The following is a 144179-nucleotide window of genomic DNA, read 5'->3' as shown; positions in this document are numbered from 1 at the left end:
TTTTTTTTTAGTTTATATATATATATATATATATATATATATATTTGTGTGTGGGTGTGGGTGTATATATATTTTTATATACACACACACTCATGCCCCCACAGGTCTAAATCTAAAAACATCAAAATTACTGCCCGACCTATTTGGCCCTAGAACAAGTTATCAGCGAACAACCCTACGCTCTGTTAAAATTACAACCGTTGCTCAAGAAACAGCGATCATCTCATTCTTAAATCTGGTCCTAGCCACCGAAATCCCAGGAAAGTAGGTGGCAGGACCCGCCAGAGTACTCTAGCTACAGTGGTACACCCGGTCAGCCTCCCCGTGGCATGGTGTGGTAACGTCGGGTCCCACTAGGGGCTCGGCGGCTAATAGACCGGAGGAACAAAGGGCACAACACAATATACAGCACATGACCCCCACACACTTCAAATCTCTGGCCCCGATACAATGTACACCCGCGGAGATGGGAGAAATCCCAGGAGCCGTTAGACACTAACATACCTTATACCTACATGAGGGGAGAAATGCATAGGTTGTCTATTTCCTTCTCTTTTATTATTTATTTATTATTATTATTATTTTTTTTTTGGCTGGTGCAGCATAGGCCTTAGATGTCCTTGCACCATATGGCCATTACTAATAGCCCCATCAAGTCACAATACTCAATATATTCATAAAAAAGATGGTTCCAATCTCTTCTAGGAGTGGACAAGTACACTGAGTGCGCTCAGAGATTCGAAATTTCCTTAACCTTAAAAAAAAAAAATAATAAGTTATATGAGATTGGGATTAAATCAAGTTAACCACTGTTTACCATTTACCATCGGAATTTTTTTTTTTTTTTTTTTTTTGGTTACCCCTCCTTTCACACAATTTTTCTACCAGTCTGTCCATAGACGCTTCCTTTCTATTTGTAGCTAGCATCGCAATCTATTTCAAGTGAGAAACAGTTATATGGCAGCCCTTTTGCATAATGAATTGATCACTGAATTGAAAAGATCTTTCGCATAATGAATTTCTGCAAAGTGGAGCCCAACGAGAAATGTGAAGCATACCCCACAATTGGCAGGAAAATACAGTCATAAAATAAGGCCAATGTTTTGCCCCTGATGCCCCATTCTTTCCTTGTAATTCGAGCAATCATGCCCACAAAATCAAGCCAACATATGTTTATAGATTTTCCCCAATCCGGTCAGCAGTGCTATCGTACGGTATGAATCCACCAATTCTGGAGGCTTCAATAATGCCTCTTTTCAAATATCCGGGAAAATCCCATCTCTCAAGCAGGCATTATATATAGGGTGTCTCAAAAATACACGTCATAACTTCAGGAATGAGTTCCTCATATTTAGACAATAAAAATATTTTATATCAACATAGTTCCGGAAATGCTTCGTTTCCGAGTTTTGAAGGTCCGTCTATAACACTTAACTGTTCACATCACCTTATAGTAATTGTTCAAAATGTCCACCTTCTGCCTCATTAGAAGCCTGAATACCACTGGCAGAACATTACTCGCGCAGGTTAATCTGCTGATGACAAGGCCTGTACCCGTTGCAGATGGTAAGGATACAGTTGGTGTTCTCGCAACACTCTCCAAATAGTCGAACGTTGAACAGCCAGTTGCATTGCTATTCTGCATGTGTTGATTCCAGGAGTGGCATACACAACATCCAAAATCTCCTCCTCTATTTCAGGAGTCGTAGATCTTGATCGTCCTCTGTCGGCAGCAAGAGGTGTAAAAGTCCCATATTCCTTATGGCGGCGATGGATACCTTCAAACGTATTCCTGTCTGGACATCTTCGTTCTGGGAACCTTTCGTGGTACAAACGACGAGCCTTCAGAGCATTGCTGTCCTCCAAATCGTACATAAAGTGCATATCCGCTTGCTCCTGATTTGAGTACATGGTCGGAATGGAAAACCACCAGATTCTGTCAGTACCTTGTGATGAACGAAATCACCTGCTTGAGATAAGACATTCCGGTTAATAACTCCGGAACCATGTTGATATAAAATATTTTTATTGTCTAAATATGAGGAACTCATTCCTGAAGTTATGCCGTGTATTTTTGAGACACCCTGTATAGTAAGCAGATCCATATTGGGACATCTGTTATTTTTTTATTTTATGAATTGCCATCTCTAGCTCCTCTGTTTGAAATTGGGGCTCATTTCCCATGCCCGAGTAGTTTTCGTTGAGCAACGTCACATCTTCGTATGCTGAAATATTAGTTTCATTCTCATTGTGATGCTATATATTAGTGTTATATTCTTTCCTCCCACGTAGGAGTCGTACTTCCTGCAGTTTAAATTGAATGCTCAACATCTCCAGAAGGGTGCCGTAATTCGTTACTACACAGTTTATATACCAATCCCCAGGAATTGTTGTTTTCTTATGTTTGTACTAGGCTCTTTCATGCATTATACTTTTCTCTAACGGTCAGTTGAGTGTATTTTCGTCTTGCTCGCCTGTATTCATTTTTGAGGGCTCATGTTTCTTTGCCTCCCCTACACTTACATCTCTGATACAGTTTTCTTCCTGTAATGGTTTCCTGATGGAGAGATGTCAGTTCTGGTGTCCACCACATGACAGGAACACGTCTTATCTGTGTGCATCTCATGGCTTTTGCAGACACTTTCTGTAACCAATCTTGTAACAGTTGGACAGTCGTAGTTCCAGGTAGCGTGTCAATCTCGTCCATCATTACCGCTCATCAAAAGTATCCCAATTTGCTGATTTTAATGAAATCTACGCAATACACAGTATGTATTCCTAGGTTCACAATGGGACTCCAGTCTCTACTGGAATTTGATTACTCGGTGATCATTAGATACCCAATCTGGGTCGACAGTTCAATTAGTGATTAAATCAGATGTCTGAATAGCTGACAGCGTCACAGCAATATTGGATTCTCCGTTTACTCTCCAGAATGTGCTGTATTCAGATCACCAGTTGTGAACGAACAAATAATGCTGAGTAAACAACTCCATTCACCAGTAGCTATATTGAACCATAACGTATTTATCGAGTTAAGAGCCCGTGCAGATAATAACCCTCTTACTTTTCAAGGGTCCAGCAAGTTTTCAATGTAATTCAAGGGTAATGCAATGTCACATGATGAAAATAAATACCCACCAAATAAAATTTAATCTCCTCAGTTTCAACACAAATGCAAACCGCATCAAGGGTGTATAACATCGACGGAGCAGGGTGGCGGACAAGTTGTGATTAAAAACGAGAACTGCTGCTCGTAAATTCCTCTGACTGCATGAGCAATTTTGGTGCTCAGTGAATAAGCCTATGACTCAGCCGTCGCGTTCTTAGGGCTCCAGAATACAGGCAAGATAAATTCTTGCACCTTTGCCCATTAAGTTGCATTACGTTAACAGTTTCGTAATTCTTCGTCACTCCATTTTGTGCCATAGATTTCTACGTACCAATACGTTGCATATTCCTAAGTCCACTCTTACGTTAATTCCTCTGATGCACTATTGTGTAAGGAGTAATCCATCCGTTCAATTACAAGTTTCTGCGCATTTTCATATTCTGGACACTTTTGATCTCTAACCGAGTGGCTCTAGCTATTGCCTCTCGATATACAATTCGCACATGAGGGTGGTTTGTGGATATTAGGAGAGTTATGATTTGAATGTCCATTCTTAGCGCAATGACTGCAGACTGGTTCACGACGTCTACGCGTTGTCGAAGTGTGCTGGAACGATTGACAGTTGTAGCAGATGGTTAAGATATGAAAAGGATTTACTTTGTAGTACACCATTCCTACGTATATCCGTCTTTGACGTAATAAACAGTTGTAGACACGCCCTGACACTTCCATTACTTTTAACTTTATTAATGCCGTTGAAGCGGGTTAAAATTTCTCTTTCCATTTCCATCTTTGTCGTCTCCATGTGTTCCTATAGGTCATTCATGAAGTTGTCCTTTTCCACATCATAGACTATTAATTTTCGGCCTGGTCTTCAAAACATATAATACTCTTTTGATCAAATTTACATCAAAAATGTTTCAGAATGGCTAAAAATTTCAAAGTTAGGACGCCAGAACAAATTAAAAAGAATATAAATAAGCTGAAAATGTTAAAAAAAGTTGAAAAGAGGGAAAGGGACCTAAGAGTATATTACAACGTCCAAGTCAGATACTTATTAAAAAACGGCAAACTTAAAGTTCTCCAATTTGAATGAAACAGCTAATAATCTCCATTACTGGTACGGCCAATGAGAATCTCCATTCACAAACCGATTTATGTTAAAACCATTACTTTTCTGATGAATTTGTAAATGAAAAATGTTTTTTTTCTGATATGAGTTATCATTAACAATTAGACAACGTTTCTGGATCTATCAGGATGATGCGTTCTAAGGGCGGATAGATAATACAGCATTACAGATTTACGGAAGTCCTTTGCCACCTCCAAACTCAACTCCGAATCGCTTGTCTATGTCTTTCTGTAGAGATATTTGGAGTCCAGACACTCAACCATCTTTTGTGATCTTGAAGATAACATTGCAACAAAATGTGGAAAAATGAGCAAACACTTAAAAGATTAACTCACCTTAGATGGATTATAAATTACTTTCCCGTGGCAACAGAATTCTTTAAATTGGATTATTATTAAAATTTTTAACACGGCATAGAACACTTGTAATAAATAATATTTATTTGCAAACCCTTCATGGCAGAAGGAAAGGGGTTAACAATATAAGGTATGTAAATAATAAGAAAAACACAACACACTATAATAATCAAAACATACAAATAAAGTAAAAGTTAAGATTTATACAATACAAAATTTGTTCAAAGAGTCAACTGCATTAGGTTTCTTGGACTGAAATCTTCTAGATTTCTTGGACTGAAGAATCATTTCGCGAATTTTTTGGAATCGTCAGATAAGTGCAAGTTTTGACCCAAGACCAGGACGTGATACTCACCATGAACACCGCTCCCAGTTGCTGGCAAACATTTTCATTGCAAAGGTAATTTTTCTCTGCAGAATATTTGTAGGCAATCTATTTAGGTGCAGCTGCTGTGCCATAATCGTGGTATGTCGTTGGGGAGGAAGGCGAAGTTCGGTCGATGGCCATTCAAGCTTTCAGGATTCTGAGGAGTAGATGTATATATTTTTTTTTTTACATTCGGGAGAGCCGCAGAGGCTCAAATTTTGCTGCTGTAGAGGATTGCTAAGTGGACCTAACGAAGTTCCATACTCTGAAGATATCTTTAACATGAAGTTGTGTTTTTGAGATCCAACGAAGCTTCGCAAACCGTAACTGCGGAGCATCTAGACGGTTAAGGAAGGATGGTTGCTTGCTGTCAAAAATAGCCACAAGGTCTATGTGAGTAATCCACCAATTGGGAATGGCTTTATCCCCAATGATGATCTGAAGGTTAGTTGGATCTTCTTTCAGGGAGTAACTACTTGTGTCGACGTCTCTCCTGTTGTATATTATACATGCAATAATATGGTTGACTTCTAGTCAAATATTTTCCACATTTTTGCTTCGAACCGAATGACCACTCATCATTACGATTTTGAATCGCAACGTTAAAGCCAAAAAGTCGCTTACTTCGCTTTAGAAATTACGAAGGATAAGAAACATAAAAAAATGAAGTCATCCGGGAAATCGGCATGATGAATCGACACTTGAATAACTGCCATCTTTTTAACAACACGGAATTGTTGGACACAAACAAATAGAAGTGAGTGCTTAATCTGCTTCTGCTATATCGTATCACGCCATCATTCTTTTATTTCTTAAAAACTAGTTGTACAAATTTTTGTTTGTTTAAAATGTGGAGTAACGGAATGTGCAAATTAATGCTTTGATTGTGTGCTGGGAAAACCCAAAAATTATTAATTGTTTGCATGCATTTGCTGAGCATTACCTTGATTAAAAAGCAAATTTTTCTTTTTATAAAAGGGATAATAACTAAAATAATGTTACTCTATGCTATTTGGGTTATTCACATAGAGTGAGAAAAGGTTCGCTTAATATTAGATGGAACAGGGTAACCTTTATTTGCAAGTTCAGAATATTTGCATAGATTATTAGAGCAACTGTTGTTTACCTTTTCCTTAAACAGTACATTTCTTAACGTTATGAATATTTTAATGTGATTCTATTTTTGTACATTTTCCTTCGACAAGAAATTTACATTTCGTTATTGTTTTAGGAGCATCAGCGACTATGACCATATTGTTGCGTGTGTTCTGAGGTAGGTTTTCTGGATGAAAAACCCGAATTTCCAGGAGTAAAAAGCGCCTGAGACCGACTACCTCAGCCACGTTGTGAAAAAGGCCCATTAAAATTACTTCCGTCATCGACAGGACTCGAACTCAGGTCTTTTCCACCCGGTGTGGGGTGGATAGAGATCCTACCAACGGTGATACTCACGAGGGCCGTTACATTTCGTAGATTCTCCAGCATGAAATTACCAGAGTTTTTTGATGATCAAGAAATTGTACCGATTTGATCGAATTAAAACCAACAGATGTAAGCTACGGTCTCATCTTACAAACCCAGAATGAAAGATTACAAAAACGTCAACGTGTATGTTTTCTCTTCACTGAATTATGAAATAGAACAAATACCACGCAAGACAAAAGATGGTAGAATGCATTTGCATATTTGGCATGTCAGCATCAATTATTTTGCACATTTTTGTTGCAATTGAGTCTTAAGGTCATCTGTCTGAGTCACAATTACACAAAGAGATCGCTCAGTTGTTTTGCAGAAAAATATAATTATGCATAAACAGAAACAAACAAAAAAAAGCTACTGACATGCACGAAACATAATTTGAGGTTTATTTTATTTTATATGAAGATCATGCATGCACTATATATTCTATGACACTAATTATCAAGACGTGTAAGGGCATTGGAAAAACAGAAAAGAATTCTGGTCTATTAAGAACGATAGGATAATGTACAGTGCAAGTTCGTTAAATATTTATGAAGGTGAAGTATTCGGCGTGCTAATCCAGTACCAAGAAGTTAATGATAAATCAGCATGTAAATATATACGTCACCTGAATTGCGTAACGGCTAATTCAGTGGGTGGACTTAAAACTAACGAGTGACACGATGGATATACGACCGATGGACCATTCCATTGGTCGAAGCATTTTTGGGTTCAGAATAATCAATGGCAATGGGATTGATTATTCTGACTTAAATGATTAATTGATTATTAAGAAAAATAAAAGTGATATAACGGAGAAGTTTATAAAATTATTTATGAAATCGGCTACCAATTGGATAGCAGAACTTGGATTACTGTAATCAGTATTAATTTGGGCTTCAGCAGCAGTAGTAGTATTATTAAAAGTAGTTCATACATTTCACTAAACAATGGCTGCATTAAAAAAAGTGCGAAAGTTCCTAATTTATTCTCCATACTTTAAAATATAATGTATTTAAAACAGAGACAATAATTTAGTTAAGTTTAGTAATAATACTTTATCTCTGGTAAGATGTATTGTCAAAATGATTGTTGCAACCATGGAGGTCAATAAGCCATCAAAACGTATTTATTTACCTTTGAAGTACTTGAAAAGGTAAATAATTGAGCAGTTCCTCAACGTTTTACAAATATTGTTTCTGTGATTTGGTTGGATGGAATTGAGTATGATAACGTTCTGCTGTACCTGGCTGGTGCAGCTCCTTAAGAAGGAAACAGCAAGAATCTTTTTCCATTCATTGCTTCACATGTTTTGTTTAGTGCACAGACTCTACAAAATGGCAGAGGAATTATGCAGTCTATCGGTTCTAAGGTGTTCTTTTACCTGACATTCAATCACTGAAGAAGTGGTACAGGATGTATCACGAAACGTCTGAGAATAATCTGTAATTCTTTAAGAAATAAGAGAAAAATCAGATTTTATGCGGGTGGTAGTCATTAATTTATCACTATTCTCCATCCTTTTGGAGTACAAGGCAAGATTTCTGTGAAAGCTCCATCTCGTCTTGATCTGACTAGATGGGGGTATCTTACTAAGGGAGAGGGATATGGATGTCTTCTGCATTTTACTGCGCAATGTAAACAACATATACCATCATGAAACAACCATTCCTGAAAAAGCATTCTGCAACGATCTCTCATTCATTCATTGTTACTCACTTTTCAAACTTAATATTTCTCGAATGATGAGAAACATCACTTGAGAAACTGGTGAAGTCTTTGACATTTAGTTATTGATATTATTACAATTAGTTTTACCCAAACGATAGTGTTTTCAGTTAATCGAGATTTAGAGGAAATAAAGAACATTGCAGAAGTAGTTATTAAAGGGCATCCTGTTGAAATCGCTGAGTTCTGTAAATGTAATATATTTTAAGTATACTACAGTCATCGTAGTTGAAGTAGAAAAAACATTTTCTCTCTCCCTCTCTCATGAAAGGTATATTTTCTTTGATAGATAATTTCCATTATGAATATTTGAAGAAAACATGTATGTGCCTACAGATGATGGCAGTTATTTGCATTTGTTCATTAAGAATGCTGTAACAGCACACGATTTATATAAAGCTACTCTCAAGAATTAAAGATTGGTTTAAAATAAAGCCATAAATATATTTTCTGGAGTTATAGCGCCTATTTTAATTCTCATTTTGTCTGCTCCATTTTTAGGCAAAAAAAAGTCCACAACATTCAGCACTTTTTTACTGAAAAAAAGTTAGTGTAAAAAACGACATCATGCTAGAAAAGTTGAACCTATATTAACCATTGCAGAACTATCGAAAGTTCTGTCTTCACGTTCTTCTGACAAAATATTTGATGTTTTTCCTGTTCCACCCATTGGGTGGAATCAGGCATCAATAAACTTCAGATTTTATGCATTAAGCAAGAGAAAAAAAGATTACCATGGTTCTTAGTATAATTAATCCTCTCATACGACAAAAAAAATTAAATTACCATAACAAAAGCTGTTGATTCACCAAGCTAGAGACATGGTATTTCTTCACACTTCCGCTATGTGGTGTTGTAAATATATAGTGGGTATTCTTGTAAACACAAGTATGGCTGCTTTTGTCGCTTACGGAATGCCCGAACTGCGAGGTTGGGAACGCAGTTTAAGAGCATTTGTCGGTTAGTGACCTTCCAAAAGTTACTTTTAGTTGTAATAGCTGTGGCTTTTAACCCGACCCTTCTGATCCTTCTTGGGATTCCCATACTAACAGGTTTGGGGAAGAGGTCTCTCTTTTTTTTTTATTTCCTTGCTTGTTATAAGATGCACTTCATGACTTGGCAAACAATAAAAAAAATATGCCAATGTAGGTGTTAATATTACTTGGAAACAGAGCAGTACTAATGAACTTAATTCATGGTTAATTTAGTCAAAATGAGTGAACACTATTATTCCATATTTTCGATTATACCCGATAGATTTCAGTGGCGAGATCCATAGAAATTTGTGTCAGATGTAATCGGGAAGGATTTCATTAAATGATTAATCAGAGCTTCTGCATATTTCCAACATACAAGAGGAGAGGCGCTGTACATTAAAGAAAACGATGAATGGCACAATCAAGAAGATGCGCGCTCGGTTCATTCCGCACTGTTTTACTGCTCAGATTCGTCAGCATATGAAGAAACTCATTCAAGATGTTCATGTTGATACCTCCCTGCTCTATTCGATTGTAATTAGTGTTAAGTCAGGATGTTTCGAACACAATCTACAGATAACGAGAAATAGCATGGAATGTTGATCAACAAATCCTCTCCAAAATACAAAAAGAAAAACTTTCGTTTTCAAAAATCACAATCCAAAGCGATATTGATTATTTTCTTCCATAGCAAGGACTGTTCACAAGGAGTTTGTTCCCTCAAGTTAAGACAGTGTATAAGGAGAACTGTGTACGAGTTTTGGGTTAAAATAATTAACCGAGTAAGGCCTCAATTTCGATAAAAAGTAAGTTAGTTTTCTTTTGACCACAACACTAAGCTGATTATCGAGGAGTTTTTGAAAAATCGAGGGACTGTTAAGCTAAGTCTCTCTCTCATTTCCCTGATTTATTTCCCCCAAAATCAAATACACACTGAAAGGACGACGATTTGGTGCAGAGGATATTAAAAGAAATGTGAAAAAGAATAAAGATGGCTAATAAAATATTTTTACAAATATTTCCAGCATTTCTATGAGTGATCGATCTGACAAGTGTGTGACTGCTCTTGTAGATTTCCCCTCTACTTCTTGTTCAAATCATTTTCATAATATCGTGCATTAATGCCATGAACCATTTCTATTTCTTCCATCTGATATTCACGCAAACTCCTTAGCAGCCAATTTCTTCTTTTACTTTTTTACGGATAGTAATCAGTCATCACATTGACTTCACCCAACATCATCACTACTCTATCCAAATATTAAAGAGTACCTAAAATAGCCAAAGTTCACATTTATCGGTGATAATAGACGCAATCTATTCCTGTTGTTTGAGAATAACAGCTAAGAGGGTAAGTCAAATGAGAATGCGATTTCGATTGTCTGAATATAAATGACTCGCTGCCATGGGTGCAAATTTAGGGATTCGTACTAATGCGTTAATAATAGGATACACTGGCTGTCTTGTATGTCCTGGTGTTGAAGGGCAGCAGCAGAAACGGTATGCGTTCATCCAGGCTGACGGGTGAATCCAAATTAAGGCAACGCTATAGTTGAAAACGTCTCTCCAGAAGAAATCCAATGCCAGTGTATTTCTTACCGTGAAGTCGTTACCGTGAGCTTGCACTCTGAAGGATGTCCTCACCAGGACAAACTCTTATACTTCTTACAGAAGAAAATGTCCTAAGCACATCTTGGGTTTCAGTTTTAATTTTTTTCCCCTAGCAAAATAGGCGTGATAGTGGTGGTGTGTATTCTTGGTAAAGTTGCCTGTTTTTGTTGGACAAGTTACGATTTCCGGGAAATAAAACCATACAACCCTTGTCCAAAATACTCGGTCATATTGTTAAATCACACACACGATAAAAGTTCCTCTTGACAAGACGAGATTCGAATCCACGTCTTTTCTATGCGGAATGAAGCAATCTCCTAGCCAATTGGTTAACTGCGAGGGCGCAAAACAGTCAAACTGATAATAGAATACACGAAATAGTAGCAGCCGAGTGGTTAAGCGGCAGGGTGCAGCAGCAGAAGTACACGCGTTTGTGTGACCGTGGTAAATCACGTGAATACTAAATACGGTGATTCTTTAGTATTCTATCTATCTGATAAATGTTGCTCTGAAAATAGCCAAAATTTCATAAATCATTTGTTTGCGTAATTTACGATGGTGTAGTTCGTTCTGCATATGAAACTTCAACTTCCTTTATTACCTTAAAGAAAGGCATTCGTGCATAAAAGGTAAGAAGAATTAAAAAAAAAAAATTCTTGTATTATCACTTGTTCCGTGTGGGTCACTTTGGCCTGCCTATCTTATCAGTCAGAATAAACATGCCATGGAGCAATTCAGAACTTACAACTAGCTTGATCTGCATTATTTATGTATCAGTGGAGAATAGCAAATCCTTAGCAAACTTAGAAATTACACTATCAGCTATTCTTGGTCTGTTTTTTTAGTCTAAATATGGTGCTACGGTCTGTTCCACTGCACTATCAATGATTAAATCTTGTCTATTTGTGGTGCCGAATTCTTTTTAGCAAACGAAACTTGCCTAAGTGTAAACATTGCCATAATCACTTGACCTCGCGTCCAACGATTTATCACGCACAAAGATATATCTTTACTTACAGCAGTACAGATATATATATATATATATATATATATATATAGCTCGCTCTATTTTGCTGTAATTACAGTGAAATGACCCAACTGCATCTTCCAAGAAATCTTTAACAAACATCGTCTTTTCTCGTAGACAGGATATACTTAGCCTATCTTCTTGAACACTACACATTAAGAATCAGTGCATTGCTGACTTTACAACCAGACTTGATCTTTTTATGGTAAAAAGGTCGGGATGAAACTGGTTGGCACCTTTATATCGACCGCTGTGATAAAATTCTGTTTGAACTGCCATTCAAAACGAAGAAAACACTATCATTGTTTGGATTGAGTTACTCAGATTTATTTTCTTTTACTGCAATTCGTTCAGACGTGAGGGTGTTGTCCCATGACACAGACATACAAGTATAATGTATGTATATGATGGCTACGGGTGTATTATTTTGTCCATCCATTTCATTGACTTATGTAATTGCATTAATTATATTTATTGTTCAGATTACGTTGAAGTTCATTTAAATTATACAATCTGTATGGAAAAAAGAAATGCGTACATCAAATGTAGTTTTAATGAAATTTCCACAGTCCGTGCACACTTCGCGTGTTTTATTATGTAAGGCTCGTGAACGTTTACTGCTTATAGAGAGAGAGACAAAAAAAATCAGAGTAATATGGGTGGAGAATAATAAATATTATAGTTTAATTAAACTAAATGGCTACGTTTAGAGAACGTAAATCTATTAAGTATTCTATAAAGTTATAATCTTTGTGATTAATCGATAAGGAGATAACTATACTGTACTTACTTTTCATTTCTGTTAATCACAAATAATGAAAAGCGCCTGAAATGTAACGCACTGCGTACATTAGCCAAATTGTGTGCGTTTATTTATTTATTATTATTTTAGAATATATAGTGTGTGTATCGTGCGCAGAATATAAGCCTAGTTATGTAGCATCCATGGGGGATTGGGGTGTAGGGAAGCTGCCAGCTAGATGTGCGTTAATAATTGGTACCTAGCTATACAACCAAATGCCAAAATAGGAAGTTTTGAAAATCACCACCGATGGTCATTTTCATGCAACGTAAATAGCGAATACAATATTCTGCGACTTTCTAAAAATATTCTTTAAAGTTATTGATCTTAATCTTTTCCGTGTTCACTACATTTTTTTATAATCTCTATTTAATTCGCAATTTCTTTGCTGTTCAGTGATGCAACTGTCCGTTTTTTAACATTGATTTAAAATGTGTTGGTTGCTGGAGATTTCTGGATGCAGATAGATTTGAATTTATGGGCCTCAGTTCTGGAATCATTTACAAGCAAAAATTTCGCCTTCGTTTTACCATCCCCACTTTTACACCTCAATCAGGTCCCCTCTAAGGCGACTTGGTTGCACGTATAGATATCTGGCCTTGGTAGAATGTAGTGAAGGTATCATCGGTATGCACCAAAAGGCGGATAAGTTCACAGAACATACTGGACAGGATATAAACAACTCACGAATTAATTTAAAGGGAATGGGAAAAATTCATCGTTCAGTTGACGTCGTTTGGATGCTAGCTATGAGCACTACTCGCGTCTAGACTTCATTCCTTGCAGATCTGTGGAAGTTAACGTGCTGCAAGTAGCATCATTTGCATAGGAGAAATCTTGTCTAGAGTTGCAGGCATTTTTGCTGGCTGGCTGGCTCGAAGGGTTGGTTGCGGTATCCTCCACTCAGTGGTTTCCCAAATGCTAGGATTCACATCACCGATGAGTATTACAATGGTTGCTAACATCAGTGTATATAATCACTAATGATTCAAGAGAACTAGTACAAATAGGCCGGACAAACATCCCTAGTTTGCCCATATTTCATCAGCGCGTGCTCTTTCAAGGCGGAGCATTCGAGGACAGGTGCTTCCCTGAGTGGTATTTCAAGTCTGAGTACTCGACGAGAGTGATTCAGGTTGTGCATTTCATCACTGATTAGTCTTCTAAGTCGGTGTACTGGACGAGTCGATTGGAAACGTCAACCTCTAACTAAACATATTTCAACGCTTATGAAGTTGATGCATTTGCAATAGATCTGTGTTCATTTTCTTACTACAATTTACTGATGAGAATACTTTTCCGGTCTGACTGCAATTTACTGATGAGAATAGTTCCATGGTGTGGAATTCAGCTTTGAATTAAATTCTGAATTCATTAAAAAATGAATTCAGAATTCATTTTTTTGATAAATGCAATATAATAATATTGCATTTATTAAAAATACTTTTCTTTCTCAGACTGGACATTACATTGATATTGTATGCACTGAAAGCATTTTTCACTAGCTACTTTCCGTAGCAGGGACTACAAATTCATTTTATATGAACTGCAGCTCTTCGATGTCTTATATTTGTGTGGGAACATGAAGTGCAGAACTTCAATATCTGTACAGTATTGTGATTAGAGGCGGGGATGCCAGGAAAGCTGGCTGGGGCCGCCTAGTACAATAAATAAATAAAACATCCGTGTATAACCAGTTTTGGTATTTAATCCCTGAAAGTCAGCGGGAGTTGATTGCTGGAACAGACTTCCATCTGTTGTTGTGGAAGTTGATAGCTTAAATAAATTTAAGGCTGAACTAGACAAATATTTGGAGTGACCGGATGGGTGAAATGGGAAGGGTTTTTTTTTTTTTTTTTTGGCTGATGCTTTCTTGCATCATATGCCTCAACTAATGCTATCTGAGTGCGCAATTCTAAGTGGAGCCGATGTCTGTATGCAATCCACTTCAACAGCCAATATTCTTAAGGGAACGTTCTGTCGATGGTTGTGGAGCAATGGATGCTCAAATTTCCATTGCATACAGGATTTCAGGGTAGATAATTCTGCTGATGTATTTAATGGTGGTCTTCAAATCAGAGACATTAAACAAGTTGCTTTCCCCGCCATCTCATTGTGGACATTTTTGTAAGTAGATGAGACACATGATCTTGAAAGGTTAACTTAGAATCAAAGACGACCCAAAAGTCACTGTGACAGAGAACCTGTGAAATGTGTGCTCCTCACAACTACTAAAAAAATCATAGCAATTTTTAGTAAATTCTTTTAGCAATTTTTTAAAGTAAATGCTATCCTCTATCCTCTATGCATAGTGGGTAGAAGGTAGAATTCAAGCGAATGCATAAAAATCGAATTCATCATAGAAGAACAAGTTTAGGATTTTGTTTACAACGGTACGGCAGTTCTGATAGTTTCTGAAAGGAAATTGGAAATCTCTCTGAGTTAACTTGAAGTTATGATAATTTTATTAACTTTTATCACTGTTGAGTACCCAATAGGAGAGTACATTCGAATCGTCCAAATCCATCAGTCATCATCCGGCATCACCATCCACTTTCCAGCTATTTTTAAGGAGATGGGTGAATCCAGCAAATCATCCGAGAGTCAAATTTAGTTTTCGGATTGGCCATTTTACAAAGTTAAAGTTGATAGTGCAGAGCGAAGATTTTACCAAACTCCAGCGACATCTAGAAAGAAATTTAAATCACAGAATTGTCCAATTGCTATTAATAATAAGGGTAAGCGATTGATTATTCAATTTCTGGATTTCAAGATTATTACATGTAGACATGTATACCATCTTATGTACAGCGGTTCCATAATACCAGTGAGTACCAGAAAATCCAGTTCGACGTTGAAAAGGCCAGAAATGTGTGTGATGTTAGATTTGTGCAGTATGTGTTGTTTCTGGCCATTTAGTCACCAGGCAGGCGATCACTAGGAGAGCGTGTACACCAAGGGGAGGTGAGCCACAACTAAGTGTAACCTACCCACCAGGTGGAACAACTTTTACTATAGTCTGATGTCCTATAGAAAATCACTGCAGCCTACTAGAAACCCCACTATCAAACTTCAAGGCCAAACCGTCAAGCTAGTTTCTACGTTACTTTCTCTCACTTTCTATCCGCATCTTGCACACCTTCACGCGAAAGTGAGAAACTACACTGCTCTCATTGCACGGGTGAGTCGTCGTGATTGGGGATTGAACCGACGCACCCTTAAGATTCTGTACAAATCAATCTTCCTTCCCTTCATAACGTATGGATCAGGGGTCTGGTTTCGCAGGGCAACTCTTTACAACAACAAACGTAAACTGGGAACCATCCAGCGCACCATCCTTCTTACTATTACAAGGGCATGCTGCACAGTTAGCAACCCAGCCCTTCAGGTTCTTGCGGGCGTCCTTCCGCTTGAACTGGAGGTTATTCGAAGGGGCCTCCACTACTGTCTATCCAGGGGTATACCAGCAACTATCCATGGACACTCCATCAATAACCTGAATGAAATCAGGCAGGAAAAGAAAAAAATTGCCATCCTACTACTTCAGACCTGGCAGGACAGATGGACTGCTACCGACAAGGGCCCAATCACCAAGAAATTTATACCTTATGCGAATGCCGTATTTCCTAAATCTCCAAATTGGTTTTCTCCTGGTCTTTATACCACCTACCTCATTACTGGACACGGATCAATAAACCATAAATTAACATCCATGGGAATCATTGACAACCCCTACTGTGCATGTGGTGAAATAGAAGACTGGCACCATCTAGTATATACCTGTCAACACTATGAGGACCTCCGCAGCATCCTGTTTACTCGTATACAAGAAAACCCTCAAGGAAATGAACACTTATTCATCACAGAAGAAAACTACTACTATGAGTTTACCAAGTTTGCACAAGCCCTCTTCACAAGACCCTATTGCCAACACAAAATAGGAACAACCCAAACATCTGATCCTAACCTAACTGGCCAACCGATCTTAACCTGGATAGGATCAACTGGCGTATGGACCACCTCATTCCTCAGTGGCAACTTGCACACGGCTCTCTTGCTGTCTTATTTATCGTCCTTCCAGGGTTCCCCTTTCAACCGATGGCCCTTATTGCTCCATTGATAACTTGGATGATACCTTCGCCTACATCCTCCATATATCTAGCTATACTCTCCTTTCTTGCGTACACTCTGTACTTCCCCGACTCTATCCTTTTTTTTTTTGTCTCCGTCCAGGAAGCTCTGGCGGAGACAAGCCAGAGAATAATGGGCAGACTGGCTACTTCCTAGTGGTGTGTGCGGGCAACGTGGAGTCCCACCAGGGGCCCTGCGGCCAAATGCCAGGACACACAACAGAACCTAACGCAATATGTCATATACAACACTTTTCTGGCATTTACAGTAGTACTGTATTCCTTCACAGCGAACATATGGCGCAGATGTGGGAAACCACAGGTGGCGCCTGACCCTAATACTATGCACACTAAGTCCTATAGTAAAGTGTGTTTGGGGTCAAACGGCACCAAGGGTTTCCCACATCACCGCGTAGTTTACATTGTCAGGTGATACAGTACGCTGTAAAGGGCAGAGATTTAAAAGTGAGTGGATAATGTTCAAGTGTGGTGTTGTGTACCTAGTATTCTAAGTTCACTGGCAGGTCCTGCCACCTAGTTTCCTCAGATTTCAGTGGCTAGGACCTTAAAAAAAAAACACGCGCGCAGTTTAAATTCGATTGCAAGGGGATGGCGCTGAACATGAAAAGAGGTCTAATATTGGGCAAAAAAGTTTTGGTTCGAAATAAATTTTGACGTGTGGGGTGGTTTACGCTAAATTGCAGGTAGAGAGGGAGAGATTGAAGACTGAGGGGGGAGAAAGATAGGGGTAAACAGAGGAGTCGTCCCCAGCGAAAATCAGTGGGTCATGCCCCACCAGAGGGAAAAGAAGGGGATTCCGTCCTACTATAGGACGGAATCCCGCACACACTGGAAGGAGTGTAATACCAGCGAGTACCAGAAAATCCCGTACCCTTGAGGGACCCAATCCAAGAGCGCCAGAAAAAAGTAAATAAATAAACAAAATTAAATAACTTCGCAACTGTAATGGCTTGTTGCATTACCAGGGTACCTTTCCCTGATGATGAAGCCAACTAGCTTCGAAACGATCGTCTTGGTGGTGGTATCCACTGAAAATAAATAACAGTAGTCTTCTCTACATCCACTGGATGTAGTACAATACAATGGATGCAAGCAAAAATCCTGTACCCAGGCTGTCCAAATTTGGGTACCAAAAAAAAAAAAAAAAAAGATAGAGAGAGAGAGCGACGTCAGTTATAATATCTTATTTATGAAGCAAACAAAGGTTCACAAAAAAAAAAAAAAAAAAAAATGAAATCAGGATATATACAACACTTAGTGAGGAAGATGAATTGTCCACACGTACTAAGGCACCAACGAGTTCCATAATAACAAGTCTTGAACATGCGTGAGGTTTTCTACTATTGAAATCTTCCATGGAGACATATTGAAATGCTGAAAACCTTGTAGAGCTCTCAAGTAGAATTGCTTTATTACTCTCGGAAAACTGTGGGACCAGATTCAGTAGATAATTTCTTTTTTCGTAAAAAAGTGGATATTGGTGCAAAAGATGACTCCAAGTTTCTTCAGCTCCACAGAGACAGGCATGATTATTTTTCAGGCCTAGTAGATAGTTTGGCCTCTAGAGATCCTGCCCAGTAAGTAAGAAAGGAGTATTTATTGAAGGGTAAAACCATTTTTAATAGAATTTGATGATGCAAATGAAACAGTGGGAATGAAAAATTTAGAGGCATAACCGGTTTCACTAAAATTCCAGCGTGTCTGCCAGATATTATAAAGCGTTTTCCTCAGATTAAAAATTATTGGCGGGATCACTATTTGCACCCATAATGGCAGTTGGAAGACCCTTCTTTAGTCGGTAAACAATATCCCGGAAAGCACTGAAGAGATCCAAAGGTATGAATATGGCTTGGATTTTTACATTATTAGTTCTATAGAACTTGACGCATAAGAAATACAGCTTTTTAATATAACGTAAGGGATTTCTTATTGAGACCCCCATTCTGAACGGATAATTCGTATAATTGATGCCATAAATTTCTTGACTTTCTTTGCTGGCTTGTTGGTGCGGGGTGGAAAACTTAGTCGGTCGTCCAATATAATCGCTAAATATTTGGTTTGAGCCACAAAAGAAAGATTAATGAATTTATTTACCGTTAATGTGAATCTTTGGGGGACGGTTATAGTATAACTTACCGTTGAAGACTACATTCTTTGTTTTACTTGAAGATATTTTCAGCATATTAGTAGAAGCCCAAGAAGACAAATCATGCAGAATGGTTCAGCGCGGTCTTCAAGAAGCCTATGGAATCTTCCACAGACACAAATAAGAAGATCTTCGGCGTATACAATGTTAAAGCAGTATTCAAAGTTTCTAGAAAGTCACTGGTCCAAAACAGTGTTCCAGAAGAGAGGCTCCAAGACTGATCTTTGAGGGAGATCATTTGGAAACAGATTTACGGAAGAATTGGTGCTGGGCATTCACTTGAATTTGTCTATTGCATGTTACATATAGCTAGAGTAAGAGACCTGAGGGCGCTTTCTCACCAGAGGGAATCAAAAGCGCCCTGAAATTTGCCTCATATGTTGCAGAATTTTTACAATGGCTAACCAGAGCAGCGTCCTTTTTTGAAGCGAAATTGATTATTAGAACATGTCTGAAAGAGATCAGATTCGTACATGAAGCATTATACTCGGGTGGCGATTTACTAAACGTGTGAATTGTTATCCCACTATTAATGTTTATTTTATTAAACTTTTAAAGACGTCAATTCCTAGAACAGCAACACAGCAACTTTCCTCCATTTGTATTTGCGAAATAGGCTGCGTAAAAGAAAATTAAGTAGCCCAGAGGAAGGTGGTTTTTCAAAATGCATACACAGGTTCTTATTCTATTGTGGAAAGTACTGTATTTTAAAGGCACTCAAAATCTTCGATGAAGCGATTGTGCGAAAAACACATTATGGTATATTTTGAAATGGGGAAATAACGCATTTTATTTATGAATATTTTCTTTTATTTAATCAATTCTTTATCTTATATTTTATTAACATCAAGAAAAATGAGTATCCTTGATGAAAATCTATGCTAATTGTGCATTTGGATCAATCTGTTAATCCTTTCGAGATTATTTCAAAGGACCCCCCCCCCCCCTTAAAAAGATCTTAATTTTCCCTTTTTTCATGTTATTTAAATTCTCTCGAAGCATTTTTTCTAAAATTTATGGGGCTCATCTTTCTCCATATACCATGAAGAGAATAACTAAACAAACATTTCACTTTACTTGTGGCCATTTTCTTCATTGTGAACCCCCGCATCAAACCTTTTCACCTGGCCCACAAATTTAATGGTGCATCTTTTATCACGGACTCAATAGAAGCATTATATATTTCCCCTTACACAAGGCCAGCGTCTGACTAAGACTCGCTCTAACGTGACAGGTATCGCTCTGCACGTGGGGGTCATGCTCTTACTGTCAAAGCCGTACCAACTGCGGACCTCTTTCTTTACGAATGAATGGTTGCCACCGACAAGTTAAGTGGTCTTACGATATATAGCAGCTTTAATATCGGTCTCCTTGGCAACCATCTATTACTCACCATGATACGGACGACCTTTACTGCCCTGGCCGTAGCTTGAGTGTTAACTTGTCGTCTGTCCTTTTGTGGGGACGTTACGGAACGTTGACACCGCCTTCTGGCCTCTTCTGACCCCATCGTTCCAATGTTTGAATCCAGTGTTTTACCAGTGTGGAGAGTGTGTTCACCTTTCCCACGCCAATTAGATAATGATCGATATGAGACGCTGACCCCCACCACTATTTAGAAGCTGAACAGAATGAGACAGAAGAGGAATAATAGTGAGGATCTCCTTTTCTACCGCCATACAAAAGTCGACACTCTCACGGAGCTTCTTTTGGTCATTTCTGGTTTCACTTTGGTATGGAGCACTGGAATTACTAAAGTAAAATTTACAGCAGTAAATGAATAATGTTTATTAATACGTGACAGACAAGTGGTACAGCTGATCTATTATGGCGTTGTATTAGCAAGCTGTTCAAGAAAAGGAAATGGCAAAAATATGAATACATACAAAACGTTTAAGGTCTGAAAAAAAATGAGAGCAATTTAATAATACAATGAGTATTAAATTGATCTCCTTACTGTGTATTCTGCTCAAAATGAAATCCTAAAGACACAGTTCCTCCATATCTTTTTCCATGCAGTATTTATTTATTTTCAGTTACAGAACTGTGGTCGCACTTAGGACAGTTAGTTGCTAATGAAGTAAGCATTAAAGGTCACTAATATAAGCGCAAACTCTGGCCACGGCATTGAGGTCACGGTTCATAGCCGTTACATATTTTTTTTTTTTTTTTCCCAACAGTGTACTTTGGAAATAACAAAACGGCCAATTAATAATTATCAAATAAGCGTTGAGGTTTTAGAAATAATGAGAAAATAGAAATATCCTTGTACAGTACAGTCATCTGTGCTTGAAGACACTACACCTAACTATCCAAGACGAAGGACCAGATGTAGCTTCCTTCTGTTATGGCAACTGGTTTCTTCAGCCAGTCAAGAATCTGTAAAGCATGTGATGGAAGTGGGGGAGGACAATAAGTAATAGAATGATAACTACATTATTTTCTCTCTCTCTCATTTCCATCACCATCATCGTCGCATGCTTTACAGATCCTTGACTGGCTGAAGAAACCAGTTGCCGTAACAGATGGATGCTACACATAGCCCTCTGTCTTGGATAGTTAGGTGTTCTATTTATTAGGAAAAAATATCTACTAAACGGACAATATGTGATATAATAAAATACCACCACCCAGCGTGCTTTCTGTTCTGCCTAAATAGTACGAGGAATCATCGATTGAGTTAATTCCAGGAGTGCCATCGGCGGAACATAAAATCGTAACCATTCTTTCAATGGAATACATTCGGTAATGTCATTCTCTAGAGTTTTGATATTAAACCTCCGCGAAACTCGAATATTGCAACTCCCTGCTGTGGGGGCTTCTTGAAAGGTCAAGTTTACAAAAAAAATCTCGGCCTTAGAGTTTATTAAAATTGAAACATGCAATTAGAAGAGAGGAGTTTTTAATATTGAGCCAGGGTACTTTAATAACTCTGTGAGTAATTTTCTTTTTCGACTTAAAAGAGCTGTGGTCATTTAAAATGAAGATGGCCATATTCATATGGAATACTGGAGCAATGGATACTTTGACCTAAATAAATGCCTCTTTGTGGGAGGTTATTTTATGCTCTCTGTGTAACACGGCAGAAGATTAATTTAAATTAAAAATCTTAAGGATGCATTTCTCCTCAAAGTGGCACTGTATGCCACGGGATAATGTTAGTAGATAAGACTATGTACACATCTTATTTACAAGCCTGTAGGAATGAGAAATGTTTCCTCGTACGTTTTAACATAAGGTATCATGAAGAAGATAATGACACAGGTTGTGTAAAATTAATTTGTATGAACTTGCGTGAATAATCCAACAGTCATGACACAGAGCGAGGATTTTTTCCCCCCAACACCGGGATCAGTCCATGTTTGGACTTGGAATAAGGATTTAAAGACTGTAGTGAGGTGGACAAAGGTACAAGGTGAAGCTACCATACTAGAATGAATTGTGAAAAATATCCACTTGCTTCTTAAGTGATTAAAATTATACAAGGATCAGCCTATCAGTAATACCTCTTTGAGTCATAAAAGTATAAAGACAACAGATACAAAGTTGAAATTTATACTATTTATTAAACAAACATTGGGAATCTGCATATCCAGCGTTGTTTATCAATAAATGTTTGCTGTTTGCTGGAAAGTACTGTATTGTTTATCAATCCAGTACTTTCCAGCTGACATGAGCACTGTGGAAAAAAGATAATACTCTGCTGCTGAAGCTAGCTTGTCACTGTCTTTTTCGCCTTCTCCTCATTCAAAATGTATTTTCCACGCAATATCTCTTTATATGTCCAAACAGAAAACAAAAATCAGACTAAGCGAAGCCCTAGCTATATGTAGAATGAAAAAAAAAAAAAAAAAAACTTCATTATAGGTCTGCAATTTTCATCTGAGTCATATGGGTAGTGTGGCCTGGCATTATCGTGATGGAGTGCGATTTTCTATTAGAGCTTTCCTTATTATTTCCTGTTAGCGCTTTCCTTTTTTTTTTTTTCTATAGTCCTATTAAGCTTATCAAGTGTTTGGCAATATCTTTCCTAATTTATAATCTAACTTTTCACTAAAAATCAACTAGCATTGGGCCTTCAGACCTTTTCTGTCCCAAAACGTTGTAGCCATCATGTTTTAGTGATGATCTGGTAGTTCGAGGTTTTTTCTTCATCGGAGATGATGGATGCGTCTATTCCACAGATTGGCATTCAGAATAAGCATCGAGATGGAAGATCCACGTCTCATCACTTGTTTTTAAGCCTTTAAAAATCTCTTTGAAAGTTAGTGTACTCCAGCACCAGGTCTTGGCAGATCACCTAACTGAAGAATTTTACTTCTCTTTGTTAACAGCTTGGATACCTAGTTGCAGCATATTTTTATAATCTAATGTGTCTAAAAATGATTAATACGTTTATATTTGAAACACAGTCTGGTGCTTTTATCATTGCATTGTATAGTTACTGTCTAATATTTTTGAATCATTTCATCTAAAACCTTAGCGTTTTCTTTAATGCACACAGCCAAGGAGTGGAATACTGTGGTCTTCGTCTACTTGGCTGATCACAAATGTCACTGGCTCTGCTTTTAATCGTGCATATCTACGAATATTGCTGATATCAACAGTCGTGTTGGTGTACATTCCTCCATTTTTTTCATGAATCCGGACAATTGTTTTCTACTGACCTGAAAAGGAACTCTATCACCAAAAACGAACACCACTTTGACTGTTCACAACTTCAGATCTGTAATAGGCAGCATGTTTATGTCTTATCCATACGAGTCATACATAAAACTCTGTGACTAGCTCAATTACAAAAAATATTTCGCCCAAGAGTAATTACTTATGGACCTACCCTCGTTGTACAATTCAATAAAAAGAGTTAATTTATTTATGTTATTTAAAGGAAATTACTAGGTTGCTTGTCAAGGTTTGATCTTATGATACTGTAATAAAACGTCAAGCTAAAGAAAAACCACACAAATACATATTATTATCGTAAGATTACGCACGTATGTGTCTAAAATGGTTCATATACTTTTGTCATACCTAATTAATTCCTCAATGGAGAAATAAACGACTTTACAAAGCTTAAAAATGATACAAATTTTAAATATTAAGTTATTATTAGCAAAGCTTGTACTCTCTTGATACAGAAAGCTAAAGGGAAACTGAAGCATGTCCCAGGAAGATGTTTGCCTTCAATGAACTAAACTCTCATTTATGGCGTCGTCATCATCAGGAATTGCACCGAAAATAAGACTCTTCCTTTGGAAAGTTCTACTGCCTTTTTAAGAATAGAAGGTAATAAAGCGAACATAACGATGGTTCTCCACACGAGACGTCAATGCTGATGTTTTTCCCTATAGTGCAAACTTTGCTTTGCCATTAGCCTATTTAGCGAAAGGCCCAAGTGTGTTACTGTTATTAATATTCTACCTTCTTTAATGTTTAGAACATAAATGAAAACTATTATTTGAACGGGCTTCAAACAAGTGGAGGGTGAACTTTTTTATTATGCATTTAGGCGGTAATGGGCGAGATCACTTAAAAGTTGTGAAGTGGATTATTCAGGTTAAATCAACTTAAAATACTTCAGATCTTTGCAGAAATCAAAGCATGATATGAGTGCTTGAGCAACTCATTCGGAGTGCAATTCTGTTATTCCAAAATATGCAAATTCCTCAGTTATGAGATGGAAACGGTTAGTGATAAATTATAGCATTGGATTAAAACTTCAGAAAACACATTACAGTTAGAAAATGAAACGTCATTGAACCATGAAACCTGCCACAATACGCGTGAAATAGATGGAAGGTGGGAATGGAAAATGATGAGGCGCACAACTTGTTTCGTCCAACAGCGTATTTGATACTTCAACCTTGTAAGGTAGATGCTCTAAATACATGCCAATACAATTACCCTCGGCTGTTTTGGCTGTTACTCCCGAAAGTGTATTCCCGATGACCTTGGTCACCTGGGAATTCATTACAATGTCCACAGACAGTCTTCAGTTTTCCTTATCTTTAAGACAAGCGTGCCAAAAGTGAGAGGAGTATGGGGAAGTTTACGTGAGGGAAGGAATGGGGGTGGAATTCCAGATGTGCCCTAATTTCTGGGAGGCAAAAGAGGAACTTGGACAGAGTTCGACTAGTGTGGGGAGGATGAGCGCGCTTACACACACAAAGTAGATTTCAGCTACTGCTGCCCTTGAATTTGTCTGCTCAGCCTGCGGCAAATATTTGGCTCCTCTTAGAACCCAAACAAGTGGGATGGCGAGCGTTCCTGATGGAGGCGACGTTCGTAAGTGCCACGGCATGCCTGCAGCTAATAAATTTAAGAAAGAAATTTGTCACCTGAAGGCCAGCGACAAGCATATTGAGAAAAACAGCTTTTCTTCTTGCTCAGGTGTCATTCAAACAATACGGCAAGCAGAACAAAAAAAAAAAAAAAAAAAAAAAAGAGAACAGCAGTAGCATTCTTTTTGACTCAGCAGTCTGAAATAGATGTGTTCCGTGATCTTGCTTTGGATTCATTCAAACAAATCATGACTATAGCAAGAATACAATAGTTTATTTATTTATTTATTATAGTGAGAGATGGAAAAGAATAAGACGTCTAAAGATAATTTACTGGCCATAAAAAGGGAGAAGAGAGAATTAGAAAATCCTTACGCTTTTTTACTGTTTAAATTTATTTTTATAGTGCCAAGATTATTTTTATCAATACACACGCCTTTTCTACGAAAGTGTCCTAATTGGGATACTTGCAAATAAGAGTGCGAATAAGAAATCATGTTCAGAATTCAGCGTAAAGAAATAAATCTAAGTAAAATTAGACAGAGATAAATTAAATTTTAATTCATTTAAGATAGGAGTATATTTACAAAATACTTCTGGGAAGATTAGAATCATTTGTTTGTTAATAAGTATCGTTGGAGAATATTTGGTTCCAGATATTTTCTAAAAATGAGCATCAACATAAAGTGAAAACGATGAAAACCCCCCCACGAGGTAGCGTAATATATATTGGGGGGTTCTTAATTTAACACTTTCAGTGACGAAGTAGAGAAATATTCTTCTGCCTGCAACAGGGCTGCAAATGGAAATTTTTTTTCTAATGGAACGCTTGCCATGATAACAAGCGTCGACTAGAATCCACACAACACGTTTAAATTGTGAATAATCCAAGCAAAGTGAAATTACAGGGGATGGGGCAAATTAACCTCAACGAGAGACTTTAAACATTTTCGCCTATACGATTTCTCTGAACCAACTAAATATTTAAAGACACTGAAAAATTATTTTGTGTTTGGCTAAACTGTGTTGCTGTGTGTCCATACATAGTCACACTGCATACCTAGCACAGTATAACACGTTAATGAATGCTGATCACGATTTTTCCCCGTGGATTGATTGCCACAAATTTGTCGTGTGGTGTAAGGCACTAGTTCTGACATATTCAGTACACTCTAATGCACACAGTTACGGGTTTAATTGAGGATACAGCAATTGTTTGTTGTGTCTTCAAATTTGTATTCTCTCTCGGAACATTACGAAGTTGCATCTTTTCTTGTGGTTTTTCTTGTTCGTGTGTGACCTTTGGCGAGACCGCGTGACCTTTCTGAATCCCTCCCCTTCTCATCAGGTCTCGGAAATGGGACAGGTATGTCTGTGCTCTCTCTCTCTCTCTCTCTCTCTCCGCCAGCTAAGTGAAACCGGGATCTATTCTTGGCGCCACCCTTATCCTTAGTGTCGTCCACTTGTCTCTCCCTGCCCTGCTCACCACAGGGGATACTTCACTGATCTAGATACTCAAGGAAGCACGGGGAACTTTTCTCCCCTCTAAACTGGTGTCGTTGTGAGAGCAACTCGGTGCCCTATTTACTTCCCGTGATGGATTAAGTCGGAGGGCTGAAACCGGACTGCCCCTGCCTTGTACCAAACAAGTATTCTATGCTAATGAGAAAGACTGGTAATCTTTCTTTTATCCCCCCCTCTCCAGCCTCCTAACTTGCTCCGCGTTCCAGAACCCAAAGATAGGTGCAACTAAATGAACCACTTTTCAAGTTCTTTGTTGGTCACAGGTTTTTAGTTAAGAAGTGGGGGATTGCGTTCAATAGGTGTGAAAAGAGATTGAAAATGTGCACGTGGTAGTAGTTTTCAATAAATGCCTCAAGGCTGTATGGCATTTACATCTGAGAACGAAGCAAAGACTTCGTAGGTGCATGCGTTCACCTATTGAGAACTGCAAGGAGTGCTTTAGGTAGCAATAAACTCTTTCAGGACAGCAGTCACAAATATCCAATAGTAAATTGTTCTTCAGAATTTGCCAAGAAGACTCTTTGGACTTAATTTGCAGATGCTATTATTTCGACTGCAGTGAATGATTGCTCATGTAGTCAGTTGGAAACCGTTACATCAGTGTGTTATCCTAGGTTATGGGTCGATGAGTCGACTTACACTCTTAATAAATCTACTAGTTAACCTTTATTATTTCTGTCGTGGCAAGTCTTCGAATACTATTATTTAAGTGTTTAGCCTCCACAGACTAATGAATTGTGTACTAACACAGAAAGGGATACAAAAAATTATATATAATCTTTTGACCGGAGTTTGGAAATAAGACATGGAAAAATACTGATAAAAAAAAGGTAATTTTCTTAAATACAAATAATTATTCTCTTACCAGAAAATTAGGCTCACTTTGAATAAACCGGTTCATCTCCTATGAAAGGATTCACTCCCGAAATAGCCCGTACACTGGAAGGGTACAACTAATTTTTACAAATCTAGCGAGTCTGCAATATAGAAATATATTTTTCATACTTAGATTGAGAACAGGCGTATACTGATTAAAAATCTTCAAGAAAAATAGAAAACATTTAAAGAGAGAAAATTAAACTAAAATATTCGTAACAAACTAGTACTATTTAGAGACACAGTTTCATAACACTATCTTAAAAAAGAAGAAGCAAGGCAAGATTTAATATACGGTGGCAGCCACGCAAATTGCATTACTGTAAAATTTCTCCAAAAACAATCATTGTCCTTATAGTCTCAAATTTGTTATACACTGATGTCAATGATTATGGATAAGAAAATAAATTAAAGAAAAAGCTGTAGACATGACATATGTAGTTGCAAATAATTACAGAAATGCATTGCATGCCTATTCATTGTGATCAATGTTTGAAATTAACATAATACAATAAAAACGAAAAAAAAATATACTGGCAGCAAACAAATTGTGATAGCATTTTGTTGGCCCACCATGAACTTCAACCTTGCACCTGCCTAGCATGGAGTATATCAGATTCTTGATATAATTGCTGCTTAGTTCATGGTTCAAGAAACAATTATTCAGACATGAATAATGGTTTCTTGGGAGCAATTTTCTGTACCATAACACACCAGCAGTTTCCAATCGGGTTCAAATCGAAACTATTTCCTGGCCATGATAAGGATTAGACGTTGCAATCTTACATGAACTTCACCTAAAACAAATTATAAAACAGTGTTTGAAACAGGTTAAAATGAGCATACTAGAAATTGTATTAAATGTTGTAATGTTTTACTAACCTTACCTGCAGTGTGACAAAATACAGTAGAGTTTCTTGTTCCTTGAAATAGGTCTCTGATGATAATGCAGAAGAGTTTTTCCTTTAAACTTTTTAGTGCAATGGTCACCATTTGCAAAATATATTCTGTCCACTCCTTTGTTCGTTGAATGCAGTCAGGATGATAAGCTTCATTAGATCTATGTCGAAAATAGCATTTATCATTCGATCTGTGGATGTTAAATTTGGATTCATCAGAGAATATTACAGATTGCGCAATAGTCCAATTAGCATATTTTTTAAGTCAGATTAGCCGTATTTTACCTCATGAATTTTGTTAATAAAGGCTTCTTACGAGGTCAATATGCTTTCAGCCCACTCATCGTGTCTTCGTCGGACAGTTCTATCACTTGCATTTAGTCCACTGACTGCAAGTGCTAGAGCATTTCCACATCGATTTTAGGTCTGTGTAACTTCACGACGATCATGGAGAAATAGATGCTTCAAAACTCTGTCCTGTGCTGCAGTTCTTTTCCGTTTCAATCCTCTTCTAGATTTTATATTGACATCTCCGGTGTCACTTTTCTTTTTAAGTAACCCCTTGACACATAGTAGACTAGTTACAGCCAACTTTTGCAGCTACATGTAAACTAGAAAAGCCCTTCGTATCGAGAGCAATACTTACGATTTTGTTCCTTGGAGTTAATTGAGCGTATGCATACCACTGCTCAATAGGAAGTGAAGGCAAGATAGCATCAAGTGAATGCTTTTATAAACAAGATATGCAATACCTCTCTAATATTACAGGATGATGTAATAATGCCCTGAGATTACATAATTTTCTTATAAAGGGAATTATTAAAGAAATATTAAATCTCAAGGGGGGGGATGATGCAACTTTTGTGGCCTTCACTGTATAACTTTCCTCCTACTTTTTCTTGTCATAAGCGTCTGTTTGTCAATCACTTATAAATTAAATGTGCATATCATCATATTCTACGTTTTGTAGAGCGTGATCTAAATATCCTCCATTTCTGAACGAAGACAACCTCAGTGCGAGAAAAGGAAGACCCAAACTTGCCTTCTTGGACAGTGAAGTCTTGACCATACTGCTTCCATCGCCTGAGAATGGTGACCTCAATTTTTCATAAATAACAATTTAAACCCTTCCAAATCAGGTTGAAATGCTTTTAGCATCGTGTAAAATAATATATTTCCCTCAAGTCAAGGAAATAACTTTTGCCACCCAGATGTACAGTTCAATTTGTTTTGCTTTAGATGAATCAGCTGTGTATAATTTATCCTAATTCTGCACCAGTAGAAACACCCTCTTCCGAAGTGAGGTTGTATGGGCCATCCAAAGTCACGAAGCACTTTAGATCGTTCGCATATAATATAAATTATGGGTTTTTGCTAGCCTCTAAAAATAGTTCTATAGCTGCCGCAAAGAGGGTGGCAGAAAGGTCGCCACCCTGTGACACCCCTCTTGTGATGGGAAAGGTGTCCATGACCGTGATGACATTTCCCTATTAACTTACTCCTGGCCAGAAGCGAATCCAATATTTGTAAAAGTGGGATACAAAAAAAAAAAAAAAAAAAACACTTTCATACACAGAGGTAGATGGGACAATAGAAGGTCTCAGATCTCTTCAGAAGAGGTGCATGCATGTCCATTCTCAAATGAACAGAGACTCTAGGAAACTCAAAATCAATTGGAAACAGCTTACTCCAGCAGAAGATGGTTGTTAACACGATCATTGATCACCACTGATGATCCCCAGAGCATTTCGAAAGTTTAAATGAATTACGATATTAAATCGCAAAGTCAACCTTAATAAGCTTACTAGACAGTCAGTAGACAGAACTGGAATAAATATAGGACCGAAATCATCAGAAGAACACAAGTCGGTTGCCATGGTTGTGAAGCTGCTTGTAAACCAAAGCTTACCCCTAAGCAGCGCAAATCACTACCAACTCTGATGCATAGAACAGAAGCAGTGGCCGAACGTGATGCGAACCATGCTACACACTTCAGGCATCAGATGGACATAATCTGGGTATGGCCTATGCGAGAAGGCCGGTTTCATCCAGATTGTATTACAACAGTGACGTTTGGTGTTAGTGGTAATGTAATGGTATGGGCGTGTGATACAAAAAAACAGAAAGCTGTATCCTTGATTTTGATTTGGTCTGCCCAGTGTTATTGACGAAACCATGCATGTGGCAGTTATCTGTATCATATTGTGAACTTGCTGTTTTCAGCCAAGATTTGAATTCATCTGGAGAGATACTTTGAGAATTTTTGAGACAACTGAAAGCCAGAGCTAGAAGTCCTAGTTCAAGAAACTAGCCGCAGGCTTATAGGAGAAGTGGAGAAAGGTACCAGTCTCCATTTACTAAAAACTAGTAGAAAGTATTCCCCCCCCCCCAGAGAGATACTATGTCATTAAAGCTAATAGAGGTCACATTCGATATTAAATATTTTATTTTGTCTAATCACAGTTGTTTTTACAAACGCCTAATGCTCAGACCTGAAGTGCACAATATTTATTATAGCATACCTCAACCTTCTCATTACCTTTCATTAAATTTCACAACAGAACATGACATCTGGAGCGTTGTAGGTTGGTAATTCCAGCTTCGAAGTAACGCAGCACTTTTCTTAAGCGATAAGAGATTATAGTCCAGAAAAAACATTTCACAAATTCCATACTTCACAAATGTGATGCAGATTGACTTGACCGGCGTATGGTTCTGTGAACCTAACTAAAAAGCCACCATTATTCAATATCTTAAAAGATACAAAGGAGCAGGATGCATATGTTTAAGATATCGACCCCAAAGTAATTTATGAAGGCATAAAGGCATGCGCATTAGAACATTGATTATTATGATCATGTACTTGTATAAACGAAGTCAAATAATTTAGATCTAAACTTTAACAGTCTACTGACTGCGTTCAACTTTTACATCCTTAAATAATCAATTATGGTTGATTTTTAATACGTATTTCGTTGGAAGCCCGATAGCTGTCCTGGAAAGAAGCAAAATTTTAACTAAATTTAGTTAATCAATAATAATAAAATTATTACGGGTATTGTTATTATTTCTCCCTGATTGGGGGAGGGTTCCACCCCGTGACAGGTACTGCTACCAAGTATGTAGGGTGATTGTTATGTCTGTTGTTACTGTTGGTCGAGTAACTCTGACTATCCTACAGGTGTTCAGGATTGCGATTTTCTGGAGGAGTTCCTTGTAGGTGTTTTCTGGGAGACCTACTGCTGCTAGGCTATTATGTGGAGTCTTTGGCACCATACTGATGGTTGACAAGATGATTGGGATGGTCATTACTTGTTGCACATGTCACAAGTCGGATCTAAGGATCCCAGAATTTCTTCTGGTGACTAACAGACGGATCACTACACTTTGATCTTAGCGAAAACGGGCGGACCATATGAAGTTGTCATTGACAGTAAATTTTATTTTTATTAATAACAAGATACACAACAGGTAACCATTAAGTGTATCTGAGAACAATGAACAGAGTTGATAACAATAAAATGAAATCCAACAGGAAGACGGTATACATTTAATATAGATTTAAACATTAAAATCATATGTAAAAATGAGTTATGCACTAGGTTAAGTTACCGATAAAACAAATAATAATTAATTTGTTAGAGAATAGAAAAATAATAAAACTAATAATAATAATAAACTACAATAATTAGATGAGAGCTAGTCACTTTGTGGTTGGGAGTTGTCAAAAAAGTCAATGAGAGAGTCATTTGCCGATTCTGTTTAGTGGACTGAACTTCATAAAGTCCGTAGTGGCAAAGTCAAGGCGAAACAATATAAGGTTCCTGACATCTACCTACAAGGATCATTGAAGTTGATTTTACTAAGGATATCAGATGCTTCATAAGTGCCAGTGATTACTTTGGCTAGAAGGGTGACGTCAGCAATAACTCTTCTGGTGCACAGAGGCCTCAGATGACAGTAATCACACAGCGATTAATAATACATTGAGTGATAAAATAGAGGATTACGGCATGTAAGGTAACAGAATTTTTTTTTGGACTGCCTTAATTTTGTTAGTTAAAGTCTTTGTGTGAGGATTCCAGATGGGTGAACTGAATTAAAGAATTGGCAGAACAATAGTTTTATAAAGGATAAATGCATATCTTTAGTTTTTGAACTTGTAGGTGTTCCGTTTGATGAATCCCAGTGTTTTGAATGATTTGCTGGTGATTGTAAGGACATGGGCATCGAATTTAGCATTGCTGGAGATATATAAGAATCCCCAAGTTGTTAACTTGGTCACACCCTTGAATGATCACAGCGTTAATAGGGTACTCCATATTTATTATTTGTGGAGATCTGCAGGATGAGAAAGAGATTACTTTGCACTTCGAGGGGTTAGCAGACAAGCCAATTAGAGATAGCCACAGAGAGAATTTATTGAGAGCGCATTGAAGCTGTTGAGAATCGGTAATCTCCTTCACTGCTGAGTAGATCTTAAGATCATCTGTATAGAGAGCAACTTGAACATTGGAGTTGCAGATGAAAGAAAGAAGATCGTTTATGAAAACAGTGAAAAGTAGAGGATATAAGGGGGAGACTTGAGGTACTCCATTTAGTGGTATAAAAAGGTCCGACTTCTCTTGATTGATGATAACTCTCAAGGAACCAAGGAACGATGCGTAATATAGCTGCATAGCCATAAGAGCAAAGGGTCACGGATACCATATAGCTTAAGTTTTTCCATAAGTTGTTCGGGCGGGACGTTATCAAATGCCTTAGATATATCTGTGTAGACTGCATCAACTTGAAGGTGGTTATCAAGAACTTCAGAGGTGTATTGCCAGAAAGGAAGCAAATTTGTGACTACTGACTTGCCACTGCAGAAACCATGTTGATTCTGATCAATGAATGATCGAGCACCACACAATCGTCCTGCATTTGAAAATGCTCCGCTTCCGTTGGAATGTCGAGCAACTTTTATGCATCAGGAATAATTCATTAATATTAAATTAACTATACCCTTATTTATAATAAAGAGTGCAGTAAGTTGCTGATTACACTGACATGCAAGAAATTAAACAAGGAAAGTTATAGACAGCAAATAACTACGTGATTAATGTGATCGCGTAGAAATAACTCATGATTCATAAAATATATTTAGTAAATCCTGGATCCTGTTTATTCGATTTTAATGAGATTTGGAACCGATATCGACATATCTTTTTAAAAGAGTCACATGTAATAGTTTATGAAAGTGTGTCAACGAGAGTCCAATAGTTACATGCAAATGGACAGACATGGTAAAGATAATAGGAGACTTACGCATATGCAAACGCACCTATTAATAGAATGATTATAAACAGGACTGAACCGTATATAATATCAAAAATACAAAGTACAATAGAACAAAATTGCATTCCATTAGGATAATCACAGAGGAATATTTTACATCTGGTTTTAAATTTCTTGGATTTTAGGAAAGCTTTCGATTATATTGATAGAAAGAGAAAATTTTGAACCGCTTAAATTTTATAGAATTTTGAATAAATAATGCGAGCCATTGCTGTACCATATAATGAGCGTAGAGTTGGAGTAATGATATGTAAAACAAGAAATTGGAAAACGGTTTTTTATTTCCACACGAGTTACGCAGGAAGACATGTTTCCACCATATTTATTTGTGATCTGCCTTTATTATATATTTAAATCTACTGACAGCAGCAATGTTAGTATAATGACTGAAGAATGGTCTGATGGAATTCACATTACTAACCTTAGTTTTGCCGGATTGAAATACAGAAAACGCTGAAGGTCATATTTACCAATTAGAAAAGTCTGTTAAATCATTGACTAATAGTAAATGAGAGAAAAATCTAAAGTGTTGGCATGATATCGAGCTTCAACAATGTACAGAAACAACACAAATCTCTAGTAATGGCGGAAATTCTATCTTGGATTATTAATTGGAGATAATTTCATGGACATTTTCTAAAAGGCAGCAACAGTTAGAGGAATTATTTGTCATGATTCCTTAGAGTTTCATAAAAAGTTACTGTATAGTTCCCAATTAATTTCTTTAATGACTAAAATAGAACTTTATCATGGGATCAGTAGAGTTATTTTCTTATGTGTATCAAAAACATGGAATATTAGTATTAGTGGCAAACGACGCTAGAAAGCAAGTTTATACACTGTCAGCAAAAAAAAAACCAAAAAAAAACCACTTTCATTTCACCCGTCCATCCCCTTTAATAATTGGTCTAGTTCTTCATCTAGATGCAGTTTGGTCCAACAGTTTGGTCGACCACCCTCTGGCTGAAGGCAAATTCCCGCACATTTATCTCGCAATCATTTTTCCTCAATTTGAATTTATGCCCTCTCACGTGTATAGTCTGAGCAAGAGGATGGATTGAGCTTACTCAATCCATTCAAAGCCGTAAACACCTCAAATAAGATCGCCTCTCAGGTGCCTAGTCTCTATACGCAGAAGCTTGCAGAACTGAAGTCTTTCCTGGCAAAGCGCACCCTTTTGTTCTTCTCACTAATCTCATTGTTCTTCTCTGCACCTGTCTAACGTACCACATCCTTCCTAAAATGAGGTTTCCAGACCTGTATGCGGCTTAATCATTGCATCATACAACAAGGTAATAACCTCCTCATCTCTGCTGGCGGAATTCTTGAATTTTATGAGCAAACACTATAATGGCATTAGAGTTCTCCTAGGTTCTCACTAAATAAAATTCCGGGAAAACTGCACACTATATAGAGAGGAATATCTTATATGCAAATTATAATTGGAAACTGTGGCGGATTATTGCGTAAAAATTCCTCTCCCTCCTCGAATGGACACTTCGGATCTCGGATTCCTCATTAGCATAGAAATGGTACTATGATTTTCAGTATGCATACTCACTCCATTATGTTAAAGCTTTTATCCGTTTATTGTCCTCTTGTAGATGTGGTAATACTCGTTTTGTATAACTTTGGTGTAACTTATTTTATTATCCTAACTTATTTAATTTTATTTTGTGTTAATGCAAACTCTTTAAACTCTTTACCATGTACTTGCCATGTATCGTAAAATCTGAAAAAGATAGATGTGATTTGTTAATTCAAGCGGTGGGAGAGGCGTTGTAATCAGACATTTGCAAACACTAAGCATTGTTATTATAAGGATTTTGGGTCCATCAGCAATTTAGACCATATTGCGCTGCAAATTTCTCGTGTTGTATGGTCAATTTCCTTGTTTTCTGAACGGAAAACCCAAGTTTCCGGGAGCCAAATTATGCAGCCCTCGCCTGAAATAACTCAACCACTTTGTGGTGGGGGAAGGGAATTCCTAGAATGGGATTCGAACTCAAGCTTTTTCATCCTGGTGTGGGGAGGACGGTACTTATACAGCATGTACTATGCTATCCTCGAGGGCCTAACAACAGCGTGCAGTGCATAGAAAGGATGGCATTGATCCGATTGATTCTAAGCTTTGGTGGTGTCCTTTCGTGTTTAAAAAAATCGCCAAATTGAAAGCCACTTGCTCCAGTATCAGCACTGAAAGCTGACTGTACTCACTGGGCATTGTCTGGACAACCTGAAAGCATGTGGGATTTCTTCAAAAAAAACTGTCTGACAGTTGGTGTTGATAACACGCCTGTTACGGTGGGCATAAAAACTGGAATAGCAAGGGTGATAAAAGAGGAGATTGAGCACCTGATGGTATTAGGCTGCCATCTTATCATAGCCATACCCGCTTAGCGCACTTAATTGGGGGGGGGGGGTAAAAACAGAGCTCTAAGTGAATACGCGTTAAGCGAGGAGCATTCCATAGATATAATGTATACAAATTTAATTGATTAGCGTAACCTGTGTTTATGGTTAATTTTAAGGTACTATTCCCATAAATAACAATATTCCATGCAGCAGAAATATTTAAAGCTTTAAACTTAAAATTAAATACATCAATTATGCAATAAATCATAAATACAAGTATACGTTCAATAAAATGCAAGGAAGCTTCCCTTAAAATTATGCAACTTTATATGTATACGTATAAAGTATACAACCACTATAATGTATTTACATTATTTATAATAACAGCTTGTGACACTATTGGTTTTCAAATCGCTCAAACCACTAAATGTAGCGTAAATCTGGCGTTATCCCTAATCCAGTCTTTTAGAATGTCCAATTTAGTTAACAACAAAATTAACACAGAGACGTGTTAATTTTCCTTTTTACCAAAGGAAATTTGCTAGTTGTTTAAGTTTGTGGTTGGCATTCACGGTGTTGGCTGAAACACTTTGATCATCTTGGGAGGTGAACAGCATTTTTATTTCGCCGGCATACGAGTGAAATCTCTGTGTCATAAAAAGAACAGGTCCAAGGCCACTGGCAAATGGACTGTGAGAGGATATCAGTTACAAATGAAAACAGAAATAATAGTTCTTTCTAGATTCACTTCCCCATGAAGTTGAATTTTCCAGCCGTGAAGGGTAATTATTATCTCCCTGATCTACTGATATCATTTTATTGACTTGTTAGACTACTTAAAACAAAACGGAAATGATGAATAATAAATTTAAAAAAAAGTATCACAAAATATGAGTAATATCAGCAATCATTTTACAGTATAATGTAATTGTTTTATATATTATAGAAAATTGAGTTTTTAGTTGATTTATCGGTGAAGTTTAAGTTTTCCGCCTGTGTTGTACAATTTGAAACGCTTTTCAGAGGTTGTTCGCTGAGTGGTTCGACGAAACAAACCTATTGGTAATTCTGTAATAGGATTTCGGAAGATAATGTATAATTTCACTGCCTCTGCTATGCCGGATAGCGATTGGAGTGAGGCCGAGAAGTGTATAAGCAGGGTGGGGGTGACTGACAAGGAGCTGGGAATATTCTTGCTGGGTATACGCCATATCCAAAAATTTCATTAATTCGTACATTATTCCCCTCTCTACGTTTACATTATCTATTGAATGCATCATAAACAGGCCAACTAATAGAAAAAAAAAAAAACTTATCTGCGAAAAGATCTAAACTTCCCAAAAACTACCTCATTCATTTCACAAATATATGTGGCCTCAGTTGCCATCTCAGTAATGTCCATTTCCACCTACAGTCTACCAACCCCGACTTACTTTTTTCTGATAGAACTCATATAACTATTCATTTCGCTTCTAGATGTTCCTCATCAGAGAATTCCTAATTCGGAATCTCCTCTTGCTTAATATTTCAATCTGTCAAATTCATTGTTCTTCCAACTCTATTAATCACTTGGAATTCTTTGATTTCCTTTCTTTTAAAATCGATTTTCTGCAGTGTAACCGTCATAATAACGAGTTAAATTTCCTCGGTGATTTAATGTCCAAACCTCCAAATTGCTTCAGTTTTCCATTCACACGAATCCAGCTGGTTGATATGCCAGAACTTTTGCAATTAAAAATGAATTCATACAGCTTGTTCACTTACTTACCAGACAATCTAACCCACATACTCAACACAGTTGATTTTTTTTCCATGAAAAACCTTTCAAAGTACACGGCAACCGAGTGGTCAAGAGCGGGGGTGTAGTAGCACACGCTCTTTGAGTAGACCGGGGTTCAAGCCCCTGACTGCTAAATACCATCGCTCTACCAACCCGCACTGGACCAGCGTGGCAGATTATGGTCTATTTCCCTCAACGTGAATCGTTGAGGAGGCTTCCATCCTGCAGTGGATGGCTGCAATTTTCCTTACTTTTACCCTCCCCATCAGATCACGGCTTGGTGATGATCTCTTTTCAAATGGAGCATTCTCCGTATCTCATGGCCATTCTCAGCCTTGTGTTATTTACATACAGACAAATGTAGATGTATTACATGTATACATTTGTCTGTAGATGTGTTACATATACAGACAAATTTAGTAGAAAAGTGTGGTGAAACTCAAGCACTTGTTCTCGCTATTTCTAAGGCTTTTGATCGTAGTTGGCATAAATAAAGTTCTTCTACAGAAGCTCCCATCTTAAGGATTGCCGACTGTCTTTTGCAATTGGATATCCATCTCTCTCTCTCTCTCTTTTGACGTAAGCATATTACAAATATTGCCTTCCATTGCATAAGAAGACTGAGTTTTCTTTTTTTGATATTCCAAATATGTGGCTAATTAAAAAACGGATGCATTTAGTGCAAAATTGATGTACCTATTCACATAAAGTCTGAACAATTTTTAATAAATATGTTAAGCATTGTTTCCTGCAGTGCTTTTAAAGCTTGACTAATTTGCTTCAGATCAAGCTAATGCCCTAAGGTCTAGGCGTAATGTGTACTGTCATCCTCCGACTTCATTACGTCCGGCACGCCCTTTCAGTTTAACACTCTTCCACCTATTACTGTATACGTACACTGGGCGTTCAGACTGTTCTCATATCCCTGGATATCTTCAAGTATAACTGACTGCATCTCAGCACTTTTCAACATATTTATGTGGCACTTGTGTCAGTCTAATGATATAACAAGAAAAATGGTTTTGTTTTCAAAATACGCGTTTTTATGCGTCCACCTAGTTATGCCTACAAGATTCCTGTATTAAGCGTCAATGCAATAGTGAAGAAACAGTACACGTAACTAACTGAGTTTCTACTGAAAAAAAAGTAAGATTTCTGTAGCATACGTACCACGGTTTTCATACGTTTTTAAATGTGAACATCTGGTAATAGTCGCTGTTCTAAATTAGTAATTGCAATGTTAAAGTAGGAATAACTAATCTCTCTGTCCTCTCCATCTAATCCAACATTTCATTTTACAATTTAGGGTAATGCAGCAGAATATGTTTTAGATCATATATAGGTTTCATTTATGGAAAAAACAGACGATAATTATACTCTACTTCAGGATTTCCTGCGTATATGAACAAACAATACAAATCACAGTGCAAATATGTATTAATAGGATTTGTTCTTTATAAAGTTTCACATGCGAGTGATTTAAGCAAAACTGCGAATACGAAAACAACTTCCGGGAAATTTTGGTAAATTGAATAAATTTCAATAGGGAAATTATGAAATTAGATTTTATTCAACACATATAGGAATAACACGATATTGGATTGAGATAGCATTAGTGAAGGGCTGTTAATAGTGAATTAATGAGTAAACACAGTTGCAACTATAAATAAACCGCGTGACCCCTCTTGTCTACGTGTGTACGTGCGCGCGTATATTTAGAATTTAAGCTTCAAGTACGTAATGAGCTCGAATCGTTCAAAGGCAGACCGATACAGTTTTACGGTCTCGATTCAGATACTGTTAAACTGAGCAGAAAATATCGCAACCTACCTGACGAAAGGGGGGATAAAAAAAAACTGCTTCCGACATGGTTCACTGACCGGGCTCGATCTACCAGCTAAACTGGTAATTGGCTCAGCACTGGAGGTTAAGGGCAGAAATTTTCAGTTAGTAGTCGACCAAGCGAAGACAGAGGAGGTGGCGCTAATTAAAACGTTTTGAACCCTGACGATGAGGTTTGGCTTAAGAGGAGGAGAAAATCTGTCAGAACAAATGATAGACGGAACGAAAGATGAAAAACACACTTCATTTGAGGAAAAAGTTTCCTGTTAAACAGTGACGCTCGTAAGAGGAAACTGGTTTATTTAAATAGAGTCGGGGTGGAGTTACTTATCGAGAATAAATCTGAACATTTGGGGAAATGAAACATCAAGTGTGAATACCGATTACTCAATGCAAATACACGTTGACTTTATTTGTACGGAAGGACACAATTCCAAGTGCCCCAAATGCACATGCGTAGTCGAACGAATCAAATGAACAGGAGTTTTAAAGAGTAGAATAACATTACAAGTACAACTGCTCTAATTTGCCTCACTAGTCTGAAGTTGCATTCGATGTTCATATCCATTTCAACGAATAATTATTTTGTTTTTTTGGCAATTGTAACTTTGAATGTATTCTATCACGTGCCATATGCTTGTACTTCACAAAACACAAGTGGAGTAATGCGAAGGATTCGACCCTACCAAGTAATTTCTTTTGATGCGCGATGTAATGAGCTTGCTTGTCTCAAATTTATTTGTAGATTGCTCTGACTCTGTGGTCTTTAAAGAATTAACACTCTCAATAAAAACATCTTTTAAAAATCTTACAGAATGCAAGGGACAAACACGAAACCAAATAATGGTCAGACTCAACATAAAAAGTTAAAGTTAATCTATAAATTCCAGTACTGTATATGTTTAGCGAAGAATGTGTATACCGATATGGCGTATTCTAATCCTTACTAAGACAGTTTTGCATAAAATAATAAAGCTTTGCTTTCACAAGATGCCTATGAAGGTTTGTAAGGCAAGATCGCGGTTAAATTAATGTTCATATATTTTGAAACCACCTAGTGTTTTCAAATTGTGATTTTTTTCTTTTATTATATTTATTTTCTCTTAAGGGAAAATTTAGCCAATAATAAAACACAGTAAAGATACCAGTGGCATTTGTGGTTCCCGTTATAGCGTCAGTAAAAAATTTGACTTCAGTGTGCTCATTGTTCTTAGTTTCAAATCGAAATAACAGGCGACGGTCACAGATAACTTCAGTTTCATCTTTGCATTCCTTCAGAGTTGATTGGTTTCTTGTGAGTATTTTACAGCCTCAGGCAGTGACGACTTTACAAATGAACACCACGCGCTGGAGTGACTCTGACCCCATGTTCCGTAGCCCACGGCTGCGACAGTAAGGGTGAGTACCGCACACGACCCTTTGAGAGCGAGGGGAGGGATTTGATGGTCTTTTGGTTACCACAAGTATTTTCCCCCATATCTCCTTCTAGTGTCTTATAGGTAAGACGCCGAGCAAGGTTTGAAACTGGCCTCCAAGAATGCATCTTCGTAAAAGAAAGTAAACAACAACAACAAAATCACGTGAGATCGTGAGGTGCTAAGCAGAAGACTGAAGTGATTGGTGGAGAAGAAACGGCCGAGTTTCTCGCGGATGGCGAGAGCAGCCTGAGGCGGAGCGCAAGCTGTCACCTGCCATCGGGGCAGTGGAGGCGCAGGTAGGTCAGCTGGTGCGGGCCTTAAGGAGAACTTGGGATCACACAGCCGGCGCCCCTGCTGCTCATCTCCGCCGCCTTGCTCTTCTTCTCTCCGCCTGACCTCGATTTCAGCGGGGCACCGAGCTAAAGAAGCTGCAGTCGGCGCCGAGCCGCCGTTGCGTATTTACCTTTAGTTGTGAGTCGTCCAAGAGGGGGAAAACTTGGATCGGATATCGCTTTTGTGTCTTCTAAGACCTTCGTGCGTTCTAAATTTTTCCATATTGAGCATTATGGATTTTCGATGGCCGAGAAGGTGACTGCAGTGACGGAAGAGCGAAGCGGCCGCCAGTCGTCACTAATACCAAAGGTATGTCCACTCAGGTGAGAACTTTTTGTGTATATGCAGCAGCAGTAATCCATGCCATGTGCATCTTACGGCCGCGACTTTGCTTCCGCTGTGCATAAGAGGGACTAGTCGCTCTCACGTGTACAGGCCGACCGGTCGCTTGACGATGGAGAGGGAAAAAAAGACGCGAGAGTCAACTTGCGTTAGGAAATCGAAGTTTTGGTTTCTGCTGAAACCAAAACTTCGTTGTTGTGATTGGTCTTGATTGAGTGTTTTAACAAATATATGAAGTAAATAAAATACGTGTAAACGAAGAATGAAAGAGTGCAAAGAAATAAAACAATTACTTCATCTCTATTAATTAATTAATATTGATAAATCCTAATCCAACCACTGGTGCCATTCAAGAACGGATTCAAAAGCATGCAAAAAACACAGGTTTGGTAGTAATTACCCACATCCCTGATCTATCCTTGCTAATATCACGCAGTATTATATATTCCAAAAGACTTGTTCAAAGGACCCTTCTAATAAACCACTTTATTAGAAGCGGCCTTTGTGTTTCCAGTATTCAAAATAGCAAAAGAGTTAGGTCAGCAATACTTTACTGATAAAAATATACAATTTAGATAATTGATGTGTTCTCTTCAATGACGTGTTGTGATAGTTGTAGTATTCTTTAGGCCTTCTTCTGACGATCCCTTATCTGCGCGAAGTAAGTTCCACGGCCATTTTCTTATACCCTTTACTGGTCACATCTTCTTCAGGTCTCTTCCTCCTTTGGGACGTCATGTTTTGGATTTATCATGGTACGTTGCGATTTCTCTCTCTCTCTCTCAGAGTTATTCTTTGAGAGTTCCCTTCTTTGGAGTAGAAGGGCCGATTCACCTGCTGGCAACTATTATACTGTTGTTCATCATTTACAATATGCGCCATATGAGGGTATTCATTATTTTCTGTTCAATATCGCTTTAGCAACTCTTGCGTGATATTGATCCACTAACATCAACGCAATTCAAAACTTTTTTTGCTATAATATAAATTATATAGAGAAATAATGAGTATACAATTTAAATCTTGATGTCAGCCTCCACGCCCATATCAATGAATTGTTCAACCTGTTTTCGTTTCTGCATCTCATCTCAATAAGCCAATATACTCTCTGTGCCCTGTAATATGGCCCCGTTAAATAAAGCGCATTGCTTTCATTTTATTTAAATAACAGATTACAGGCCCTATAAAATCTTCGCGAATCAAGAATCAGACAAGTATTATATTAGCAGAATTAACTGCGCCATGATCCAGGGCTTGGTTGCTCTGTTGACTGTTCAAACTATAGTATCAAATATTATGAGAACTGAAAAACTTGGATCCGATATCGCAGTATTCCTTATTGTGAAGCGATTCAATGCTAAATAATTGGCTATTTTTTATTTATAGTTAGGTCGTTCTAGAATGAGAGTAGGATAAAAAAAATGAGATGATCGATCACACACTCACTTCATATCTAACTTCTTCCCATCGCTACACGAACTGCAATAAACATATTGGCCATGTCAGGCGAAACTCGTGGTTGCTATTAGCTGAGGTAGACATTGGGATAGAAAGTGAACCTCACTGCGATGATGAAATGATCTTGAAATAATTACAGAATTCAACTTGATGATTTGCACATCTTATTATTTTATACCGAATAGTTTTAATTAGTTGGCATAGCATACGGTTAGACTATTTACATTTGTATAAAGGCATGGCAATTTATGATGCACCTAGACCTGCCTTTTGCATTTATCTTCTAAGATTGATTTGTCTGTTCTGCAGGATTACAAAAGCGGATCTGACAGTGAAAGTCCCACTTTCCTTACTTGACTACTTTGGTACAGATTGGAAAAACCAGATATTGATTTACAGTATTCGAACTATAGCCCTCCACTTTGCGGACAAGTTACCAACTACTAATGAATTACGTTCACGAAAGTTCGTTACACACTTTTAAATTCAAAATCAGTAATACCGCAATTGCGAGGATATTATCTATAATTTGTAATATTTCGTTTCCAGACTTTCGCAGACGTGAAGTAGGTGTTTTTACTGGAAAAAGTTGCTTCCGCCTATCATGCCCTACTTCTTTCACCATCCCTCTCCCCCATAAATACACTTCTTTATGCAAATAACAGGAGTAATAAATATTGCCACTTTATACATGCAATTTATAGTTTATTTTTCTTTTATTTTGGAATAATCGAAATGAAAATAAGAAAAACAAACTTATTACTTGATTAAACATTTCATTACATTACAAAGTGAATTGGGTTCTTTTAAATTATTCCATTCAGCTATTTATATATTAAAATATGTCAGTGACTAGCCATCTATCCATCGGTGTTGATTTTGTCTGAAGTTATTTCCAGTTCGACAGAAAGAATAGCCGACCGGGCTAGCCGAGTGGGTAAAGTACCTGCCCGGCAACCCAAAGGTCGCGGGTTCGATTCTCGCCTCGGGCTTGGATCAAAGTACTGCAAAAAACCTTGGGAGGTGCAATATGGCCACAGAAGCCGATGCGCCAACAACTACCAAATCAATCAAAACAGAAAGAATTAAACAAACTAGAAAGACGAATCTTTCACTAGTTGTTTTGAAATTGAGCCTCGATTTTCCCATTCCTTGTTAATTACTGATTTTATTAATAATTAAAATACAATAATTATAATTTAAAAAAAGTGAATGGATTCGAGTTAAGGACGCAAATGGAATCATGCACATGTGAAAAAATTCGCATTTCTATATTGACGAACTTACACTGGTTCTTGTCCGATCATCTTTGTCCCAATTGGATATCTCCATTAACTCTCTACAATCAGTACTTTGAAGAGTAACTACTAGAAACTTGTGTATATTCGAACTTCTCTCCCCTCCCGCTTTGCTATTCAGTTTGTTATTTTAAATGATAGTTGGTCCATACACATATAACTACGCCTAATCCATAGCGGATTATAGTTGTACGAAAAGTTTTGTTAGCTTCTTAATTTTACGTCTTCTTTTATTTTTATATTACGGCTTATTTATTGTTGTAAGTTAGCCCAGTAGAGTCTCTACAAAATATGGAACCCTGGTGGAAAACCACAGGTGTTATCCACTCAAGCGGAAAACACTTGAGTACGAATCCTCAATAACGCCAGGAATTTTTACGGGTCTTTATTTATTTTCTTCACCACGTGGATAAGTTAGTAGGTCTCAGGAGAGTGTTGCATGTTGTTTTCCCCTGGAAACTCGGATTTTTCATCCAGTCAACAGGCACCTTAATCACGGAGCACACGCAATTTACAGACATAATATGTAGTGCAATATGAGCAAGGTCGCCTATGCTCCTAAAACCGAGTTTGTCAAACTTTTTTAACGGAACTCTTATCGTCATTTGTGACTATTTGGTTTTTTTAAAATAAAGAATACATAATTAATGCTCGAATGTTTTTGAAAACAAAATCAAAATAAAACTATAAAATATCGTTAAAGAACAATATCTATCAGGAAAACACGTTCAATTAATTAAAGTATTATAAAAATCCATTCAAAATTAATAATTGCGTTCTACCCCAAAAAAAAAAAATATATATATATATATGCCCTATCCAGTACGTGATCTGTCAATAACGGGAAAAATAACGTTAAATGATATTCAATACAAAGTGTTGTGCGCTTCAAATTTATGCAAAATTTAAATCGAAAGAAAAAAAGATTTTTATTAATTACGATTTTTTCATGGAACACGTGTTCACTTCACGCGGAACACAATTTGGGAAATGCTGCTCTACAAGAATAACAATAAAAAATATGGGATGGGCTAATCAAAACTTTGTTGTGAACATTTTGTGGAATGGAAAGTGAGAGATTGTAGTTAGAATCAGCAACACTAAATAATGAAAGGATTGGAGGAAATATAACCTTCATTACTTTATTTATACACAGTAATTTATACATTATAATCAGTAATTAGCATTATTTGTTAGCAATGTTTTCGAAACAAAACAATAATACACATTTTCAAGAATACGCTCGGTTAGTTTTATTAATTGATTTCAGGCATCTCTTTACTTTTGTTAAAAATAACTGATCCATTGAACTATATTTCAATTATTTTGAAAAACAAAAAAACCAGACAGTGAAATATTGTAGTTTATAAGTCCACTAACGTCATTAATTGATATTTAGATAATTCAGCTCTAAAAATGCGAACTGCATGATTTCAGGAATATAATTAAAAACAATCTACAAGAAATTGGCGCTTAATACGTAGTCATGTGACCTAAATATTCAATTTTATAATGAGCTTCTAGACCAGTTTCTTCCTGAATTTGTTAAACCACTTCGGTAAGGCAGCTTATAAACCAACAGGTTCGATAACCGTACAACCTGGACGGCTATCGAACCTACAGAATGCAATACTCACAAAAAAAATTAGTTTCTAAATAAAGTTCACATGTTGTTTCGTTTTTCATTTTTTTAAACTATCTTAGAAAAATTATACACACATGTAAAACCTATTTTTACTTTTCTAGTATTCTGCTGAAATCAGCAGGTGATGTTGTTTCTTGCAGCATACCTCCTTCAGAAGTACGACGATTTGTTCCTTCTACTTTTGACCCCAGCTGTCGAAAACGGGAAACGCCACTTTGTCTTTAAGCTGTGAGTCACGACGAAATAGTCAATGGATGACAGGCAGTCACGAGATAGACAGGTTCATCTTACTGCCTGGTGAGGTACCTCCATTACGTTTCTGGGTTTAATGGAAATACAGAGAACATAGAATAACTTACAGTGCGCATACAGTAACAGGAAAAGCCGAACTTTATTTACTTACTGGTAACAGTTTTGGCCAAGGTCAGTGGTGCTCTTATCCTTTCCAGTCACATGGTCGTCCCATCACTAGATTCTGGAAACACACCGCCATCAGACTTCAGCTTGAAAACATTAACACATTCTAGATATTAAAATGCTCAGAAAATGTAGTTAGGACTCTAGTGCAAACAATGAAACAGGCATAATGAAGATTTTCTAAAAAGATCTTTCTCGAAAGTCTTCGTGCCATGTTGAAATAAAATGATAAAAAAAAGAACGTTTGTGTCTTTAGGTGCCCACTTCAAGCGAACTTTCTTTCCGTCCAACTGCAACAAGCTTCATCATCAGCCGTTTCAATCCACTGCAGGATGAAAGCCTCTCCAGAAACTTTCCAATTTCTTTGGTTTTGTGCAATGGCCATTCATTTACTACCCACGATCTCGTGAATTTCATCTGTCCATCTCCGTTGTTGTCTTCCAGGTTTTCTTTAGCTCCTCTTGGGTACCATTTTGTTATTTTCTTAGTCCAAGCTTAATCAACCATTCACTACCAAGTTACGAATCTAATGGTGTATCAATGAAACTGAGATGGTTTCCGTAAGGTAACATTTAGCATATTTACAAACAAAAAATTTCTAGGAATTACATAAAACACATAGATCCCGTCCGAGTCACTTTGAAATCAAAACTTCGCTTGTAATAAATCGACCTGAGCGAATTCTCGGGAACATTGGTAATAAGGATGCAGCCTCTCTAAGTTTCGAGTCACAAGCGCCCAACTGTTTATATTTGGCAATCATCCTCCAGCTTTAAATGACTCGTATTTGTCTCAACGCACACCACTTACCATTCGCAAAACATTATTAGAACATACATTTACCAAGTCACAATAAATCAATTTTCCAATATGAATTCAGTGTTTTGACGAACTAACTTTAGACAGTTAATAACTGAGAATTGTGTGTGTATACTTTCATTGTACTTTCTTCTTTTCCATCACATCTTAGTGACTTTATGTTATTACTTTAAAATCCTGCATAGGATTCAATGAAATAGATTTTGTTGCTTACACCTACATTTGCCCATTACAAATTGAATGTCGCCACACCTAGATTTCTGACACTACACTAATATCTCACAATTCCGGTTGGGTTGTTCAGTGTTTGTGGTATAATAGCAGGTGCGGTCTTCGTAAACAGCGCTGTATGAAGACAAAAACAATATCAAAACGCTACGAGTAATGAAACATATCCAACTGCATCTAGTGGATGATCTCACGAGAGGGTGGTTTAGAGAAACGGGCAAACAAAGGTAATATTTGAGTTGAATGAGGGAACGCCACAATGGAGATAAATGGGACACTCCGGAATAATATAGTTGTTTAATTAAAGGGAAAAATAAAATAACGCAAGCAATTCCTAAAATTAAATTTGTCTGGGAGAGCTATCAAAACAATTGACATATGGCTTTTAAAGACATTCAGGTTTATGGCTTCCCATTCAGAAAGTTTCATCTAAATAGAGCGCATCTTTTTTCTAACAGTTAACTAGATTTTGATTTGAAGAATATTACGTGTTTTTTGGGATCAAATAAATTTGAACACTTGGCGTGCGTAACTGTATTTCATTTGACCACTTCAACCTGATGCGCGTTAAATGACTGCAGCTAATGTAAAACAGTTCTCTTATAGTATCAACATAAAACAAATTAGAGAGGATTGTTTTAATACTGGGATATCGAGGCTACAAAGGACATTATCAAGCTACTGCTCACTGCAGCAGAAAAACATTGTCCTCACAGATTTATACATCTTCAGAAAGGGATATTTTGAGATTCAACGGAATATTTAAATGGAATAGCAGAAGAATACGAATGAATTTATATTACAAATGGAATTCTTAACAGTAATATTAAAACGTATTCGTGCCGATAACACTGAACGAATCGCATTTTAAGTTAGCTATGAAGCACAATGTAGGCAAGAAGACTGCTGCATTCTTAGTGATGATAAACTTAATTTCACTTCTAACTAAAATAGTGAAAATAAAAAAAAAACGTTTTCTTTTAGATTGTTTTAACTTCGCGGTCTGTTTAAAATGTCGTTAACGCAGTCCTGGCTCGCTGTAGTGACGGACGAGTCTTGACGACGAAACAAGTTCTGTAGGTCGAGTGAGACGGCAGTGGAACGCTATGATGACTTCGGATCTTTCTTAATGGGACGGCCTGTTTTTATTTATTACCGAAAGACTCTCACTTATCTCTTTCATTTGCCTGCATGACATCCATATCTTAGTAGAGTAAAGTGCGGCCACTGACTTTTCATGTAGAACCAAAGTGGGTGGCGACCGTCCGAACACTGCTTCATCTTCAGTGCGTGGATAGCATTATATGACAACAGAGCCTCTGGTATGGCTCCGAACGGAAGCTGTGTGGGTGTCAGTTGAGTGACATAACAACTAGACAATGCTCGCATACAATCGTGTAGTCCTAATTAAGATCCTATACGAGTATGTTTTTTTTTTTTTCAGTTCCATGGTTTTTCCCATTTACTCGCAAGTGGCCTCAGGAATATAGCTTTAGATTCACGCACGACCGTCGAATTCATCTGAAATACTATATATTGCATCCTGCTATACATTGGTCACACAGAAACGGCCAAATCAGTTGGACTGCAAACAGTGAAGGAGGTAATTGTACTGTGTATGTTTAACAAAATTCTGATGACATGGATTTCTTAAACTGTATGTTAGCCACGTACCGTCCACGGTACAGTAGTTTCGCCACTTGTCATTCGTTTGGAGGTCTTGCTTCGAGTCTGTCCACAGACTGGAAGAATTTCTAAAGGCTTCTTCAATCGAGACTAGCAAGTATCAGGCGGGGGAGATAGGATTTTACAACGCGAGTTGTTCGGTTTTTCAACCGACAGTACACACTCATCTCAATACACACCGGCCCACAGTGAGACTGAAGGCCGGTGTGTATTGAGGCGACATTATTTCACTTGTAACAAACTTGCCAACATCAGCAAAGTGCACAGGACGCTGCATGATGAGTTACCACGGCCGTGCAGCCGTCCACAAGCCACTAATTACCCCGACTAATGCCAGACGTCGTCTAGTTTGGTGTAAGGCCCGCCATTCTTGAACCATAGACCAATGGAAAGAAGTCTTTGGAATAAAGAATCACAGTACATGGTCTACCAATCTGATGGTTGTGCCTAATTATGGCGGATCCCGGAAGAAGCTACCTGTTGGACTGTATAGTCCGGACAATGAAGTTTGGTGGAAGCAGCCTGATGGTTTGGGACTGTTTTTTTATGGTTTAGTATGGGACCATTTCTGTTTTGGACAAAACTATGAATAGTGGTCTGTCTAGGTGTCCTGAACAAAATGGAATCACTTCGAGGTAGGCTCATGCCGATATCAGCAGAACAACGCTCCATGTTATACTGATCGCGTTGTGACGGACAGGCGTTGAAGGAGATCAGCGTCGAAAACTTTGATAGACCATCCCAGAACCCTGACCTCAATCATATAGAGACCCTCTGGGATGAATTGGATCGTTGAGTATGTGGGGGGAGCTAACCAAAAAACAGGTGAATTGGTCGCCGCTTTGAAGGCCGAATTGCGGAAAATATTGGAGGATATTTACAAAAAACTGGTGAAGAGTGTTACACTAGAAGCTGTTATAAACGTTAAAGATTTCAGCACACGTTAGTTTGCCCGTAAATAAAGGTTATTTATGGATGTGTAGGTGTTGATGTTAATTGTAGGGCAGTGAACACGCACTGAGAGAGTAGAGGTCACAAAATTGAATCACTCCCTGAAGTTTTATTAATTAACTTACTCTGGTATGAACGTAATAAGATAATTCGCATGTGAACCTTTCTGAACGCGAGAACCTATTTCACCTGAAAGCATCAGTTCATTCATCTTTAATATTAGCATATTATTGTCTCATGGGAAATACTTCTCACTTATATGCAATACATGCATATAAGTGAGACGGATCATCATATGTATAACAGTATACAGGCAGTTTAGTTCGAGGAAGAAAAGTGTAATTATTGCTCTTTACAGGAAGTAAATTCGATGTAATCATTCTTTTGCGTCAAGAATTCTTAAATAAGAAACGTGATATCGGAAAAGTCTGGAATAGATCTCAAGCGAAAGGGTACTTCAACGCGGGACTGACTTCTAAATGATTGCCATATAAGTTCCACAGACTTAAAAGCCATAAGCGAAGAAACATACTGGTGCAAAGGCAAGTGAAAGAACTGTCCGACGAAGCCTTGTCATGTGATGTCTGAAAGCATATCGATCTCGTTATTCACCGATTCCATGAGAGGAATTGGTGAAAAGGCCTAACCCGGGATAACCTTCTCTTATCAGACCAGATTTAACATCCGTGGATCTGATGGGAAACGCGACATTCAAACCCAGTAAAGCTTATCACCCTGACTACATGAAAATGTTGTTCGAACAACTAATTCTTGTTCTGAGTTTTGGATAAGGAACTCTGGATTCCTCATATGATGATTAAATCTTATCAGTTGATGATATTCACGTCCTGGCTTTACGTTCGGGTCCTTTCGCCAATTTTATCTTCTACGTTGTTTCCAGAAGAGTTGTGGGATGGTTTCTATAAGCATACTAAACGAGATCACAAAACTCACGTATGTGCACCTTTAAGATGGGTTAAACGCTTAAAAATAGCTGACGGTGCAAATTATAGACGAATTCGTTGGGGAGATTACGGCATTATTGGTTGCCACCCAGAAGAGGAAACTCGCTTATCGACAGGCGCCTCTTCACCCCGTAATTCACACGAAAAATTTCGCAAGGTAACTTAAACACAGTGGTTAGAGTCACTATTTCACAAACAGGAAGTCTGCAAATCTCCACACTTAATTTCCACAGAAAGATCTTTAAATATACGTTCCAAGTACTTTATGGCATCGACAAGACACCGAGAAGGTGGCCACAATCCATAATCATGCAGTGACTAGGTGAGATTTGAAAGGTTAAAGTGCGTCCACTAGCCCTGTCTGTTTTGATTGGAAGTAGATCTCGAAATTCTGGGACTGCTACACCTGTTCAGCAGGTAACGCAGTTCACTTACTGCGCGAGTGTGTGATATAGTGCAGCTAGCTCAAATGTGACAAGAAAATAGTAAGACTATTGCAAAGCTAGCATTTCACAAGTTTAAGTGCATCGCCTAGGAAAGCTATAAATAGTTGGAGTGTATAATAACTGGTCAATATAGGTCAATGCGGTTTTGAAAGCTTCCTGAAACACTGGATGCTCCCATTCGTTATATTTTACTGTTAGTGTATAAAGTGTTCTTGGCTTCCTAAAAACACTTTTTTAAAATTAATTTTAAAAAAATAAAACTTACCTCTCGAATGGCTGTATGTCAATGAATGAAATTAATTAAGAAGAGGTGTGGGCATTAAGAACTTGCTAAAATTAAATTGCACAAGGGAAAGTGTACCTTACTCAATGATCGTCATAAGGATTTTCACCATATAAAATCCCTATTGAACAAGAATCACTTGGTTCAATAATGATTTCAATAAAATCCCTATTGAACCAGGGAACTTTCAGATTTCCTTCTTTATCATTATGAACCAACTGACGATGACTCGAAAGTTCCCTGTTCGGACTCTTGGTTCAATAGTGATTTTACATGGTGAAAACCCTTACGACGATCATTGTGCGCTAATAAGTTTTTAATTTTAATGGTCACACCTCTTTTTAATTAATTTCATTCATTCTCAAAAAGCAATCGGTAGGTGAGTTCCAGAAATTTAGGCATTCCGATTCTTTTTACTTTTTGTTATTTCAACCTCAGAACTTAAGGTTATCCAAAATATTAATATAAACCTAATACAAGCACATAGGCCATCTTTTGCCTGTATAATAGCTTCGACCCTCTTGTCAGAGTTTCTTTCAACTGCCGGACTAGATTCACCTCCATTTCTCTATTTCCAGTTTGAGACCGGAATATCCATATAGGTGCATTCTGGTCCTATGACTTTAATCCCTCCACCATCATCAAACTTCGGCCATTGCCTATGCTCTCCCCACCTCCTGTCCCAAAGCTTCGCTCGGTGGGCCCTATAACTCTAAATACGTTTGCTGCGCTTAACGCTTCACCCTGTGGAGGCTGGATTGCCTCTGCAGGGGTTCTCCTTCAGTTCCCTATTCTTTCAATTTCTGGTGGAAGCCTTCCATATTTTACCTACACACATCCTCCAAAGTTCGAACTGTCATTCCAGCGCTTCTTTGCAACATTTTTTTTTTTTTTTTTTTTTTAGGGCTCTCTCTAAGCTCAGACGAGGCCAGGGTTCTCCACGTCTGGTGTGGTAACTAGTGATTGGTGGTGTTCCACAGGCCCCTATTCTAAAAGGCCAGAAGAACAACAGAACACTACACTACACTACACTACATAAACCACATATTACTCACATTATCTGGCCTTTACAGGGTACTGTATTCAACACAAAAGAACTGATCGAGGCATTGTGGGAACCCCGGTGCCGCTTGGTCATAAACACTATGCACTACATTAAGATGATTAGTTGGAAGCTCCACTGATCTAGCGGTCCTGTCGGAGTATAAACGTAACATTTACGTAATATAAAGAGTTCATGTTCATTGGATTTACGTGTCATTCTACATTAACAACACATATTCAGGCTTCCATCTCTTCTGACAGGAATAAGTCTGTTCTTTGGGAAAATTGGGGGTTCCTCGCGGTGGAGTATGACTGTGGCAGATCAGGCTCTTGAAGGTGAGGATCTGGGTGCTACAGAACTCAGCTGCGAATATGTGTGAGTCATCAATAACGAGGCTAGCTTACATAGTTTATAGGCTCTCAGATGCAGGATTTTGCTGTGTGACCGAACAGAATAACAGTCTGTTTCTGTGGAAGTGGCCAAGGATGTGATATTCTGTTCCTGGATCAAGGTTCGTATTTATTCCCACCTCGGCATAATCCACATCTTTGGTTTTCTGTTGATGTCCCTGGCAGTTCATGGTGGTGTTAGCATTGCTGTGATTGTCACGGGCAACTTCGTGTACTGGTTTGGGCGCTCTAATTCCTTGTGCTGATTCATGTTCTAGAATTCATCCAGCTCCTTGTGAGTTCATGATTCTACAGAGTTCTATCTGCGGCAGGCTTTGGACTGGAGCTTCAATTGTCTCCCATATCTATGCACATTCTTCTTTTCTAATTATTATTGTTATTACTTCCCTTTTTTTTTTGTCTTTTTAAGGTCCTTCCATCTCCTGCAATTGAGCGGGGGGGAGAGTGGTTTGTAATTATCTAAACTAACTTAGCGGTGTTGCCAAAAGTTTTGGCAGGTAACAGTTTCATATAATAAATAGTGAATAATATGTAAGAACTCTGCCATGGTTCGTATTCCTAGAGTTTCTCAGCTAGAAGTTTCCTCTTTAATTCCACCGAATTGCCTTGCATGACATTCATCAGATTCTGATGCCCTTAAGATTAGAGTCACTGTCCTTTGGATAGTGACTCTAATCTGTATTCGGCGTTTTCCGGTTCATATAACAAGATTTGTTTCTTAGACTTGTTTCCACTGTTCTTATCAGGCCCTTTCCTTCAGTTGAGACGAAAAACACATTAGGAATGTGCACCTTCCCGACGATAATATTATAACTAAGAGTGAGGATGGGAGTATGTATAGAAGGTGATGATGAAGAAGCAATTACAAGATGGTAGCAGCGGTTAGATCAAGTTGAAGTTATCAAGGCCAGGTTAATGGGGAGCGGCGCGGTGTTAATACAGTGTTCAGCTCTAGCAGGTGAAGGAAGATGTTTTTTTTTTTGGAGGGGGGGGGATATAGATGCATCGAGATGTGAAGATTTATTTACAAGTAAGCAACCAAAAAATTTCTGTGGAAGTAGACGTTTCCTTCATGTAATCATTGGTCCTTGAGGCTTTTTTCACGCACTCAGATATAACAAAGTAAGGCTTACTACCTTTCAGGGTGACCCCTTGTGAGTCAAGTGGACTGAAGTTCGATGAAGTCCGATCGTCCTGCGACAATTAAATCCTCTACTTGCACCTTCACGATGGCGGGTAACCTTACATATACTGCGTGTTCATGAACTACTGCTCATGAACACCTGAAAATGACCACCAGGAGAGAATCAACGTTAGCAGGGGTGGAGGGTGGTGCCCATACCGCATAGAGGAATGCCGCACCTCTGTCTCACTAGGAACTTATCTCCCTTCTTAATTAATTAAGAAGAGGTGTGAGCATTAAAAACTTGTTAAAATTAACTTGCATAGGGAAAGTGCACCGTACTCTATGATGGTAGATGACTCTTCTCAACCGATGCAATATCAGCATTTTGCTTACTGAAGCTTGAAGTGTTGAAACTAATATTTTAGTCTCCAGAGCAAACTTCTGACAACCCTCATCCCTTCCATCATGCAGCAGGATTGATGTTTTTTTTAAGATACTGCTCTAAAACGAACCTATTGGTAACTATCAAGGAGACATCCAGATCAGCTAATGTATAACCTCGCTGCTGCTACTCTGCCAGATAGTGACTGGAGAGAGAGTCCAAAAATTTCATTACTTCATACAACGTCTGCCCCTTCTATTTTTACTTCATTTACCGAAAGCAGCATGAATAATCAAATCAACAGAAGCACAAATTTATTTACGAAAAGATCTAAACTTCCTCATTCATTTCACAAATATGTGTAGTATTATTCCACTCTCAATGGCGTTCATTTCCACTTACAGTCTGCCACGCCCACACACATTTTCTGGCATAATCCCAATTATCGGTTTTCCCAACACTGCTCATATCAGTTGTCTAAATTATTCGCTGTACCTTTCGCTTCAAAGGTGGTATTTATGCATATGTCTGTTCTAATATTCCCTGACCAAAACTCAATAATTTGGAATCTTCTCTGGCTTAAAATCTCTCTCCACATCTTTCTGCCAAATTCATTTGTATGCCTTTATCGTTGTCCCAACTCCACTAATCACTTTGAACGCTTTGACTTCCTTTCATTGAAACTCTAATTTCGCCAGTCTAACTTTTCTAACAGTGAGTTAATTTTACTTGGCGATTTTAACATTCAAAAATCCAGCTGGCTTCAGTTTTCTAGCTGGTTGAGACGCTGAGACTTGCAATTACCTACCTCATTTACCCATCACAATACCAGACAATCCTAAATATTCATCCAACACTTTGATCTTTTTCTCACGAACAACCCTCCAAAGTACACAGTAGTGTTGAATAGTCCTCTAGGCACTTTAAATCACAATTTAATGATAGTCTCTTCTCCAATAGTGTCTTTTTCTCACAGCCATTCTCAGTTTAGTGTTATTTAGCATTAAAAATGCGAAATGGGATGATCTACGAGGTTTCTATTCTTCTTTTCATTTCTTTCGCTGGATTACTGTTTTAAATCTTTTGAAATCCATGTTTGCTCAGATAGTGTCAGTGAAATTATTCTTCTAGGGACGAAATCCTGTATTTCACACTCTAATTTAAAACCTCGTATTTTATCTAAAACTTAATTTTCAGGAAATGCACTAAGGCTGCTAAAGATAAGAATATTGAATATAGCAAATGGCTCGCATCCAACTTTCCAGGTTCATTTTCTGCCTACTCTAAAGTTCGCTACAATTTTAAAGCAGATATTAATCAAACCAAACTAGACCCTGAACAGGCTAAGAGTACAAAACTTGCTTCTTGTTCAAAATGTATTCGAGCATTCTGATCTCATGCTAAAGCTATTGACTACAAATTTTACCTATCTGTACCAACCAGACGGTTCTATTGCCTCCTTAGCTAAAGACTTACTAGCACTCTAGTTTCTTTCTAACTCTTGTATTCACGATTTTGGTAAAACACTTCCTGCCTTTCCCAGTACACTCCACTCAGTTCCTCCTGTGGTCTTTCTTGAAAAGGGTGGCAAAAGAATTTTTAACAATCTTGATGCCAAGAAAATTCCAGGTCCTGATGAGATCTCTCCATTTATTCTCATGAGCTTTCTCTTGTCCTCTATCGCCTTTTTACACTTTCCTCCTGCTTTAAAATTTGCCCATATTCACCCAGTTCTTAAACAAAGTTGAAGCCGCTCCCATATAATTATTGCCCCATTGCACTTTTTTGTACTCTTTCCAAAGTAATGGTGAAACCCATTAACTGCCAACTCCTAAGCTATCTCGAAACCCTCCATCTGATCAACAATCGCCATATGGATTCTGTCAGTGGTGATAAACTGGCTTGTGTTACTCATCTATGGACAAATTCAATGAAATATTTGAAACTCAAGCAGATACTTTTCACCATCTCTAAGACTTTTGATTGTGGCAGAAAGGTCTTCAGAACAAGCTTTCATTTAATTTTCTCTATTGGGTATTCAATTTTCCTTTTTGACTGCTCTTTGTGGGTACGTGGCTCTCTATCTGCTAACTTCACTAAAAAGGTAGTGTTTCTAATGTTTCAGTGCTTTCTCCCTTGTATATTAATGACATTTTTCCATTGACTGGAAATCCCATCCATAGTTTTTGATGATGATAGCATATTGAGAAGCCTTGCCCTGCAGAAACAGCTTCAACCTCTCGAATATACACCACCAATTCCGTAAACTCTACTCTCGAGATAATTGTATAAAGTGCAAAGATAACTTAATTTCTATCCTTCTAAAACTCAGTCTTGTCCCATATATCTCGCAAAATGGCGTCTACTGCTCTTATGCTTATCTTCACTTATATTTCTAGACAAGATCACATATTTCTTATTAGGGATTTCCCTGACTTCTAATCTCTCTTGGCAAGAGCACATCACAAATATTGCTTCCTAAAACTGGATTTGCTTTTTCGCTGTTGCCGTTTCTTTTCTTCTAATCGCTATTCACTTTGTACAAAAATCAAATCTGGCCTACCATGGAATATTCATCTGGGGTAGTGCACTCAAAATCTCTCTCTCTCTCTCGGGCTTCTAAAACGCAAGCAGGAGAGACTATGAAGAGAAGGGTCATTAATTAACTTGGCTGCTCTTTTTTGAATGGAGTCTATGCATCTGTAATTCTCTCCCTCCTCCTCTGCCAAATCAGTTCGAACACGTGCTGCAATCAGTCAACATACATTTACTGTCCAACTTCGAACTCACAGCACCAATCCCCCCCCCTCATTTAATCCACCTTCCATTTTCTGGGACAACCTTTCTCGCACGTATTTACATACAGAAATTGAAGTCTAATGTCAACAAGCATCTTCTATCTTCTCAACCTTCAACCTATGCGCAGTAATAAGTACCATAGATTATAATATCTTTCGTGTTTGGAGTTTTTCATTAAAAAAATAACCTCAATCTCTCTCTCTCTCTCTCTCTCTCTCTCTCTCTCTCTCTCTCTCTCTCTCTCTCACCGGACTATCTGATAGCCATTTGTTTGTTTAAATTTTCGGTATTTTCACAAATATTTGCCCTCGTTTATTTCAGATTGTTTTCAAATTTTAAGAATTCTGTGTGTGGCTCTTTAGTTTAGAGGAATTTATGTTTCATCCTCTGGGAGACGACTCCTGTTGTTTTGGAGGAAATGAACTCTGATACATTTGCATTTTTCATAGTTGTACACCCATTCCTCATCTTCAGAAGTACAACAGCAATAACGCCCGTGTTAAAATGTTAGGAAGAAAACAGCATGAAGACAAGGAGCAAATAATTGCTTTTCCTGTGCCAAAAACACTGCACGTATGTGAAAAGTTTTCTAGTTATGGCACTCTTTCGGTCCACTGACTATTAGTCAATGTGATAAAACTTCTCTTTCCGTTCTTAACGTTGCTATTTGTGATTAGTTGAATGTACATCCATTGAATTGGCTGTTATATCCCCTAATGTTATCAGGTAGATAACAACCAAGGAATTAAAATGGGAAGGAGGAGTCCATCAAGCTCTAAGTTGCCCAACTCAACGCCAGAGCTTACACTTTTGCATCAGACAACACAGCGACAAATCCCCAAGGCAGAATGCGCTAGTACCACAGGAGGTAGTTATTGTAGGTCCAGTTTCCAGGATAAATCCCTTGCATACGTCCCATAGTGCCCCCTCAAGCAAGGCACACGTTTATACAATGACGTATGCTACTAATTAAATTTACAATGGATGCTCTATTCTTAGAAGTTTCCCCGTACCTCTATAATTTGAGCAAGGACCCTTGCACCTCCTTTGTTAAAATGAATACCATTTTTATTAAATGATCGGAAAAGCTATAATATATAAGATCTCTTCTACTTTTATTTCTTAATCATTCCTCAGTACCCATTAGTCTGACGGAGCTGAGTGATCAGTGCAACAGTACACGAGTTTGACTGCAATTCAAACTCACGTGACCGCTAAATGTGGCTAATGATAATATTCTTGTCAAATTAATTACTTATAAACGCCTGGCCTACACAGTCGTACAAAGAGAATATTTTAAATATTGCATATTAGGGTAACCCGAGAAAACAAATTCATACATCCACGTGTATCGATTGTGAACAAGTATCTTTGATATGCGAAGTGCAGATATACAATGTCCTTTCTGTTTAACATTAAGAACTAGATGCTTTTATTTTTATAATTCAATATGTTAATACTTACTAGGAATAATACTAATAAATCCTTCTTCAGTTTTTCAAAATAAAACTTTATTGTGAAGTACAGAATTGCATACAATACAATATCCCATCACGACGACCAACACCAGGGATTCACATATAGGAGCTTGAATAAACAGACTATAAAATAATGAATACGTTAAGGAGTATAGAAAAGTGATAAATATCAGTTTGATTTATATTCATGGAGCCTAGGGAATGGAAATGGGAGCACGGTAATCCTCTTCTAGAAAGTCAGGGATCATGGCCGAAGAAGGCCTTGATGAAGTTGAATCTGTCTATCAAAGTCAGCATCTACACAGTTTGGGGAGAAACCTATCAGTGAGTGCAATCCTATTGTGGTGAGCCACAAGTGCAGGTGACGATCTTAGGCTTGGCTGTGGGCTCCTCCAAATGTTTGGAGTTGATATCTGGCCAGTGAGGAGTTTGGCAGTGAAGACTAACCTCTTTTCCAGTGTTTGTGCCATCTTCGTTGTTGTGGTGGCGGGTGGCAGACGAAGCTTGGTCTTCCTCCCGTAGTATGTAGATAAATTTGAGCATGATTCTTCGTTTTATTAATAAAAAATAATAAATTAATAATAAATTTATATATTAATAATAAATAGTCTTAAATGACTTAGCGTGTTTAGGCTTATTCATTTAGTATTAGTAAAATAATGGCTAAATGGCGCAAAGGAATCGGTCTTTTTTAGTATCTGCCAAAAAAAAAAAAAAATCCATCACTCACACTTCTCCCATCACCAAAAAGTGTCTATCCAATTATGTGTATTTAGGTATTTATGTATTCTCTAAGTTGATTCGTGTATCTATGTTTTTAAGTATGGTATTGTATAATAGGTGGGGATGCCAGTTTTCGGCGCGGAACGTCTAGTATATAATAAGTAAATAAATATCTAATTTCGCTTTGAACTTACCAAACTCTCAACTTCGAACAACCTAGACCGCTGGAATGAACTGAAGGCAACTCATTTCAGTAGTCTAGGCTGACAGTTGAAAAAAATATATATATATATACCTCCTTTTCATTTTACTGGATCTCTTCAGGGCCTTATATACGTCTATCATGTCTCGACTCTCCTAAGATGTCTAGCTGCCAAGCCTTGCAGCCAGAGCTTTCTAAGATGTTATTCATATGGACATCGATCAGCGCCACTCACAAATCTGTTACCCTTTTCTCAACCCTTTCTAAAAGTTCTATACCTTTCTTAAAGTGTGGCCTCCACACCTGAACACACTCTAAATGCAGTCTCACGCAAACGAATAATGACTTGCCTTTCCCTACCTTTCCATTTAAACTGAATATGTAATACATTCCTCAATCTCGTCCTACATTATATGCGAAATAATACAATACTGAAATTGTGTACACTACCAAATGTGGATTGCCAAGGGGACGCAGTAATAGTAAGTGGTTCCACCCACTTATAGATTCTATCACGTACTCTGTGTCGTAACACAGAATTAGCAATTTTTTCTATTTCCTCTTAAGGAACGTACTTTTTATGTCATCATCGTTGCAAATGCTTTTTTTTTTTGAACAGGGGTGACATTTTTATAGAATCTATCAGCCTCTAGTTTATTTCGTTTCTGGTTGGCTCCCTTATCTGGATATCTACACGCTATCTTAAATGTAGGCGAAGAAAAATCGAAGAAATCAAATTCTTCTGTCAGTCGGTTCAAGTACTGAATAAATATACCAAATGTTCGGTTAATGTGTGCATTGCGTTGTTCGAAAACTGCACGCTAACCAAACTTTAATTTCCAATTTTAAACTTACGCAACTTGCTGAAATACATTCCCGAAGATTTGCGAATAATTTGATTTTTTAAAAAATGAAATATGAATAAATACAATTAGCGTAAATACCTGATAAACTAATCGTCTTTTAAAAATTCGTTCAAAGAAAGGTGACGAGTTGCTTTGCTTTGTCATCATAAAGAACCATAGCAAACTGTGAGATCACGAAGGCCTCTGACAATTACTGCTTCTTTCAACATTGGGATCGGAATCCTCTGCGATTCCTCATCATCTGCTATTTCGATTTGCATTTTTGTCTGCAACTCAATAAAATCGTCGGTCGCGAGGTCTTTTCCATAAGACTTGGCAACTGAATCACATTTTCGGTATTCAAATTCAAGTTAAGGTGTTCGTCATATCTAAAATTTCCACTGACATTTTCTTACAAATCTTCAGTCATGAACAGACTGCGTCAAAGTTTTCTACAATAGCCCGTCATAATGGGTTGATTGATGTTTTTCCACCTTGAAGCAATGTTTCTTACTGCAGTAAGGATGTCATATCATTCTAAAATTGCGTGAGAGTTGTTGCTTCGTTCCCGTTGGCAGTAGTAGCTTGAGTCATGGTTCTTCTCAATAGTACTGCTTAAAGATGAATATAAACTCTTGATCCGTAGACCGGAGTAGGGATTTTTTTTTGGAGGGGGCGGAGAACACTTGATCCTCTGCTGTCGAACTTACTGTTGAGCGTGATAACCCTAACTCACAGCCAATAGGTGCCAAGCTTTCACCACTTTTAGCTCTTCTTATTATTCTAATTTTCACTTCAAAAGCAATTATCTTTTCTCTATCATCTCACCAAACGATAAAAATAACTTCTAAAAGTTATTCTTCAAGTTATTCGGAATATATATATATATATATAGTTCTAAATTTGAATTTGAAGTCGGTTCTTCTTCAAATTCAGCTACAGAGAATAGCTTATTTGTAAGTTTAATAATGTCACTGACGAGTTTGTCTCTTTTAGATCAGTAGATGAAAATCAAAGGCGGAAAAAGTGATAAACAATGAGGTAGTAGACTCCTGTGGAGTCTACTACCTCACTGTTTATCACTTTAAGCAGCAGATTATGTTGGTCAAGTGGGAAATCCCACCTTTCAGAAAAATTGAACTTGCTTTCTGGATAATGTGATCACTATTCTATTGAAAATCACCTTATTTTTTAATCAGAAGTTTAGTGAGTTGAAGTATGGATTAAAGAAACCTGCAGAGCGATTCTGGATCATTTGCTTTCACAGCGCAGTCAAATGGTTATGAGCGTGCGTGCCTGACATACATCTAATAAGAATTAAAACAAAATTGAGATCTTCAATGTGGTGTATTGTATACAAGACATGAAATTTATTCATTAGAAAGATGTCTCTTGATTTTCAGACGCCGCATAAGCGTATATTGTCACCATGTCCGTCCGCATGTAAAAGTCGACTCCCAGTAGACGGATGACGGACCCTAAATTTCATTAAAACTGGACAAACAGAAACCCTGTAATTTTTTCCATACAAATTGTAAGTTAAAAAGAAATTCATAGATTAAAATAACGCTTCGTGTATAATTGTTATGTAAGACGCGTGGTCATGGTATCGTTTCTCTCTACCCCATGGTACATGGGGTAGAGAGAAAAAGACACTTAAAAGTATATGGGAGAAGTGTAATAAATATTATACAGTTGTAATTAAACTGAACGTCTTCGTTTAGAAGAGAATAAAACTATAGAATTTTATCAAGTGTTCTGAAAAGTTATAATCTTAGTAATTAGTGATTGATAAGGAGATAACTGTATTTACTTTTCACTTCAGTTAATCACGAAAAGAGGGAAAAGATCAATTAATTAAAATAAAAATGGAATGCACCACTACTTAAATTACTTAATAAGAAAAAGCTTAAGCGATGTCACATTTTCAGTTCAACCATAGTCTCCCCCCCAACTCCCTCGACCACAAAAATCTATTCATACAAATGAAAGTATATTTCGCATATTATTCTAAAACGAAAAATCGGATCGAGGCCTGAATTTTCAACCTATGTTCTATTAGTTGCTATCAAATTTTCAATATATATTCTGTTGGCCTCCCGTTTCTTTTCCACCTACAGAAATATTACTATAAATTCGGAACAAGAGCTCTGATCCATTTCAAAGTTGATGGGTTGTCTTATTTTGTTAAAAAATCACGAATTACTATTTGTTAACGCGCCTGAAATTTTTCGCATTGTACATTAACTAACGTCTTGGTCTTAACAACAAGACCTGAAACGCCAAAGAAGAAATTTACGAAATTAGCACAGCAAAGTATTCACAGCAAAACTGACTGCCACATATGTACTGCAATTAACCCTTCAAGCCTTCTCCCACAGTTCGCAGTCTAAATGACCAAGTTTCTCCAATTTTTCTCAGAAGACAGGCTTTTTACTAAACCATTTAACAGCGCATTCGTTGTTAAGCAATATAAAATACCTTTTGATAACTTAGCCTCACTGTACACCCTCCTGATAAACACTATGTTTAACCACTGTTTGAATCAGCGCCGAGAAATAATAGGAGAGCAAAGGTACTAATATCTGAATAACAGCTTTTTCCCCTTCAATTTTAGCGAGTTCACTTTCACCCATCTCCTTGGGCAATTTAACCATCATCATCACCTCTAATCATTCTGAGGTGGCGAAGATCTCCCTCAGAGACACTAAAATGAAATTTGATTGATTGACGCAAGACAGATATTTGACCCAAGGCAAGTGAGATGGAAGGAGAACAGACAGCGAGTCAAACGAAGTAGTGGGATCTTCTAAGTTTAGAAACTCCCACAAAAAATTGGATCAAGGGAGAGAACGCTTGCATTCAGCGCAGATGCGTCGTCACTCAAAATTTATTCAGACACTAGTGTCTATGAAAATATCGTAACAACTTACAGGGAGGGGAAAAAAGTCTCATCTTCAGCGATGATAAAGTGGGCAGGAAATTAATGTGTGTTATGTACTTCAAATATAAATAAATAATCCAAACCTCACGAAACAATTGGTAGTAAAGAAAAATACCTTTTTCATGCTTTTGGCACAAAGCAGAATATATCGGTTCTATAAGAGTATTTAAACAGTTTTAATATAATGAAAATGAAATAAGTAGTAGCAAGTTTAAGAATAAAGTTGGCGTTAATGACATTCAGGCTCTCTTTTGTACTGTCTCGGACTTAGAACGAGATATAGTAATACCTCGAATTTACTCTTAAAAAACGTAATGTTTAGGCCCTAAAACTGAAATAAAAGGAATAACTGTGCTTTAGTGCGCATGCTTATCAACGCACATATTATCATGTATTCTTTCTAATGTGCACCACTTAAAGTCGTTTGTGTCTCTTCCTGCACGTTTACATATAATGCCATATACGATATCGGATTTTTCTGGTGGAACATTACTTCAGCACAAAGTCTCATATCGTAGAGAATTCATCGAAAGATTTCCCAACAAGATCCTCCCAAAACCATTAACAAATTTCGAGAATTTGGAACAATTGGAAACAAACAGAACGAGAGAAAAAGGACAAGGTTGCCGGATGAGACTTTAAAAGGCGTGAAGAGAAACAATGGTGCAGTCTTCTTGCAAATCAGTACGCACACTGCCTCCAAAATGGGAATGTCACACGATTCGGGTCGTTCCGCTTTAAGAAGATAGCATACTTTAAATTGAGTTCGTGTCACTTCCACTAATGCATGAACCTAAACTACAGGATGCCGCAAAGAGACTAAGTTACTGAAACTGGCTCATTAGCTGCAAAGAAATTTACCCGAATAATACATATATACTGTATTTTGCCTTTCCAGTTTTGACTATGGACATCCACAGTCTAAACTGGAAAGTCTGGAGCAGTGACAACCTCGCATTCACTTCTTGAAAGCACTCCACATTCCTCAAAATGTGCAGTTTGATATATCATGAGGTAACGGCGACCCAATCCGTTCAAAACGAAATAAAGTTATTTTTTAAAGGCAATATGACAGCTGAAAGAAAAATCGGTTTTCAAGAGGATAAGACTAGCCACACAGTGCGAGTAACCACAGAAACTTTGAGAAAATTTTACTGAGACTAACTCATATCGTAGTGGCCGCCCAGATCGCTAGATTTACCGTCCCCCAAATTCCTTTAGTGTTTCAAGGTGTTACCATTTCATAATCATTTCTAAACCCGTCTATTTTTTTTTTTTTTTTTTTTTATCACTTGCACTCGTTCGGTGAACTTTTAAAATAATAACCTGTATATTATTACAATACTAACGCTCAAGAGACAAAACATTATGACCACCTATCTAATAGCGTTGGGTCGCATTTTGCCGGGAGTGGCATCAACTCCACGAGACCGCAGAAAGTGTCCTAAGGTGGAAATCAGAATTCACCTAATCCTGCGTTCCACCGAACCTCACAAATGTTCGATGAGGTTGATGTCGGGGGAATTTGGCGGTCAGGGGAGTTTTTGTCCAGGAATGGATCTTTGAACCATTCCTGGACAATGCGGGCCTCGTGACATGGGGTGTTGTCTTGTTGAAAGAGTCCAGTGCCATCTGGACAACTGTCACCATGCAGGGCAAATCTTGGTCCGAATAATGAGGTAGGATTTGACGGTGAGAGTGTGTTCAATGAGGATGAGAGATCCATGATACCACTGTCGCCTGCCTGCCTGTTTTCGTCCAACAGTGCAGTCTAGTTATAGCTGTTCACCGTCCATCGGCGTGATGAAGCTGCAAACTTGATTCATCAGATTGGCGACTCTTTCTCAGTCGTCCAATGTCCAGAAACGTACTCCTCTGCCCACTGCAGGCGGACGCGTCGATAACGGTCGGTCAACATGGGCACATCAACAGGTCGCTTACTCTGTAGGCGACCTGTTGATGTGATCCGTAGGAACGTCCGCTGGGTGGTGTGCTCGGAAACGTTTCTCTGTGCGGACTGGCTGTAGTCTGCCGTTAACTGAGGGATCATGAGCTGTCTGTCGTCCCAGACAGCACGTACCAACAGCCGTTCGCTGTCAACCAGTGTTAGTCTTCTCGTCCCGGCATGCTATGTATCTCTTTTCGGACCATTCTCGCCACAACTTCACTATCATAGCCCTCGAACAGCCGACAATGCCTGCGGTTGCTGAGGTGCTAACTCTGGCCTTCCTAACGCCACTGTCATTCTCCATTCAAACTCTACCAGGTACTTTCCTTTCTCCATTGCACGGGCTTCCTACTAACAAAATTACAAGCACAACCGTGCCGCTACTATATATGCTGCGACAGTCGGTGAAGTCACTAAAAGTGCTGTAGGATGCACTCACTCGTGGAAACAGGGGTGGTCAATGTTTTCGTTCATGAGCGTGCCTCCCATGTGTGGCTGCCACTTAAAAACCTACACTGAATCACTACAAATAATTCAATGAAAAGTAGCAAAATATTTGAGTATGTAAAAAGATAATACACTTTAAATATCTCACATACCATAAAAAGTAATACCTTCTAAATATCCCGCATATTTACAAGATAAGACACATCATACAACATCTGTTATGAACCTTGCATTTATGCACAAATAATTAATGTTTAGTAAGAGTACTGTAAACTGAACCACGTGAATTATTATAAATTGATTTTTATAATTCACAACGGATTATACTTTACTGTCAATAAGTTAAATTCCCACATAATACAACGAATTTCACAATAAATCAGAGTGCCAAAGAGCCGGGATTTTCCTCAGTATCATCTTATGTCAGACATTACGTGAATGCTCTTCGGACTGAATTTCAGTGAGACTTTTAATTTAATTAGTTTACTGTTAACAGGACAATATTTTATATATATATTTCCCCTGTTATCTCTCGATGAAGGATTCTCTTCACCTTATTTGCCACTCAAAAGTTTAAAGCGAACCGAGATATGATTCTACATGCTTTCACAGTGCAGCCAAGTGGTTATGAACATATATTTGAAGTGGCTTAATTAGCCTTCTGTTAGAAACGATGACGTATGTTTTATGATTTCTCGATAAACGTTATGCTAATTTATAAAGAAATCTTTGATTATTACTGAAACCATGGCTGCTACTTCCCCAACCAGGGGAAGTAACAGCCAGACACTACAGGACATTATAAACGTAGCTAAAAGAGCGGAGCCTTGCGCTATAGTGGGTATTATATCTAGTCTTATGGTGCTTAACTCTTCACAGGCGTGATTTATAGATCATTGTGCGCCTTACCTGCTTCACTGGTAACTAGGTGCGAGATAACAGGGTGGCCAAAGTTTCCGGCGTTCCTTTATTTAAAGTGGCAATTTGTTGTGAGTGAGGAAGTTGAAGAGTAACTTTACGCGATTTTATTTCTGGGCTGACTAAGCGTTCAGGAAATGAATCCTGATAAACTTCACTGCGAAAAAAAACTAGCAGCGAGCAACCAGCTTTTCAGTGCGGTCAAAGATGTGAAGCTTCTATTAACAATTTTATATGTGAGTACGGCTCACATTCTGTTGGCAGTTCGCATCTTTATAGCTGCTTCATATGCGTGTGGCCCTGGTGAGTGCCCTGGACCCAAAGTATTTTACAAGACGGTATCATAATTAGATACAATGCGTACAATTTTGCTCATAACCCTGTACGTCGCTATGCACTATTTCACTAACGCGAACGACTTTAGAAGTCGAAAGCGCACCCAAAAGTCCACTATGACTTCCGTATGACAATAACACTGCATCCAGACCCAGCCAAGATGGCCTTAAGGGTTAAAAGTTGACAATAATCGTACAGACGTTATATGATAATATAAAGTTGACCACGGATGTTAAATGATAATGTTGTGCATTTGGTATTCAAGTTACGAACAGGCTGAGGACTTAAAAGCAATAAAATTATGTTTCACTGAACTCTTCGAAGAAATTTATTTTTAAAACTGGAGAGAGAGAGCCAATCGCTGGATTACCTTATGATCAGCAGCATACGTATTCAGCTGTTTGTTCACAATCCCCTTCCTCCCCACACACACTCCCAAATTTCTAGATGAAATACGAAAACTGGCCCATTGATTTGTGTATTAAGCCTTTTGGACCTTAGTAATAGTCCTCAGAATTATCAGGAGTGGTCTCTCTACCTTTTATTGTTTATTAGCAAATTAACTTTAGCATATTACACTTTTCACTTACATTTTGATAAGAGTTCAACCAACAAACCCTGTACTGCGACAGCGCGAAGTTAGTTTACGAAATACATAAAAAATTGGAGTCTATTCGTAAGTAGAGAATATGTAATTGGAGGGGGAAAGGGGAGTTAAATGTCCTTTTTGATCAGTGGGTGAGGCAGTTTCATCCACCGGAACAAACAACCGTGTCGAAGGACGTTTCCGTTGTTCTTTCGTTTTTATAGCGATGTATTAAATGAGGCTTTTCTTCATTAATTCTTGTTAGATACAGTACATTATTCAGTTTAAGTGTACTCTTGATATTTATTCCAAATAGGATAGGTTTACCTAAAATAAAGGTTCCCTTTTACTCAAACTTTAGTTTTTTTGAAAAGTTGGAGATTTCTGCTGTCCACCTTTCATCCTGGAAACAACTAATGAAAATATGCGGAATGCAGAATTGTAGAGACTTTGTCTGATCGCGTATTTCTAAAACGAATCTTATTCTTTTCAACATTTAAACACTTTCTTCTTCAGCGCACTTGAAGTGTTGCTTTTGCACACTAGTCGAATTGAGCCTATTTACTAGATTGGTTTGCTCAACGATAGATATTTAAAACTTACAAATCCTTGCTCATATACAACAGCTTGCACGAAGTCCAGTTTGCAATCTCCATTCTACGTTAATCTTCGGTTGCTATAATCACGAGTGTCTAAATAACAGTGAACATAAGAAGTAGTATCTTATCAGGCCACTTGTATAAAAGGCAGATATTTGCTTACTTTCAAAGAGCAAAGACGGACGTGCGCCCAGTTGTTTTTCCTGCGCGAGTTTATCTTTGTGGTCACGCAAATTGCTCCACATTCCGTCAGACCCAGCCGGGAATAAGAAACCGCAATAACACAAAAGGCCACCTGTTGTGGCCACTGCAGATGAAAGCTAGATGACATCACATTTCCCCGAGTCCCGTTTATCCACGGTGGGTGAACATTTCTTCCATCCCATCATTACACGCTGCTCCAACCCACCCATAATTCCTCGCAAGTAGAAGGAGTTGCCTCGCTTCGCTGACGGCATCTTTTCTGCAATTAGACCTTGAAAGAGCCTGTACTTGTCTCTCTCCGCGCTGGAGAAAGTTACATCCAAGGTCTCACTATTCTTTCCTTTGCTAAAGGTCTAGGGAATGCGGGGAACGCAGTTTCCTTCCCTTGTGTTCATTCATTCATTCATTAGCAGCGGGTAAAGAGCCAATCTGTTGGGATGCACTCCATTCAACGGGTCTGCTCCGACAGGTTGCTGCTTTCTAACTGTAGCCTGCCCGAACATTCGGTGCCGCTGCCGTACGTCCTCTTGCGACAGGTAACGGAAACAATCTGAACCCCGGTTGGTCCTCGGGCGGCACCTTCCTGCTTGGTGTTGGGTGAAAGTGAAGGTGGCGCGTGACACTGAGACTGGTGACGTCAGAGGACCTTGAGTCGTTAGATTTTAGCGGTTCGGATCTCTTCGATCGTCGCACTGCATTGTCTAGCACGCGGCGCGCGGGACGGACGGACTCACGTGTGTATGTGTGTATGTGCCAACTTTACTTGTTCCTTTTGGCAGCGTTCCGCTGGTGCTTCTAAGAAAAGTCGCCGCCTTCAGGTGCGGCGAAGATGGAAAAAGTATCCATTCGTGATCCATTCCCCGTGTAGGCATGTGATTGCGGGATGAAGAACACCTGTTCGTTGTCGGGTGAGGATTACGGAAAGATTGGGTTTACTAGAGGATTAACCTGTTTTGGATGGCTCCCCTTCACATGGTAACTGAAATTTTCCTTTTTCTTTGGCAGTCATAACTGGGAATATTTAATTTAATGAAACTTGAAGTATTTAATTTAATGAAACTATTTAATGAAACTTGCAGTTAGCTTCTTTATTCTTTACTGTTTATGCTGTGATTTCATAACGATCTTACCAGATGATTCTTATAAGTACCTCGCGGGAATTACAGATAGCAAATGCACTTAACAACCAACGATCCTTTGCGGTAGCTTTATTTATTTATTTTTGCGCACATTAATTTGTAACCTTACACGTCTTAAATCTACCCTCATTGGGAACTGGTAATATTTCATTAATAAAATGCCACGAGGATGGGTTTTTGTTTAATGAGTTCAGAAAATGTACTTTGTTTATGTACTCTCTCTTTCTTTCTAGTTATACGTGTTTAAGTGCATTCTATTCAATAACAACTTTTATTATTCCAACTGTGGGATCAATTCATGTACACTATCTTAGAAAATAAAAATTAAAACATGATACTTCAGATTTACGTTCAATGACTGAAATGGACTTCCAATGAACTTCAACATTGTCTTAAAAATTAAAATGATAAGCGAAATATAGACTTACTTCTCCTTATCATCATACTTAAAAATAGCCATCATTAGTGGTTCATTATTTACAATTTCTACTTCTACTTTTTTTTTTTATTGAGTTCAGCGCAGAGGTACATTTCTTTCAAACAATTTTCCTCTTTTTTTAACGTCCTGTTTACGATTTTCCCTGAGTAATGCACTCAAAATTATCTTTCTTTTCATCCTTCGTGACGAGCAATTTTATGTCTTTTTCCAGGTGCGGTCGCAAGCTCAAAGGTTAAACCACCCACTTGACATAACTCCGTACCCTTTGCTCTTCCCATAATCATTATTACAATCTTCGGCAATTTCTGTTTTCCTTTAAGTGCAGAATACGATGCTATCTCTGGCTTCTCCTTCACACCCTTAGGCGCTTCAGACACAAGCTGCCTGCTTATAGAAAGTATTTCTGAGTTTCCCCGTTTCCTATTTTATATATGTTTGCCACAGCAAAAAATTAGTCTTCTTTTCAGCTACGCACTGAAATGGGCAGAATACATCCTCGTATAACTCTTTTTCAGAGTAGAGTCGTGTCTGCGTGTTTCCTTGATGACTATCAGGGAATCCCAGGCAGGTGGATAATAACAGAGTCACCGTGATGTAATAAGTTGTATTACACAGCATTTTAATTCCAATCTGAAAATTTTGTTGTACGCTGAACGATTCGCATATCTATATAAAATCTCGTAATCATGAGTGCAGGTGCAGTAATGGTGGATCCAATCAGTGTAGTAGTGTTTGTAAATGAAATTAAATGCAAATATTTACAAGACACTTTCAAGTGGCCTCTCGGGGTATGTTTTTCTGGATTATAAATTCAGGAATTGCCTGAAGAGTATTCGTTTAATTATATGGTCGCCTTCTTCACTTTCCAAAAATGCTCTACAAGGAATAAAAAACAACACCATAGTTGGTTTCATTAATAATATTTCAAGTCAGTCTTCGAGCAGTTGAGTCTGTCATTCGTAAAATACGAGTAATACGCAATCGCCAGTAAGTAATCTTCCCATTAACTGTGTGAATCATATTACTCACGTGATATGAATCACAGTGGCATAAACGCACTTTGAATAGCGCATGATGAAATAGCATTGCTTATCGACCTTGTTTTCATCAATGAAAAGTCGAGAACCTCAACATTAGAAATGTGGTACAAAGTGATTGAAGTTAATTTTTCGAAAACCCATGGAGAAAAATTACTCCAAACAATGCAAGAGTCACAGAATTATAGAACAACTATGTCCATTCCATAAATTGAACATGTGGCAATGCGTATAGATATTTGGACATAATCATTCGCATGGCAAACTCTAGTGCCACAGGAAAATGGAATACAAGCAGACAAACGTCGATACACTATAAAATAAGGTTTTCATTGAAGATATTATCGAAATTGCAATAAAGAATGAAAAAAAAAAGCGTAAGAACATTAAAACAAGCGCTCTGCAGTTTTAAGATAGTCAAAGCCAAAATCACGAAATTGAAAATAAACTGTTTTATTTAAAAGCAGCAAAGGTAATTAAATGGAAACGAACCGAACGAAGTCATTAAGCGATAGATATCGCCAAAAGGTCACTTAAAATCTTAACTACAGGATTTAACTGATAGTGCGATTCATAACCACTAAATTTTAAATTTATTGTATTAGCACACGGATTAATAACTGCTAAAATCAGGCTTCGAAATTACTACGGTCCAAGACTAAATAAAATAGTGTGAACCATGATTTACTGGAAACATTATTCAAGGATCCTAGAAATTTCACTTTCTACATTGCATCAAAAGATATGTTTGAAGAAGCTGTAGTGATACGCAGAAACCTGAAATAGCACATAGGATGAAATGGGTCGAAGTGTCTGGTATCAAACAGAATCTTTTGTGTGTAGTTGTTGTAGAGTTTTAGGCGCATCAGCGACTTAGACTATACTGCGCCTATTATTACGTCTGTAAATTTCGTGTGTTCTGTCATTGATTTTCCTGTTTGCTGGATGAAAAACGTGAGTTTCTCGGAGGGAAAATCCCTGGAATCTTCGTCTGAGACGGATTACCTCAGCCATGTGAACAAAAGCCCATAGAAATTTTTCGTGTCATTGAGCTCTGTCCACGCGGTGTGAAGAGGACGGTACATATTTGCACTGTACTATGCGTGAGGGCCTTGCACATTTTACTAAATTTTAAATGCAATTAACTATAAAACTAAGTTCTTCTACTGTTTCTCCTTTGTTGGAATATTTGAAAGTTTCAAAAACAAGCTTACTATCATTAAATGTAAATGGCGTGGCTTATATAACGGCGTTTTCTGAAACGGTGATAAAGCCCACTCAGAATAGGGTCTGCAATTTATTATTATTTGCCCAACTTGAATACACTGTATATACAAAAAACACCATCTCTCACAACCATTGTACTTTTCCAGTTTTGAGGAAATTTCCTTCTTTTTTTTCATTTACAGAATTTCTCTGTGATTTGAGGAAATTTCCTGGTGAAGGGATTTTTGCAAAAGGTTGAGAACAATTGTATTTGATGCGCTCTTCCATTAAACTAGTGGTTAGATTTCCATTTCCTGGTGAGAAACTAAGACGCGTGTATAAGCTTATACAAGAAGTCTCTTGGACCATCAGCAAACTCTTTGCATTTATTTTCTCCAAAATTTATCCCAACCAATTAATGATGTAGTACTGTATTTTAATATTCAGGGAGCTATAATTAAGCTACGGAAAGCGTTCATATTTGATATGAACTATGGAAATGCTGCATATGAAAATTATTACGAATCAAATGTCACGGATATCACTGCACACAAATAAGTTATGGGATGATATAAAGAGTAAGTGTTCGTGGCTTTTGTATTCCTTTGTTACTGACGCTACGAGTCCCGCAATGGCTGTTCTATTAAAAGGTGCGCTACTGATGAAACTGTCTTATCACAATAACAACAGTACACTAGCAGCTTAAAGAGAGTTAGGTATGAAAGGATTCGATGTGCGTAAATGGTGTCTGGAAAATGATATAATGCTAAGAAACAGGTTCTTGGTATAAGGTAAAGAATTTGCGGTAATACGGGAGGATGATGAATACATAAGCATCGCAGACAGTTGCATATCATTTTTAACTCTGTCATGCTACAGTCCTAAAGGTTGTGCGACAAATTCTGCTATTACATATATATATGATCAGCCGTGATCGGCCACCCCTTAAAACAAATCCTTCTGACAGGCACTTTAACATGCTCTGAAAATCATAATTAGTAACATTCTTTTCCAACACCATAGAAACCTGAATATCATTGCTTTTACGATGGTCTTTTGCATACTGCAAGAAATATCATGCAACTGCTTCACACACATTTGACCAATGAGAGGATTATTGGTCACACATTCTCCCACGGTACGGCCACGTCGATCATATGATTTGAATTCGTTTTGATTTCACACATTCTGAAGAATAACGTCTATGTTAATAATATTAAAGAATTCTAGCGGCCAAATTGCCAAAAAGAAAAAAAAAATCGTCACCTCCCTTGTCTAACATGCTGTCATTCAAAATGCAGTACTTGGGTTTGATCCTTATGTTGAAGACCAAGAAGCATAACACATTGAACAAGTCTATCATTCGTTAATTCTAATACAGGTTTTGTGCCCATGGTTCTGGCATCAACACAGATGCCAGAACCATGGGAATCTGAACCATAGGCAATGCAGATGAAAATTTTGCAAAATTCTCATCTGCGTTGTCTCCGTTTAGAGATGCGCCACACTTTGATTATAACTACTGGCCTATAACAATCTCTTTCACGCTTTAATATTAAAACAGTAGTTTTGTAGGTGAAGAAGGAATTGGAAGAATTTTGTGAACTCATCCGCAAAATATTTCTTTGAATAGACAAAACATACCATACATATTTCAGCAATACTAAATTTATGTAATAGACACAAACATGATTATCTCCCCCCATATACGGCGTGGTAGAACAGCGATAGTAACTGCTGTGCCAGCCACAAGGGCTCAAATGGTGTGTCTCAAAATTGAAAGCAGTAGGGGAAAAATAGGGCAACCATTACTTTCTTCCTCTACCATTGTTTTAACTGCCTGTTACCAGTCGTCAAGATTGGTTTCGGATACTTGTATTAAAAATGTTGGAGAGTTCCTCTCTCACTGATATTCTAGGTCCCTCTTTGTAACTACCATTACGCTACAGAATTCAAGGACCATCGCCGAATTCGCAGGAGTATGGTACTTGGACATGGTGATTCTTTCTTTGACAAATCAGAGAAAAATTCCTGCGCTTTAACGACTGTCACAAATGGCGGATTTACGTTTATTTTTTAAATTGCCTTCACAACCTTTCGTTTTATGCCTCTTTAGGGTGTTTTAGAGTTAACACGCTTAGCTGAAATGCATTTCCAGAAAGGAATGCCTTTTTAATGTTTTCCCAGCCTTGTGTTTATATTTTATTTTCGATTCTTTCATATGAAAATTTATATAATCAGACGTTCAAAGGTAAGTTACTTAATTAAAGAAGCTTTATTTTTTTCCTGCTATATATGCATGCACACACGCTGTAGTACAGTACCTAGATGCCTAAAAGTCAATAATCTTAGCATGTACTGAATCATTATGTCTACAGTCGTTGGATATTACAAATATTTCAGAGAAATAATCGATTATTACTATTTCACCATAAAGAAATATGATATTCTTTATCAAGAAATGATACAAGTACGTTTATAGTTTTTTAATACTTCTTCCCCTTCAAAGAGCGGAGATTAAAATTATTTACTTTTAAAAAGTGCTAATAACGACTATTCTTTTTAAATATTTGTCAGAGGTCAGGGGTATAGAAAAGTAATCATTATGCAATGAGAAACTAATTCCCACGAGATGCATGTCCTTATCAGTATTAAAAAAAAATCATGACAGCTTCTAGTTCCTTAAGTAAGTCAAGTTCATCTATGGAAGAGTTTTTTAAACCGCTCCCCATCAGGCGCGCTCTCAGCGTTCCATATCCAGTTCATCGACTCACAGAACTTGTTTATTCAGTCACAGACAGGGTATTCATCGAGAGCAAGAAACAATATGTGTTTATAATTTATTCAGAAACATCAATGATAGAAACCTTATTTTGTTTTAATCGAGACAATGATTTGAACATAAAGGAAAACCTTTCATCCTAACCTGTGACAAAAGGAAAGTAAGACCAAAAGTATGCTCAATGTATGCCCAAAGGAAAATTTAGTATACTTCAATGCATGGTTGAAATTTCAGAAGCAGAAACCACCATTGTATTTCACATGCACTTTCATGCCTTATGTTCTCAGTTCTAATAAATGATTAGAACTGAGAATATCCGTGAAGTCTGCCTTCGTATGTTGTGGCCCTTTATGGATTATTGGCTCTTCGACTACTTTGGTGAGAATGCGCCGTTTCATGTATTGCATGATGTTCTCGCCGCTAGTACAGCTTTCAATCACTGTGCTACCGCAGAATTAGTCGCTCACTTCCTCACTGAAACTCGGGTTTTTCATCCCACAAAACAGACAAACCGACCGCAGGATACATGAAATTTTCAAAGACTATATGATGACGCCTCACGCCTTAACTATTTTGATTTAAAATCTAAAATAACCAACCACATGATCTCTTATATATTTTTCTTTTTATACTCCGGGATGACCACTTACGGTCAGAGGACAATTAGAGAGAATACAAGAAATCTCCCATATTTTATGTCTGTATAAATGAAGGTTCACAGGCTGATTATGTATGCTGCATGGACTGAAAAACTAACCGGGAAAATTTCCCTTTCTTTCGTTGTGATCAGTTTACTACAGCGCTGATTGAGAAGAGGTCAGCTCTAAAATTTCTTGAATTTGAACCAAACCTAGTTAGAATTAGAATCCTAGTTAATAAAATAATAACTTTTATGTTTATACTTCGGGATGACTAGAGGTCTTCACAAGGCATACAAGAAACAGCACCGTATTCAGTAATCACGGGGGCTTGAACCCTGGTCACTCAAAGCACTTGCACTTATGTACCCTCGCGCATGACCACTTGGCTGTGTAACTGAAGGAGAGACTGCGTTGTCTCCTTGAGTGCCTGGAAAAGGCCAAAGGGGCATTGACCCAAGGCTTCATTTTAAAGGGATAACTCAACATTTAGAGAAAACAAAAGTATTTTCATTTTTTTCAATCTTTATACAACGCTAAATAGTAACAACTTAAGAACAAGTTTGAGCTTCTGCAGACTGCTCAGGACCAAGTTATCGACGAGGAATATTACAACTTTCTGAAAGTGATAAAGCCCAAGAAAGCTATAAGTAAAAATAAATCCAAAGAAGAAAAAATTAGTCAAGAAACACTTCTCATGATGAACCGAAGACGACAAATGAAGAGCAAGATAAACACTGACAAGGAGAAAATTGAGTATACTGAGTTATGCAAAGCCATTAGAAAGAGACTCAGAGAGGACATAAGAAGATTTAACACAAGAAAAGTAGAACAAGCATTAAGGACTTAAATCAGGACTTAAAGGACTTAAATCAGCAGCCATGAGCAGTAATACAGAAAGACAAATGATACTGAAACTGAAGAATAGCGATGGTGTACTTATAAACAGCAGAGAAGGCATAATTCAAATAGCAGAAGACTACTATAAAGAGTTATACAAGGAGCGAGGGAATGAGGCCAGCAGTGGGGAAGATGGATTGCAAAGTAGCAACACATACGACATACCACATATTCTTCCTGATGAGGTAGAACTTGCGTTGAAGAAAATGAAGAATCAGAAAGCCCCGGGGGAAGATGATGTTACTGTACAGTTCTTAAAATTTGGAGGAAGAGACATGACACCAAAACTGGCAAGGCTCTTCACAAAATGCATTAGAAAAGGCGTGACACCCAAGGAGTGGAATAATGCAAACATAGTTTTGCTGCATAAGAAAGGAGATAAATCAGAAATTGGAAATTATAGACCAATTAGCTTGTTATCCCACATCTACAAGTTGTTCACAAGGGTCATTACTAACAGATTAGAAAGAATACTTGATGAGAATCAACCGAAAGAGTAAGCTGGCTTTAGGACAGGATTCTCAACTATGGATCACCTTCACGTAATATCACAGCTAATGGAGAAAGCAAATGAATATAAAACACCATTATGCCTGGCATTTGTGCATTATGAAAAGGCATTTTGGCTTCATACTGCATAAGGCAATGTTTCGGGCACCGGAAAGACAAGGCATAGATACCCCATATATTATGATTTTGAAGAAAAAATATAATAATAATAAAATTCTTCATCCATAGAAATGAAGGACACGATTCCCGCTACAGGCAACCAGAGGAATCTCAAATTACATTCAGTACATACACATCAAAAACGTAGAAAGCGCTAATATATTATGCAGAGCTTATATATTGCATTATACAGATTTTACAGTTATTAAAATAGATTATACGTAGCTTATATTGCATTATATAGATTTTATATTTATTATATACAAGCTACAACACATTGAGACAGTCTGGAAACTTTCAGTGGGAGTGAATTAATTCCGCTGACAATTGCAGGAATGCTAACTGCACTTGACTATGGATTTGCGCTCTTCTTCTCTGTAGGCCGAATCTCTGGACCACCCATCCAAATCAATGTTTGCGGAGTTCAGCGCGCCGATGATGCTGTTCAGAAAGTGCCGCTTAAAGGTCGAGAGCTTCTGCAAGTTAGAACAGAGCACTGGATGGTTTCTGAGGGCTCTACCAGGGATTTTCCAGCCTACGATCTCCCAGATATTAACGAAGTCGAGAGCAACGGAGCACAGATTAAGCGCCATTGTGAACTTCCTCGCATATGCCAGTTGCTGGGCTTGGGTTATCTGAGATTTATGCAGAGCTGTGATTTTGATGTTGTTTAGGATAGGTAAGCCCAATTGTTGGACCCAGAATTACAGACCCCAGAGCGTCTTCAGAGTGGACATATGAGCAGCCGACAAAACTTCGATACCATAACTGATTTTAGAACTAAAATAGAACAGGAGAAATTTTCTGACCGTTTCGTTGTTGTGCGCTCTACAGAGATCAAGTTTCATACCTCAAAAAGCCCGTAATGCTCTTGAACGCAGTTGCTGGATTTGTTCCTTATACGTTAGGTTTTCGTCCATTACCACTCCTAAGAATTTTACGGAATGAGTGGCGACGAGAACATGCCCCGCAATGCAGTGCTGGATTGAGGTCTGTTTGTGCTCTAGGTAAGAAGATGATATATTTGGATTTTTCAGGATTTATTTTAAGCCCAAAATAGGCAGCGTATTCAAAGATATTTGTTCAGGATGGCAGACTTCGTTAATTCCTCTGCCTGGTCTGGTGAGGTGTCAGCCGGGCTTGAGAGGTAACATACAATATCGTCGGCGTAAGCCATAAATGCAGGTGTCTCATTCATTAGCGGAATAAATATTGCTGAAAAAAGCAGTGCCGACAACGATACACCTTGAGGTATACCGACTTCCACCTGTTTTATGATGTAGTTATTTCCTTGCTGGAAGGTAAGGCACCTCTTGGTGTTAGCAGATTCCTGAGGAGCTTCGAGACATTACCCGTGAAACCGTAGTAGTTTTCCAGGATGCACATAATTGGCTTAACTTGCATTGAGTCAAAGGCCGCTTTCAGATCCAGGAAAGACAAGATGAATAACATAGCCTTGCTCCCAGGCTTGAAGGGTTTTCAAATTCAGAGCCTGTATGTATGTTATCGGTGATCTTTGTGAGAGTGCGTATTGTGCGTGCTGAGGTCTCTGGGAAAGGATCTGATTGGCAACCACTTTAAATATGCACTTCTCCAGGCATTTGAGAAAAGGGGAGGAGATTGAAATAGGCCTATAGTCAGAAGTTGAGATCGCATTTTGCACCTTTGGAACTGGGATGGCTCTATAATTTAGCCATGCATTTGGGACGACTCCCTGTTGTAAGATTCTGTTAAACAACCTCGTCGGCTCATCGTTGATGAAGTAGGAGGCATCTTTAACGCAAAAGGTGGGAATAGAGTCACTTCCCATTGTTTTCTTATTGGACAGGGCGTTGATGGCCTCGATTAGCTCCTCTTCGTCAATCGTCACGTCGTGGTGGGCACTGTTCCACTTTCTGTTTTGACGAACTGGGTTACATGATCCCCACAGTTCAGCCAGGTCTAACGATTCTGCTGACCGCATATGATTGGCCGACCAGGATTGCTGGTCACACGCTATCGTCTTCTCCATGACCGAGTTGATAGCATGCTTCTTGGATTTCTGGAAACTGCATCTGGCCATTGAGTACGCTGAGTATGATCTTTCTGTGGATGATCTCTTGATTGGGCATGTAGTCGTTGTTTTTCTTTAAACTTGTAAATATGAGAGTGCTACCTCCTTTATTAGTCTAGACAAAGACAGTAAGAAATTTAAAATTGAGAAAGGAGTTTGACAAAGAGACAATATCTCCGAAATTGTTTACTGCTGCCCTTGAGGAAGCTTTCAGACGACATTGTGATCATAAGCCACGATCCCAAACAATTAGAGGAAAATCTTAATCAGTTATGCAGAGTTAGTAAGGATTTCAGAGTAATGATGAAAAAGTATGCCACGGAAAGGGATATAATGATTGAAGGAGCAGTAATTGAAAAGGTGGAGTTATATACTTATCTGGGACAAGTCATTAGCGGTAATAATGATAAATGGCAGGAAGTAAAGAGAAGAATAAATTTTGGATGGATAGCATTCAGGAAATATAGTCACATACTAAGGAGCAATATCCCAACTTGTCTGAAACGTAAAATAATGAAGCAATGTATACTCCCCAACCATGACTTATGGAAGTGAAACTTGGGCACTCACCAAAAGAATGGAACGAATTATATTGGGAATCAGACTGTTAGATAAGAAGAGAAACACATGAATTAGGCAACAAACTCAAGTAAAGGACATTCTTATCACAACTAAAGAACTAAAATGGTCTTGTGCAGAACACACAGCTCGAAGACATGATGACAGATGGACTAAGAAAATAAAGAATGGTACCCAAGAGGAGCTAGAAGAAAACCTGGAAGACAACGACGGAGATGGACGATTCACGAGTTTGTGAGCAGGTAAGTGGATGGCCATTGCACAAAACAGACGGAACTGGAAAGTTTAAGGAGAGGCCTTCACCCTACAGTGGATTGATGATGATGAAATAGTAATACGGTGCATTTTGATCCACTAATCAGTTAGGCAGTTAACCACTGTAATATTAATTTTTAAATCAGTGCAAAAATTTGACGAATAAGATATGCTTTGCAAATGGAGAGGAGCTAAATGTTAGGATCCATAGTCTCCAATGCTTTAAAACAATCCCGCTCTCCTCACATAGACAAGTTGCCATCTTTGGACACTTTGAGCTTCTTTTATGTCCAGGCTGATCTAAAGAGCTGAACACCGTTAACCACTCTGCCGACCTTCATATCATATACAACTTCGCACCCTTTATTTCCTCATTGATACCATTCAAAAAATTCAGAAACAGATGTGGCTTCAGCGCTGGACTTTCATGGAATGCCACTTATCTTGAGACGGACTGGTTATTCTGAAGATAAATCCATCTCTAGATCTTTCTAGTAGTCGCCTTACGGTGAAGTTTGTGCAGAAATTTCCAATTTGAGAACATGTTAAATAAAAATATTATATAAAAGTTGGTTCTTGAATCCATCTCCTATAAAACTACTATGCCCATGTCATAGTAATTTATTAGATTGGCCAATCTATACAAAGGATATTATGTTTTAAAAGCTTTAACCCATTTGTTATTTTTCAAAATGATCTAGTAATGCACTCTTGTCTGTAGACTTCATATTTCCCGTCACTGAGTTACCAATCGCATCCTCAGCTACTTCTTTGCGGTACGTTGACACGTTTCCAATCTGTGGATAATGCCCGCTAACATTACTAGTATTATTACAGCGGAGGAGCGCGTTAAGTACTCTTTTACAGCCTCCAGATGACTGCGTAATACGAGCATACATTACCAACTTTCAAGCTTAACAGTGTTCTGTTGTTTTTCTTTGCAATATAAATATATATAGTGTTCAGGCACAATACTTTCCAGCCCGATAGTCGCTTTCTACTGTGAAGATCAATACAAAATATCTATTCATCTAAAATTAAATCATTTACATCGCGAAAAGGTCCTGTCTAGTTTAATATTTTCGTACTTAGAAATAGAACTATTTGTCTCTGTACCTGGCTACCATAGTTAATGCTTTCTTATACTCACATTTCACTTGCCGAATCCCGTCCTTTACAAGTCAAGTAATAATTATTATACAAATCTGAGTCTCTCGACACTTCGTAATTGTCCCACTCTACCTTCTGTTCTATCAAGCTTGCTAAATACGTTTAGATCAAAATGAAAAATCTTGCCATTACCGAAATCTCAATGTCATCATTCATTTTAGGATGTTGTGACTATTCGCAGCTCCAACAGTTCCCGTACCATCAAACACTTCTGATATTACCTAGATCGCTGGTAATGGCCAAATCAAGGATATTGGTGCTTGCTTGTAGTTTTCATGACATGTATATCCCTTCCTAAGTGCCATCGATCCAGTTAGGAGTTCAAATTCCTAATAGAGATTTCAATATACTACTTAGTTGCTCATTCTAAGACATAATACTCTCGGCTATTCCATTTTCCTTTGTCATTAGTCCCTCAGTACTCACATGCAATTGCTCAGAATTTTAATTTCCGTTCTTAAAATTACCCGTTTAGAGTAGCTTTTAATCAAAATCATAACCCACGTACTCCGTTACAGGATGCCTTTCCCAAATATATCACCTATATGAGAGCAACGAGTCAATATATCTCAGCCAATTATATTATACAAACATAATAGGCCTAACATATAGCTCAAACACATCTATTTTGGAGACAATACACCTAATATTCTCTATAAGCTTCACATTTTCTGATATATCCCTTTTTAATTAGCGAAGCTTGTTATGCTTTTACTACTGTCATACAGAGGATTCACATTATGTCGCACAATTAACCGATGACTGATCAACTGTGGACCTACGGGACCACTGTTTGCCCTCCGACGCTAAAAGCATATCATTCGAACACTTGCAGAGAGAGAGAGAGAGTGAAATCCATGTTATCCATGTGCGCATGTCACCCTCCACATGAAATCCATGTGGAGGGTGACATGCGCATAGGAAATTGCGCATGTCACCCTCCACTAACCGTTTTTCTATATCCTTAATATTCCTTCAATGACAATGATCCTTTCACTTCCATTTCCTCTGTTCAAATGTATGCCATCCTTGCAAAATAAGTTCCTCCCATCAAATATGACTGGCAATGCCCTCCTCCTGCAATCTTTGCAAAGTCCTTCAAGATTATCGAGAAGGATCGCATCATAAAATCTCCCTATGGTGGTTTGGCGGAACTGAATTATATAGACAAGAATTATATTTTATCCCAACTTAAAATATTTTTTAGCACGATCAAGAACTTTTCAACCAAGTCCTTAGTTCTGGTGTTTTACTAGGATATAGTTCCGAATCCATTTTATTTAATATACGAGGGGATTTCGAAAAGAAATGGCGCTCTCCCACCAAATTCCACTGTGATGGTGGTTTCGCCACTTGTCTGGAGAGGTTTAGGTTCGATCAAATGTCATTGAAGAACCAGGAATTCTTAAAGGCCTTTTCAATACGGTAGACGTTATCGATCTCAGGTGAAGATAGTAGGGTTCCCTTCGGTGGCACCACATTGCATGTCATGCAGGGTGACCCATGAACATTTGTAAAGATATAATACATACACTATAAATCAAATGTAAGGCCATATAAATTCAGCGCGCTAGGAACACAGCACTCGGTATGTTTCTATCTTGTGAACTCCATTGAATTCTCCAAACAGAGCCTCAGGAAAGCATTGGGTGCAGAAGCGCGAACTTCTGTCAGGTGACTTATCTGTGAATCTACTACAAGTTCAGTTCAGCTCATATCTGCGGAAACGGCCGTCCAGTGCACACTTTTTTTACTGTACCGACATGTATTTTGTTCGAGGAAATACTGTCCTTAAATTGGGGGAGACACACCCATGGTGCAGCCAGCTGTTAAGGAAGGAATATCACACAAATTTTCGGATGAAAATGAGTGCCTAAAGGGGAAAGTCACGAATTGGGAAGCCCTCAACAACCAATATTCAAGAAAATTAACAGTAAATGGAACAAATGATTCGAGGCCGAATAATTGTTATTCAGATTTTAAGAAAGTTGAACATTGGTGTTTTGTATAACTGAGTAAATTCTGAAAGACAGTTTAATTATCGTAGCCAAGAGTGGTCATAACGCAAGATTACATTTGTGCGCTTTTGAGTTGAGCTTGGTTCAAATCCGCATGATTTCTAAATACGGGGATATCCTCGTGTTCTCTATGCTGTGAACTTCGCTGATTTTATGCCAGAGTATAAACAGAAAATTTATGTATTAATTTATTTTGCTTACAGAGGACCACGAGATAATTTGAGTGATGAGGTGCGAAAAGTGGAAAAGAGTACTGACGTTTTTAAACAACATTTACGTGAGAATCTTGGTGTCACCACCGAAACCAAAAGATATAACGATTAGTTTAAAATCAGAAGCACAACAATAAATTCTTGGTTCTCCCTCTTTAACAACCATACCACCAATTCAAGCTATCTTCGGGACTCCCTCCCCGTGGGGCGGATCTAGTGGCACAGTGATATAACAGAAATGCGAACCGCTGCACGCAGCCATTTGGTTCAGGGCCATCAGTCTCGTTACTTTTCAAACATCCCTCGTATGTAGGTGCAAGAAATTTTATATTAAAAAAACTCTTTTGACTGTATTTGTGCACAGAAATCCATTAACAATCCGGAAGCAGAAACTCAAAAATTATTATCAAAGCTACACAAAAAAGATCATACAGCTCGGTGGTTCACTGGTAGTGTATTTTCGCTGTTATTTGGTTTCGAGTTTACAATGCAAAGCTGTCTTACTGCCATTCCATTTGATCTCTATAGCGACTCATCAGTCATCTTCATTTAGTTTCACTCTTTCTGTTTCACCAGAGAAATTTCTGATGAAGCAAAAATGAACTATTGCAATTTTCAGCTTTCTTAGTGTTACCAATTCTTATGAACGATGTTGCGTTGTAATATTTTATTCTTGGTGTGCTTGTTTGCTATATACAAGGTGTTTCTTAAAATGTGTTTTAAGAAAAGTACTTTCAGGATCGATTGAAGACCTCAAAAATGTTTAAAAAAATGGCGTGATTCAAACGGAGCTGTTTGAATTTAAATTCAAAAAATTCAGGAGTTTCTTAAAACAATTTAAAGTCCACGGATAAAAAATAAATAAATTTTTGTTTATTCTCCTTCACGACCAAAGGTCAAAGGAGTTTATAAAAAAATCGTGAATACTCTTAAGCTAATCGCATTTAGCAATCATATTCTTGAACCATGGTATACTCAAAGAGCGTTTACAACTGACTACTCGGCTGTTTTGATTGAGGATCATAATGATGGAGCCATAGTTCATCTACTGAGAAAATTAGTTGAATGTATCCTGCAGAAGGGATGAGTCAAATTAATGCTGCCCTTTCTACATACCAGTATATTGCAGAGGACCCTAAAATTATATACATGGCTCCTTGTGTATATTGGGACACAAAATGGGAAAAAATATCTGGTTGTAAAAAAAAGAAAATTTTAATATCGAATATGACGCTGGGGGTGCACCATTTACCCTCTGTGGGTGCTGATAAATTTTTGTGTGTGGAATCCTGCTCCACTACACTTCGTCCTGGTATTTGCCGCTTGAACTAGGACGTATTTTTCTGGCTGTGAATTCAAAAAAAAATTCGTTCAAGTTGGATTATAATCTGTGCTGAAAATAGCAGTTTGATCACATTACAACCGTTGTGTTGGCCGTGCTTTGTGACGCAGCGTTTCCATGATACAAACCCCTCCTCTCCAAAGAATGACCACAGTGCAGGTTGGGCAGAATTGTTCAATGGAACAATAGACAACTGTATTCATAATTTTGCTAATGACAACCAGTGGACAAGACGAAGTCCGAAATCATTCTTTGTACAAAGCATACACTACACCCAGGCGCATTCATCTAAAGACGATTGGACTGCTTAGCAGGATTCGTACTCTACATCAGATTCAGCTTACTGCCGCAGTGTTTCCGTTCTTTGCATTAAAACACAGGTGGTGACGTGCATTACTAGCAACAGCTTACAGGTAGCTGGAAAGCCCTTTAACTCATTCTCTGAAGTTCCTACACTTATCGAAGTTCTGTCAGCTGTATCAATTCAACTCATTAAATGTGTCTTTCCGATTTTCTCTCACTATACGTTTGAACTGTTGACATACCTTCTAGGGTATGTCAACAGTTCAAATGCTCGAGTTACCTTCTAGGTTTTTCCAACATTTGAGCTTGGGTGTCCCACTATCTGGCGAATGGACGCCTGCTAAGCGAACACACTGCTTGTAAAGGGATGTAGTTCTTCTGTCATTGAGCCCACATGCCGTTTATACCATACTTGTAACTGATACGTCCATATAATTGTCACGTAACATCTGGAATTAAATGTTTCTCCTTGAGCGTGAGGTATCCCAATGTTTACATCCATCACTCATTCTCTCCTCCCATGCTTCAAACTCATTTATTCTCAAGACTTATATACGCTTCTCTGAAATAACCATTAAAAAACATGTATAAACTGCATTTCTTCTATTCTACTGTTAAGATCCTGGCTCTTAATATCAGAATAGAAGAAATCCCCAAATAAAACAAACAGAACTCATTTCTAAATGATGAAACCACAACTAAAATTGTGTGTGTTATTAACAAAATTTGTAATTGTTGCAGGTATACCACGAGGGCAGCTCTAAAAGTAATGGCCCCTTTTATTATGTATATTTTTACACAGCTATATTTATTCTACACCACGGTACTGCGCACTCTATAGGCAGATCCTTACTGCCTCTTATGCTAATGGATTCGTCTTCCTGCAGGTGGTTGCTTCAGCAGGGCTGTCTCCACGAATGTCCGTCAAAAGCAGCTTGTCGTTATTTAATTCTTGGCATGTGAGACGAGATAAATGGTTACGTAAGGTGTTCGGAACGGATTCTTTTGACTGTAACGCAGTTTGTCGCTGTATCAAGCAGATAACGTGCGCAGAAGACGGACAAATTAGTTGTTTTAACGGCACAAGAGCTGTCGCTCATATCCGGTATTTTGCCTGTAGAATGAAGTGTTCACGGTCGATTTGCCATCGATGCACAGTTAGTCATCATGCTAAACGAACAGTGCCCGACCCTCCGATCTATGTTGCAGCCTTCGCATAGTTTTCTCTATTAATGTCTGAGATGTCCGCCTTATGTAGCCAGCCATATTTCTCGACTGATACAGCAACAGTCTGTGAGAAGACGATAATAATATCTTCTCACTCTAAACAAGCAAGAGTGGGGTAAATACACACGTTTGCCAAAAATCACGCCTTTTGTATTAAGACAGTCACAAACAGGAGAAATGCAAAGAAAACTGTGACGTGCGATGATGATGTATTCCTTCGTTGAATATAAAGACTACACAGGCTGTTCGACTGCAGTAAATCTGAAACCAGAATGAGGAAAACCCGGGATCTATCAGACTTTGATGAAAAAGGTCTTATTGTGGCTGCACGTTTAGCAGGAGCCACGATTCAAGAAACGAAAGACAACTGGTTTTTCAAAAGCTTCCTTCTCAAAGCTTTTTAATGATTTGAAAGCAAGCGGTTCTTTCCCATCTCAAAAGCGTGAATGTGGCAGAAAAAAATATTTCAAGAGCAAAGTAGTCTAAAGAAGATGGATGGAAAATTTAGAAACGTGCAGCGAATAACATCTGAATTCAAACAATCCTGGAATTTCTCTATTTCGTAGGGAATTGAAGAAATTGGGTATTGGCAGTCGCTTATTCGGAAGCCGCTTGTTTCAGAGGGAAAAAATAGAAAAATACGCTTGCAGTGGTGCCGAGAACGTAGTGATTGGAACAATGGAAGAACATCACGCGTTGAGACGAATCACGATACACTTTGTTTTGAACTGATGGTAGGCAGAGAGTGTGGCGAGAACCTCACGAAGCGATGGACCCTGCTTGCCTATCCACCATCTTCCCTGGCCCTCAACATCCACCTGATTTCAATCCTATTGAGAATGTGTGGGATATGACGGATAGAGCTATTTGGCAACGAAGTCGTCGTCCATCAACTTTTCGCGATATTTTGCTGGAAGAATGATCGTAATCATTGTTCCAACCAAAATTAAAACACCTTATACAATCCATGCCGCGTCGCACACATGCTGTTATTTGAAATAAAGTCTGCTAGATTTGATTCTGAATAAAAGTTCGTATATTTTTGGCCGGTGCGTGTAAACAAATCGCAAGGCTTTACTTTTGAGGGCCCCTCGTAGTAAGAGGCTGGAAACGTCATCGATAAAGCTTTTATTATTGATTTAGCAGGAATTCATATTTCTGCCGTTACTGTATTGAGTTAAACATGATTTGACCTTCGTCACTGGTTCGTCCGCCCCAGCCTGTGCGATTATGGAACTTTTTTCAGTGTTTGTTCTTGATATATTAATAGAGATATTAATGAGGAAGGTTACTTCAATTTGCAACTCAATGTATTAACTTTAAACCTTTCTGCATCCAATTTCTATCCTTTCCTTTTTTCCTACTTTATTGGGATTTTTCATTTTCTTGTTGTTCGCAGAGATATTAATCTAATCTCTTACACATTTCTTCAAATATAATCAAATGAAACAGGAAATATTTTAAGTCATTTTGTTAGTAAAAGGATGGGAGATGCTTCTAATTTTTTACAGAATTTAATTTTATTGTATTCATATTTCTAATACATTACCTGTTCTTGCGTTGAGTGTTTGAATTCTGCGAACTGTCTTTCTAGTGGTGTGGTACTACCGAAATGCATTGCTTGGTTCCCATGTCTTGAAATTGTCTCGTGATCTCGGCACGGCTCGTTTGAGTAGACCCTCATCGCCCATGAAACTCGATATGGAACATCTTATGTCAGTAAGTAAGGTTTTAGTTTCAGTATCTGCTCTAATTGTTGCTCTACATTAATTCTTCATCTTGGCACCATGACTTTATTATTAAGGTTACCACTTTACATGTATTGCTGTGCAACAATGTTGCACAGCAATACATGTGGAGGAAACGTGGTGCGGACTTATTCCTCGACCTTGCAACCAAAAGGTTACTTGATATCCTCATTTATAAATTGTAAATCCACGCGACACAATTACTTAAGAACAAATGGCAAAATACTAGACAGCGTGCTTTTTGCTCTCATTGATGTGTAATTGAGGCACCATAGAAATGACAACACTGACATGTGCAATTCTTCAGCACTCTGCAGTAATTTTCTAATATTGTGAAGCTACATCAAAATAACCTGAATTCTCGAACGTTTGCAGTAAAGTATCCTCCTTCCAAACTAATGACTTTGTCACACTCCACCGGACCATCCTATTTTATTCATAATCTTCCCTGAAGGTACACTTTAGCAATCATTAAAACTACGATTGCTTCCCAACCTCTGCATTATTTGATGTCAAACTTCGTGAGAATTTTGGAGATTGAATCCTAAACAGACCCTATTTTATCGAAATCAATATGGCTTTACTCAAGTAAATCTAGACAATGTGTTCATTGGTGAGAGGATATACTTACATCCGCACAACGCATTTAATTACAAGAGGAAAGAAACACTTAGTGTATTTATTTATTTTTGCCCAAGTAACAAAAGCTACGATGGATTATGCAGATTCCTGGGTTTACTCGCATTAGATCCTAATTTGATATCTGTTGTTATTTGTGATTATATAAGGGGATGTCTGTATAGAAGATATTGAGGAATGGTTTCAGAGTGAGGGCAAGCTCTCAAATAATCTAAATGAAAGAGATGTGTTGGGCAAGAATAACCAATGGCAAATCAGAACCAAATTCTGTATCACATGTCCATAGTATTTGTTTCTAATCCATTTTATGGTCAGAGTTTAGCAACTTATCTCTAATATTGGTGAATAACAAACGGAAGAATTATATTCTTTCTGAAAGCAAGCAGCTTTTCGTTAGATACAGAAACACAGAAAGGACAGCGCATATCAGAATTGTGCAAGAACATACCTTGTAGGTATATACATACTGAGGAGGAAAAGCCATTGCTTTAACCAATTGGGAAATGGCATTCATTGCTCTCCTTGAATTTTCAGTATAATAGGCAATAGCTGCGTTGTTATTTCGAAATATTTTTTTAAGTAAAAATTTGTTGCTTTTTGTCTCTGTGCTAATTCTCAAAATCACTATGGCCTCTTTCTGATTCACTAAACAGTGAAGCAAGTTTCTTTCCGTGCTGATATTAATGTTTATGACTCCAGTTGGCTCTCTTCTTTCTTGAGACTTTCTATCTACAGAAAAACTGGAAGATATACATTGTATCAGAATAATCCGAAATCATTCCGAGCAATGCAATTAGGTTTAATTACACGCAAATAAATCTAAATGTTTGCCATTAATTCTGTTAAAACTTTTGTTGCATGTTATCAATAATAATCCAATAAAACACATTTACTTATCGACCAGAATACTAGATAATATTGATCTTTTACTCAATCTCTTCTTCACCACTCTCTTCCTTTTTTGAGTAATTGACAAACTTGGTATCAGTTTCTTTTCTCACAGAGCATATTCTTCAATCTCGTTGAGGAATAAGCTCTATGGGGAAAGAAATTGATGTCCGTATTGTTTGGCATTATAATAAAGGGAAAATTGTCCTGTTATTATTATTTAGACTGTTATTCTTCAATGTCCCTTCAATATTCGGTGATACAATCGGGCCAGTCTAACGATGGCCGATTGTATCACCGAAATCATTCTCGTAGGAATTGCTGATTCCACTTGAAACTGTTTTTTCTTTACCTTTTATTACTAAAAGTGGCAAGATGGTCGATTTAAAATAATAATAAATAATAACATAACCGATATTCTCTTTTCTTTAAGATGGTTGCAAAAAATAGCTTCTTTCAACAGTTTCAAACACCGAACTCGATTTTGATGTCTAAACTAAACGTGTTTCTTCAATAGACCAATAAGCATGCCCAAATGGCATGCTTATTGGTCTATTGTTTATTGGGTCTCTTGCTGGTTACAATTTATATTTACCCTTGCTTTCATGTCTTTTTGGTCTCCTGTTTTCTGCAGCATTGTTACCCGAAGATAAAGCCAGGGACGGATTAGTTCGGCAGCTAGGTGGCAATAGCCACCGGGACCAATAGCGTTTGGGGGGGGGGGGATCTGCCGGGGCCAATTGGCATTTCATCCCAGGATAAAGATTCTGCTCTATTTGCATCCTTCGTTTCTTCTAACTCCTTAAAAATGACATCATAAAGATTTAAAAATCAATTTTAATAGCTTTTACCACTCTTTTCAAACCATCTACAATACTAAAGTGGTATAGTTCTTGTTTAAGTTTTAAAATTCTAAAATATAATATTAACTTTGTAAATATTTTTTCTTTAAGTCACCACAATTACCCTACCCTTTATAAGCACTGCCTTATGGTTGTTTTACTTTAGCAATATTCTCGAGTTTAGAGAAACACGTCAAGGTTGAAGAGATGCATAAAACTTTTAATGTACATGAATCAGTTTATTTGAGGTTTGCATCTCAAATAAACAGCCTCACTTCTGTGCAAGAGGTACGTTGCTATTTATTTTCAATGCATTTCACAATTGGCGGATAACAAATTACCCAACTTATATGAGATGAAATGTCCCACAATACGAGATGCAAAAAAAGGTTTCTGGAATACGAGAGCTTTAAAACACGAATGTATCTGCTGAGGTTTTTAATCTATTTGCTACTTAGCAAAAGTCTCATATTTTTTCCACCGAAAAAAAGATGTCAGGGTAATTGAGCACATAACGAATAAATAGTAACATACTTCTCAACAGAAAGCGGTCCTGTTTATTTGAAGTGCACGACAGAGGTAACTGGCGATGGCTTGTTTCACAATAAGATATTGATGTATTTTGTAGCTGCATTTTGCTTTAAACTGAGTATTCAAATAAGGCTTTTGACAATTTATTAATACTGCTTAGGTCATTGGATAATCATCAAAATGTTTATAATTATTAACTCTAACAGTACTAAACATTTTTAACGAACTGATAATATTCTTGTATTCAATTTAGAATTAGGAATTAATAAATTTATAAGATAATTTATTTCGTTTTCGCTTCTTATGTGATACTGGACTGGTTTCTTAATTATGCTTTCTTGATCGTTAAGGAAGTTAATGTAATTATATGTGAGGGTTGCGAGTCTCTCTCTCAATCTCTGGTTCATGTTATCTGTTGTGTAGCTATGTGCATAATTATGCCTACCTCAACCAAGTGCTCGCTTATAAACAAGCTGTCTTTAATTCCAGATGAACCAGTTATGTAAGGTATGCGGGGAACCAGCTGCCGGTTATCATTTTGGTGCTTTTACGTGCGAAGGATGTAAAGTAAGTAATCTTTCATTTTTATCTAAGCGTATGTGATTCTAATCTTTGTAGATTTTGTTTCTGCTCGTTGTGTGCATCTTCGCGCAACTTGGAATTAAACTTTTATTCGTAGAATAACAGTATCTGTATGAAACACGAACATAGTTAGCACTCTAAGAAATTTTAATCTCCCAAACTATCGTACTGGTAGTGCTCCAACATCATTTCCATATGTAGCTGCAAAATAAACGCATAAGAGACATTACAACGCCTCATAAGGAGATATCCCACTCAAGCATTTTCCAAAAAAGTGGGGATTTACTGATGTTTATTCACAGCTGATAATGATGCATTTTATGTAACCTTTGTTTATTTGCAAGTATACAAAATGATGCTGTAACACTCGAGTACGATAGTTTATATAGCTTTGCTCCAAGAACTGCAAGAAATTTTAATCTCCCAAAGAAATTAAAAATTCTGATATGCAGCCTCCTTGAATAATCTGCACCGGAAATACAGCGAAATTTTCTACGTTTTAAAACGTTGTCCAGTTGTAAGTTTAATATTTCTTCTAGATCTTTTGACAAAGTTCTGACTTCAAATCCTCTTTCGGAGGGAGGAACTTCTAAGAGCGTTCTTCACACAATGGACGATTAATCGACCATGGCGCAAATTAATCAAACAAGCAGATCGACAAAAGAATACGTGAAACTTTTATGAGAAAAATACATTTGACGTTTTTAGAGGACGTAAAATATTATCCAGCTGCAAACTCTCCATCATACAGATGTTCAGTTTCTCCTGCATTCTTTTTTCCATAGGCATTGGTCTTCTGAATTACTATCTGTATTTCCACTTCGCTCTCTCTCTCTCTTTCAAACTAATCCGAACACGTCTCAACTATCCAACATCTAAGTTCAGTTGCAAAATCAACGAGTCCATGGCCCGACTTAATTGAGTGGTCAAGAGACTTAGACTGCAGAAGCATGCGCGTTTGAATGGACCATGGTTCAAGCCCGCGCGACTGCTAAATTCTGTTAACGATGTATTCATTGCCGAAATACAAAGTCATTAAGCAGTTTTTCTGTAATAATGAATATATCTGGTTATTTATTAAATACGCTTTCTAAGAAGTTCATTTAATGAATCATCAATGTGCAATTCGTGCAGTCAGTGATATATACATTTCGAGTGATGAAAATCCCGTGGAGCATTGGGCACAACAGATAAAGTGAGTGCGCATGGTCTTCACTAGTAGGACTTGCTGCTCCGTTTAACCTGCGTGGCCTTCTGCTTCTTTGTGCGTCGTTAATATGAGGAGAATGACAGGAAACGCCTTCCCTGGAATGGGATGGCGGGGAGGTTGACGCGTGGCGACGAAATAGACGATACCGTTAAGGAATGCATCGGAATTACTAAGTAACAAGGGACCCGCCCGTACCTAACAACGGAAGGAGTATCTTGTGTTCCTTATGACTCTTACCCTGTTTATCTACGCACAAGGTCGGTGGGTGTAGTACCGCATGTTGTAATTATTGGCGGAGTGATAGTGTTGAGATTATAGAACCTTCCTGTTTTACACTCTCTGCCAAATGAATAGCACATGTTAGAATGACCAAAAGCGGTGTTTTCCTTTTTCCAATGAGCCTAAAACTTCCAGAAGTCGTATGGACTACTTATGGTATCGTTATTATAACTGTTACCATACGAAATTACTCCGTAGCCAGGTGGGCAGGAGCAACAGTACTTAGCACACGCTTCTTGATGAGCCTGACCACCAAATACGGAGGATGCGGAAAGGTCAGAGAAGGACCACCGCATATCCCCGGAGCAATATGGGTTTAGTTGCTAATGCTCCTAAAAAAAAAAATAATAACAATATTAAACAGTGCTAACCATTAACACATTGTCCACCGTGTATTCATAAATGAATGATATGGTGTTGCAGATATCATGTCCAATAATTAGAAATTTTTCCATCAGTCAGTACTCTTATGTTTCCCTATGCATGGGCAATTCTCCGCATAATATATTGCACATAAATCGCTTGGTGGTGTGGGGAAGCTCTTTTTACAGGGATTAGGTCGATTCTGTAACTGTAGAATCAAGGCAACTCAAACTGTGACGCATTACTGCGTGTGATCGAAGATCAGCAAAAGAGCTTCAGAAGGTCTTCAATAAGTTCACGCCATCAACAGGAGTTGAATCTAGGCCTTCCCATGGGGAAGGCAAGTGGTAAATCTACTCACTCAAGGAGCTCTAGAGGAATGACAACGAAGTCTTATTGAATATTGCAAGCCTAAACGCCTAAGGCTTTTAGAATTTGACCACTGAGCAATGTAGACAGCCTATATCTGCGTGTTTATATTTACAAGCCAAGGAAGGTGTAATCTCCTCTGACTTTTTATTACCTGTCCCTGTATATGAAATGTAACTGAAATTTGGTGGAAGGAGTAGAGTCGAGGCATCTGCGATCGTGAGTTCTCTGCAGTCTACGGCTGCCCTCACAGCATAATGGTCCTAATCTCATCGAAATGGGAGAAATATTTATGGTATTTTTTCTTATAGTCTATAAAAACCGTGCAATTCTCGTCTGAGGGCTGCAACTGTGGTTTTTCATCCAGAAAACATGCAATTTACAGACATTACACGAAGGCCTCATGGTGTTAACACAAAACAGTTCTAAGAAGGATTTTCTGCTTCTGGGATAATATTTCCCCTTGGGAACAACGAAATCAATCCCAGCATGAAAAGACTGGGTTCCTTTATTTTTTTACGGGATCGATAAAGAAAAGATTTTGCAAATGATTGATGAATCGCAAATTAACTTGTTTGGGCAAACCAACTGATCACTGTCCTCCGAGTCAGAAGTCCTTAGCTGTAGAAAAAGACAAAATTTTCAGTACTACTTTAACCAACTTTCGCTTTTATTTTATATTTTGACGTATTCAGAAAAATTCCGCTTCCTTACATCATTTGATTAGGCGCACTATAGTCACTATAGCTAATGCGCCACTAAACACGCATAACATGCTCACACTCATCATTATAATTTGGCCTTACCAATATTAACTGGTTTTGAAAAAAATCAAATGGAATCTTGAATTTAGGAAAGAAAGGGAGCAAACGTTTAAAGTGGATTTAGTATTGCATCTTTCAAATCGGGTATGGTTTGGGGGAACCAGTGATGTTGTGATTTCTGGTGCAGCCTATGCTACAACACATGTGGCACGAAACGTATTAATGACCATCAGAAGTATACATTATTAGAACAACCCAGCTAAGTGGAGGGTTTCCAAGTTCGAATCTCGTACTTACCGTGTGATTTTTGGGCAGCGCCGACTTTAAAAGGCGAGTTAAAGAACTCATATATAATGATATAGTGGTTTCGCCACTTTTACTCCTTCGGAGGTATCCGGATTCGTCAGAGATTGGAGGCCTCTTCGATCAGGACTGGACTGTAGTTTTCCTATAGTCCAGTAAGACTCTCCCACCGCTTTAGTCCTCAAAATACGCAAATTGGCTCGTGAATAGCTGAGAAAGAAGAGAAGAAAGATTTGGTGGCGGTATGGAGGTTTAAAAAAATCTACGACCACTATTCTGAAGATCATGTCGAAAAGCGGTCTGTTGCGAGAAGGGTATTGCATGCGAAAGCCACTATTTCGAAAAAAGAACATTCCTAACGATCAGCCTCAGAAATCCTCATATTAGTCCTCATGAATTCAGTTCAGCCTACAAATGATGAAAATAATGTAGAAGTAAGTTTTCTTCTGAACACATCTCATTGATGTTATTAACTAATGAAAAGGAATGGCGTATCAACAAGATCCATTAGGACGGGTGTATTTTGTTTTTGTCCTCCACATGCCATTATTATGAAAAAAGTATGGTCAGGAAATTGTCCTACATCTCTATGAATGCTAATAGTGGATCTGGTACGTTTCCAAAATTTACTTTCAACGATTTGGTCATGCAATGCTGGTATATAGTGGAAAGTAATACTTATTTGGGGATTGGAAAATGCTTGAGCGCCAGGACTCTTTAGTAAAGTATTCTTGAAGTCACTGGACAAATCCAAATATAAAAATATTAACATTTATTTAATTCTATTGTATCATTAATTTGTTTGATACACAGTGGAGTTAATTTCATCTCAAATAATCCGTAAGAAAGGCCTTGTAACTCATTAAGTATGTAAAAGCTAGACATGTACGTACTGCATTCAAATTTGTCGAGCTATCCCAAATTCGACTTGAAAAATGTATCTAAAAGGATCCAAAGATAGTAGACACTTAACACATAATACTGAGGCTGAAATTTTTGAAGTTAATGTTAAAATTGGACTAAGTATTACCATCTAAATTTTAAGAAACAAGAAGTTGATTTTGCCTAATCAACTGCGTTTTTCTAAATGGCAGAATTCCTCCCCACGTTTGATTTAGCTTAACGTCATCCGTATACTTTTGAAACGAACGTAAACCGATTTTATTTTAAACAAAAACAAAACGATCACAATGGTTGGATGCGATGTTCGCTCTTCAGTACGTATTTCTTTAATAATGTTGTTTTATGCGCAAATAGTAAATAAAAAATCTTACATAATTAAGTCAATTTGAATATAACTGAAAAAAAATTATTAAAACTGTCTCTCAAACAAGCGCGACGAATATTAACGGTAATTCTGAATGTCCGCAGCGAGAGAATAATCGTGACTGACCGAGATATTATTGTTATTCAGTTTGATTTCACCCCCTGTACGGCTAGAAGGGTGTACATAGATTTTTAAAAACATAATTAAATAAACATATACATTAAAAGGACGATTGACAATGCACTTACAGGAGTTTAAGTATATTAACATGAGGAAGATAACTTAGGTTTGAACATTTATTGAAAGGAAAATTAAATTTGCAATATGAATTCAGTTACATTCTACTGAGAAGACAGCCAAAGTCTTCAAGTACAGGAGTTTCTAAATGTATCCGTCCATAGATGGACTGGTAGATGAAGTGTCAGGATTCACTGTAGGCAAAGGCTTCGATGCAAGTCTTCCGGGATATTCTTCTTGTATTTCTTGTCATCCAATAGTTTGTTGGGGTCAATTTGCAGCTGGTTGAAATGTTCAGTAATATTTGCTGGGAACATGTCTCTAAGACAGATGAGGTTGGTAAGAGTCAACCTATAACGTCGATTATGCGCTCTCTAGGAATGGATATTTGATGCTGAGATGATTCCTTGGACGATGGGGGGAATCTATCCTATTAGTCAGTAGTTTGGAAAGAGTGGTATAGTTATTTTTCAGAATTTTGATTTTCCATGGTGACATGTAATATAGATCTAGAGATGGTGAATGGATCCCGCGTTCAACCGCCTCAGAACCCAATATTCAATTGTCAGGAATTTCTTTGCAAAGAAATTGGCTGCATTGCATCTAGCAGGTCCATGATTGCCCTCTCTCTCTCAATTTGGGACGGAGGAGCAGAGCTCAGATGATTGACGAAGTCTATCTATTAACTACTAATCACAATCAAATGAATCGATTATAACCTCTCGATTATGCCCATCTCTCCTAACTATTAATTGTTCGAATGATATGCATATACATTTATATCATTCGATAAATGAGTCGAATGATTTGCTATAATCGAGCGAGTCGATTGTAAACTCTCGATTATGCCCATCGCTACTTACTATCATCTTCAACAAATTAATTCCAAAAATATATGTTTCTAATCTTCTTATACAAAAAAATCAAAGCTATTGTATTAAATACATTAGTCTGATTATTAAATGATGAACTATCTGTAGAATTGGGTCGAATAAGCTTTAAGCCAGCTGCTGGTGCATCAAACAGGAAGATTTTAAGCTTTCAATATTGATTCTCTCGGTTGTTTGTTATGCCCTGGCTTTCTCTGCCGTGACCGAAACTATGTACCTTATCTCCTACAGCGCTCTACATTAAATAAAGATTATTTATTCTTTGATTCTGTGCGTTAGTAGAAAAATATCTCCAAGTCTAACTGTACTTCCAATGCATTGGGCGTACGTACAGTTAGACTTGGAGATTTTTTTCTATCTCAGCTCTTCAGCTAATGCCATGTTTAATCATCCTGAACGAAAAGATGCATTCCCGTTGAGTATCAACGGAATTATCCACACCTCTCCAATCTTAGTAATCCTGCAGAACACACTTTTCAACCAGAAAAGGTTGAAAACCACTGTTCTAAATTATGGTGTTTTCTGTTGATAAGGCTGCTCTTAAAAATAATTTAAAAACATAAATAAAACCTTTACGTAAGTGCAAGTTTGGTGAATAACGTCGAGTGGGACGGGGGGGGGGGTGTAATTTCACTGGATTTGGTGATGTGAACACCACATACAGAACAAAGAGTCGGGGGACAATGCCGTGATTACCACGAGCATGGGTGCTACCCCTTCTGGCTGTATTGTTGAATGGCTTCTGCTGCGTACCTTCTCCCCCCTGTCCTCGTTTTGTTGTCAGTCGGCCGTATCTTCCCGCCCCCGTAGCAGTGAACAGTGACCTTCTTTAGCCTCCAGCGGTCAGATAATTGGGTCTCTTCATTATGTCCCTACCTTCAGACTCTACGAATTTCTCTGCTGGAGCAGCCACATGTGGCTTTGATAGCGGCACTTGTTATTGTCAAGCGAGGACTTCAAATAAACAGAGGGGAGAAAAAAAAATAAACAGCCCAATTCTAAAGCAGACTCCTTTTGAAAAAAAAAACAAACTGAAACGTACTAGAAAGTCTGAGATAACTTCTCATCTGAAAACAAATGTAGCATTTTTCTGTACAATTTATATTCCTTTTGAGAGATGTTATAAAAAATCAGTACAATAAGGAATAATCGCAAGGATGACTCTCTTTTACCTAGAATTATTCCTTGGTAGCGAGGTGGGATTTGGGCTATCAGGTTTCCCAAGGCACCCTCAATCATTTCCTGGAGGGAAAGGCTCTCAGCTCTTTATCTCATTTGCATAAATTCGCCCCAGTTTGGGACCAGGAATGTTACGTTGCTTATCGACATTTATTTCATTACCTGTCAGTATGAATGATCGACAGTTTGCACTGAATCAATATCGATCCAAGAGAATTCCAAGATGGACTTATTCACTGATAGAAAATTACTGAGGGCGAGTATGAAGAAACAAACATTTGTTCTGAGAATTTCAAAGAAATATCGTTTGGTTTAGCATAAAATTTTCAAGAGCTGTTCACCACTGAAAATTGAAAATATTTAGTGGTGAACCCTTTCTCTGTAAATTTCTTGAATAATGATGGGAACCTAGTTCGGTCAAAAACTTCGGGGACGGATTTAGGACCTAAAAACAATAAAGCGTGTGTGCCCTGTACGCACGGATGATGTTTTATGTGAAAACATCCTTGGCTTGGAAGAGGCTAGCGGTCTCCATTTGTAGAATAGTATAATTGTGACATCGGAACAATCATAAGGCAGTATGATTGTGACGTCACAATCGTACTGCCTTACTGTGATTGCAACAATACAAAAATTTGACCGCAACATTTGCACTTCCTTTACATTCCATTGTTAGGTGCCGCTATAGATGTTTTCACATCAAAAATTAATAAAATTAAGCGTACGTACCTTAACTGTCCGAATTTTAAAATATGATCCCGTTTTTAAGAACTTTAGCATATATGCATAATGTGCCTATTGCCTTTACCGCGCCTGCTCTAGCATTTAACAACTCAACTCTCAGGACGGATCTTTATGAAATTTATATTTGGGCCTTTTAGAAAGATTTGTTGAGCATTTCAAATATCATTTAATCGAACTAAATAGAAATGATACAATTATTACTTCTTTGTCCGTCCGTCTGTATGTAATAACAGTGGATGGATTTTAAGGAAATTTTATATTTCGCTCTGTAAGAAAGATTTGTCGACCCTTTCATTGTTTCATTAAAATTCCAGCATATATTATTTTCTTTTTGGAATATGTATCACACGGGCTATCAATATACTGTAGCTGAAGCACTGGATATTGTGCTTGCTGACATGCGCAGAAACGGAATTTCTCTGGTCACGCATAAATCATGAATTATTAACATTTGCTAACGCGCCTGAAATGAAATGCTCTGCGCACATTAACTACCTTTTTTTTTTTCTGTAATGAACTTATGTTTTGCAGCAGATGCAAACCCCAGTAATTGATTTTTGTTGAACAGCATAATTATTCGTATTTTAATCGATGTATTTCAGCGGCTGCTCCACTAATCCCCTTTCCTCAAGAGTAAAGTCTGCAGGGAAAACGCTGCAAAGTTTATTCTACACACGGCCCTAGCCCTATCAAATTTTCGTGTACCCTTCGTCGCGAAGGGCGGTTTGTCTGTTGTGAGGGGAAACCTCACGACCACGGTTTGAGACCGCCAAACTCAATGTTGAATGCCCCTGGGAAAATTCTCATAAGGCTGGAATCGAACCTCGACCAGCAAGCCGTTAATATTGTTGCCATCTTTCTTTATTCTTTGGAACATACTTATCTCGTATGGTTTCTCTTGTTCCAGTGCCAAGAAACGTTTGAGCGCTTGGCTGTACCATAAAAAGTAATTTAACCTTCGAAATTTGATCCTTCCAGACCAACTAATTCATTCTTTGCTTGTAGTTTAGAATACCATTGTTCTGAAATGGCTAACTTGGGTTTATTCGCTAAGAAGTCCTCCCGAAATTCGCGTCTTGCCGAGTATAATTCAATCTTCGGCTAGGAACAAATAACTTCATGGCGTGCTGAGGATCAAATGTCAGGTGAGCTGCCATCCCCTTAGCCGAACCTGATCAAGGTATCGCTGTAGGGAGTCATCCGTCACAAAATAGTGGAAAACGTGTTCCGAAGGTGACAGCGCCGATCCTCGAGGAGATTAGATGGAATGAGCAGGAGTAAATGATTCAAGCTTGTTAAGTACATAGGAGGAAGTGTTGCCTTAACTTTTTTGTTCCTACTGCCTTTTTAAACACACTTCAGAGCCTTGACTCTTTCTTTGGAACATCGAATTAATTATCTTTATTGTCACTCGAAACTAGCAGCTTATTGTCATGGTAATACATTCGTGCGTATTTCCTGACACCTTCAGCGTTATGCCACTTGTGAATGATAATTTAGTTCCGGAATATTTTGCATAAGAAAGATAGTTTCGGAATGCGATTTTCTTTTTCATTCGGAAGTTTTAAAAATATTTGTAGTGATTCCGATTTAATATAATAATCGCGATTCCAGAATGCTTGATGTCTTGAATTTGTGGCCTTTTAATGACAGACTCTTTGGGTTGGTAATAGCATTTGCAAGCTAGGAGACAAACACACACTTTGCATGAAAGCTTTTCATCCTGCAAGCATATTTCTGCAGTTTGTAGACGATGGCGTCTGTTTACGCCAAGGTTTTTAAGGACATTTTTCTTTCTTTTGTGCTCCATTCTGGAGTATTCCTCATTGAATCTCTTGTTCTAGCTCCTTTGCCTTAATCAAATTTAAACTTAGGAACGACCACACAGTCAGAGGAGTTCAGAATACAAGAAATAATACCGTATATAACAGTCACTCGAACTTGAACCATGTTCATTCAAAGCACGTCTACTTATGCACTCCCACCCCTGATCACTGGACTACGGCAGGTTTATCAATTTGTGACATTATTGCTTCTTCCAAAAATAAATGTCTGCTGAACGGAAGCAGACGTTGAAGACCCTAACGATATCTTACTTTACTAGCGGATTAAAGCAATCATTGAGTTCATGAATTTATTTGTAGCATAAGAAGCAACAGCCATTCATAATTTATTGAATCTTGCAGTATTAGTTTGGTTTACTGATGTTTACATTTCTCTAGATGGAAGATAATTTCGGTTGGGATAACGACAGCACTGTAATATTGATATATTGTATCGTGATCTAATAGATGGCAACAAAACGACAATTGAAAATTCTTATCGTCTTCATTCAAACATAAATAAAGACAAAAGGTACTTTTTGCAGGGAAACTCCATTCAACATCCAGCAAAGAAGACAGGGTCACCAGGTGTCGGTATGGCAGAGCTTTTCTGAGATAACGCTGATCGACTTATCAAATGCACATTCCTCAGTCATCGTTTGTAGGTCAACGCGCAGAGCAAGTGGAGGTGTAGCTTAGCATCTACACTACACCTGCCGTATTACAGAGTTCAGGTCACGATACAGGTCGAAAGGAGATTTCAGAGCGGAGGAACTGATTAATAAGGTATATTCCCGATAACACGATCGAAGTCTGCCGACAAAACCTGCACACTAATTTCCTTCATTTTTATGAAGAGAGAGTAAGGGGGCTGTATCGATAGTATTAGGCTTAAAAAGCACTCGTGAACCACGGCAAATCGTGACCAAAGTCAAGGTGAATATTTCTCCACCCTAAAATTCAAATTACTGCACAATATTTTTTAAGGTTCTTATTCACACTTAAGAACGCAAGTTGTTGTTTTAATCCACGTGACACCACACAAAATATGATATTATTAATGGTCAGTCTGTTCCCACCTACACCGGGTGCAAAATTCCCGGGTTCGAATCAGTCAAATACTGCCTCGCTCCCCCCCTTCGGAAACACGGGTTTTCGTCCTCAGACAGGCCACTCCAACACAATATGGTCTAAGTCACTTTATTCGCCCAAAAATCAACAGTTCTTAAGTCTGTATTTTAGGATTCTTTTTACTTCATTAAAAACACAGCTGTAGCAGGATGAGTGTTCGAATTTACGTGATACTGCTACAAAATACGGTAATGTTCTTGTAATTTCGGTCTTATAAACTCCTCTGATACTGTATTGGAGTCCCGAGGTATAAACAGAATTTTATTTTTATTAATGATGTGAAAAAATCTATAGGGACATCTAACATTGGAGTGTAACGGAAGTTTAGCAATGACGTCACACCACCCCACGTGACTGGTGAGAAACGTAATGTCAAATACTGAAAGTAAAGCGATTGATACGGGACCACGGTAGCCTTGAGGCAACGTTGCCGGCTTGCTGAATAGCTGATCGAGGTTCGATTCCAGCACTACCCTTATGGGAATTTTCCCAGGGGCATTCAGTATTGAGTTTGGCGGTCTCAAACCGTGGTCGTGAGGTTTTTCACCGGGATTGACTCCGGTTTTCCCCTCACAACAGACAAACCGCCCTTCGCGCCGAGGGGTACACGAAAATTTGATAGGGCTAGGGCCGCGTGTAGAGTGAACTTCGCAGCGTTTTCGCTGCGGACTTTGTTCTTGAGGGAAGGGGGTTAGTGGGGCAGCCGCGCCACTGCATTAATGCAGTGGATTTCAGCTAAAATACATCGATTAAAATGCGAATAATTATGCTGTTCAGCTGCAAAGTATTTTTGTTTATTTATTTTTTATTATTATACACAAGGAGGGTTCCTTGCCCACTATTAGTGGGCAAGGAGGGTGTATAATAATAAAAAATAAATAAAAAATATCTGTACATCCTCCTAGTGGGCTAGGAGGGTGTACAGATATTTTTTGTTTATTCAATTTTTGCCAGGAGAGTATTGCACGATGTATATTTTGAAATATACATCGTGCAATTTTATACAAATTTTCAAGATACAATAATGGTATTAAAAAGGTAATCATTTACTTAATAGCAAGTTACAATTTATTTTAAAATATACAGAGTGACCTTTACTCAGTAACTGTCATAGCAAATTTACTTATTTTTCATTTTGTTTTCTGATAAAAAAAATTCAGCTCAATTTTCACAGTAGTCCTGGTGATTTAGTTCATAATTTGGCTTCTGTATGTTTTATTGCCTTCGAACTTTATTGGATCGACGCTGTTGCATGGGAGCATTCCTTTTAAGGAGTCCAGGTTATAGAGTTTCATCCTAAGTGTGGGGGGGGGGGGGATGCTGGCTCTGGTGATTTCTTTTTCTTGCTTTGTGAGTATGATATCTTATATCGATGGAGAATCAATCTGGCAAGTTAGCAGCTTGGCGAGGGTTGAGATTCGTTCTGAGGATAGTGAGCTTCCAGGAGGGTATTCCTAGATTGACTAAGAGAACAGATTTCGCGATGGTGAAAGGGTTCCCTCCCAGACGATTCAGTCACCGCAGAATCCAATATTTCATTGTCAGAAATTTGTGACATTGAAATGTAGAGGACCAGATTTTGGAAGCATATAGTGGTATAGGTGTGAGATATCTATTAACGTATTGTCCGATTAGTTTTATGCTGTGATAGCCTGCGAGCTCTTGGAGGATAGCCCAGAAAACAGCATAAGTGTTCCTTGAAATTTAAGTTTTCATCCCGCGTTAACCTAAGGTCAGTATGAGATTAAACGTTAGGGATTGTCTCACTGTAACTCGGATGTCATGTGGGATTACTTGGCATTATAAGTTCATTACGAAAAAAAAAAAAAAAAAAAAAAAGTACTTAATAATTCACAATTTACAGCGAACAGAGAAAATTTTGTTTCTACACATGTCAACAAGCATAATATCCACTGTACCAGCTAAAGTATATTGATAGCCCATGTGATATATATATTCCAAAAAAAGAAAATAATAATAATAATTGCTGGAATTCTATTGGTGTGATTTTAATGAAACACAGGAAGGGTCGACAAATCTTTCTTTAAGAGCAAAATATAAAATATCATGAAAATCCGTCGTGATATTTGAGTTGTTTACATGCTAGCGGGTGGCAGGCGTGGTGAAGGCAATAGGCGCATATATGCTATTTTACAAATCGGGCAGTGAATTGCATCGTTATGGTAAACATGCTTACTTTTATTTTATTTTTGATGTGAAAACATCTATAACCGGCACCTAACAATGGAATGTAACGGAAATGCAAATGTTGTGGTCAAATGTATTGTTGCAATCGTATGTCCTGCAGTATAAGTATGATTGTGACGTCACAATCATACTTATGATTGTGCCGATGTAGTCTCGATGTCATACTATTCTACAAATGAATTTCGCTAACCTCTTCCAAGCTAAGGATGTTTTCACATAAACATCCTTCGTGTGTACAGGGTACACACGATTTATTTTTATCCTTCATGTTATCGCCGTTTACTGACTGTACTAGAATAACAGTCTACGGTTTCAAAACAGAAAGTGCATCGTTTGACCTATGGTAACAGTAAGTCCGGCGCACTGTGGCCGATTCGTCGTAAAACCTCAGCTGCACCGTGTGAGAGCCGGTATATGATGGTCCACGCTGAAATGGGCCGTGCCACCTCCGTACTGTACTGCGTGATCACTTGTTCACGTTTATTTCGATCAATATCACATTCGATCATCCTCTCGCCTCTTTTGTCAACAGTGCGTGGCTGGCTTTGCATGTAACCTTTGGCTGGAGTTTTTTTTTTCACGCTAAATCCACTCTTTATACACATAACAAGGCTGAACGGGAACACTTGACGAAGGTGGGAGATGACATTCGCACTTGCTAATCCTGATAACATAAATGCACGTAACTGTATTATAATATGCCCTCACGAGGGGAAAAAATTAAGAACACAGTTACTTTTTTTAATACTACCGTTCCCTCCTTGTTTTATTACGCGACTACTTTGGAAACCAATTTATGTTTATTATTTTGTCTCTGATACTATGGGCTTTAAGTTTCTTCTCAGAAGGTCGTATAGTCGGTGTTGTCATAACCATAATTTAAACTCTGCTCTTCACTAGTGGCCCTTTGACATCCTGATGCTCTTCGCTTAGCCCGGTTATATGAAATGGCAGTGTCCTTGCCACGGCAATCAGGACAAGCTTTTCCGGATGGCGGGGATCGGAGGCCATTAGCACAATGACAGTCTTCAGATAAGTTCTTTTGGCGCTTATTTCATCCTCTTTTTTTTCCCACTAACTTTGCGAGTTAATATTTGTCATTATGTACTAGGTGATGTCGATGACATCCTCGACTCATCGTTCTTTCCTTAACCTCCAACCTAGGATCAAAGTGGAACTATCACAGTTCACTGGAGCATGTGTGTGTCTGTGCCAACCATGCTTTGTTTTATTCTTTTCCTCGAATTCTAAAAAAAGACGGATTTATGGGGGAAAAAGTTGGTTACCCGAGATTTTGTTTTATAATAATGTCGGACGTCGGTTAATTTTCCCAAGTGAGAACTGCGAGATGGTTGATTGCAGTAGATTTTAGTATTAAAATGGCATAATGATACAAGGAAGCCAACTTATTTTGCATCTACCAAAAAAGGGGAGATCTCATATTCTCGTCATCAAAAAGTGTGCATCTAATTTCTCTTTAATTTTTGGCAAATTTCCGCCTCGGCCACACTTGCAGACAACTTATTTCAATGTAGATCTAATTTACTATTGGTTGCTGTATTTTTTCTCTCGCGGTAGCATGGTGCATATAAGCATCGTTCTCCCCACACCGGGTTCGAATCTCGTCAATGATGTTCAATTACCATCAAGGATTTTTATGGGGTTTTTTTCACAATGGCTGATTTAGTCGATCTCAGACGAAAATTGCATGGATTTTTATCCTCGGGACCTCCAGTTTTTTGCCCAGCAAACATGCAAATCAACCAAAGTACATATAATATACGGGAAAAAATCTTTAATATATATGTATATTAAAGAATAAGGTTAATACAACATAATGAGATTATTATATATTTGAATACATGCAACTATTTGCTGATCCATATTATATCTACAGTGTCCATTACTACAGGGCCGTTACTAGCAGGGACAGAAAATCAGGTTCCCGGATAATCCGAGCACTAACTTTATCTTCTTTATTCATATACTGTTCATTTTCCTCCAACTAATTCTTTCCACACTCTTGAATATTAGTTTTTAGGAAGGCAGGAGTGTATTTCTGTCTTAATTCTTTACTGATTTCGCCTTCTATTAGCTAAATTGTTATAGCATTGCCTATGACAACAACACGTGCACCAAAGGAGTATATATACGTAATATTACCAAGCTGTGCCTTTGCAGCGTCGCAAGATAGGGCAGTAGATATACCGAATAAGAGAAACCACATATATACAGAAAAATCTAATAAATAACGCATATACACATACAGCATATATATTTATTCACGGCGCAATATAATCTAAGTCGTTGATGTGCCTAAAATTCTACACTCAACAATCTCTGTTCTTATCTCAATCACCAGTGAGAATATTCCTCCATTCATTTTACTAATCCTCCTCAAGGCTTTATGAACTTTAATCAAATCCCCCCCCCTCAAGTTATATAGTTGCTCCCAAGCCGTTCTTCATCAGTGTAGTCGCCCTTCTTTGAAAGTTCTCTTTAAATTCAGTATCTTTCTTTAGGTGCGGCCTTCTGACCTGGATATAATATTCCAGGTATGGTCTCGCCACCATCTCACAGAAAGGAATAAAGACCAAATTTTCTCTACTTGCAAAACTCCAATAAATCATAGATAAAATACGATGTGTCCTCCTTTGTGTGTGTGAAGCGCCAAAGCAGTATATTGTACCGCATGTACTCTGTGGTCAAATCTGTTTGCTGAACGAAAAACAAAAGCATCCAGGATAAAAAACCACGCGGCCCTTGCTTGAGACTGACTAGCTTAGCCAAGTTGCGAAAAAAAGCACATAAAAATTCTTCAAGTCATTGATGGGATCAGACCCAGGACTTTTCCATTACTTGTTGGGAGGATGTGATTGTATCCAGTGTGCTACCGAGAGCGTGCCCTTCTTGCCGCTTGCTTACACCATCTTGAACTACGTATGTTTCTGTATCGTAATTCCAATTGTTTTTTTCCTGCCCAGTATATCCTTTAATTCCTCTCCCTTTAATCTATAAACTAGTCTTGGGCCTCTGTTTACTAAGTGCAATACAGTTTCCATTTGGTAAACATTAGGCCTGACGTAGCCGGAGTCAGGAGCGGGAGTGCAGTAGCACGCGCTCTTTGAGTTGACCAGGGTTCAAGCCCGTGACTGCTAAATACGATTAATATTTGTACTAACTGATTTATCGTAAACTCCACTGACTTCGTGGTCGTGCCGGAGTATAAACAAGAACTTTAAACTTTAGCTGCCATTCATCCTACGACACTTGCAGTCAATCGAAATCATTTTGAAGCAGCATAGCCTAGATCTGATCCCTAACTACTCTTCCAACTTTTAATTCTTCTGCAAACTTTGATAGTTTTCCTTCCATTTCGTCATTAGGAAGATAAGAAACAAGAGAGGTTCGAGCAGTGTTCCCACTTTCTACCCCAGTCCACTCTGAAGAATACTCATTTATGACTACCCTATATCTCCTGTCACTTAACTTATAATCCATTGATGACTCCTTCCTGTTTATTCCAACCTTCTCTAATTTATACAACAACCTCTGGTGATCAAAATAATCCGCATCAAAAACAGTAAAATCTGTCAAAGTTTTCTTGCACCTAACTTCTTCATAACCTCCTCATAGCGATTTACTTTTTACTAAATCTGTCAGGCAAGATCTCCCTGTGGCGAAACCATGCCGAGAGTAACCATAACTTTCATCACTTTACCAACCACAGAATTTAAACTCATCGGTCTATAATCAGCCATCAGTTCTTAGGCTCCTCTTATGGATTGAAGAGAGACATTGCACTTCTTACAATCCTTACAGAGGAATTTTCTTACCACCATCTATTATAACTATGTAATTGTAGACCTAATACTTCTGGCGTCTAGAACTATTCGAGTATGCTATATTAATCATAAACGGATACATTATTTGAAACAACCTTCAGAATTTATGCACATGTACGTATTTCAGGGAGTCCACATATAAAAATCGTATATATACGAATGCCTACATATGAAAAAACGCAGGAGGATTTTTATAGTATATATAGGATGTTTCAATTAAAAGGCAACGGGGGTCTACTTCCCCCCCCCCATATTTGACCTGAACTTTTTGAATTTCACGTTAAAATTGGACTACATATTACCGTTTAGATTTCTAAATTTAAATTTTGAATCTTCATCTACTTCTGTGACATACGTTAGACCCTGCATCCGCTGGGTGAAAATGATATCTGAGATATCACCGTATGTTTGCTTCAATCTTCCGATTATAATCGAAAGACTAAACTACGTTCCCGCTATTGGTTATCGTTCTTACTTCGCTCCTGCATTAATTAGTGCAGAAGCAGAGTAAGAATAGTAATCCACTGCAATTCTATGGTCCAATACATTGAGTTGGAGCCCTGCTATCAGTTAGACTACTTCACATGCGTAAGGAAGTGTAACTTCTTTGTCCATTCTGTGACGAGCGGATGTAAATAAAGAAGCGACACAACAGCAAGTTCGTGCCCGGCTGCTTTCGGAAAGCGAAAGTGGTGAAAAGAGAGAGAGAGAGAGAAACCCAGATAGCAAGTGACCAGTAACGTCGGAACCCGCAGGTCAAGCCTGCAACACGATTATTGTAAGTGCTCTAGATGTGGGTTTGCTTGCCAAGGGCACTACTTTCTGTACTAGGAAACTGTGTTAATAGATTAGGGGGACGACTAACAAAAGGGGAAACACTGATCTCGTGATTGATAAAAGAAAGGCACAAGAAGAAGCATTCCTGAAGAAATACTCTTAATTTTACACGCGACCCAGTTATTAACCGTGCAGAACAACTCTCGTGCATGACTCCTACGCTTCGTAAACCGCATCTATTGATGATCCTGTCTTAGTTAAACAGAAAGTAAAGTTGCCTCACGCATCTGAATGTCTGTATACCATCCAATTGACGGTCGAGGATTGCACTGTCTGGAATGACTATTGCTATAATACAAATTAAGGAATGTGATTGCACATTTTGTTCTTCCTTCTCTTGGTTTAAAAAGCCTTGTACTCGAGGAAGGGGTTATTGACTACCCTACCAGAGTCCACAAACTTGCAGCCCAATATCAATCATGAACGTGAGTGACATCTAACTGAATTCATAGTATTGCATAGTCTGATTTTTCTCCATTTGTACGTTTACTAGACTTATCAGCAATAAAAGCCGATACAAAGGATTCCCATGATTAGGCCTGGTTTATCCAAAAAGCAAGCAGAAAACTAATGGAGGAAGTCACAACGTTTTATATTAATGTTATATTCTTCCAAATGAGTTTATACGGCGAGTAATGTCACAGAATATTGGTTATAATGTGTCTGTCAATATGGTAACTAATACATACTGCAAAAGGGCGATTTTGAATCGCAGCACAAAAAAGAAATAAAGTGGACTAAGGTTTGGACTTCTTTGGTGGCAATAACCCTTTTGGTACAGCTGTCCATAAACCAAACTCCAGATATGCCAAGGTGGTACTCGACGTAAGCAGCCAGGATGGGTATATGATTTCTCTTTAAAGCAATGACGAATTTAAATTCATATAGCAAATGCTATATGAATGTTATTCTGGCGATCTTTAAGGTTTTCACTCTTTGTGTGCAATACCTTAAAGGTCAGAATACGAATAAGTGAACTTTAAATTATTTATATATATATATATCCTTAACGTTATACTTTTTATTGACATGTTTCTGCTTTGTGTATATCGATGTCTGTTTATTTAAGGAATCTTACGAGTCTCAGCTAATAGAGTGATAATTTAATTTAATTTAAAACAATACGAGGGGTGCTTGTAACGTTCGTCGCCTGAGTATGAAGGGTTCATTTAAGGGTAACACATTACTTTTCAACCAAGTCTCCTTGGTTGAAAATCACCACAGAAATGTGTTTTATTGTCTTCGAACTTTATTGGATCGACGGTGTTGCATGGGAACTTTCCAAGGAGTCCAGGTTATAGAGTCATAGAGTCATCCTAAGTGGGGGATGCTGGATATGGTGATTTCTCCCTCTCTTGGGCCTCCAGGAATGCATCCGCTGCAACAGTGATGTCACTGTCGGCGGGAAAATGGATGCCAGTCAGGCATTTTTTCAAATTAGGAAATACGTTAAAGTGCTAGATCTGCTGAATAATGGGAATGGTCCAAGATTTCAAAGCCACACTCGTGACAGCCTTGTGAGCAGGCGTGTTGTCCAGGTGGGAAAAAGACTCCTTTGATAAGTTTTCTTCGGCGTTTGTCTTGGATGTATTTATGAAAACGCTTCACAAGATTTGTGTAACAAGATACTGTGACTGTCTGGCCTTTCTTAAGGTAATCCATTAGCAACACTGCCCTAGTGGATAGCTCAGTTGGCAGGATCGCCATCTTCCCCACACTGGTGGAAGACATGAGATCGAGTCCTGTCGACGACGTGAGGAATTTTTATAGGCCTTTTACACAACGTGGCTAAGTTCGTCGGTCGCCAGCGAGGGTAGCATGTTTTTTTTTTTTTTTTTTTAAACCCGGAAACTCAGATTTTCGTCCAGAAAGAAATTCGACCTCAGAAAAACCCATGCTACTACCTTGCCAGCAGAAGGAATCTACTTGGCTTTCTTTGGAGGGAGAGAAGAGTGTTTCCACTGTTTGAACCACTCCTTTGTCTCTTGGCTGAAAGTGATGGATCCAGGTCTCATCCATTGCAAACAAGTTTTCTGGATCTGCTTGAAAACGATGCAAACGTTCCATTGACCTGATAATTCAGATGAAACGCTGGCAATGTACCGAGCTGTCACTTATCGATCATGTACACTGTCAATTCCTGAAGTGATGGATGTTGCAGATCTTCCACAGCATTGGTCATCGTTCAAGCTCTTCCTCCCTCATTTAAATTCTGCTGCCCACTTCTTAACCATGTAATAGGAAAAGATCCTTCCCAATGTTGTAAATCTTATCCTCATGAGTACTGCCTTTGTACGTAGTCCATTTTTCCCAAATATTGGATGACTGCATGGTGATTGATTTTGGACATATTTTCTCACTCATAACAACTCTCTCGATTTCAGGACCAGTAATTCAAAAAAGACGTTATTGAAACTGCATAAACTTGGTGGGTATGCAACTGCATAAACTTGGTGCATAAATTTGAAGTGCTATACATTAAGTGCAGAATTTTTTTTAACACTACCTTTTTATCTGGCTACGAACTTTTGAAACTCCCCTCGTATAAGCGCTGGTAGATAATTTCTTTTACTTTTACACTTTATCAATTTCAAAAGACCATTGATCTCACGCGGAAAACCTTTCTTCTGGAAACATTTTAAACACGTTTTTCCCATTTACAACTAAACAGATTGTATTTTCTGTTTAGTTGTAAAATTGAAATGTTAATCTTAGTTTTTCTCTATCGATCATAGCATCCGTTTAGATCTTGTCGGTATACACACACATGAAAAGCATGATCATACAAGATTGCTCACATCTCTCAGGAGACGTTTCCTACACTTGTTTTAGCTTGGATGGATTAGCGAAGATCTCAAATTATTTTTACGTTTTTATAGACTCTAAAACTTTATGTAAACAGAATTCTGTTTAATTAAGGTCAATTATATCAGTGATTTTTATATGATGTTCAAAACATTTTAATTATATATTACGTAGTTCATTAATCACTATAGGATGAATTTAAAATAAGCACTGATTTCAAGATGTGATTTTTTAATGTAAATGAATTGATATTGAATCTTTCTTGTTTATAATAGTAAATTTTAGGGAAACACTTATTTTATTTCCTGATAAAGCTTGTAAACAGAGTTTTTATGTTTTTTATTTGTTTATTTGCAAAGCCAAAGTGCTGTTCATTAAAGACTGTTAGCTTAGATAACGATGCACTGCTGTTATACATAATAAATAGATTGTTCTAGTGCTCTATGAAAATGTATTCATTTCTGAGAAGTTCCTTTGGATTAGTTCCAGAAGCGATGGAATGCTAATAAGTTTGTGCAGTAGTTTATTGTGTATTATGTTGAGGATGTTTCTACGATCACTAATGGAACTCTATGGATACTGCAAGTTGAAGTATCCGTGGAGTTCTGTTTAATGTTCTCTTTCTCTGTAAAACATGGATCCACAGTTTGTTAGGTGTATTGTGAACGTTTTATGCGATTTTTTCCTTTAGTTGATTGCTGACTGGTGAGTGTTCCATATTTAGGATACGAATTTAACTTAGGACAGGGCTAGCCTTATACAGAATCTGTGGTTAAAGAGGTGGAAAGTATTCCGTTTAATGAACACCATTTTGATGATTTCACTGACAATTTTTGTGTATATGCTTATTGAAGCTCCAGTTCTGAACCAAGATTACTTCGAAATCCATCATTTGTGTTACCATATCAGGAGAATTCTGTCCTATATGGTGTTAACGGAGTAGTTTATTTTTAATTCTCGGAACATTTGTCAGTTATGAATTGGAGATGGTTGTCATCGACCTACTGAGTCTTGTAAAATGCTAATTTTCTTGGTGTCATCTATTTCCATTAAAAGTATCACATAATATGCAAACATAAGCATGTGGATCCTTTTGTCCAGATCATTTATGAAGATCGCGAACAGCAGCGGTTTTAGCGATGAGCCTTGGAAGACACCGTCCGCTGCAGAAAGTGTCCGGACTTCGTAGCTGGGATAGTCACTGTGAATCCGACGCCTGATGTAATTAATAATCGAGTAATTGAATGGATCTTGTACGCTCGTATTGAATTAACATTTAGCTAAGAATTCTGAGAAACACAAGCAAGGGTTACGTCTACTTGTCCAGTCCTGTCAAACTGTTCTCACGAATTCCCATAACAGTGATATATACCCTTCAAACATAAGTATATACACCAGGGTTAGAATTAATAAATGTTTTATGTGGTCTGCATTGACATTTGGAACTAAAACGTGGATATTAAGCAAAAATATTGAAAATAAAAATGCTTCGAAAAATGATGAAAATATCGTGGATGACAAAATTAAGTAACGAAGACGTATGTTAAATGCTAAAATAACACTGATGAACATAAAGAGAAGGAAAGTAACATATATAAGATAAATTAATGAATAAAATGACGTACAGAAAGGAAAGAAAAATATAACAGTAGGTAAAAGAGGGCGCCTCAGACGTTCATGGATAGAGAACGTGGAGGATTGTACCGGCTCAAGTACAAAGAACTTGAAAGATTGGCTGAAAAGAGAGAAGAGTAGAGATCCTTGACAGCCAATCTCTTGGAAGAAGGTAGCACATGGTGGATGGATGTATTCTCTGCGAATACATGTTGGTATCCTGCTAAGAAATGCTCAACGTATTCAGAGATTTGTTTTTTATACAACAGCACGTAAGATACTATATATGGCTACATGTAGAATAGCACCAAATACTTTGGCATTTTGAAGTGAGTAGGATAAATCCCTGTATTTAAACAGAAGTTGAACAGGTGCGACACAATCCAGGATTCTACAGCATATCTTCCAGAAAACAAAGGTCAGTTAATCAGGACCAGCAGAGAAGTTTTTGAGTTCAGATAATGCATACTGTGTGTCTGTTTTGTTAAAAGTGAGAGTGTTAAGGACATCATGATTATTGGTGTCCGATTGAACCAGCATAAGTTTGAGATTATTTTGGCTGTGTGCGACTGAGAAAGAAGTGTTCAACGAAGCAATCGTTCTTTTCCAGGGGAAGGCTAATTAGATTTTTTCAATTATCTGAAAAAGAAATGATACAATTAGCTTTGATTTGTTATGCGATTGTTAATTTTAATTAACGCAATATTATTTAATGAAAATTAAGGTTTTGTGGCGACAAAGTAATTACACGTGCTTTACTGAGCTCTGCACAGTTTTGAACTGGAAATGTGAGGTAAACAGAGAGAGTAATCAGCATTAATTGATTGGTTAGGCTGGTTTCTCTCGTGTTCTTTTTGTACAAAGTAAGATTGATACGACAACTCTGTGTCATCAGTTATGCGAGGAGATGTATAAATAATATTTCAGTATAAGCAGAATATAGTGTGTACTTATTTCAGAAATATTTTATTAACTATAATGTAAAATAGTTAACATTAATTTGTGAGAGAGAGAGATATTTTATTACTTGAATGCATTGTTCTTTGCGATATCTGTTTTTCCTGTTGTATTCTTAAATATTTCTATTGTGAATTGGCAATAAATGGATTTTCATCAATTAAAATGGCGGTGCTTTAGGATATGGAGCGTTACACCACTAATAATCGTGATTTCCATATTCTGGTAATCACTTTAAAGAGCTTCCCCTCACCCGATACACATTTTAATTGTGAAAACGTCATCCCCTTTTCTGCATTTCGGCAGTGATGAGCGAATGTATTTGAAAACCAACACTGTAATGATGGGTGAGTAGCACTTGGACGGGGGGTTATAAGGAACTAAGTGGCGTTCACTAATGGGCGAATTATGCATTTGAGAGTAAATCAAGATTGATGTTTTTCTATGACGGTTAACAGTTATTGTACTCCAGGTGACTAGTCATCGGTGACCTCAGTTGAAACAAGCCACTTCAGGTTAGAAACCAATACGCAAAGTTGGCTTCATAGAGTCGATTAGGTTCCCGACCTGTTCGAGAACAAGATATAATTTACAACCTAGTAGGGGTACAACGAGGTAAAATGAATAACAACCCATCCACTTGGATGCCCTAAATAACAGGTATGTCTCCAGGAGAATATAATTAAACCTCGGCCATTATCTATGCAGCACCCAAAATTAGATCCACACTCTAATAACAGGTCTCGACGGGCAGAGGACACCTCTGACAAGGTCTCTTATAATTAGACAACCCGTCTTTGACCTTCGCTCTTTCTCGGTCAGGTTCCAAAAGCGGAGAGAGAGGAGCACGAGGACAACCCAAGACTTCGACACTTAACCCTAAGCAGCATTAGCTGTGCGCCTCTTATTGCTGTTGGTAGGAGTTGCATTTGCTACCTCGGGCGATTTTTGGCTCAAATTAATGAGCCACGTTTGGTGGTAATTCAAGCTTTTCCATTCATCAAAGCATCCCTTCCTGGACTCTTAACTTTAAGCATTTGAATGTTCTGTGTATTCATAAGATCCCCCCCCCCCAAAAAAAAAGAGAAAAAAATCCTTCCTTCAGTTATGTCGTAATTTGAACAATGAATCAGATGTGATTATTCGTTAAATAGAATAAGCATCAGCGGGCTTTGTGTTGCATTTTTCATCATAACTACCCTATACTATCTCAAGGAAAATTTAACCCACCTAAGCAGATGGAATGTAATCTCTTGATCTCAAGATAACATCATGAAGATAACATTTCATCTACGCAGATGGAATGTAATCTCAAGTTAACAATTTTAAAAAATGCAAATTTTGTCTTTGCTGATTTATGCTATCGGTCTGTTTACATTTTAGATTTAATTCTGATCCAGATCCCCCCCAGTATTTACAAGTTATTTCCTCGTAATAGTTATCGAAACTCCAATCTGTGTGTTACTCGATATTTTTGGATTAGCTCATAGATCGAATCATCTGTGTACAGCGTCCTTAAATTGCTCGTGTTTTAAGTTCCATTACCTATTTCTAAGTTGAGGTTAAACAGGAGGAAAAAACTTAAAATAAATTCCTCCCGTCATGGACGAGATTCAAACGAGGACCTCCTTAAAGATCTGCGAGTTTTAATCACGAAACGTTGATGTGTGTGTGTGTGGTGATACAAAATGGATTTTGTTTCAAATACTTTTAGATGGTACAGGATTATTGCAGTGTGGATGACAGTTTGCACGAAATGTTAACCTGACGAGAGGCCGATATACATTGTATAATATATAAGTTAAATGCAATGTTATTATACAGTTACCAAAGATATTTGCAAGCGTGTATGGGTTTAAAATAAACCTTGAACACCATGAAGGAACGTTTCAAGCTCCTTGAGTGATGAAGGCGGAGGAGATCTGGTTCTTAATCTCTTCTCCAAATATGCCCGCTGTGGCTCAATAATGTTTAAGTCTGGTAATTAAACAAGCCGTGGATGATGATTAGCCTCAACTTCATTCTCCTAAAACTAAGATTGGGCAAATCTGGCTGTATATATTTGAGCATTATCATCTTGAAACATGCCATAGTTGGTGGGAAACAATGTTGGCGCCATAGGATAAACCTGGTCATTCAGAATATCAAGATAATTAGTGGAATAATTCGCCCAACCAGGGTGATGATAGAACCTAAAAAATACAATGAGAAACCATCGATCCTCCTCCATGTTTGATGGCTGGCACAAGACAGTCAGGATGATGCGCTTTCTTTGGCATTCGCCAAACGCAAACTCTCCCTGATGTTCGAAAAATTGTGGATGATGATTCATCTGAAAATATGACACGTTTCCAATAATCAGCTGTCTGGATTTTATGCTTCTTACACCACTGCATCCTCTTTTTAGCATTATTATTAGTATCAAGTGGCTTGGCAATAGAAGCTCTGCCATAAATTTCAGCTTTATGAAGTTCTCACCGAAATGTTTTGCTAGAAACTGAATTTATGAGACAAATTTAGGTCTGAAGTTATTTTTTTTTGAAACAGTAGTTTGTGTTTTCGAGTTACAATCCTCTTCAGTGTTAGCAGGCGTCTTTAACTCATCTTCCTTTTTCTGACACAATTCGTCCTATCAGATTTTGTTTCTCCCATACTTGGTGAAAGCAGACATCACTTTACCAATAGACTAGAAAGGATGAGAATATTAATTCTATTTCTGATGCTACAACCAGCTCAAGGTCTGGATATTCACTGTCCAAAATTTGTAAAATAAAACTACAAAAAGATAACTCATTGAATAAACTGGCTGCAGGAATATCAAGGTGACCACGTGTGTGCTTCAAACTTAATACCTGATAATCTCTCTAAATACTTCTGTATGATGCGGGACAGAATTAAATATTATAATTTTCTCGTCAGTATCAGCCGGGATCTGTTGTATATAGGGATGAGAAAAATAAAGGACACCTTATTTGAAAGCGCAGTGGTTTTTGTAATGTGCTACATGGCGTATTTTTGGACATGCAGTGACGATTTTTTTTGCTTCTTACAGGCAGTATTGTGAAGGAAAGACGAAAAAAGTTTATTTATTTAGACGTGATATGAAAAGGAATGTACAAGAATAAGCAAATTACCAATATGCCTGAATTTCAAAGAGGTCAAATTGTTGGTGCACGTTTAGTAGGGGTATCGGTGACTGAATCTACTGATTTGTTTAATGTGTTCAGAGAAAGTGATGTTTGCATTCACCAAGTATGGAAAAACAGAATCTGATAGGACGAATCATGGCAGAAAATCAAAGCCGACTGAAAGAGGCCCTGGAAACTGAAAAGGACTGTAACCCGAAAACAAACCCGCTTTCTCAAAAATAACTACAGAATTAATGTGAGTCTCAGCTATCTAGTTTATAGCAAAAATAGTTTGGTGAGAACTACATAAAGCTGGTATTTATGACAGAACCTCATTGCTGGTGGTAATGTTAAAAAGAGTATGCAGTGATGTAAAAAGCACAAAAACTGGATACGTCATATTTTCAGACGAATCATCATTCCCACTTTTTCCAACATTAGGGAAAGTTTACGCTTGGAAAATGTGAAAGGAAGCCCAACATCGTAACTGTTCTGTGTCAACTATCAATCATGGTTTGAAACTAACAACGTCTTGCTATTATTTAGATCATATCATCACAATGATTGAACGAATTATTGCCACTGATTACGTTGATATTCTGTGTCCAAGTTCGTTCCATGGTGTAAACATTCTTTCCCACAAACCATGCCATGTTTTCAGATGATAATACTCCAATACACACAGTCAGATGTCCCCAATCTTGGTTTGGGGAACATAAAACAGAGATTATGCATCTCTCGTAGCCTACACAAATTAGACCGGGGTTCGAACCCGTCACTACCAAATACGGAGGATGCGGAAAGGTCAGGGTATGACCACCGCATATCCCGGAGCAATATGGCCTTAGTTGCTAATGCTCCTAAAAACCAAAATAAACAAAGCCTACACAATCACCGGACTTAACGTTATTGGGCCACTGTGCCAAATTTCCTCCACCTTCATCACTCAAGGAGCTTGAAGCGTGTCTCCATAAAGAATGGTTCAGTATTCCTCTTAAGACAGTTCAAGATTTAGTGGAATCTATTTCATGTAGAGTACAAGCTGTTTTAAACGCAAAGGGTGGTCCAACACCATATTAGTGCATACCTGTACTTATCACAGTTTCCATTATTTTTTCCACCTCCTGTATTATCATAATTCGTCAAAGAACTGAGACCGGGCAAGGTGGGACTTGGTAAAAGAACCAAGATGCCTAATATTTGGAGGTTTATGGGTGACTCTTCAGTATTCTACCTCAATAATGTAAGGAGAGAAACTGTCAATTATAAGTTATAGAAAATGGCTTTCATTTATTTTATTACATGCGCCTTAGAAAGTAGTACCTTTTCCCCCATTACGACTGAACTGGGGGAAATTCCAAAATTGTAAGAAATTATAATGTATCTCTGAAGCTCCGAAATACATCAAGAATTAGGGTTTAACCTTCATCGCTGATGGAGGTAAAACCCCTACCGTACAGTAATGTAAGCATGCGACTAGCAAGGCATGTGGTGCCCTGGGTATGACTTATAGGATCTTTACAAGTAGAGAAAAGGATCTCAATGTCCCTTTGTGTAAGATATCATTGTCCTTCTGTTTGGCCTTAGAGAAAGTTCGAAGAAGAGCAATTAGATTGGTGCGGGTTACTAATAGATGTCCTTATATGAATAACGGCTAAGAAGGTGCGGACTGCAAAACTCGGCAACTAGACATTTTGTGGTGGGACCTGATTGAGGTTTATAAAACCCTAAAGGGGGCTCAGTAAAATGAACGAGGGAGGTATATTTTCAGTGGTTGGAGAAACAAGAACCAGGAGTCGCAAATATAAAGTCTTAAGGAATAACAGAAGGCCTCTTAAGACAGTCTTGCGGATGGTGTTTATTGATGATTAGAGTAAATCACCTACCAAAGTGCTGAAAGTTTTAGTTCAAAACTGAATTGATTGTTCATCTTTTTGGTGATTGGGAAAAGAGGGATTTTATTTTATTAAGATGTAAAAGAAATTCTATATACCAAAACTAAATGCCTTTTCGTTGTGTTTAAAACAGTTATTGACCGAAATAACTAAAATAAGGCGTTTAGCAAGAATGTAGCGCATTACGGAAACATTCTTTGTCGTGGTGGAAGAGCTGAAGAGAAGATCAAAGAACACAATACGAAAGAAGGTACGAAAAATGAAGAAACTGGACAGGAGAAAGGACGATGGTATATTTTATCTCTCCTGATCCTATCCGGTTTCTAATTATTGTAACTCAAAAATAGTTGAACCAAGATGCCTAAAAAGAACTGCAAACACGATCTGCGTGCGTAGATTTTATGCCGGATAATTACATCGGCTGTTCATTGGGCCAGATCCGTCGAACACGGGAAAAAGTGAACACTATCAACTGTTTAAATTTGTACACGATTCTTCACACGATTCGAAGTTTCTTCTCTTGTATTTATGTCACAAACTGGTTTCTTTGACAGACATCACATCCTTGGCTATCTGCCTTGGATTTCTTGTGAAACTGGGATGACCCATTGACACAAAAAACAAGGCACGTGTTGCCGGTTGCAAACAATACTCCCGAATGTGGACGCCCAGGCGAAAATAAATCGAAATTACAAACCATATCGTCGTTTTCCTTTATGTTTTAAATGAGATCACTACATTAAGACATGAATTAATCTCACCTATTAGCATTGCATACATCCTAATATCCAGAGCACATAACTCGCCCCTTTGCTTGTTCTTTCGGAATATCATACTGTACAGCAATAATAATCTAAGAGTTTCATAACTTTATGCAGCGTTTTCCGCTCAAAATTTATCTCATCATTGGATCGATTAGATTAAAGTAATCATCAAATAATCAATCGATGCATTTTGAATAGTCAAATTAATGCATAAAGAAATACACTTTTCAAAAGTTTCCGAACTCCTTTTACAAATGTCCATTTTCATCTAACTCAAACTTCACTAATATCATTTGTCTTTATTATTCGCTTTTTGGTTCCTTCCACTTTAAAGGTAAAACGGGAATGAAGTGATGTGGTCGCAACCCGTGTTTTTACAGGCATGAATAATTTGCATAATGTGTGGATCTCTAAGGTGGTAGATCAATTTCTATTGCATACTCGGAATTTGTATGCCAGGATGCCTATTATATCAAATATTCGCCTTCGGCGACAGTGTTCATAATGAAACATTCATTGAAAAACATTTTGTTTGTCGAGCAGTACAGTATTAATGGTGACAAATAATGCAAGAAAGCAAGCTTAAACAGTCAGAAAAAACAGCATCATCAAAAAAATCTCATATTACCGATTGTCTCCTCCAATACTTTGTCTAGTTTTTCCTTAAATATTCAAGCGATCCACTTCCACAACGTCAGACCGAAGTAAGTTTGTTTCAGCAATCAACCACCCGTTAGCTAAAGGCAAACTTCTGCACGTCTATTCTGTAACAAGCCTCCCTTAATTTGAATTTATGCCCCCTCGTGTACATGGCCTGAGCAAGAGGAAGAATCCCATCAACATTGACCTTTCTCAATCCAATCAAAGCCTTAAACACCTCAATCAAATCACATTGGAGATGCAGATGCCTGTCTCCAGACGCTGCAATTTGCAGAACTGAAGCCTTTATTGGTAAGATCATCCCATTTTCCCTTCACCAATCTCGTTGCCCTTCTCTGTATCCGCTCCAGCAGCTCTACATCCTTCCTAAAATGAGACCTCCAGATCTGCATGCAGCACTCAAGATGTGGACTGACTATTCCCTTATACAATGTGTATAATCACTTCCTTATCCCTGCTAAAAAAATTCCTATATATCATTGACAAAACCCATTTGCTGTCCTGGAAACTTTTCTGCACAATTACTCCCAGATCTTTTTCATTTTCCACTACCCCGAGTGTAGTACCATACAGTTGGTACGTTAATCTGAGATTACTTATTTTACGATTTATATATGCACTACTTTCCATCTAACATTCTAACTAACCCATACACTTGTACAAAATAACTGAGTTTATGTTGTGTAAACGGGTAGTAAGGATTTAATTTATTTTTAAGTAAGTAAACTCAGTTAATGTCGAGAGATACGCATTTTTCAAGTGGGATGAGTTACCCAATCTTCTTTATAGCCGACTAATTAGCTCCACGATCTAAGCAACCTTGGCTCTAACATATTACTCTGAATCCACACATCAAATGGGAGCTAGAAAATTAACCAGTAATGCAACAGAAACAGATGTAAAGATCTTGATAGCTGCCCTGGTTGCCGTGATGAGTAAAACTAATCAGTCATGTTTTGTAACTCATAATATACATATCAGTAATAATTGAGCTCATTCATTCAACCATTTGCTTAGAAATGCATTCAAGTACTTATATGGTGGCCCCAACAAGATACTTGGGATAACTGTAATCTATGCCCAGCTAGAAGTAGTGAAACAAATTATGAAACCTCGAAAACGACCTAAAAACTGGAACATACTCGAAGCGTGCATGCATGAACTCTGGACGCAGTAAATGTTTCTAACCACAAAAATATTTTAATATGCTCTAATAATAACTTTCTCGGCTCCCGCGATTATTAGGGGACACGAACGTTTCGGCATGACCACTGTCCTGTTCAACTTGGTAGCATTAGTAACGAGACATCGTGAAGCAATTTCGAAAAGTTCGAGCCTGTACACCAGGCCCAGCTATAAGGCGTGTTACTAAACTAAGCGTTCGTCACACTCGCACTTCTTCGGACGCTCAAACCTAACCTCCTTTTTTGGCTGCTGGCATTGTGCCACGCTAACTGGTGGCAAATTAATCTCGTTTTATGAAATTTTATAGCAAAGAAAACCAACATTAGACAAGACCTTATTCTAAAAAATATATACATAATAATAAATTAGTCTTATTAAACTTAAAACGTCTGTTCCAAAGGCAAGGTTTATTGATTCATTATTATTATTATTTTTTTTTTCAAGCAGTCACGCATCCAAAATCTATGAACAAAGATATTGACATAACCCCCTTCATTACCTTTTCCCCCAAGTTGTACTGTTCCACGAATGGCAGGAGTTAACGTGGTTTTTCTCAGTATGACACCCTGAATCCTTATTGCATGCTTCTTTTTCATTCAATGGACTTCAGGCCTTTGCTACGTAATCATTATTACAAATAGATGTCTTATCGGTTTATTTTTTCCCAATTTATGTCTGAATAAACGACGAAGGAAACCGAGGAATAATTAGTGTAAAGTAATTATTCCTTGGTTTACTGGAACGTTGGTACAAGCCTGTTTGGATATTTATTGCTGACTGTCACTTGACATCGAAAGAAAGATTTGAATGCAAGGTAAACTTGCAATATAAACACATGATCTCGGGAAAAAAAGAATCAGTTCTGTGCACTAAACTAAATGCTGTACTGCTCAAATACCACTGCTTGTTTGTTGTTTGTTATTTGGCTTTTAGGAGCATTAGCAACTAAGGCCATATTGCTCCGGGATATGTGGTGGTCATTCTCTGACCTTTCCGCATCCTCCGTATTTGGTGGTGACGGGTTCGAACCCCGGTCTAATCAAGAAGCGTGTGCTACGCACTGCTGCTTCTTCCCACCTGGCTACGGAGGCGCCTAATAACACTGCCTTCTGCCACCAATCTACAATATAAATATCTCACTCCATATCCGATTACATGATGTGATGCACAGAATTGATTTTTTCCCGAGATAATGTGTTTATATTGCAATATAAAATTCAACTAAATTTGCAATTTATTTGAATTGCAAATTCAAATAAATTGCAAAGCTCCCTTTGTCGTGTGCTTTCTTCAGTCAAAGCGTTAACGCCACTTCTTAATGTTTCTCTAGAAAATGAAACATAAGTTGAGCATGAGGAAATATTGAGCTAGGTAGACATATTCCAACTTTATCAAATGACTGATTCTGATTTACTGATTTCCCTCTGCGCATTACGCTGTTAAGCATTGATTCACTGAGATGTTTCCAGAAAATTGTAGTAGTAGTAATCAAGGCATGTGATGCAAGAAACCAAGCTTATACATTTGTATAACAGCACCCAAAACAAAAAACAACATTTCACACATCCATTCCCTCTAAACGTTTGTCCAGTTTCTCTTTGAATTTATTTAAGCGATCAACTTCCACAACAACAGATGGAAGTCCGTTCCAGCAATCAACTACCCGCTGGCTAAAGGCAAATTTCCGCTCATCTATTCTGCAACTGTCTGTCCGCAATTTAATTTTATGGCCTCTCAGGTTTGTAATCTGAGCAAGAGGAAGAATCCCATCAGAATTGAGCCTACTCAACCCATTCAAGGCTTTATACACCTCAATCAGATCATCTCGCAGGTACCTAGTCTCCAGATGCTGCAATTTGCAGAACTTAAGCCTTTCTTCGTAAGACCACCCTTTCATTCCCCTCAATAATCTTGTTGCCCTTCTCTGTACTCGCTCAAGCAACTACATTCTTCCTAAAATGAGGCCTCCAGACCTGTACGCAGTACTCAAGGCGTGGCCTGACCATTGCCTTATACAAAAGGATAATCACATCCTTTTCCCTACTAGCAAAATACCCCATGACTTGCTCTGTCAGCACTGCTCAGAAAATTTCATATCTTACAGCACAATTACTCCCAGGTATTTTTCATTTTCTACCACCCTAAGTGTAGTACACAGTTGGTACGTTTCAAACCTTCAATAAATTTGGGATACACCCTGATAGGTTCTGTGAAGACAAGCTTTACAGGAACGAAATCCCCAAGAACTGCTACCAGATAATGAATCTATGATGTTCACCTGCTCCTGGACATGACTGACTGCTTTTTTTTTTTAACTTTCCTATATAACAAAGACTTTGTTTTTGTCTCCATGCAGTTGTATGTTTAATCCTGTACATTTCTCGGGTCGAGCACGCATATACTCTTGTATATCATACATGTGTTTCTCTCACCTTAGTCTGTAAATACTCACACCCTTCTGGCACAATGCCGTCCTGGCCGGGGTGACCCAAAGTTTCTTGTGGTAATAAACTGATTTTAGTAATAATAATTATTGAAAATACCAAGCGAACATGGTGTCCTTGGGAGCAGAGCAGTGAATACTGTCCACTCTTACAAAATGAGTAAAAACTGCCAGAGTTCGATTCCCATATCAAACCGGAATTGAGGGTTCGATCCGCCCGTGAAAGAAATGGACAATTCAATAAGCAGTCAAGTTAGTTGGTTAGTGCGAGGCGGATTTCCCCTCCCAACTCGGAATTGCTGGCTCATACAGTATAAGTTTAGTATCATTCAATACAATAAGTTATCTACGCAAGGGAATGTTTTCACTCTCATTTGGAGAGTCACACTTGTATGTGCATCTATACAAGAAACAACTCCACCACAGGAAACCCATTTATCCTGATTAGGAAACCCATTTATACTCTTAATGAGATTTACTTCCTTGCTGCAATAGTAAGAGACAATTTTGCAGAATGGTGTTGATAAATGATGTTGGTAAAACGGTTCTAATAATGTATAATAGATTGGCTTTATAGAAAAACGAGTTTTCAAGCCCGTGACTGCTAAATACGGTGCTGTTTCTTGTATTCTCTCTGTTTTGTGAACTCCTCTGACCGTGTGATCGTCTCGGAGCATAAACAGAAAATTTATTTATTTTATATCTTCACAGGTGACACCACATTTACATAACAATATATGAGAAGCAAGCATGCATTCATGCACTGCCTAAATTCTATACTTTAGGCAGTCTACATAGTGCGAAAAAGTCTTGGGGAACAGACGTAATGAGTTCTCGTATAGTAACCTCTTACTCGCTAACAGTCGATTTTTTTTAATTGCTGGAAGCCTTTTCTCTTCATCTAATCACGAGCACTCCTATTGGCCACTCTTGTCCACTTATGCCTATTCACCTGTTCGAGAAAATCTATATTCAACCACTTTCGCACAAGAATGGAGAGGTGAAGTGGGCTCCATTCTGAATAAAGAAAAGCTGCTGTGGATTTGGCCACTTTCTTACATCGGGGTAAAGAAATTATTATACCATATCAAAGATATCTTTTACGATTTAACGTATGGAGCAAAATCGGTGGTCATCATCCTCAGCTATTTTCAATCCACTGCAGGATGAAGGCTTCTCCAGCAACTTTTCAGTTCCTTCTGATTTGTGCAATGGCCATTCATTTACTGCCCATGAACTCGTGAATTCCATCTGTCCATCTCCGTTGTTGTCTTCCAAGTTTTCTTTTAGCTCCTCTTGAGTGCCATTCTGTTATTTTCTTAGTTCATCTGTCATGTCTTCGAGCTATGTTTCCTTCCCAAGTCCATTTCAGTTCTTTAGTTTTGATAAGAATATCCTCTACTTGTGTTTGCTGCCTACTCCATGTGTTTCTTTTCTTATCCAAAAGTCTGATTCCTAATATAATTCGTTCCATTCTTCGCTGTGTAATTTTCAGCTTCTCTTCCATTCTTTTAGTGAGTGCTGAAGTTTCACTTCCATAAGTCATGGTGGGGAGTATACAGTGGTTCATTATTTTACGTTTCAGAAAAACTGGGATATTGCTCTTCAGTATGTGACTATATTTCCTGAATACTATCCATCCAAAATTTATTCTTCTCTTGACTTCCAGTCATTTATCATTATTACAGCTAATGATTTGTTCCAGATAAGTATATGACTCCACCTTTTCAATTACTGCTCCTTCAATCATTATATCCCTTTCTGTGGCATACTTGTTCATCATTACTTTTGTTTTAGCCATATTCATCTCTAGTCCGAAATCCTTACTAACTCTGAAAACTGATTAAGATTTTTCTCGGGATCGTGCCCTGTTATCACAATGCCATCTGCAAATCGTAAATGGTTTAGGTACTCTCCATTTACATTGACTTCTTTCTGCGACCAGTCCAATCTCTCTGAAAGGTCAGTAAATCGGTGGTAACTCTCTGTATAAAGTCATCCTGCATATAGTAACTTTTGAACTACTCTAGCTCAAATATTTCCTCAAGATCGTGAGGGTCACAGTAATTGCCGTTGTGCCTGTTGACAAATCCTCCAACGTGAAAAAAAAAAGAGCTCCGTACGACCGCAGGATGTTATCTGAAATGGAGGCCAGTATACATAATCTTACCTTCCACAAACCTTCTTTTATACTCCTCTTCGACTGTTCCAGGTCATAATACAGTTTCCAGGGTTCAGTTCTCAACTTCAATTCAAAATCCAAACTTCAGTTCTCAAGTTTAGAATTTTCTGCATAGCCTAATACTTTATTCTAATTCTCCGCACATATCGCCTTATGCAGTTTTTGAGTGTTGTGACAATCGTCTCTTCAATTTCCTGCAAATTTTCTATACACGTGGATGGTATTCCTCTTCGTTCACCATTGACAGATCCCGTTGTCATTAACATTCTGTGACATCTCTTGATGATTTTTGAGTCCTTTGTTTCATGTCCCGAGTCACGGCTCTGCTACTACAGAACCTCATGCCTTGCAGCGATATGGACTCCATCTCTTTTTAGTCTTTATTTTACTCATCATTATTTCATTAGTTTGTTAGTCATTCTTATCGGGAATTAAAGAGAAAAGGAAAAGTTAGCACAAAACTAAATACCATAAAATTCTCTACCTGATGTGCATTCAGCGTTGGCTCTATCGTAAACACATCCTTAATAATCAAATAACAAACGTTTATGTTTACAAGCTGACAGACAAGATTATTTTCATTCAAGGGTTTCAAAACAGGGAGTGGCTTTCCAACTGTAACTTGAACAAAGAGATTTTGCAATGAATCAATATCTTGAACTTTTTATCTTTTCAATTTTTCTGAATTTCGTACAGAAAGAACAACCAAGCAAAAACGTACCTCTTCAAACCAGTGGCAGTAAATGTAATTTAATGCAATGTCGGAAATCACTCTCATCCATTGAATAATGTTCATAAAGTCTCTGTCGCGAGGTTCGAAAAGTAACTCTGCTTTTTATTTATTTCTTTTCCTTATTTTATGCATTTCAGAATAAATAGCATCGATGCATTGATATTTTTTAACGAATGCTTGAGCTCCTGGTCCAAAAAAATGCCACGATTGCTAAGTAGGGATATCCAATGTTGAAACTCTTGTTGTCATTTCATTCTAGATATATAACGAATTTAACACCTACACTGTTTAGCATTTTGTAGCAACGGACAAAGCGGCTCCTTGGCAACAGTTTTACTGGCAAACTTTGAGATAAGGCATTCGTGCTATTGTTTTAGTGAGCCAATTAAGAAATAATGTTTATTTATGACCCAAAGCCGGACGGATTCGCGTCATTTTCTCGTCAAGGTGATTGAATCTTTTCACTGCCTGTTTCAACCGCACTTATGCTGGAACCTTGGCCTACATGTTCGCATCAAAAGATCTTCGTTCTCTACATATTTTGTATGAAACTTTCCTACATTCTACGGATGATTTATAAGGGCTCAGAAGTAAGATTGCCATTATTAGGAGGATGTCAGGATATTTACACTCAAGAGTATCATCACATCTCGTTCACAAAGAGATGCCCCGAGAGAAGTTATTTCCCTGTGGGTTTATTGTTGTCCCGCATTTTGCGACCTTCATCGCATCACGCCGGACCAGGTTTCGTGCATAATCCATTCTATTAAACACTTGCTTGCTTTGGGGGAGTTCCGCATCCTGTCTTCGACATTTATATTCACCCACTGACGTAGTCTAGTATTTGGAAGCAAGTACACACACTCACCCACGCGCTAATGTACACAGCGAGATGCAAAACCCTTTGTTGTAAATCGAGTAGTGATCTCAAGAGATCACAGCCAGGTCCATAGTACACGCTCGTTGGGACAATGGAAGCCTTATAAAAACAGCCAGTGGATGCTAAAAGAAAACAATGGGCTTAATTGTGGGGGAAGTCTGAAAAGTGCAATGTTTTGTTCATAAACATGAAATACGACCTAGTTGGACAGTTAATATGGGAATCCCTTGGGTATTATTAAATTAATATTGAATGCCTTTCTCTAACTTCAAGGTGGAAAATACATGCAGATTGGATTGTTTGCAATATTTACGTGCTAAGTTTGAATAACTTCCATTTCAGTAAGGGATAATCGAGCAACCGAAGGTTTATGCATTAGACCAGTAAATTATTACAATAATCATTATTATAGTAAGAAATCCAAGCTGCCAGATTAGGCTGTTCAATTCCTCATTTGAACTGGAAGAAATATCTGCATTGTACTGTTAGGAGCATTGCTATATGGTGTTTGTAAATAGTTTGTTCTAGGACTAGTTTCGCTATCTGCAAGCCGAAAATAATCATACCTCACAACTCAGCCCGCTTGAAAAAACCTTAATTAATAAAGCCTTGACGGATTCAAACCCAGCATTTTCAGATATGTGGTGAGTAACAAATCCGTCCAGAAATAAAGTACGCGTATTAATATAGTTGAGAAACTTAAAAAATAGATGATTTTTTTATTCATGTGAAGAACATAAAATATTTAACAGTGTTGGGAAATTCATGCCACAACATGTTCAACGTGTCCTCCACATTTATCAGCAATATGCCGAAGTTGGAGTGTGAAGTTACGAACAACATGTTCCGATGTTTCCGACAACAGAAAAAAAAAAAGTGTCTTCAATGGCTTTCTTCACAGCGCAGGAATGGTTTGATTCTTCTTCTGTCTTTGAGATAACCCCAGAGATAAAAATCACACGGGTTTAAATCAGATGACATTGGAGGCCAAGCCAGTCTACTGCCATACACCTCAAGGTATCGGTCAGAAACCACTCTCTTGTCAAAAATTGGACTCAGGAACTCCAAGACAACTCTGAAGAAATGCAATGTTTCTAACCAAATCTCCAGAGCTTTCTCTACAAGAGTAATGATGTCGGTACGAAAAATTTGAAGCTCACGAAATGTGAAAATATTTGATCATCGCTGATTAATTTTACAATTTAACAAATAAGAGCAAAATTCAAGGTGACGAATTCTGGAAACTGGTATGGCGACAATTCGCTAAGAATTTTCAATAGACAAGGTAAATGAGGCGATTGAGTGAAAAATATAAAATCTCGCTATATTTTAAATTAATACACTTAAAACAATAAGAGAACGAATTGGACTGGTGACTAAATCACATTACAGTAATAAATGCTTATAGAGATTGATAATCACTTTTATAGACAGATGTCAAACGTTGACTAGTCCAAACTTGTAGGTCTGGTGATGAGTCTCGATGAGAGAAATATCTTATAAAACAATTATTAGATATTTCTTACATTGCTGCACTTCGTGCAAAAGTAAAAATCACCCTCCACTATACTTGTTCAACAAGACTTCTACTAACAAAAACATTGAAGGTTTCTTTTAATCGGAGTTCTCTGTGTTCAACGTTCCTTTATAGATCTCAATTGGTCTAGATTTACATCTGTCTGGTTCAAAATAATTCCTTACTTCTTTGGACGAAATCACAGTATTACGTTACTTGAATACGTTCATAATAGTTGTAGCTGAAACCAGTACCCATGACTGGCAAGTCTACTTAAGCGATGAGAACTAAACCGACAACCGAAGAAATCATATTAGGCACACATCATACACAGGATGAAGTATGGACACCTGGATCTACCAGCTACTTGGTATCCGTCCCCCACACGCGCGTTCTAACTACACTTAAGGTATATCAGCTAGCAATGGCGCTGTGAGCCATCTGAAAATTTAGGGCGCACCCAAACTTTTAATTATTAGAAAAAAATTTTAGATGGAGTAGCAAAGATTAGAATATTCATGAAGACAAAATAGCAAAAATGGAAGGGGAAAGTGTGTTATACATTTTGTTCATGGTCTAACAAATAACAAAATCTTACTCGTTGGTGGTACCACGCGCTTCAGTTACAATTAACATCAGAAAGTAAAGGGAGTATGTTAAAATGTGGCATGAGGGCGCTGCTGTTTTCAAGTGCAAAATAGCTTATATTCCGTGAACCATTTGGGAACTGGTTCGAGTTAACAAAACTAAACTGAACAGATCTGGTGTCCCAGTTATAGCAATAGCGCGGTTAAGGGGGTGTAGTAATGTTAATTGTATGTGATGACAGGTAAGTTTACCCAGAACTCAATGTTAACAAATGTATCGGGTATAATTATGTCGGTGCTCATGAATTTTCTTAAGACATTATATTCGTAGACATGAGGCTAAGAAACTGACGTGTGCTCTTTTCCTGTTTCAGTCATTCTTTGGCCGGACCTACAACAACCTTTCTGCCCTGGGCGAGTGCAAGAACAACGGCCAGTGTATCATCAACAAGAAAAACCGGACTTCGTGCAAGAGCTGCCGTCTCAAGAAGTGCCTTATGGTTGGAATGTCCAAGAGTGGTACGGTCACGTCTCTTCCTTCTACTTGTTGACCCCGCGGGATGCTAAGGCGTACTCTGTTAGTCACGCAGTGAATGGGAGAGGTCGGCACTAGGGTTAATTGAGTTAAGGTAGTGCTGGGACGAGAGTATCTTTTACAGCGGGAAGCAGCATGCGGGACGAATAAGCCCCAACTGAGCCTAGCCGGGAAGACACCTCTCGGTTCTTCACTCCGATTCCTTAAAAGATAAATGGATCTCTGGGAAATAAATTGCGGCGTTTGTCACTCCACACTGGGTGCCACCTTGAAGCAATTTTTTTGCCATCCTGCATCCAGTTGATGGTGAAAGACTCGCGCGATTGACTACCGGGGTATATTATATTCACAGCGCACATCTGTCTGACAGTTCCCTCTGTTTTCAGACATGGCGCTTTACTCTTTCCATTTCACATTTAATTATTCTTTTTTCCCCCATGCCTTTTACCACCCTGCAGGTAAACGTTTTTCGACCACTTCCTCTATACTTCGATTAGCTAGCATTCCGTCATAAACCCTTCTGATTCTACATGCCAATTGCAATTTACCAATCCTGGTATTAGAGGAAAGTGAAGCTGCTGTCTGTTGAGATTTTTTTTTAATCAGGAAAAATTCTAACTGACAAAATAATGGATTATGCGCTGCCCATTTCCCTTGTGCAGTCCTGAATAGCACGGTGCAGCAGCAGCAATGGCTGAGAATGATGAAAAGTAAAACGAGATCCTTTTTGTCGCGATAAAAGGGGCCTTCAACCGAAAACATCTATACAAGCTAACGACTTCCGGGTCAGGCTGCCATTGCAACTCTAAATTACCCCGTAAATCTTTAAGTGGTATTTGTTTTACCAAGAAAACCACGCTGTTTAAAAAGCCGCTCAAGCCAGGCTTAACGGTGCGTGACGTCATTCAATTCACACCTAGACCTTCGGTTGCGGGCGAGGAGCGCAGAGATAGACTTACATTTAAGATACGAGCCAATGTAAATACGTAGAGGTAGCCAGTGGTGGGATGCGGGGATTAACGAGAGAAAACGATAAGAACAACACTGAAAAAACACGATAACTTCGTATGGTGGCACGCGAACTATAAGTCTACAGAAAAAAAAATTAAAAGTCACTGCTAGAGCCGCAGCATAACAGCGAATATTTGTTCCCTCATCCCTAGTTGAAAGGCAGAAAACGCTGCTCAGTGTGGATGTGTTTATGCGAGTGTGAAAATCCTTTATTAAACATAATTGTTCAGGTATACTAAGCAAATTATTGTCTATTTATTTATTTATTTATTTATAGAAGTCTTAGGATTTGTGTATATATACGTATTTATTTTTGTAGAATATTCACACCATTACCATATTAGTTCACGATGTGTTATTTGCTCTGTAATATAACTGTCTAACATTTTCCTTAATACATACGCAATGTTTCTAAAGTGAGTACCCACAGAAAAATTGTATTCTGATAACATATATTCAAATATGAAGCGATGTTCTTATTTGTACAACAATTACACACTTCGCTGGATCACTCAGTGTTCCATTGGAAATTAAGGAGATCTAAAATAACTGTAGCACACTCATGCAGAATAGCGTCCTTTACTATTCAGAGTTACATGGAAGAGATTTTTACCTTATATGACCAAAGGTTTTTGGACAATGCTCTACGAATTACTGTGGTGTAACCGAAATTCCATTGAGTGAAGATTCGATAGTGTTTCGTTCAACACAACAAAGGTGGGTATGGAGATTGCCCAGAAAGCGCTTTCATCGAAATGTAGCGTTTCGACTCTAAAGTTTAAAGGCCTTCTGATGGTTTGGAGCTGTTTCAACTGACTCGGACTTGGTTCATTGGTGGTAGTGCTCAAAACCATTAAGTCTGTGACGTACTTGGTCGTTTTAGGAAATTCTTTCTATCTACACAGTGGTTGCCAGCCCAACCACTGTAATTGCCAGCCCAACGATGCTCGATATCCCACAGCGAGATTTATATAGGACTGGTTTGTGGACAATGACTTGTAAAATTTGGAGCTGCCGGCTCAGAGCAGGATTCTCAACTAACGGAACACGTGTGGGATGAACTGGAACGCCAGATTAGACGGTGGCCAAAATGGCCTTCTTTCAAACTGGCAGGTGCTTTGCAGGAGGAATGGATACGAATTCCAGCCGACATTTTCCAACAGTTAGTAGTGGCAAACGATGCAAGAAAACAAGCTTATACAATATCAGCAAAAAAAAAAAAAAACTACAGGTCCCGTATCACCTGTCCATCTCCACTGCTCGACAAAAGAATAACTGAACACGTATAAAACGTGGTGTAGTCGTGCAGCTTGCGTTGAAGTGGGACAAAATTTAGTATTGTGGTGTACCATAGAATAACAATGAAATGAGAAGACAGCGAGAAACTTCGGTAAGTATAAGAGATATTTATAGGGCTTGTATAAGAATTACCAAAAAGTCACATTACAGAAGTCAATACAAGATGCTCGAAAATATGGTCACATAACTTCAATACGGGTGTGATCCCCTCCAATGGCTAAACAGATCTGAAAGTGGTGACCCATGATTGATATAAGGATGTCTATAAGATTCAGGAGCAACAAATCCTATTCTTTCACCAGCGCATTTCAACAAGTGACCGAGGAGTTGGCTGTTGGCGTACAATACGACATCCAAGGGCGTCCCACACATGTTCGATCGGATTTAATTCTGTTGATCGTGCTGGCCACGGCAGTCGTTGGATATCTTCAGTTTCAAAATATTTCTCCACCATTTGAGCTAACCTCTATGTGCAGTGGTGTTGGTCTTGCATGAAAAGAAAATCTGGGCCAACCGCACCCATAAAAAGTCGCAAATAGGGTTCAAGGATTTGTTCTCGGTACCTCTATCGAAAGAAAAAAAAAATTAAGAGGGGTGCGACCATTGATCATTATTTCCCACCATACGAGAACACCGCCTCCACCGTAGGTGTTCCTTTCTTTGATTTTGGAGGGATGGTACCGTATTCCTCTTTGTCTCCAGATGAAATAACGTCTAGATGAATCCGTCTAGGCTAAAACGGATTCATCAGAGAACAGAACTGTATCCTATTTGTCAGGGCTCCAAGTGATATGTTCATGGCATCATTTTCGACGAGATCTGCGGTGATTTGGGGTTAATGAGATACAAATGACTGTCTTTCTTCCGTAGAGTTCACTTGAATTGAGTCTTCTTAACACAGTCCAGTTGGAAATGTTTTCACTTGTGGCCTCAGCAACTTCAAGAGAGAGTTGGTGGCAGGTTATCGCAAGGTTCTGCCTTGATGTTAGAGACAGATAGCGGCCTGTTCTGGTTGACGTAGCCCTCGGGTGTCATTTGCCAGCTACTCTTGTAATTGTTCCGGTTTTCTGAAATTGCTTCCATAGTGCAGAGACGACCCAGCGTGACACATTAAGCCAACGTGCCACCTCCGCTTGCGACTGCCCACCTTTAAGTCGTCGAACGGTGACCATCTCAGAGAATCATCCACACGATGATGATTTGCTATCCTGAGTACTGGAGATGTGACTATCCCATTGAGAAAAAAAAAAAAAAAAAAAAACGCGCATGAATGATTTGCATAATGTGTGGCTCTGTAAGGTGGTAGATCGATTTCTATTGGATACTTTGAAGCCCATTATATCGAATATTCGCCTTCGTCGACTCTGTTCACAATAAAATATGCACGAAAAGCATTTTGTTATATTATTTTGTCCAGCAGTGTAGTTTGTCTAGTTCTCCTCGAATATATTCAAACTACTCAATTCTACAACACCAGTTTTGTCTAACAATCAACTATCCACTGGCTGAAGGCAAATTTAAGCACATCTTTCATACAACCATCCTCACTATTAATTTACATAGTCTGAGTAATAGAAAGGATTCCATCAGTATTGAGTTTATTCAATCCGTTCAACGCCCAATCAGATCTCCTCGCAAACTGACCTGCCTTATCTCCAAATGCTGCTGAAATTTGCAGAACTTAAGCATTTTCTGGAAGGAAAAAAAAAAAAAAAAAAAAGAGAGTACGAGCACCCTTTTCCTTCCCTTATTAATCTTCTTGCACTTCTCTGCGCCTATTCAACAGATCTACATCTTTTCAGACCCGTATGCAGTACTTAAGATGTGGCGTAAACTTTGCTTTATATAAGGGAATAATCGCCCTCCTTATCCATGCTGCCAAAATTCCTGTATATCACAGACAAATCTCCATGTGCTGTCCTGGCAGCCTCTTTGCACTGCTCAGAGATCTTAACATCTAGCTGCGCAATTAATCTGGTTCATTTCATTTTCCACTATCCTGAGTGTGTTACCACACATTTAGAATGTTAATCTGTGATTACCATAAACATTTTCTTGCATTTGTCAACGTTAAACGCCAACTGTCAATTCTCAGTCCATCTGCTCAATTTTTCTATTTCTTACTGTAGTAGTATACCATTAATTACTCTCATTATCCACCCTGCCAACCTCCGTATCATCTGCAAACTTAGATATTAAGTATGATATGCCTTCATCAGTATCATTAATAAACATAGAAAACAACAATAGGCCCAGCACTGAACCCTGGCGGGGAGGGGTTAGCCTACTAATAATATTAGACCAAGAAGAGTGATAACCACTGTCTTCTTCCACTCAACCATCCATTTAACCATAGTAGTAATTTATCCTTAATGATCCACTGCTCCAATTTTTACAGCAGTCTTTTGTCAAAATTATGTTTTGCATCCAATCAGGTAGGTCAAACAAGATCGTCCCTTAAGAAATCCATTCTATGATTGCGCTATAACTGCACTCATGTCTAGATGGTCCTTCATTATTTCTTTAACAAGCAGCTCCATTATTTTCCCTGGAACAGAAGTCCAATTAACAGTTCCATAATTAATCATATCACCCTTTGATCCCCCCCCCCCCGTTTTTGAATTAGGAATATATTCGCATATTCATCCATAGGGACCTCCCCTGAATCCAAAGGTGCTTTCATAATTACGACTAAAGGTTTTCTGCCTATTTTAATATAACTGAACAGATCTCACTATTCTGGATACAATTTTAGGCACGTTAGCATATATGCCTAATGCATCTGCATGTAACACTTCGACTCCAAATGATATTCACGGTATTTCATATTTGGGCCTTTTGAAAGATTTTTTTAGCATTTCTAAATTTTATTAAAGTAGTACCAATAGAAATCCGATAATTATTATTTACCTTTCCGTTTTCATGTAATAACTTGACTGTAAATTGTCTAATTTCATGAAATTTTATATTTGCTCGATTGGAACGATTTAGTCACCCTTCCCAAATTTCATTAAAATCGGACCAATTAAATGTTTTCGGTTCGCGCATAAAATTTGGCCCTTTTTGCTTATTATCTAACTTGTTTACCTTTAGGTTTAGCAATTTCTCTTCCACTTTCCTCTCACTGATCACAAAATCATTTATATCCCCGTTAGAATTTGATAAAATGCTGGCATACCCATCCTTAAAAAATTCCTCATATGTGAATGTAGATGCAAAATACCAATTAAGTTTGTCAGCAACGTGAGCACGATAATCAACAGTAAAACCACTCATATACAGCGTATTATTATCATGGTTGTCAACGCGTCAATAAATCCACAATTTGTGGGTTTGTTGATGTATTCATATCTAGTGGACCAAAATGATTATGCATCACGTTTCCCTCCGGTGTTCACATAAAGTAAAGAAGTTTTTGTTGGTTTTCTTTTCCAGAGACTTCTCGTAATCTGCTTTAGCTTACTTAACTTCTCCTGTGACTTGACTGCAGACTAATTCATATCTAACGAAGGCTTCTTTTTGTATCGCCCGATAATTTATATGCGTCATGAATTTTTCTTCTCTGTCACACCAGTTTCTGACCTCCATTTAGGTCTAAACCTTGAACAGTATCTTTTGGTTTGAATAAAAAGCCTAGTAACTTTTACGATTATTTCCCTGAATACTTCCCTGTTGGTAACGTCATGGGATGGTCCGGCTGCACAGAATTTAAAAACTGTCTGAGATCACTGTACGTCTTTAAGTAAATCCAACACCAGTACAGTTTGATCACTGCTGATACCATGTCTGAATTTCTTGGCTTGACCAATACTTCATGATCATTAAATTCACTTACTATGTTTCTAGCACTAGTGTACACACAATTATGCATGCATGTTTTTACTCTTAATAATCCTAACACAGGCATGCATGTTATAAAATTAAGCCCAGGAAGGCCGAGGATGTGACACAAGCCCAAAGTGATCCGATTATGCATTACGTTCTTGAAGTAAAAGCCATTTTTAAACTACTTGCGTGGATCCAAACTAGTCTGATTATATAATGTGCTGGTGTGCACACCACCGTTGTATTGTGCTGCTATTTGAACGATTGTGGCCAATATGTTAGACAATATATCAACAAGATGTCTCTAACCACAGTAGGCTGGTTGTTTTCTGGTCCTTGGGCATTCTCTACCCATCTCGACACTGCTGCGTGTGAACACCTCAGTAGAGCGGGATTTCCCCTGATATCAACATGGGCTCGACTGGAGCCGGGCCGTACATCAAGCTCTACGGCGTCTGATATTAGTAGCCTGTGAATGGCTGCACTTGTATTAATATATGTTACAATCGTCTCACTGAGGTCCTGTGTGTGTGCTGCGACAACGTCGACCTGCGTTCCGAGCGAACGATTCATTCTCCTGTTACGTTTCGTTATCTTCGGGGATTTTTCGGGTCGTGTCATTGTTTCACCTCCATTTGCAAATCATATCATCAATTGTTGATCTTGACCTAAGGATCTTCAGTGCCTTTAAATGTGGCACACTATTATCATTCTGCATTTGAAGTCTGTTATCTCCGTCAATCGCATCATCCTGCATTCACAATCGTACCTTCTCGAAGCCTTACGAGCATATTTATAGTTGTCTGACACGTAGTGCATAGGTAGGACGTGACCAACTATCAACAGAGGAATTCTGGATATTAATGGTATGGTAGTGTAGATAAAATACAAAGGTTTATGATGGAACGAGAAATACATGATTTCCTCTCCACCTGAGTGATTTCGGTAATGCAGGTATAAGTAAGGAAAATAGGAATAAATATCACCTAGTTCATCACTGATGCACTGTCAAATTGAGTAACCCAATAGTTGAGATTCGATTAGAAGTAAGTGGACTTCAGAAGATTGGACTTTTAGAAGATTAGAAATGCGACTGCATATATTTGTGAAATGAACTAGGCGGTTTGGTTCTCTTTTGAAGAAACTTTTTCGATTAGTATGGTTAGCCAGTACAACGAGGATGGCCCTTTATTTCTGTGCATTTTTCTGCAAAACAGGCGTGTTATGAATGCTTGCTGTGTAGTTCCTTCCTTCTCTCGTTTCCAACAGAATGAAGAATATTTTCGCATCATTGCCTTTGAAAAAGATTCGCATTCACATTTTTAGTGTGTGAGAGAGAGGGCTAAGAAATTTGTAACTTATTAAATGCAACAGCTAATGATGAGGATTTACATCGTCATGTGATGGATTAAGAAACATTTCATGCAGTCTGAGTTTCTTTGAAGAACAGTTACACTATACAGGATACACGAGTTTTGCGACTCCTAGTATGTTTCTCACTAATATGCCATGCATTCTCATACAAAGAATAAACAGTTCTTTCCTTTTCAAATAGTTCTTTTGCTTTCCTTTTTTTTATTTAATCAATTCATTTGAGGTCCCGAACAGTGGTATAAACTATAAAATCACACTTATGACGATCTCCTTTTACGTGTAAAAACATACTCTAGTTATGATAAATATACATTTTCCTTTAATGACTGACTTTCTACTTAAGTGTAATATATATCTAGTATTTGATCCATTGTTTTCTTTTTTCGCAGGTTCACGTTACGGTAGGCGTTCCAACTGGTTCAAAATTCACTGCCTTATTCAGGATCAAGCTGAAATGACCAGCAGGCTGGCCGAGCAGGGAGTGTTGACCAATGGCCAACTTCCGTACGACAGCAAAGAACTGGTACATCACTACCGTCCCGACTATAGTGACACCACAGTCCCGCTAAACGCAACTAATCGAACTACGCATAATTCCGAAAGCAGTGGACTAGAGAACTCTGTGACGTATAATGCCTACAGTCCTAAGGCAGCAGCCAATGGATTCGCCAATGGCTGCACGAATTTTGAGTCCAGCAGTCCGCCTTATGAAAGAAAAGAAAACATTAGTTTCCACCCGCTCCCATTATCTCCAGTGTCTCCTTTGAACCCCAACAAGTATTTCTTTCATTCGGCCAACAGTGGATTCTTCAACAAGTCTTTGAACGGCATTCCTAAGCTTTATAATGGTGACTACAGTTATTCCCCACCTCAACACCTCATCTCTGTTAATTCTCTGACACACGTTTTGAAACCACCGAGAGATGGCGCAGCAGTTTCTACAGAGTGTTATGGCGATCTTCCTGAACAAGATTCTCCAATAGATTTGTCGGTGAAGAAGCCAGAGACACCGAACAGTGATCAAACGATCATCGAAGACGATGATTCTTCTGCTCTTACACTAGAAGAAGAGATGGAAGAAATAAAAGAGGGCCCCTCAGTAGAGACACCTTTAGACTTAACGAAGAAGTGTTGACTGCAAAAGCCCTAAGTGAAAATGTCGCCCTCTGGTGCTGAATCTCGTACAAGTAGTGTCGCCGCTTAGTGTTTTTCCCCCTTTTATATTTCAAGCATTGTGATTTACTTTTGATCCGCATCGCAATAACAGTGGAAAGATGAGAACTGCGAACTTTCATTCGTAGTTTCAGTGACTGAATATTATATCGACCCGAATTTCTTTTTTAAAAATATTTCGAAAAGAAAAGAAAAGTGACTTTTTCGTTTTGTGATGTTCGTGAAAGTTTCATGGTAGTGCAAAAACCTGACTACATATTGTGACGCATATTATATATATAAATATTATTAGCACGCAAATAGATATATAAACCTTACTTATATATCCATTTGAATGCCTTTTGTGTGCATGCATGTTTGTATGCATTAGTGAGCCAATTTAACATTCCAAGGCCAGTTTTCAGTTCCAAACAATCATTTTGACTTTACCGCAAAGTTCGCATTTGTCTTCATCCTTCTAAGTCATAGGTTTTAGTAATCTTCCTTGCAAATACATCGACAGGCAAATCCCCACTCTCAGTACAGCTCATTTATATTCGACAGTTTGTTTCTTGGAGTCTACATTGACTGTCGTAGTCCTTCCATAACTGCTATCACTCAAACGCTGTCCATAACGGAGTATTACAATCTCTTAGCAGCTTCATTGGAGTGTAAGTGGCTTCTGTTAGTCAAAAATAACAAACGTTGGCCACATCTTCGAGCTAATAGTTTCAAATGTATAAAAAAAGATCTCGCGTATCGTTAATTTCTCAGGGACTGCTATTGCAACAATCTACACTTTTAGCCATCTAAGATAGTCGACAACTACTGAATGGTAAATAATTCCTTCCTCACCACAGAGCTATCTGACTACACTTAATTTGTATCTTACGAAGCCACTAAACTTAAACGCTTTCCCTCACAACAGCCTCATTTCGAAGAGAAAGAAAATAGGGTTTGCTACTGAGGCAAGCTGAATGGTTGACAAGCAACTAGCTTTAGCTGTAGGTAGTACGATGAAATCCAACTATGAAATACTCGTATTGCTCCACCTGCGTGTTAGGTGAGTTTTAAACGTCGAAGCAACTACGCTATGAGGCATCAGTATATTTGTGTCTATTATAGCATCTATCCTTTGGTCAGTTTGCTGGACAAACAAAAAAAAATGCTAACCTCACCTAAAACTGACAAACTCAGCTACTTTGTTGTGAAAAACGCCCATAAAAATTCCTTGCGTCATCGACTGGATTTGAACTCAGGTCTTTTTCAGCTGGTGTGGGAGGATGGCAATTATATCCGCTTATTACCGGCGAGGACTTTCTCCACCTGCTATCCTCAGCATGACAAGATTGTGCAGGGCAGCCGAATCTTAATTTTAGCCACCTTTTCCTTGGCCATAACAAGAATGCTGAAAGTCCTGCTATTTAGACAAGCATAAGGCAGCTAATACACCAAATATTAGACCTACCATAAAGTTCTGTGTATTGCTATTCGTGAGTGAAAGGAAACTATGCAAGTCTCTCTCTCTAGAGAGGACAAATTGAGCCACAGTATGCAAAAAATCGCGTAAAAATTCCATCCAGATGGAATCGAACCTTTTCCAAAGTATGTACAAATAGTGATCAAAGTTCTGGTCACGAGAATCCTTAGGTGGAAATTCCTTATTGCTATGCTTCTTCATGGTCCTTACTAACTGCTTTTACTTAAGATGTCTTCATTTTACATCAGAAATGGAACCATCTTATTTGATCTGCAGTTGACAATTGAATCCATATAAATTATACAATTCATATGGATTCCGTAGCCTCTTGGTACATAGACAAGATAAGGTGTTCTCAGTAATACAGTACACTTTTGCATTGTTCTGTTATACTGCAGAGATAGCATCGACACTTGACCAAATGTAACCCTTTCACCGCAATGAAAGGGAGTTATTTTTCATCTAATAATTTATGATGACTTCAGTACTGTTATTACCATATCCAAATCTGACCCAGTTGCTTTGGTAACGCTTGGTTACTATGTAGGTCTTTTTCTGGCCATCATAACTGCAACTACAGATGTGCTTGAAATACGCGACAAGTTAAAGTTATTAAGAATCCCTATAACCCGCTAAACTGTGCGTTTTTTAATATTAGTGAATACTAATTAGGACCAGAAAATTATTACCTTTTTATTCGCGTATTTGTTTCTTGACTTAATTATACTTTAGAATTGTGCAATACGGTTGGAAAATGCATATTATTTTCTCTGAAATCTGCAGTAACTGTGGAGAAGGAATATCCCATCTAGTTTAACGAATTTCTTTTATTCTTTACAAGCAAGATACGAATCTTTCTCTGCAAATGTGTTGGTGCAAACAATGGAAAACAGAACCAGTGTTGCAATAGTTTCTTGTTCTTTGAAGTGTTCTTCCCTCATAAATTTTGATTTATAAAGGAGGGACGTGGATGAATTCAACGCAGCATTTACTGAACTTTTTATATGATTCAGAAATCATTATCAGCGAACTGATGGGGGAGGGGACAATGCCTGTTTTTTTACGATGTACGCTTCATGTTTAAGTATATGACGCTTTGTTAACTATAAATGATTTTTATATCATTGTGTGTATTTGCATATATATGTATTCCAGTGCCCTCCTCCTCTACGTCCGTGTTTTCCTCTGTCTATTTACGAATTGATACACGTCTTTCAAAATCTGTGTTTTAAGTCTGTCAGTCTCTATATGAAAGTAAGCGTACAGCACACATTTACTTTGTAACTTCCTTACCTCTCTCTTTCTTAATTTGGGTGTAGCTCCTTTGGCTTGTTCTGCATTACTACCGTTGATGTTTCGTAAACTATGTCAAGGGGTTAGCTTGTTACGGTCTGGATCCTCGTTCATGTATCACGCCCCTCCAACGGCGAAAAGTTGCCACGCTTGAAATCAAACAACTATAAACGCCCCCTATTGTTTTGACAGTCTAAATGCCGACCTCTGAAACGTTTACAACGAACAAATGTTTTGCCGATTCAGGGAAGAGAAAGTTGATGAGGTCAGAAAAACAAAGTTCATGACGATTCATTTTTTGAAACAAGCCAAAGGATTTCTTTAAAGCCTCTTCTTAAATAACTTCGAGAGAGAGAGAGAGAGAAGAATAGCTTATTCGAATCAAAATTTAAAATCATGTATATTTCAATCGCTAAATCAAAATATCTTTTCAGATGTGTGTTCTATACGAGTTGTTCCATCCTTTCAGTTTCAAAACTGTCTTCTTCCAAACGACCCACAGGGAGAGATTAGGCTTAGTAGTAAGTACAAAGCAAGTTCGTCAGTTGACATTCCCTTCGCTGTGTATTTGTCCCAAATATTTACATCGCAGATCAAGGTTGGAACTGACTAAAAGGTTTTTACAGTGCTGCCACCAAACGCACAGGGAGTACAAAACAAATGATACTCCGCGACCTGCACGTCACCTAGTCTAATAGCTAGAACAAAGGATGAGTTCCTGTAACCTTCAAGTTGGTGGAATATATCTTCGCCGACGCTCCTGCTCCATTCTAGTGTCCAGTAGAGGCCAGTCACGGTTACAGACACCCTATCCCTATTTAATGAACTCCGGAAAGCGAGGAGGGTAGCATCCGTCCACAAGTAACCGTGGAGCCATTCTTCACTCATCACGTGTTCTCATCTTCTTAAGAGAATGTTCCATGGCCGATATTTATTTCAAGTGGGTTGCTGTGCAGAACAATTGTCAGATGTGATCACCCTGCATACACTTAACTTTTAGGCATCTTAACGTCCAAATAACACTTGTAGGATTAGACCATTTAGGAAATTCCTATTCTTATGGGAATACAGAAATATAGTGTTAGATAACGATATTTTTGTATAATTTTTTAATAACTGAACCTTTTCATAATAAACTAGAATGTATTTAAATTATTTTAATATAAAT

General features: G+C 38.0%; 1 protein-coding gene across 3 annotated transcripts; it reads left to right on the top strand.

Moving 5' to 3' along the window:
• The first annotated feature begins 41771 nt into the window (after positions 1-41771).
• LOC150087130 (uncharacterized) lies at positions 41772-140528 on the top strand. Of its 3 annotated transcripts, none has more exons than XM_090372981.1 (5): positions 41772-41824; positions 88609-88733; positions 92152-92229; positions 131417-131561; positions 139476-140528. In XM_090372981.1, the coding sequence occupies exons 2-5, from the start codon at positions 88704-88706 to the stop codon at positions 140219-140221; spliced, it is 999 nt and encodes a 332-aa protein (XP_090229107.1). In that variant the 5' UTR covers positions 41772-41824; positions 88609-88703; the 3' UTR covers positions 140222-140528. The 3 variants fall into 3 exon arrangements, with proteins under 3 accessions (XP_090229107.1, XP_090229106.1, XP_090229108.1); XM_090372980.1 differs by lacking the exon at positions 41772-41824 and adding an exon at positions 69802-70020; XM_090372982.1 differs by lacking the exons at positions 41772-41824; positions 88609-88733 and adding an exon at positions 69802-70020.
• The last annotated feature ends 3651 nt before the right edge of the window (positions 140529-144179 follow it).

This window comes from Mastigoproctus giganteus, chromosome 4 (assembly GCF_048544385.1).
Source record: "Mastigoproctus giganteus isolate SK-2022 chromosome 4, ASM4854438v1, whole genome shotgun sequence".
Taxonomy (NCBI): Eukaryota; Metazoa; Arthropoda; class Arachnida; order Uropygi; family Thelyphonidae; genus Mastigoproctus; species Mastigoproctus giganteus.
The sequence above is the reverse complement of the archived record's forward strand: the minus strand, read 5'-3'. Positions and strand labels throughout refer to the sequence as shown.

Excerpts from the sequence above, each read along its gene's own strand:
- LOC150087130 (XM_090372981.1), top strand. The coding sequence starts at position 88,704 with ATGAAACTCGATATGGAACATCTTATGTCA. Across the intron at positions 88,734-92,151 it reads ATATGGAACATCTTATGTCA|ATGAACCAGTTATGTAAGGT; the intron begins GTAAGTAAGGTT and ends CTTTAATTCCAG. Across the intron at positions 92,230-131,416 it reads TTACGTGCGAAGGATGTAAA|TCATTCTTTGGCCGGACCTA; the intron begins GTAAGTAATCTT and ends TTCCTGTTTCAG.